At 38.1% G+C, this 109,798-nt stretch overlaps 2 protein-coding genes across 3 annotated transcripts; one reads left to right on the forward strand and one right to left on the reverse strand.

Moving 5' to 3' along the window:
* Positions 1-2,901: 2,901 nt before the first annotated feature.
* On the reverse strand, positions 2,902-11,178 carry stoml2 (stomatin (EPB72)-like 2). The gene is made up of 10 exons (XM_028462875.1): positions 11,015-11,178; positions 8,959-9,111; positions 8,420-8,519; positions 8,278-8,336; positions 8,096-8,197; positions 7,870-8,004; positions 7,579-7,723; positions 5,085-5,164; positions 4,872-5,000; positions 2,902-3,592 (listed from the first exon to the last, which is right to left on the reverse strand). Exons 1-10 carry the CDS (start codon positions 11,057-11,059, stop codon positions 3,479-3,481), a joined length of 1,062 nt encoding a protein of 353 aa, XP_028318676.1. The 5' UTR covers positions 11,060-11,178; the 3' UTR covers positions 2,902-3,478.
* A 1,828-nt stretch (positions 11,179-13,006) lies between these two features.
* Positions 13,007-104,554, forward strand: unc13bb (unc-13 homolog Bb (C. elegans)). Of its 2 annotated transcripts, XM_028463654.1 has the most exons (41): positions 13,007-13,257; positions 31,972-32,001; positions 39,271-39,370; positions 42,200-42,317; positions 42,496-42,619; positions 46,482-46,555; positions 46,701-46,746; positions 48,536-48,749; positions 61,937-62,230; positions 62,329-62,419; positions 72,063-72,109; positions 72,213-72,291; positions 72,535-72,540; positions 73,144-73,218; positions 73,345-73,564; positions 73,669-73,896; positions 73,993-74,134; positions 74,349-74,518; positions 76,324-76,439; positions 78,673-78,836; positions 84,062-84,212; positions 84,337-84,405; positions 84,499-84,588; positions 86,546-86,683; positions 86,780-86,910; positions 87,075-87,160; positions 89,370-89,496; positions 89,568-89,664; positions 89,809-89,952; positions 90,228-90,305; positions 90,687-90,764; positions 95,658-95,746; positions 95,831-95,977; positions 97,560-97,683; positions 97,900-97,953; positions 98,062-98,139; positions 98,327-98,474; positions 100,778-100,834; positions 100,985-101,077; positions 101,166-101,325; positions 102,929-104,554. In XM_028463654.1, exons 1-41 carry the CDS (start codon positions 13,236-13,238, stop codon positions 103,212-103,214), a joined length of 4,785 nt encoding a protein of 1,594 aa, XP_028319455.1. In that variant the 5' UTR covers positions 13,007-13,235; the 3' UTR covers positions 103,215-104,554. The 2 variants fall into 2 exon arrangements, with proteins under 2 accessions (XP_028319455.1, XP_028319456.1); XM_028463655.1 differs by lacking the exon at positions 72,535-72,540.
* The last annotated feature ends 5,244 nt before the right edge of the window (positions 104,555-109,798 follow it).

The following is a 109,798-nucleotide window of genomic DNA, read 5'->3' on the forward strand; positions in this document are numbered from 1 at the left end:
ATTTTTTGTACATGTATTTTTAAAGGGGGAATTTGCCGTGTTAAATATGTTAAAATGAAAGAAGAAAAAAAAGTGACAAATGTGGGATTCAAACCCTCGTCAGCGGAAGGATCACCACTCATATCAATAGTCCCAGGAGCTATTGATACATTTCTGTATCAATAGACACTTCGTTCTAGAATGGACTGGTGATCTTTCTTCAATAATTAGACTGTAAATTGTTCATCCCTTGTGTGGGACACTAGTGTTTTATTGAAATTGCTTTGAGAAAAGCATCAAGAGTAGTTCAGAGGGGTATTCCATAAAGCGGGTTATGTTCTGGCTCAAATGAGGGAAACTCTGAGTATCTCATTCTTAAACGCGAGGTATGTTCTTCTCTGAATATGTATATCGCTGACAGGTTTTATCAAAGAAACCCTGGGTTTCTACCTGGCTCCGCCCACCTGAACACCTTTTCTGAACACTTTAATGAACCTTGACACTTTTCTCTGAAACACATTAGTAACATCACACACCACAGACGTGATCACATCATTACGGTTGTGTTGCTTTACGTTTTTTTTTTTTTTTTTTTTTTGGAAACGGTAGTTTTCTTTATAACATTGTGGATACAGATCATTTAGGGAAAGTCACTGAGAGGTTGATCTGCATTAAAACATCTACTGACGTCAATAGTAAAGTTCCCTGGATACAAACCTGTTGAGAATATAAAGGATGAGATGACAATTTAAATGAATCCACTTATGAGGCTCAATTGTTGTTTCATACTGTAATACAGTTTGATCAATAGATCACACATCTTTAAAGTTATGATGGCGCAGTGAATTATGACACCGCTTTTGGAAGCGGGATTGCATCGCCCTTCAATGTTTTTTAATGACATATTTTTTAGGACGTTGAGATGACTCTGGCGACAATATTACAATAAAAATCAATATAAATTATGTGATATCAAGCAGCATTTACTGTCTTAATATCCAGTGTAACGGGAGGGCTCTCTATGTAGACATCCTATGCTGCTGCTACATCTCCTCAGACACATTTTATTCATATTATTCATCGCTCGTCACGTCACTGAAGCGATAAATCAGAATCAGAATCATCTTTATTCGCCAAGTGTATGTTGTACACACGAGGAATTTGACTCGGTCAACTGTGCTCTCTCCAATAGTGAAAACATTCAATAAAAAACAATCAACTAGAAAAGATGATAATAAGTATAAACATAAGTATAAATATAAACAGTAGTTAGACTAGAATGTGCAAATAACAAGATGATAATAATAATAATAATAATAATAATAATAATAATAATAATAATAATAATAATAATAGTATAAAAAAAAAAATAACTACAAAATAAAATAAAAAAAAATAAGATAAAAAGAAGGAAAATAATAGAAAAGAAAGATAATAATAAAATATAATAATAATAAAAGGAAAATAGTGCAGTAGAGCATTGATAAGTAGTGCAGGAGAACATTTAAATTAAAGGTATGTACATGAACATTCTCAGTGTCAGATTGATCCAGGGTTGTTATGTTTGGTTCCAGGGTTTTTTCACAGAACCAGGTCTGACACTCTTTGACTGTTTAGTGTTGATCAGAGTGACAGCCTGGGGGAAGAAACTGTTTTTATGGTGGGTTGTTTTGGCGTACAGTGATCTGTAGCGTCTGCCTGAGGGGAGGAGTTTAAACAGATTGTGTGCAGGGTGTGAGGGGTCTGCAGTGATGTTACCTGCCCGTTTTCTGACCCTGGACAGGTATAAGTCTTGGATGGAGGGCAGATCGACACCAATGATCTTTTCTGCAGTCCTGACTATCCTTTGTAGACTGTGTCTGTCTAGTTTGGTTGAAGATCCAAACCAGACAGTGATGGAGGTGCACAGAACAAACTGAATGATGGAGGTGTAGAACATGATCAGCAGCTCCTGGGGCAGGTTGAACTTCCTCAGCTGACGCAGGAAGTACATCCTCTGCTGTGCCTTTTTCCTGGTTGTGTCTATGTGGGAGGTCCACTTCAGGTCCTGTGAGATTGTGGATCCCAAGAACCTGAAGGAGTCCACGGTAGCCAATTCCCTATTTAAAATGGTATAGGGGGGGATTTCTTCTGAAGTCCACTGTCATCTCCACAGTCTTGAACGGGTTCAGTTCCAGATGGTTCTGACTGCACCAAAGAGCCAGCTGTTTCACCTCCCGTCTGAAGGCAGACTCGTCCCCGTCCCGGATGAGACCGATGACGGTGGTGTCATCTGCAAACTTCAGGAGTTTCACAGAGGGGTCCCCTGAGGTGCAGTCATTGGTGTAGAGGGAGAATAGCAGTGGGGAGAGAACACACCCCTGGGGGGCGCCAGTGCTGAGTGACCGGGTGCCAGATGAAGTGATGAAGTGATGAAGCGATCAAAAAGCGCATCAAATCACGGGTGATTTAAGCCTCTATAGTCACTGAAAGTGCGTTCAGTGTGAACGCATCTTTAGAACAGGCTCATATTCCTCAAACACCAGCTTATTTCACCCATCAGGGTGAATAAATCACTGTCTTCCGGGTGGTTGCCTTGGTAGTTTGTGTAATCGTTGATCCATTGATGGCGTTTTAATTGCATGCGTGCACGTAAGTAACCCAAGGTTTACATACTCAGGGTTGATTAACCCACTTCATACCAGCTGTAATGGAATCAGATACCCAGAGTTTCCCACAACTCTGGTATGTTGACCCAGAGTTTATGGATACTCAGTTTGTTAACCCTCCTTTATGGAATAGCCCTCAGGCGACACAAGTGCTTTAGCTTTAATCAAGGGGGGAAAAAGAACACTAGCAGTTTTTGCAGAGATTTTTCATTTAATAAATATGTCCTATAACACATGGGAAGTAAATACAAAAAAACAAGAGCGGACGAACAACAGGGTTTAAACTATTTATTCTTTGAGAGCTGGAAAAAGCTTGTAAAGCAAACTAACATGTTTTTGGGAAAGTGACGTCTTACAATTGAGAGTTAACATTTCCAAAGGTTTATTTCTGGATTCTGTAAAAACAGAAAATCACTTAAGAACAAACAGATCCAGATCTAAATGTGATAAATACAGCACGAGGATCATGGGCCTACCTTGTAATAACTGATTCAGAAACTCAAAGTTTAGGTAATGTGATAATATAACATAAAAAGGAATAATAAAGGAAATCACATACATTGTTTTGTTTTTTTCTCCCATCAGAATCAACTGGGGTCACTAATGTGAATGCATTTGACCCATGAGTCATGTGACTATAAGATCAGACACTGATTTTACTTCAACAGAAGTCAGTGAAGATATTGGTTCTCCTTCTAAAGATGTATTTTGACTCCATGGCTCCAGACTGTAACATCTCCAAAGTTCACCAGGTTGGTTTTGTCTTTCCTTCTGTCGTGTCAGTGGAAGTTCTGCTCACACACGTGGTATCCCGATGTACTCTTCATCAGCTTCTTCTGTTTATGAGTCTGTTACGACGATCTCTGCTCCTCAGATTGATCTACATTCTCCTCGCTCTTTTTCTCTGGCTCCTCTGCTGTTGCTTGGGGGGTGGCCTTGGCCAATGAGTTGTAGATGGTCATCGCCTGAGCAGCAGCAAACACAAGGAAGAATGAAGTAAATATTCATGATCAACATCAGACGGACATGTGCGTAAATATTCAAAAGGAGCAAATGTATCAAACAAATGTATCAACATTTTAAAAACTTTGTCAAGTAAAAATGTATCAAGATTGGAACATTTTATTTTGAAACTTTAAAAACCTATATTGTATGTATAACTAAACATGTGGGTTCATAAATATGGTATAATTTAGGTTGTACGTAATGCATTTACGGTTGTGGCTAAAACCATCAGAACATCTGACGGATCTGAAAATGTTGATCTAACGTATTTTCTATCACAGTATCATGAAGAAGTAGCCCATGGAATGAAGGTAAACTAAAACGTGTACATACAGTACGTGCACTAATGCGGCGAGAGCTCAGATACTGATAGTGTGTGTGTCAGGGTTGGGGTCAATTACAATTATGTCTTCAAATACTCATGTTCAACTACAAATAAATTATGATTACGGTGACCAGCATTTTTCCCAATTACAATTTCTATTTTTCCACTGAAAGTCAATTACAACTACGTTCTCAATTACTAAACTTCAAACAATCCATATAACTGAGCCTTTAATAATTAACCTAACACTTCTGTCAGTCTGCTCCAGGGCAGCTGTGGCTACATTGTAGCTTACCACCACTGGTATGACTGATGTGAGTGACTAATGTAAATGAATAATGGTTTCTGTATGCGCTTTGAGTCTCCTTGAAAAAAGCGCGATATAAATCTAAAGGTGTTTTTCAATTATGATTACAACAGCAACAGATGTTTTCAATTACAGTTACAATCATAATTATGCCATAATTGTAATTAATTATCAATTACAATTGGTCCAAATCCTGGGGTGTGTGCACGAGCACGGGTAAGGGAATTAGAGAGATTGCTTTAACACCTATGCCATCTATGTGTCATGTGTAAAATGTATGTATATATATATATAAATGATACAATATCATTGTTGAGAAATATTTTGTTAAGGTATTTATGTTTTGGTTCAGCAGTAGCGATCAAACTAGAAAAATGCCTCTGATTATAAAAATAATCATAGCACATGTAGTAAAATAGGTAAATTGTTCAAATCACCACTGGAGTGTTCAGGAATGTCTTTAGAAATGTTTTGGATCAATGTATTTTGTGTTTATTTACTAACCACAATTTAGAGCTGTAACCTTTTAGCTTAGGTTGTATGTCCTCACTAGGCAAAGATGCAAGAAGTGTTTTTAACCCACATGTTCACATTGCTCTTAATGTACCTGTGTGACCATTCCACTGATGTCTCCCGTGTTAGTGGGCAGAAGGATGGTGTTGGACTCTTTGGCAAGTTTGGAGAAAGCAGACACGTACTGCTCGGCCACGCTCAGGGAAGCGGCTGCGTTTCCATTCTGAATAATGGAAAAACATAGGAATGAGCTGGGAACTAAAAGCTGTTCTTATGTTAGAACGTGGGCACAGGATTACATGCTTACATGTTCGCTTAGAGCATCCGACAGCAGGCGGATGGACTTGGCTTTGGCCTCTGCTTTAGCCAACACTGCTTGGGCCTCACCTGCAGGGACCACAGTGACCAGTAAACAACAGGCTCTCACCTGAAAGCATTGCATGCAGCATGCAGAAATTTAATCTGGAGGGTGAAAAAAAGCATAAATACAAATCCAACCAAATCTTTTGTTTGGCCAGAAAGTGCAAGCTCTGCATTGAACGTGGTTGGTGCTGATTTTAAAGACCCGAGTATAGACCATCACACAAGTTGATTAACAACACTTAACACTTCCTATCATGCAATGTGGCAACCAGCCAGTGCTATTTTTTTTTTTTTTAAGAAAAAACATGTCAATAGCATTTTTGATGTATTTTCGCCAAAACAAATGCTTAAGAATACGGTAATCACCTGCTCCTGGAAGAACTAATGCTGCGTTCACACCAACGCGTTTCTGGCGTTAAAATCGTGCCTCGCGCCTGTCGTTGGACGCTTGTGCTTATTGAATCAGACGCTTGTCACGAGCATCCAAACAAGTTGGGAAGAAAGCGTGTTGAGAGCGTTTAGCAGAGGGGCTTCTCTGTTGCTGATGGTGTTCATACAATGGATGATGTTGTGGCGATCAGTTACGTTCATTATTCACCCAGTGACTGTAAAGTGGTGGGGAACATTGTGTTGAGAAGACAGTGTTTCTGGTCGGATGTATTTTAGTGTGACTCAGTGATGTCAGAGTGCTATAGAGAAGTGTGGTGAATGGAGAATAAAGTTTGGAGTTCCTTTCTGAATACGCCGCCTCCGACTCCCGTTCATCAGCTTCACATTATTGAGAGAGTTGCTTGGCTTTATTTGTGCCTCGGCGCCGTTTCTGGATTCACCAGAGCTGCGCTCGGACGAGAGTTGCTTACAGGGCTTCTTCCGTCTCTCCCGTGTCCAGTTTGACGACCTGCTGGCCCGCATCGGCGCTCACATCTCCTACCAGGACACCAACTACAGGCGCTCTATTCCAGCAGAAGAGCTGCGATATGCCCCAAAAGTTGGAGGCGCCGGACGCACGTCAAAAGCTTGAAATCTCAAGACGTGCAGCGTCCGCTGTGCGTAAAGCTTCAAAACGCGCTGCACAGGAGGCGCGGGACGAGCAGCGAGACCTCTTGACGCTCCTAGAAGCGCGTCCACCATATATTGTCTATGTAAACCTGATGCTGTTGACGTTTTAGATGCGTTTGGTGTGAATGCGCCATAAATGTTCCTCCTTCAGTGATTCAATCTTTTTCTCTTTTAACTGAAAAGCTGCCTTCTCTTATTCTTATTCTGTCCCTTTCTCAAATTTCCAGGTGTAGCAGATGATGTACGTCATTAGGGTTCACACCAGGAATTTTTTCACAGCGTAGGGGATCGCTTGGTGCAGCACAGCCACATGGCATGAGTGTTGTAGGGGGCATTCCTCCAGAACATTTTGAAATTTCTAACCCTCTAAAACACTATTTCCTGCATTTTGTGGGCCAAATTGAAGTGAAGTAAATCTCAAGACTTCAAAGCCAAAAGTTATTTTTTAATTGGTGACGGGTCACCATGAATGGAGTTAAGAGTTACTCATGCTTGGTAATAGACACTGTATAGACAATAAATAACATTTTATTCAGTAATATTGGGACTGGTATGGACCCCCCCCCACCCCCAACTCATTAATTTTCAGATTTTTCTATTGTTTTTTTTAGTTGATGGTTTTTGATAAAGGCTCAAACATATTCGGGCGGACATTTGGAGACTGGAGTTTGCTCGGGCTCTGCCAGGCCAATTAGGTGCAAAGCTCAGATTTTATGACTGCGTGGAGTCCGCAGTGTCACACAAAACACTGCTTGGCATGTATTTTTCACATTCACCCGCATTAAATGTGACACCGACCTGCAATTCACCCGCCTGGTGAAACAGAGCATGAGAGATGAAGACGAGCTTTGACGAGTGACTGGCAGATGAGCTACGAAAGTACAGATACCTTTAAATTATGTCCCAGAAAGAGTACCAGGGCTACAGAAAAGTATGAAGGACTGCGGACATTCTGCGCAGCGTCCGCCCCGCCTACATTCTGCCCAACTATGTTTGAGCCTTTATGAAGCACACTATTTATATTGGACGGTGATTATGGGTTACAAAGTGGAGAATACACAAAGGCAATATTAGAGCAGCTAAGTGGCTGCAGGGGTTCTCAGGTGAAGGCATGTGAGCAGATTGCTTGTAAATAGATTGTGCGGATGATGTATGAGTTTCTCTATTATGCAGATTAAAAACAATTATTACTAAGGTACTGATTAAAACAACAACAACAAAAAGGCTCCTACGCTGGCAAGAACCCTGGTCATGGTCAACCCTTGAGTTGTTGGATGTAATGTTGAGAACAGGATTTCTTTAGCCTTTTCTTGTCCCCGTTAGTGAAAGTAGGTTTCCTGTTCCTTTAGAACAAATGGAGACATTTAAGGCACACATACCAAAAGCTTGGTTGATCTGCTCTGCTTTTTCACCCTCGGAGGCCAAGATCTGAGCTTGTTTTCGCCCCTCAGCGATGTTAATAGCTGATTCCCTTGTTCCTTCAGACTCTAAGACTGTGGCTCTCTTTTTCCGCTCGGCCTCCACCTGTAACAGGTATAACAGGAATGCAACTTGTCTAAATGCTTTTTATTTCCAACCAACAAACTCTGGAGTTCCTGTAGGTTTGTGGGAGACTTGAGCTCAGGCAGACTGGTATTAAAATGAGCCGACATTCTTCGACTTCTTCTCACCTGCATCTGCATCGATTCCTTGACTCGAGGTGGAACGTGGATGTCTTTGATTTCGTAACGGAGGCAACGAATCCCCCATTCGTCTGAGGCCTGGTTGATGGAGTGGACGATGTTGGAGTTGAGGGATTCCCTTTCCTTTACGATTAAAAAAAAATAAAAAATGAACGCAACATCTCAGTTTGTTGGTAAAAAACAAAGTGAACTGCAGCTACAGATAATCATGTACCCGGAACACTTTGTCCAGGGTGAGTTTTCCCAGCTCGGAGCGCATTGTTGTCTGAGCTAACTGAGTCACTGCGTATTCGGGATCTTCCACACCGTAGCTGGCCTGGGAACAAAAGCACATTGTTTCTCTAAAGCCAGGCTAAGTTCACGTTGAGTAGGTGACACAAACTTCTGCAGACAAACCTTAAAGGGGTTAAGGATCCTTAGGTAAAGCACTCCATCAATCTGTAGCGTTACATTATCTATAAGGAGAGTACAAGGAAAACATCTGGATTAAAAAACCCTTGCATCACGTTTGTCACTGGAGTATTTAAAGTGCACTTACCAAGAGATACAGCCGATTGTTCTGGAACATCGATCACTATTTCTTTGAGACTTTGCACGTAACGAATTTTGTCAAGTACAGGGATAAGAAAGTTTAGACCCTAGAAAAATCAAAATAAGTAATATGGTTCAAATACAGTAGCTATGGCATGGAATAATAATCTTCAGTTTTTTTAAATCTTTGTAATATTTTGAGGTAAATCTTCTTTGTAAAAACAACATTTTTCAAAAGCAAAAACCAAAAAAAAATTAAAGACTGAAAGTAAATTACAACTGACTAAAGTTATACAATTTATAACAACCGCACTAATGACATTTTTCATATTTGTTACATTCAAGTTTTACAGTATTTAATCAAATTATCTAGATTTTAGGCCTTGTATACCATATGATATGAAACAAAGTCTTCTTAAAACCTAAATAGATTTTTTTAAATTATAAATTGTATCATAAGCAAATTAAAAGGGATATTTTGGAGGGGTGCGAAGGGGGAAAAATGTTAACTCCTATGTGATGAAATCCTTATTTGGTGTGACGTACTGGTTCTAAGATCCTGTGGAAGCGGCCCATCCTCTCCACCACCCAGGCTTCCTGCTGTGGCACAAACAGGATGACAGTGTTCATTGGCATAGTCGACGCCCATCGCTGCTGGGCCGCTGTGACCCATAGTCTTGGTGCAGTCCTCTGGCTTTGCTGCAGACACAGGTACAAAAACAAATAGAGTCGTTAACGAGAGACTGTCAAAAGCAATTTGACAATCTCTAATAAGAAATAAAATCAGTAAGAACCCAGATTATGTGATGAAAACACTTATTATTGTTATCATACATCAATTTTATATTGCACTTTTCTAGGTACTCAAAGTCTCTTCCAGAACAACTTGTTTTTTTTTAGTTCCGCAGAGGGACTTGACCAATGACCCTCCAGTTCTCAACCCATGTCCTTAAGGACCAAGCCACTGCTACAGCAGATGTGGACAACTGGTGGCCCGGGGGCCACGTGCAGGGACCATAACAAGTCCCCATGTTAATTCAAGAAGTCGAAATTAATAAAAAAGCCAACATAATACAAAAATAAATTCAAAAAAACAACTTCTCACACATAAAACTACAGAAAACACCCTAAATGTCAACAAAAGTGAACAAAGTAACAAAAAGATTTCAAAATAACTAAAAAAAACAAACAAAATGACAACCAAGACACACAAACAAGTTAAATACTAGGGGTATGCCATCTAAGGAACCTCACAATTCAATTTGATTACAATTCAGGGTGCTACGATTCGATTAATCAACAATTATTACAATACCAACGATTATCATGATTTTCAATGCATCCCCCCGCATTCAGTGTTTCTTTTTTCCTCACTTTGTGGCTATTTCTTACTTTTTAGCAAGGTATATGTGTCAGTATCCATTAATTAAAGTGACCAAACAGATATATCACCATTATCTTTATTGATATAAAATCCCACAGTAAAATACACTAAACAACAACAGAGACACATTAAAAAAACAACACGCAAAATGACTCCAAAAACACGCAACATATCAACAAAACTTCAGAAAATTACAAAAGTTCACAAAGTGTCAACATGAACATGTAATTTAATAATGAAAACATACAATGACTCTAAAAGAACACACAAATATTCCCCAACTGACAGAAAAATACACAAAATGACTCCAAAACATACTAACATACAAAAAAAAAAAAACAATACTAAAAGAATACCAAATTCATTTCAAAACACAAACTAATAACAAAAACACATCGTCAACAAAAAGTTGCACTGGGAACTCACAAACATCAACAAAACCACACAAAAAAACAACTGTTGTTTCCTGTATTATTTCTCAGATTGGTTACACACTGCTCTGTAGGGAAGGTGAAGCTGCTCATACAAGATGACACCAAACTTTTAGTAGTAAAGTGAATGTCATAAGTGTTGCGAGTTTTTTAGTTCCCCTTGTTAATGGTGAACAACTTCCGGGTTACAGCTTCTAGAATCTAGCGGCTAATTACAGTAGAGTGGACAGGTGGTTCCTGACCAGGTGTACGTGTAACCCAACGTGTACTTGGACACATGTCAGGTTCAGAGTACACACAGAAACATGTCATTTTAATTTCTAACATTATTGGACACATTTTTACATAAACACAAATATTTTCCTAATTCATCGATAATAAATTGTGGCACAACTCTTTAAAATACACCAAAAGATGAAATTGTAAATCTAAAACAGCCAAAACAAGAGAAATAGATGAGAAAAAGGCTTAAAATCCTATCTATAATATTGTGATACAAAAAAAAAACAAAAAACATTTGGCTCGTTAGCTACCGCGCACAGTCAAATATGTTTAAAATGACCGTATTTTGTATTTAACGCTAACTGACTAACTTAATCAAAGACGTGCAGTAAATTAAACAAATATGTTTTTTTTTAAACTTATTTACTCCTTCTAGAATATAAAAGAACAGTTCCTGTATCATGAACACATGAGTGCACTGCATGGTGATGGCACCCAACGCACAACCAGCGGATTTAAACAAACAAACCTACCGGAATGAATAAAGAGTAACACCATGAAGTACCTGAACAATGGCCCCACCAGCCCGACACAGTGTCCGCAGCATCATTATGTTGACGTTAAATGATTTTTAAGGAGATACTGACTGGACTTGATTCAAACTGAGCTCATAAGAGTGACCCTTACAGTCCAGGAAATGTAAGTTACATCACTGGTGCAATGCCGTAACAATCCTCCGCCTATGGTGGGAACAAATTACGAGTTAAGTAGTTCCGCTACGACCAACAGCGCCCAAAACAGCTGGGTTTTCCAAAATACACATTCAGTTAAATTCAACTTTATTTTTGTAGCGCAAATTACAACAAAAGTCACCTCTCTATATATATATATCCAACACAAAAATGTCTACATTTATATACAAGCAAGTATGACTAATGATAAAGCTTTTAACTGTATTTGATTTGATTAAAATGTATTTTCATTTCTACATAAGAGAGACAAGGACAACGTGTTTTATGGGCACCCTCAAAATTATTATTGTTTTTTTTACAAGTCATTTTTTTATGACTTTGTTTACTGCATTCTAATCATATTTATTTAAAAACCCTAGAATTTGGCTTTTATGTCTAGTTGAAATTTGTATCTTTCTGTCTTCAATGATCTTTAAGGAATATGATCTTGTTTTAAAACTACTAAAATTAGTACCTTGGATCCTAGTGTTCAAAATACAACATCTAAGTAATTTAGGTACATTTTCTATCAAAACATTTTTAATGTACTATAGCCTGTGCATCATAGTGTATAGTATGGATCTGTCAATTTCCCCACTTGTCTTGGGTGTTTACGTAGCACGATATAAAGTTGTTACACATCATTTTAGTTATGTTTTCATTTCACTTCGCAAAGGAGCAAGTGGTTTGGAAAATGGATAGGTAGATAAATGTTTTCATTTCAATCGTTTCAGTGTTGAAATAAAAAATTAATTATTTTTTTCTTCTCAAAAGCCTGGGTAAAGTGCAATTACATAAAGATGTCTGATGGTGGTGCTGTTTTCCATGTTTTAGCTTAGATTTACTAAGTACCACTTCTTTTAGGCGAAAGCTTGATGAAGATGATGATGATGATGATGATGATGATGATGGACTATTATTATTATTACGTCCGCCAGAGTGATAAGGTTATAATGTTTTACCCTTTGTTTTTCTGACTGTCAGTACAATATATATATATATATATATATATATATATATATATATATATATATATATATATACCATCACACTATAGAACTTATCTGGCCCTCATAGAGCATGATTTGTAACAAGGTTCAATATTTTAATAACTATTAATTAAGACAATTAATAATATCATTGTTATTTCAAATACTCCATGTATGTTTTGAATATCAATGAATCTAATAGTGTAAATAAAATCAATGTAAGACTACAACATAGGGTGGAAATCACAATATGCTTGGAGATCTGCGCACTCCGAGTGCTTTTCTAGTTATAATAATAATAATAATAATAATAATAATAATAATAATAATAATAATGATAATAATCAATAATTTGATTGTGATTGATAGATTTCATAATTGTTATCTGCTGCATGTATCTTATTTTTCTATCAGCATCTTATATTCATTTTTATCATCGTTGTTCAAACGTTTAAAATTTCTAATTACATGTAAACATGCAAGAAACAGTATGTAAGTCTAAAAAGGCACATGAATGTGTTTATTTGTACAAGTTGTTTTGAAAATGAAAATGAAATGAAATAAAATAAAATAAAATGCCCTTTACTAGTACAGGTAATCAGGAGAAACTATTTTCATTTCTGAAACTTTAAAGTTGCTTTTGGTGCAGAATACGAAATGTGTCACCTGTTCCTTTCGCTGAAATAATCTTCTTAATCATTGGTCAAACGTCCATGGTAGTCTCCGCCTTCACCCTGTTCCTGCTCTGTCATTGGACACGTCAGACGTCAGTAACAGGTGTCTGACCACGCCCCGTCCCTCTGTGACTCTGGGTTCTCGAACCGTCCGTCAGCCTGAAGAACTGGGATGACTTTTAATAATGGCGGGGCTGCTGCTCTCTGGCCCTGTGCTACACTGGGAAACCACCTGTGGACACTTAGGAGGAATTTTACCATTGATTTGAAGAAGTTTCTTTTTTTTTTTTTTTTTTCCTGTTGAGGACGTAGTGATGTTAGTGCATGTAGTAAATCACCGCTGAGAGTCGAACTGTGAGAAAGTACCTGCGTGAAGCTGCAAGCGATTTGTCATGTCTTTACTGTGTGTGAGAGGTAAGTTCTGTTTTCATCTGTGCTTTACTAACATTATACAGAATCACTTTGATTTCATCGGACAATATCTGTATGGTTTAATATAAAACATCAATTTAGCCCAAAAGTAACTCAAATCATCCTGCTCTATGTGTATTTTTCCTAAATCTAATGATAAATTTGCAAAGGACCAACAACGGTTAATGATTCTTTACCTTCAGAGAAAATGATCTGATCCATGTTTTTCTGAACTCAGCCACAGTCACAGCAGCTGTTCTCCTCCTGCACACACGCTTAATCTCATGCTTTCAATTGATTTAAAAGCGACACAAAAATTAAAGCTAAAATCAACTTTATATTGTGACAACAAGTTAGAGTGAATCCTCTTTAATTTCAAGTGGTTTGTAATTTATTTTTGTCTTTGTACCTAACCCAGCAACCTCCACATCTATCAAACATAAGGCTCGGGGGTCAGATCTGGCCCTCTGGAGCATCCAATCCGGCCCTAAGGATAAAGTTACAGTGACAGAGAAAACACGAATTACTGTGTAAAATGTCAACTACTGAAGTTGTCAATATCTCAGTCCCACCAATTACACTTATTAAATGAAACTCCACAATACTTGCAGAGAATTTAAATCATCCCATGCTTATATCACATAATGGCAAAATCTGCAAATTTCCTCAAATAATTCTACAGAGTGTCTTTTCATACGGAAACATATCAATAGCTCCCGGGACTTTTTAAAAAAAATCTTTTCTACATAAGTGTAATGTGCTTGCTTTTCTTCACCGCATCAGGATGGTCAGTTGGTCTATGGCGCAGCACTCAAGGATCCTTCCTTTTGCGCACGTGGGTTCGAATCCCACTTTTGTCATATAATTTTTTCATTTTAACATATTCAACATGGCAAATTCCACCTTTAAATATATATAGACAAAAAAATAAAAATTTTAAGGTATTTCCTGGGTTAGGGCTAAAATAAAAGGGTTAGCGGGGTAGCTAAAATACATTTGAGCTAAAATAAAATTGATGGAACTTTAAGTCACGTGGTGCACCTATCACGTCACTGCGTATGAATAGGCTCAGGCTGCCAGTCTATTCATACGTTTCTGTATCAATAGCCACGGCCATTATTCTACATCAATTTCCCAAATTTAATTTAAATTGGTTATAAAATGAAGGAAATTTAAAGGGACTTAAATACTTCAGTGACTGATATTGTTCACTTATTGCTTAAATATTGTATATATACTTTTTTTTATCATTTATACATGGAAGTGCAAACTTGAGATCACTTGAGATGAAACCGGTCCGTATTTGGCCCCTGAACAAAAATTAGTTTGACACCCCTGTTTTTTTTAGCATTTCTACAGCACTTTTAATATATCCATATTGGTGCAGTTTACAATCAGCAGGGTTCTCGCCAGCGCTGTTGAGCGTAGGCGCCCTCATGTTGTTTTTTCCATTTTTTAAATCAGTACCGTTGGAATAATTGTTGCTCACTTGGACACAAAACGGACTTCCAGGCGTGTCTGTGTTGTTTAAACTCTCATTAATCTTTATAACCATACATCAGCCACACCGTCTTATTTAATCCAGGCATTTTGCTCAGATGCTCCTGTCGTCACCTGAGGACCCCGAGGTCCCCTGCAGCTAAATTTGCCTCTGATACTGCCTGCGTGCATCCTTCGCTTTGTAACCCATAATTACCATCCAATATAAACAGTGTAGCTTCAGCCGCTAGCATGTAGTGGCGAGAGTTGCCACGATACCAAAATGAGTAACCACGATACGATACCAGACAAAGTATCACGGTTCCGGGTAATATCGCGATACTGAAGCCTTTTTTTTAATTATTATTATTTTTATGAACTGCAATGTATAATTTGTACAAGTTAGACACACATTAATTACTTATAGTGTTGTTTGGTGCATGATAAGATTACATGAACAAAAGCATGTGAGCAAAAAAAAAAAAACAACTAACAAATGAAGTTAGAATTTATATGGTTGAATTAGAAAAAAAATTATCATTCAGTTTCCTTTACACGTCATTTTATGTTTAACTAATATAAATAATCAACTTAAGATAACGAATCCACTGTCTTTAAAAAAAAAAAAAAAAACTACTTGACATTAATGCTTCTTCTCCAACATAATAAACCATAGAGGATAAAATACAATAAACAGGAACTGATCTCATAAAACTGTGACAGACTGTGTTCTGTCGGGCTTGAGCTGGGTTTTCTTTTTTCGGTCCAGTTATATTGGATATTACTGCGTGTCCCACATTATAACATTATACCTCATTTAAATTTGGAAAGAGCGTCTTTAAATCAGTTTTTTAAATAAAATGTTATTTCTTGTCTCTACAGTGCCTCTGAGTATTTATTTGTCGAGGACTTATACCAAGCACGAGTAACTCTAACTACATTCATCATCACCCTTTACCAATTCAACTAATACCTTTGGCTTGAAAGTATTTTTTTTTTAGCTTTACTTTACAAAATTTGGCCCTCAGAGAGTTACATTTTTTACGCCACGCGATCCCCCTACGCTGTGAAAAGTTACCGGCGAGAACCCTGCCCAGTCATTGAGTGTTATCTCTGTTCCTGTCCATTTTAAAGAGTTCTTTTTACTCTATCTCGTATTTTCAAAATCCAACCTTAACTCTTGCCTTTCACACACATACAACCATAGTTTCACCAAAGCTCAGAGAGACTCAAAGGTGGGTTGGTGAGCTTCATAGGAAATCCCCTACATCTAGATCAGACATACATTGATCCATTTTCTACATAAAAATGATTTTTGAAAACAAAATTAGAGCTGCAGATTTTCTGTTTCAAAATTTCCCAAATTCCATTTTAGAGTTTAGTAGTTTACCTATTTCTGTGTCACTTTACATCTTTCCCATTCCTTCTGTTTCATCATCTTTTCCATTTTAGATAACAATTTTCTGGCCGATCACCGATTTTTTTTAAAAGCCTGACCGGCCGTTACGGATTTTGGTCAATTATGATTTTTTTCTTATAACTGACATCATACACCTTGAATATATTCCAAACTTATTTTCAAGTCATTTCAATTCAACTTTATTTATATAGCGCAAATTACAACAAAGTAATCTCAAAGCGCTTAAACAAAAATATAGAGTCCATAGTAAGAAAGAAAGAACCCAACAAGATCCACATGAACAAGCATTTAGCGACAGTGGGAAGAAAAAACTTTTTTATAGGAAGAAATCTCCAGCGGAACCAGGTTACGAAGTGGCAGCCATCCACTTCGACTGGTTGGGTTAGTGAACAGTAGGGAAAACAAAATAGGATAGAAGGATAGTCCATCCGAGTATCACAGACTAGTTGAGTCGCGAACCATTGATCAGTCCATCAAGGTGTCCCAGACTAGTTGAGCCGTAAGCCATCGATCAGGAACCACCAGCTCCAGCATCAAGACACTGTTTGACTGTGCTCAATGAATACATGATACACTATGATACACTTGTTCCTAGTGGTTGGATTAACATTAAACGTCTTGCGGCATCCTCCATGCTCTGAAATGCTACCACTACAGACAAGGTTTAATCTTGTGAAACAGTGTGAGCAGTATGATGGGTTGTGCAACGAGAGACAAAAGTTGGGGGTTGTTTACAACTCGGCACAACTGTGTCTGACTGGACATCATCCCATTGTAGCCCATTAGAGCTATGTGTAGATGTTGGATCGTGTTTGAATATAATGTAGGTGTTCTACTATATATTCTTAGTTTTTAGTTCCTATTTTTAGGTTTAGGGCTTTGTTCCTAGTGGTTAGGTTAATGCTATTATACGGTATATGCTTTACCAAATAAGTAGGTTTTGAGTTTAGCCTTAAAGGTGGAGAGAGTAGCAGCCTCCCGTATTAAGACTGGGAGCTGGTTCCAAAGGTGAAGAGCTTGGTCACCGAATGCTCTGCCTCCTGTTCTACTTCTAGACACTTTAGGAACTTCCAGAAAGCCAGCAAACTGAGAGCAGAGTGTACTGCCCGGACGATAGGGCACTTACAGGTCTCTTTGTAGGCAGAGCTTTGTATGCTAACAGGAGGATTTTAAACTCTATTCTCGATTTTACAAGAAGCCAATGAAGGGAAGCCAATACTGGAGAAATATGCTGTCTGCTGCTAGTATTCTAGCTGCAGCATTCTGAATTAACTGGAGACTTTTTAGTGAGTTACTGGGACATCCTGACAGTAGGGAGTTACAGCAATCTATTCTAGATGTAACAAATGCATGGATTAGTTTTTCAGCATCACTCTGGGCCAAGATATTCTTGATTTTAGAGCTTTTACGGAGGTGGAAGAAGGCTGTCCTTGTTATTTTTTTAATATGAGAGTTAAAAGATAAGTCGGTATCAAAGATAATGCCTATGTTTTTTACTGTGGTGCTGGGTGACAGAGTAATGCCATCCAGAGACACTATTTGCTCTGATAATTTCTCTCTGAGGTGTTTTGGACCAAATAAAATCACTTAGGTTTTATCCTGATTAAGAAGGAGAAAGTTATGGCTCATCCAGGATGTGATGTCTTTAAGACAAGCCTGGAGTTTTAATAGCTGATAAGTTTCATCTGATTACATTGAGCGATAGAGCTGTATATCATCCGCATAGCAATGGAAATTTATATTATGTTCTCTGATAATGTTACCTAGTGGAAGCATATACTGTATAATGTAAAGAGTATTGGTCCCAAAACTGAACCTTGTGGAACTCCATCATTAACTTTGGCGTGATCTGAGGAGAGATTATTAACATGAACAAAGTAAATTCTGTCTGATAGGTTGGATTTAAAATAGTGGTGCAACGGATCATCATTGATCCTTGATATGCACGGATCTCTCTCCACGGTTCAGCACGCACGTGGTCCACGGATTGGTTGATGAAAAAAAAAACTTTTTATAATGATCCGCGCCGTCTGTGTGTGTGTGTGTGCGCATAACTCCATGTGTGTGTACGTATGCGCACCCGCACATGTGTGGTTCGCGCTTCTGGTAGTGTATCTGTGTATGATTGCATAAGTGAGAGTTTAAGAGAGATACACACGCAGACAAGGAGGGAGAGAGAGAGAAAAAAACAGCTCTGTGTGCTTGCGCACGTGCGTGTGTTAGTGCTTGACCGATTCTCGGCCGGCCGATATAATCGGCAGATTTTTGCGTGTTTTACGTGTATCGGCATCAGCCGATGCGGGCTGCTGCTTTAGCCAATCCCATTACATACAGAGAGAGAGCCCTCCACAGGCTACTCCGTGCAGTGGAGAGTGCTGGAGGAAGCCCTTCAACACAACAATAAGTTTTAAACTTTAAAAGCATTCTTTTAACTGTTTAACTTAGCTGACATATATTATACTGTTCAAAAGTGGAAACACAAATGCCAAATGCATGCTCTCCATGTGTTTTGCTTGAAACTATGCACTCAGCAAGTTTATGGGTCCAAATGGGAAATGGGAATGGCGAATGCCTCGTCTAGTAAACTGCTCGCCATTGTGGCTATATGTATTCATACAGTAGCTGTTACAAACATTGGTCATAGGATTCAGTAATGGCGACATTGTTCCGTTGATCCGTGGTGTTGTTGGCGTTGCAGTTGTATTTAGCGACCTTGCTGGAAGTTTTGATGCGTGTGTGTGTTTCTCCCTCTCTCTCTGAGTCTCACTCACTGGGACACACACACATCACAGCGATACATGAGAGCGCTACGCTGACTGAAGCCGAGCTTTTAAAACTTTGAGAAACTCTCCTCTGTTTCCAGTGAGAGGGTAAAAAGCGAGGTCAGTCAGATACTGTATATGAAAAAAGAGGAACAGGCTGACGGGAGATTTATGAATGAACTTAGCACACACGTGATCCCCTTGTGTACATGCTAGTTTAGCCGCTCCTTCAACAACTAGCAAATTAACGCGGATTTCATTTCAAAATGTTTCCTGGGACCGCTTATTAGGTACACCGCCCTCCCCCTGTAAAGCTCCGTCCGTTTTTCGTGTAGCGCCGCGAGAACGTGATCAGCTTTAATCATCTTCACCTGCTCAGTGTTTAAACTGTTGTGTCTGGTTAAGTCAGAATAACTCAGTCCGTGTTGTCCTTTAATTCTTTTTATTCCAGCCTTTTGTCCGTGTCTTGTAGGTACTTATTCACAGTCAGCAAGCTACCTCAAGTACAACAGTTTCAGTGGGAACTTGCGGTTTACAAAATAAAAGTCAGTTGGAACGACGTTATTAGAATGTTACATTCTAACAACTTCTCATCAGAGCTACAAAAGATAGGATCATTTAAATTAGGTTTATTTAAACTAAGTTGATCAAAACCTAATCATTAAACCTGATCAGATTCAGTAAACCACTGATACCTGTGAGGAAATCAAGTGACATTAATGCTGTTCTCATACATCTTTATGACATATAAATAATTAAAAAGGAGCAGTCAGAATAATCCATGTCACTATAACTTATAGCTACCTTTTAATTGTATCTCCTTTAATTTTTGACATGATTTTTTGTTGAATTATGATTTATTTATTTATTTATTAGTATTTATTTTGTTTTCTCACAGGATTTAAAAAGTTATGTTTTCTTTAAAAAATGATAAATATTTCTTAAACGGAATTTAAAAAATTGAAGTGGAAAACAGAATTTGGGAAAAAATAAAACAAAGTTTGGAAAAAAATAAAATGGATTTTATAGGGCCCTAAGTTAAAGATACAAACTTCTTAGTAGTCAGCAGTGATGTTGCTGGGTACGATACATTGTGAACAACAACTTATGTTTAAAATCACAGTAACTAGCAAAAGAAACCTAGCCGTCAGCGGACCCCTTTACGCATTGTATTTGTTTAATTTCAGATACATTTTGAACGTACATGAATATATCTGCTAATTATAGCCATATCATACCACCATTAAGAGTTTAACACTACAATTTAAGAAATAGAAGAATATAAGAAATAGAAAGAAATATTTATTTTTTTTATTGGGGACCCATTGAATTTCCCAGAGACCCACTCATATCACCACCTGTGGGTGTCGGGGACTCACTACATTGAAAACCAACATCACAAATCAACATCACTGCATGTTTATGCCTCTGTTTATCCATGTCTTTTAAGGCTCTTATTAAATAAATATCGGCTCTAGTCCGGATGGCCATCCTTGACTATTATAAGAATTTGAAATTATAAACTAAACTCAGATCTGCTTTCTTTTACTTCTTTCATTGTTTTTTGATGATGATGGCAGAGGCTAGTATTTAATTCACTCTCTATGTTTAAAAAAAGAAGGTGTCATGCCTTAATTTTTTCCCATACACTTACCTGTTTAAAGGATGAAGGTGTCATGCCTTATATTGCACTTTAATTTGTTTTTATATGATTAAAAATTGTATTATGCATTGGATTGACACCTCAAGTTAAATGTTGTTTGTATTTAATAAGCAGAAAAATGTTGCACTAAGTGTTCTACAAAATAAATGGAGAGCAAAGTTATTTGTCTTGTCTTTTTGTTTTTTTTCTGCTGATCCGAAAAATGATCCGATCCATGACTCAAAACCGTGATGCGATCTGTTGATCCGTTGCACCACTAATTTAAACCAACTGAGCGCTATTTTTTAATCCTAAAAACGCTTTCCAGTCTCTGCAGCAATAAATAATGATCCACTGTATCGAAGGCTGCACTGAGATCTAAGAGTACCAGAACTGAGACCAACCCAATGTCTGAGGCTAATATTCCTAGCTCATATTTCTATACATTCAATTTTTTCTGTCCCAAATGTATTTGTTTCCAACACAGCATTTATATTAGTGCTTCTTGTTTTCTTTGGTGTGTCATTTAAAAAAGGTAAAAAAAAAGAAAAGAAGGAAAGCTGCCACACCTACTTTCTCAAGTTATGGTGAGAAGGAAAATAAACAATGATCTATAATAATAAGGTCATAAGTGTCAAATACAATTTAGGTCAGATACCAGATATGGTGTAACTACTATGTTGCTGCGAAAATAACTTTTAATAACTGCAAGTGTAAATACAAGTTGCAACTACATATTAAGGTATTCAATTTAAAATCTCCATAATTTTACTTTGATTTATTTCGCGTCTGCTCTAACTGTTTAGTCAGGGCCATGTTAGTCTGCAATAGTCTCATGATGAACAGGATTAATCTGCCCTTTTTATTCTAGCATCAACACTATTGATAATGCCCTGCTAAATGTCTGCATGTTTTAATCCTCTCCCTGCTCTACATGGACATCTCTCGCAAAAGAACCTGTGTATAGGACATCTACTATTAAAGTAGTAGTAAATAGTCATCTACAAAAAAAAAAAAAAAAAGATGATTCCATGTCTTTCCCGACCTCGGATAGTATTTAGTTGCATAGTTATGGCCTTAGGTTTTCCGTGATTGACAGAAATGACAGAATCTACTTCCTGAAATAGAAAATACATACATACATTTTTAAAAAAAAAACAAAATCAAACAAAAATGCATTATTACATGGAATATACCCTCACATGAATGTTTGGGATTTTTATATCACACATAACACACAACTCAGTTACTGTATAACAACATCTGACAGGGGTAAGCAGTTGAATAGAAATGAAATGAAAATAAGTGCCCTGGGGTGGACACTTGGGTCATTTCTGTGTGGAGTTTGCTTGTTCTCCCCGTGCTGCGTGGGGGTCCTCCGGGTACTCCGGCTTCCTTTTACAATCTAAAAACATGACTTTAGGTTGATTGGAGTCTCTACATTGCTTATAGGCCTCAGTGAATGTGAGGGTGAGTGGTTGTCTGTGTGTTGCACTGCGATGGACTGGCGCCCTGTTCAGGGTGTACCCTTGCCTAGCGCCCATTGTGAGTCAGAGATAGGCACCGGCAGACCCCCGCGTCCCTGAAAATGGGAACAAGCGGGTCTGAAAATGGATGGATGGATGAAAATAAGTGAAATAATGGAAAATTTGGGAAATTTTTTGAAATGGAAAATTTGGGAAATTTTTTGAAATGGAAAAAAGGAAGCTTTACATAGTTTGTGGATTTCATGCTAGTTTTTTGTTTTAAAATGCTAATTAGATTAACAGCTGCTATTGGGTCGGGTGAGTTGGAATGTCAGAAAAGCAAACAGTCAGGTAGTATTTTAACATGGCCTTTTCCCATCAGGCATTAGACGATTGGTCCATTTATCGATTGATGAAATTGAAGCGAGCCGAGGTCATGCAGCCTAAAGATAACAGGAGTCATGGGTGCCTGGTCAACGATTGTTGAGTGATAAGTTGTTGCTGTGACTCACCGCACTGATAGCACAGTGTTTCCTATTTATTGCCAGTTGAGATGCTTCATCCCCATGGCAATGTCCTCACACAACAGATAAGTGGTTGCCCTTAGAAGTGGACATGTGGTGGTGGGATGATGGAAAGGGGGTCTCACATGGCTCACATGTACCTGTAGAATGCTGCTCTGTAGAGGGTGCACGGTGATACTGTCAACGTGCAAGCGATGTTTTTGCCTAATGTCTAGCAGCTCCTCCTCAGATGATTCACAAATGAAAAATGATTCCCTAAAGTGTTTCATTGTTTAAAAAAAGTCTTTGAATTCCCATGGGAAGATACCAAAACTACTGCAGGGTGTTGGGTTAATTGGAGTAAAATATCAGTCTAGTATGGGGTGTTTTTTGGGCTATCACTGAAGTCAGATCAATAGATTACATTAAATGTGTCGCAGTCACTATATAATATGTTCATGCATAAGCATCGGTTTAGGGGGGACGGAGGGATGTGTCCCCCCCCACTTTTTGTCAAGGGTTGTTTATGTCTCACCACACACGTGTAGTAGAGGTCGACCAATATGGGATTTTCAAAGGCCAATATCTAAAGCCAATTTTGGAAGCCAATATTTATTTATTTTTTTTATTTTTTTTTTTACCTTTGTCTGCTCATACTGTCAAAGGTCAACACTGCAATCTCTTTAAGACAGCATTGCATGTTTTGTTATTTCAATTAAATAAATGAATTAATTTAATTGCAATATTGGTATCTTATCGGAAATGAAAAAGTTATTGCGGGACATCCTTAGTAATTATTGTTATTATTACACTAAAATATCATGAATGATTCAATTATCAGCCTGATCTGGTTTAATTATAGGAAATTGGAGAGATATTTATCAACCATAACTTTATGTAGCTTATTATTGGATATAAATAAACAAGATTCAGCAGCAATAAAAAAACAAGGAGATAATTTTATTTTAAGTGTGAAAATGAAAAATTGTATACAATAACACTAATATAGTGACCCACATGCACTAATATATTCCATAAAATATCATCTCATGAGCTCTTTGAGTCAGCAGCTATTGTAGGTTTTTTAATGTGTCTAGTGTTGATGTATTCAATTTAATTTGTGTTCGTAAGGAACCTGTTTGCACTTTAAGTTGGGAATTGTTTTATTTATTTATGTATTGTTTTTCTTTATTGTAATTTTTTATCGTTATCATGATAAATACCAGAAATTATCAGGATACATTTTTTAGACAATATTGCGTATCCCTAGTATTGCGCTATTGTCTGGCGTTAGCGTTGTCGACTACTGCGCATTCACAACACGAGAGAGCATTCAGTGCAAACGAAGCTCTGTTGGTTCAGCCACCCAAACTTAAGTCAGTAGTTTAGAACCATCTTATTAATATCCATGTAAAATTTGAAAGATCAATTAATCAATACTGTGTCAAAAGCGAATCGTGATAATCAATTTAAAATCTTATTAATCAAATCAATTCCTTTCTCAATAAGTGAGAACAGAAAGGAATGCAATTATAATTTCAGAACGCTTTCAAAAAATCCATCCTTCTCCAGGTTTTAGGAATGATATTTGGAGATACGTTGAGCCTAGATTTATTAGTTGGTCAAATGGTCTTCAAATGGTAGTAATAGATTTAAACTTCATTGATGATTTGATTTAATTTATACATTCTTTGCTTAGAGTCCTATAGACTTTTTGAATGCTGATGCCTTGATTGACACTGTCCAGTTTCTCGTAGCTCTCAAATTAGTATTCTAATCAAAAACAGCAAAGAGCAGAAAAATCAGTAGATGCATCAAAGCCGTTAGCTCAGATCCTGCTGAGCTGATTTAGCCAAAAGTTGTGGCTAAGAGATGTTTAGAAAAAAGGATAAAACAAATCTAAAAGGATAAGATGAAGGTCCTGCAACTTAGGTTGTGTGATTTGGAGCCATGTAGCAGAGAAGCCTAGAGCTGCAGAGTAGTGGAATTATGAGAGAATGAGGCAGAGTAAGACAGAGAGAGCGCTTAGAGATTGTGGGAGTAATCCCTTTGCCATCTGCTGTTCTCTCTCTCTCTCTCTCTCTCTCTCTCTCTCTCTCTCTCTCTCTCTCTCTCTCCTCCCTCGCAGCCAGCACTAAGCGGAAGTGCACCACAGTTGGCAGGAGCCATAGATCTTCATGTCATTTCCTTTTCTACCTCACCCATCCTCCTGCTTGTTAAGCCTTAAAAATTAAGTCACTGATATGTGCTTACATCATTTGTTGTTGTTTTTTTTTGTTGTTTAGTTTTCTGTTTTTGGTTCTTCCGCTTTAGCTCTTAGGATGTGTGGCACAATTTTCAGCATTTAAAGAGTAACTAAACCACAAACCCACTTTTTTTCTGATGATTACATATGTATTTGGGTGTTAAGTAGTGCTGTTGATTGATCCTAGTCCCACTCTTCACATTTTAGTAAAAGTATTTTAATTTTGCATATTTAGCTGTATAATGTCCGTCATACTGGCAACTAAGGGTTGAACGCCGGCTATTACAGGGGATTCTTCCGGATTCACCTGCGTCATCACTTTTATTGTTGGCCCCGCCTCTCCTATAAAACCTGAGAGAAGGGAGAGGGTTTCCTCCAATCACAACCCTCAATGAGCATTGATTGACAGGCAATAAATCTTTCACTCTGGAGATGTTCAAAAGGCTGTTTTTGTGATGGATTTGATCTGACTACTGAATGTCAGATCTGAGTCAATCAGAACACCAAGGTTTTTGACTTAGTCTTTAGCTCTTTAAGATTGAGACTCAAGATACTCGCTGACAGCAGTCCTCTTTTCCTTGTTACCAAAGACAATCACCTCCATCTTTTCATGATTTAGTTGAAGGAAGTTTTCACTCATCCAGCAGTTTACTTTTTCTAAGCAGTCACACAACATCTCTATTGGACCATAGTCATCTGGGTTCAGTGATAGATATAGTTGTGTGTCATCTGCGTAGCTCTGATAATCAACCTTACAGTTCTGTAAAATTTGTCCTAGAGGAAGCATATAGGCTAAACAGAAGGGGTCCAAGAACAGAGCCCTGAGGAACCCCACAGGACATTGGTAATCAATCAGAACTGGCAAGTAGGCAGGCTGCTGTACTCCAGTTAGGTTTCATGGAAATGGTCGTGTTTCAACTGATTACTTTCCTTTAATACGTGAAGCCACCTCCTCAGTGCCCCACGTCCACATATCAGTGCATTTGATGGTCACTTTTTACTGGAACCAGACTGATACACCGCTTCGTTCACTCTTCTTACCGTGAACTACCACAGAGCTCTCATAGCTAATCGAACTCTGAGCCAGGATACGGACGCGATTGATTCTGAACAAATCCAACGTGGTGATTTGACAACTTCATAATGTTATGCTACTACTACAAACTGGCTGACTTTCACTGTAGACGGAGCGGAGATCAGAACAGCTTGTTCTGATCTTCGCTACGTCTGTCCGTCCTCCTTACGGAAGCGTCTCCATCAGCCTCAGAGCACCGATCAATCCTGAACAAACCTAACGTGGTGATTTAACAACTTTATTCTGTTTCTCCTTCTATTACAAACTGACTGACTTTTACTGCATCCACACTGCTGCTGCTGCAGTGGGCTTTCTCTCTTTCTCTCTCTCTCTGACAACATTTCTCCGCATCGTTGCAGTATGTATCATGACAAAGTGAGTAATCAGAATGATTCTGTGCGAGCAAAAGCGATTTAATGTAAACAATTTCATTGTACCACCTGTTGTGTCATCAACATATTAAAATAGTGATGTAGGGACTTTAAGTAGATCTTTTTATAAATCCGTGTTGTACAGTAAGTCAATTTTCATTGCATTCTCTCCTAAAAAATTTTCTGTGCGAAAAGAAAAGCGGAAAACGAATAATACTGTTTATTGTTCTATACAATGTTGGGGCAATTCTCCAAGGGGTGTTTACCATTTTGTGTTTACTGTCTCGTAATTCAACAACTAAAGAACTACATTTCCTGGTAAACAATCTGGCCATAACTGAACTTTACAGTACATTTAGAAACGGCATTACAAATTATTTTCTACAGTCTTAGGGTGTACTCACACTGGCAACCAGGGCCGTTCCTAACCAGCTCTGTGCATGTGTGAAACCATGGGGGGCCATTGTCTTGCCTGCGTAGGTGTGAACTGCACCACAGGGGGGATAACGGCCCGATGGTCCTGCTGTGGTCCAAACAGCGTGCCAGAGTGGGACGGTGAACCGCGCATGCGCACACACAACTTGACTCGACCCGCACGCAAAACGTGATGACTTTGGTACTGCGCAACGCTTTACGGCACATAAACATCCACATTTTGTAATGATAGCGGTGTCAGAAGAACAAAAAAATGTGTCCTGTTCTCAAAATACCAGTAATATGTTACACATTTGCACCAGTAAAATGTCCCATTTCCATATTTTTTGGTTTATATGGGTTAATATACCAGTAATATGCGTTTATATGCATATTTGTACCCTCGGAAATACCTCGGAATTCTGGGTTTTACTCGAATCCCTCATCATCACGTCTCTGCAGAAGGAGACCCTCCACTGCACCTCAGCACTTTTCAACAACTCACCAATTTCACAATTTAAATACACTATTTCTATCTTTGTTTTTCCGTTTGCATGTCGTTTGCTTTGTATTTATTAAAATTGTTTCTCTAACAGTTGGTTAAATATACACATTTATACTGTATATAATGCACATGCAGGATGATGTGTAACAATAATCAGTAAAATTTGCGGTAAACACATTTTTTAGAACTAAATATAAGGTTATGCTGTGAACAGAAAGAAAGGAAGATGAGCCAGATAATTCTGAACTTTATAATGTAATACAATCATAACTTTTAATCATAAATGACTCTTCTGAAAATAACAACTTTTGATATCTTTGTCACACAATATTTTTTTTATTTGTAAAATATTCACTGGACGTTTCTCTGGTGGCATGTGCAGTGGATGTTGTTGTTAATATTGTATGAAGCCATCATTACTGCAGCCCTGCACGTCATTGTTGTCCTGTTGCAGTCTCTTTATACCAAGACTTAAAAACAATCTGAAATCAGTAGTGACTCAAGTCAATCACATTTATTCTGCATTACAACAATCTGTCCTTGAAACATCAAATAATTCTTCCTTAAATCTCTAAATACGTGAAACAATGAAAAACATCTCCTCGAAAATAAAATTGCAGAACATTAAATAATCATTTAATATAAACTTCAATAAATAAGTGCATCCCATGGTCTCATGTTAACTCTGAGCTTTATTCTGTCTGTTGTCTGTGGAAGTGATGGGTCTAGACCAGATGTTGGAAACTAGGGTCAGTATGAGCTGGCAGTATGAGTACACTCTTAATAACTGCTTTGGCTAACAACCACGTTAACGGAGATTCGTCACGAAAATCGCAAAGGGACACATTGCCTCGAGAGATTGACACACCTAACTTCAAACGAACACTTCCCTCTGTGTCATAAAAAAAGAGCTACCCTTACCAAATATTCCAATTAACATTGCTTTTCAAGGAAAATGATAAAATAGAGCAAATAGAGAACAAAATTATACTTGAAGTGGCTACTAAAGTTAGGGACACTGTTCATTTTGATTGATGGAAGCGCAGGTGTTTCTAGAAAATAATAGTGTAAATTCAGCTTGTTGATGTTGGAAAACTAGTAAATACATTTAATTTGTCTGACAGCAGGTAGTACTGTACGCTCATGCTGGCAGCGTGCATTAAGGTCAGTAAATGTCAGTATTAGAATATTGTTAACAGTAATTATAGTTGTACAGCCTTGCCCTGGACACTGTGTACCACTCAGCTTTACATTTGATCAAGTTATCATTATGTATTGTATTTAACACCAAAATGCCCATCTTTGTGCGTCCAAACATTTTCTCACGGGCTGTTTTTATTTCCAAATCTGTTCTGGGAATTCTTCCTGCATATTTATGTATGTCTTGAAACCTCAGCTTAAATGATTTCTCTTTCAGGACTTAATACAGATGTTGGTCCCAAAAGTCTTGACTGCAGAGGCTTTATATACGGTACATAAACATTAAATTGGTAGAATGACCTTTTGGCTCCTAAAGCCTTGCAAACAAAATGATAAGCATCAGTTCCCACTATTACATCGCCTGGTTTATGGTCCGTCTACTTCTGTGTACTACAGTCTCTAATAATGAATTGCAAATAAGGACATGAGGGCACTGTGCCAGACCATTTACGTACATGAAAGGGCAAAAACACTCTGCTGTTACTATTTCCATTGCGTCTTTTATCGTTGACATCAGGGTTTTGAAAAGAACAATCACTTTTTTATTTAAATAAATGAGCTAAACTAGATGTTTTCTTATTGAATTCAAATACAACCAACTTTCAGTCCTTTCAAATTTAGTTCCACTTTGTGGATACATGAAGAGATTCAGGAATTCAGTCATTTAAGACAAGGCAGTACCCAGAAAGAGGGCAGGGCATGTCACATGAAAATATGAAAACGTCATTTGTGCCTCTATCATCCCTCTCCGCCCATCTGTCATCTCAGGCTCCAGAGGTTTAGCAGGTTATCTTTCTGAACACAGCAATCACAATTAATCCCCTGCAAAGCAGCGCACAATCCTATAAACTTCATTGTATGGTTTTGTTTTGACAGGACGTTCAACATTAAAACCCAAATTCAGTTCAGTGGATAGTGCACATTTTTCTATCCATCTTTTAATATATTGGTTTGCTTTTGTAAGGCTGACCCACAAATAATCTATTGTTTGTTTTGTTTTGTTTGTTTTGTTTACCTCCAGCTGTTGTGTTCAGTGATGCTGTTTAAGCTTATGATTTATATTAGTCGGCATTTTGCAATCAAATAAAATGTGTCTGTTTGCTGTATTTCAGTTTGATCATACAATATATTTTCAAATCCCTCTGGACGACTGGCAATGCTGGATCATTCTGTAATATACCATCCTTTTTCTAAGCTGTAAGGAATTAGAAAAATAAATCTCAATTGTTACGCAAGATGATGAAAATGTCACCATAACAGCCTCACCATATTTATGGGCTTCTACCTTAAATTACAGTAAGTGTTTACTTAGTAGGTGTGATAGAGACAATAGTTTCAACAGTGACATCCATCTACTTAAAATGTGTGCAACTTTTATGACAGCGGGGGCAACAAAAATGTGATTGTCTGATTCAAGGGCCACATTATCACCAATAATGTCAGCATTAAAAATAATGACCCATTTTGTAGATTTTTCTTTAATCTTTTGTGTTTTTGTTCTTGTTCTTGTTTTTTTTTTTTTTTTTTAGGTCCTTTTTGAGTAATATTTTTGTTGTATTTTGTGTTTTTGGAGTCATTTTGTAAAGTTTTCTCTAGTTTTGTGTATTATTTATGTTATTTTGTGTTTTTTTTTTTTGTCCATTTGTGTATTTAGTAGTTGTTTTTTTTTTTCTAATAGTCTTGTTTGTTTTTGGAGTAAATATTGTGTATTTTTGCTGTTTTGGATATTTTTCTGTCATTCTGTGTTTTTTGTGCATTGACTTTGGTGGTCGGCCCATCTCAGTTACACAGGATGAAAAGCAGGGGACACCCTTCAGAAGTTACCAGTCCATCACAGGCAGTGTTGTGCTGGTCACTGAAAAAACTTAACTAGTTACCATTTCTAGTTAATACTTCATACACAGACTAACTCAGTTCCTATTTCGATTACTTACACTTAAAAGTAATGCGTTACTGGAAAAAGGAACTTTTAAGTTACTTAGAATTGAACAATATATATATATTTTTGGTCATCTGTGTCCGTACAGCTTCATATCAGTGCTGTATCAGAAAATAATCCACTGTTGATCAACTGTGCGGTGGAGGAATAGTGGTTAAGGAAGCTGGCTTGTAATCAGAGGGTCAGTGGTTTGAATCCCTACTACCCCTACTGCGTATTCCAAGTGCAGATTATGCTGTTGTATATGCTTTTAAAAATGAATATGGAAAAAAAATCACAACATTTTCTGAGCTACACAATGCATATGACATGGTATCAGGCTATCGAGCTGCTGAAAGCAGTGACTCCACAGTAGCGACAGGCTGCTTATTTTTAACAACATACCATACACTAGCTTTGCTGATCTGTCCCTGGATAACAGTCACAGTCTGTTCAAATCATCCAGCCACTGTTATTTCGGTGCAGAGGCTTCCCTCACGTCCAGTCACCAGTGTGTCCACCAATGCAGCGTTAGCTTAGAGCGTCACCAATGCATGTATCGTTTGGAGGCAGATTGGTAAAATAATGCGCATATTTCCACTCTGAGAGGCTCGTCATGCTCTCGCATTGACTCGCCATGATTTGGGCATGTTATAGTAAACAAAAACACAAAGACAACCCTTCTTGCTGGGCGAGTGAGACGAGGTGTTTATTTTTGAATGGCGTAGTATCCTCCGCCCACGCTACTTATAGTAGTTGGGACTACCTGCGGCGGACAAATAACTTTCACCAAACAGTCAGGATGGGCGTAATGAGATTAGGCTTCTGAGGAACAACGCGAGGGGCGTGTATCCCATAGTGAGACATTTCACTCGTATTACTCAGAGAACCGGGGGTTATGTAAATAACCTGAAGTTTTAGGCTAAAATAAAACTTTAAATCTGTAGCATTTTACATGACCTTGTAGCATTCATACAATGGCCTGAAAAAAATGTGTTGCAGCCCAATAGTTAAGAACCTCTGATTCAAAGGGCCATATGTCAATAATCTCATGAGTTAATTTATTATTATTGTCTAGGGCTGGGTGATAGGGACCAAAATCTATATCTTAATATTTTTATCTCAAAATGTCGATATATAAGATATTCATCTCAATATTTTTAACGGAATAAAGTCAGACCAGGAAGACAATTCTGGGTTTAATTTGCTGATGAAGAATGCCACACAGGCACGTTTATTAACAAACAGCTGCACAATATGTGCCACTTAAGTCTTTTTCTCCTCTAAGAGACAGCACGTGTGAGTGAGTTCTGGAGTATGGCTTGTTTAGGGGATGATCTGGGTTAGGACTCAATCAGTTGTCCATCTGACTGTGATTTTCATGCTGTTCTGAGAAGTAGTGAAAGCAGCGACTCTTAAAACAAGTATTTTAATACAAAATAAGCTATAAAAATAAAAATATGTTAAAATGGTAAAAGACACCATTTGTACTCTATGAATAATATTAAATACTTGTATCATGTGATTTGTCCTGTGTGATTGTATGAATAAAAACAAGTCCAAAAATATAGATATATCTTGATGTAGGCGATATTGTCATTTTCTATATCGCCAAAATAGAAAACTCAATATATCTTGAATCACGATATATTGTCCAGCTCTATTGTTAATTAGATTATACTTGCACTAAATTGTGTTTCTTTTCTGTCTTTTGTAGTGAAGAAAGCCAAACTCCAGGGACCACCAGGTGAGTATTTTCTCAAAACTTTGTGTTAAAGTTAATACATATGCAAACTACGTGTTCACATTTATTATCTTCCAGTACATGTTGGTAAATAAACTCATTAATCGTGTAATCCACTTGAAACCCAAACAGTGAATTTGTTTTTCTATGTTTTTTTAATAGATGCCTGATACATTGTTTTTCGTACCTCTCATATACAGTATGTTACTCACTTAAAATGTGACAAGTCATTGAATGCTAGGGTGAGGTTTGCATTATGTAATCCCGGCTGTGCACAGGTGAGCTTAGATCAGTAGCTGTTAAATCCAAATCCCCACCCTCGCTCCACCTTAGCAAAGCCCTTTGGTGTTCAGACTCACATTTAGGTTTTTAGGTCTTGAGACGTTTCTGACCAAAGCAAATAAGCTGTGCTGAAAAGTCAGCGTGCTGGTGACGTTTCAATATTGGCTTTTGTCTCTTCTGTTTAGTTACTCTCTTGTGCCATGGACAATGGATTTTGATCTCACGGCTTTACAGGCGTTCTCAAAGAGAACATACAAAACAAAGGACACCTGTCCTCGGGCAAACATTAGAGATTACTTAGATAAGACAGTCATCTATGCAAAGTGAAATATAAACATCAGTCTCTACTCTACAGGTTAAAGATGAACACTCAGCTGAACAGTAGTTATAAAGGCTTACTGCTATTTGCTTATTTACATTCTCACATTACTAACAATAAAGCAGCATTTCTCAATCTTACCTCCATAGAAATGATTCATATAGTCATAGTGTATCATTTCATTAACACATTCTAAGTCGAATACTACAACACATTAGCCTCTTGATTTTGCCGTGCAGCTCTAGCAGTTGGTCGAGCCAGAACAAACAAAAAATTGACCATTCATCAAGCACCGGTAATGTTAACCTCAAGTTAGGGTTGAGGAATTTATACGCTTTTTGTTTTGTTTTTTTTTAGAAATCTGCCATTGTTATAAAATTCAGAAACATGATTTTTTTTTCTTAAATTGAATGAAAATAACTTGGTGGTAACTTTACACCCTTGGGAAGCTCAATGTCAAGTGACATCTCAGCCAGGTGGACACTAGGGTGTGGTTTCACGATATATCGCCGGGTGCAGATTTTAAATAGATTTTTTAATTTAAAAAATAAATTATCTTTTTTTATTTAAAAAAAAAAATTTAATAATAATAATGTATATATTGATTTTTTTTAATTAATATTTTTGTGTATTTGTGCAATATTTCAGTGGTTACAATGCTTTCAATGTGTTGCAATGGTTACTTGATTTTATGATGGCAGTGTGCAATGCTTGCAATATTAATGTATGCACAGTAATTTTATTTTTATATAATCTGTTCAGATCAGTGTTTAAACTGATAGGATTTTTTTTTTTCTTCTTATTTTTGTGCATTATCAGTAACTCAGGTGTTTTATCCTTAATGTTCTTACTTACAGTTGTTGCAATGCCGTCATTATGTTGTCATGGTTACTTTGAGACTTCTACACAGTAGTTTCAGTGAAAAAAAACTTGTTGCATTTTGTTTTATGATGGCAGTGTGTAACACTGCATTTTCTTTTTTTCAGTGAAAATGTGCAAATACACTAATAATAAATAATAAATAGGATGTTTTGAAGCAAGTAGTTTTGACTCAATTTGTCCTCTGAATGATCAGTATCTTCTGATGAACATATACAGCAAGTTGATTTTTTATCTCTACGTTTAATTTTGATATTAATTGAGTAGATATGGCGATATCGTGATATATCACAATAATATGATATCGTGACCCAAGTATCGTGATACATATTGTATTGCAACATCCTTGCCAATACTCACCCGAGAACACAGTGAGGTAGAATTGTGCATTTCTTTTGCAGTCACATCTTGAGAATATTGGTGAGTAGTATGCTACGTGTTACACTTTTCCTGGCAATTGTTCGCCCAAGCTAAATGATGTATTCTGCATTCTACTTTTTGTATACATATGCTTAGTTTTTCTTTAGCAAATGGCCACAAGCAGTCAAATGCCTGAATTTTCTGTTTCCTATTATGTGTGAAGCACAGGGAGGGGCAGGCTTAGTGGGATCTGATCCTTCTTCTGTTTGAGTTTAAGGAATCAACAAAGTATCCTTTGTTCTTACTTACCCAGGACATAGCGCCGTGCGTCTGAAAAGCAGGTTTTGCAGAGTTTGTTTAGTTTTATGGTTGCATTTTAAAGTGACCTTACTTTTCAGTCTTAGACAATTCTGTTGATGTGGAACTGAAAGTGAGCTAGAATGGTCAATGGTCACATTCCACTGGCTGCCACAGGAAACTGATAACAATTTTGTATTTCTGGATTGGCTTGTGCATGTGTATTCTCACTAGAAACCCCCTCCTCTTAGCTTTATATCTTGTTACATTATTAGTGAGGATGCAGGAGGCATTTTTTCTTCCATTGTTCGCTAACTACCGATTTAGACAATTAAGCTATCAAAACACTCGGAAAGTTCCCGAGATTTATGCTTGAACTTTTGAGTTATTACATTTTTTGTGAAGCTGCATTGACTTTTCATCTCCAATCCCATTTTTAGAGTGGACAGCTGGTTAAGTTACAGTGGAACTGCTCCAGTTTTTTACCTGAAAATCTTGGCAAACAAATTAAAAACCATTCAACCTGTAATATCTGTAATACTGTTCAGCTAATACGTTTTCAACCCTTTTCAACCTTTTAAACCTTTTCAACCTTATTGCTCATGTTAGCTATGCCTAGTTTAATGTTTAGCTAATGCTAGGTTAATGCTAATGTTAGGTTAAAGCTAATGCTAGGCTAGGGCTAGGTTATTGCTAATGCCCAGTTAGTGCTAAGACTATTGTTAGGTTAATGCTAGCTATTGTTAATGCTAATTTAGGATAATGCCAGGTAATGGTAATTAAGGATAATGGTGCTAGTTAATACTAATGCTAACTATTGCTAGTTAATGTTAATGCTAACTAATGTTAATGCGAGGGTTAAGGACTTCGCTGTCTGCTGCACAAATATTTAATAATGTAGAAAATTAAATAAACAAATAAAAATGTTTTTAAAAAAAACAAGAAACGAGGGCGACCGTGGCTCAGGTGGTAGTGGGTTGTCTTCTGATCGAGAGGTTGGGGTTTCGATCCCAGTACCTGACTATGTGTCGAAGTGTCCTTGGGCAAGACACTGAACCCTAAGTTGCTCCCAGTGGTCGACTAGTGCCTTGCATGGCAGTCCTGTACCACTGGTGTGTGAATGGACAGAAACCATCCTATTGATCTGTTGACGCCATTGATCTGACTTAATGCAGCAACATAGTCTGTCAATCAGTCAGCACCATTTGAAGATGATCTACTGACCATCATCCAGCAGGTCTGACCTCCTGACTAGCGCTGTGGCGCCACACTCGTATCTGTGAACATTGTGCCATCACTGCATAAATTACACATCTGATCAGCTGATTCTGCCTGATGCTCCTTCCATCAACGCCACACCAGAGTTTGACGGTCAAAACATCACTGAAGCGGTGCGTCCATAGCGTGCACAGCATCCTCTCTCCACCGCAGCGTCACCAGACTCCTCACGCACCGCCGCGGGTGTGCAGCTTTTTCTCTCCCTCACACACACTTTACTCACACTTTAATTTCTCATTCAGTGGCTGTTAATATTTGTTTTATATGAATTATTTTCTCATACTAGAAAGGTTAACTGGAGCCTTTTTTTCTATATCCAATGTGTTTTGTGTGGATCTCTGCGTGTGTGTTTGCACCTGCTTGTCAGTCGTACTATTTTCCTGTGCTAAAACAATCACTGCAGTTGCAGATTTGATGAATTGCATTGCGCCGACTGCATTAATTTATTTGCATGTCCTCCTCTCATTTTTTTGCTCCCTTGTGAGCTCCGCCTGCTGATTCCCTGGGGTTTGTACATCTTATTAGCACGTGGAGTGACGTTTGCGCACTTTTTAATACCCCTAAACCTTTAGTGAATCTGCCCGAGTGTCTATGAAATAGTACTATATAAAATCCAATGCATTATTATTATTATTGGCAGTGGTCTAGGTCCAGTTTTTGTCGCTTGTCTGCACATTCTTACTTTGTTAGGTTTTCCCAGCAGTTACAGCTGCTTCCTGCACAGATTGTATCAGTCATGTAGTGGACAGTGACTGCTGTAATGGGCCTACAGCCACTAAGTGGCTCTTATCTAATCCATGCATCCTCTTTCCTTATCTCTTCTCTGCTATTCACGGGAGCAAGCCCAAGTGTGGCACAAGGCAAGGACTATCTAATTAGAGACAGGCTTGAGCATCCCCCAGGCTCCTTTATAATAATGCCTGTGTTTTGTTGCTATTGTCCTCTGGAGACACTAATTAGGTTTGTGTCCTGTCAGTCTTGCATTTTGTAGGCAGACGGCATCACATTAAAGTGGTTAAAACGGGAGCTTTTTAGTTCGGAACCCAAGTGTCTTTATTTATGTTGCTTGTCAGTGGAGTGTTTGTACGACTCCAGCTGTGCAAACTATTGACCGTCTCATCGTGTCAGGAGTGGAGCTTTCTTATCAGGCTGCTGTGTCAGAGGTGGGCACAATGTAAATGTTTTGGTATGTTGCCAGGGTAACAGGGAAAATCTTTGTTTAGTGTGGTCAAATGATCAGCCTATAAAGGAACAGCTGATGATTTGCTTTTGTTTCCCATCGAGTAAAGGCTACTATTGTGTACAGGCATTGTGGCCAAAATCAGGAGTTGTTGGTGTATGTTGTACTGCTTTCAGGATAATTAAATCGTTATATATTACAAGAATGATTTTATGATTGAATATAATATTTAGCTCTAGTAAATACCACAATTCCAAAAAAAACTAGGCGTTTTTTGTTTGATATAAACCTATGTTGTTACAAACAGAAACAGGGACAGTTTAACAAACTCCTTCTTCCTCTCTGTGAGCATACTTATCAAAGGCTTGATGGCTGAAGTTTTTTGTACCTGTTTCTGTTCATCAAAGTGAGATCATTTTTATTTATTTTTTTAAGTGGAAACACCATAGTAATACTAGATGGGGAGCTTTCACATTTTGACGAGGAAAAAACAACACTAAGCACTACAGTCTTTGGACCTATCTATCTGCATTTGGAGATTCAGCTCACAAGTGGCTCCTCAGATTATTATTTTATTATATATAATCTAAAAAAAAATCACATAAAAAACATTAATTTTATTTATTTACATTAAAATTCAAAAGATCTAGTTAATTAACTTTTTGATATCAAAATCAGGACAAAATTCCAGTTAAAGTCTCATAATCTACTGCTTTTCATACCGTTTTACATTGGTCTCAGAAGCACAACAAGATAGTATTTGCAGTGTATTGCTCCAAAAGCATCCATCGTCCTCAATGTCAGCGGCCTAAAAATTTGCTCTCTTGAGATCCCCTCAGAAGAGGCTGTTTCGGAGTGTGCTTCCGGTAATGCAAATGAGCTGCGTAGAATGTAGAATGTCTCCATGTTACCCACAGAGTAGTTAGTGAGGGAGGAGCTAACCTTGCTGTGGCTGGAGCAGAGATAGGGTCTCAAGGAGGAGTTATTCTGCTTATGACATCACAAATGGACCAAACTCAAACTCGCCTGTCGAAGCACATATTTCATAAAATGTAGAGTCGGCAAGGGATGGAGGAACCTTACATTTTCACTTTTGGAGCCTCGTAATAATGCTATAGCGACACATGTTATTGTTGGATAACCATTAAAAAGTAAAATGTGTAATATGGATCTTTTAATGTCACTGCTAGATGGACTGACCTCAGAAGTCTTTGTTGGTTGTTTTTTGTGATGCGAAATGTTAAGACGGCTCAGTCCACACTCTGCTCTGGAACTGTCCCATTATAATAGAATGTGTGCAAACTTTGCTGTGTCTTCTTTCACTCATTCCCCTCACCTTTCACTTGTACTTTCTGTCTATCTACCTCATTCTCTTTCTCTAGTCCTCCTTGCCATTGCACAGTGCACAGAACTGTGTGTTTGTAGCCCCTCCCCTCTCCACTCCTCATTGGACTTTTACAGACAGAACCACACATATTGACCAACCGCTTGTGGATGGAAAACTCAACAGATTCAGCTCCTAATTAGGAGTCAACTCCCATCATTCACTTCCGTCTTTACCGCAAACGTTTTTGTCTTCTCTCCCCAACCACTTCATGATCTGGTGCACTTTTTGTGTAATCACGTGCGCACCACCTTTGTGCACCTCTGATTATACTAAAAAAAAAAAAAAAAACTGATGCTAACTTACACTTCTGGTAGCATTTTTAAAATAGCTTCAATTAAAAACATGCAAATGTATCTATTATTTTAAAAGGAATTAATGTTTTTTGATTTGACACTTTTTAAAAGCTACTTCTGCGATAACAGTCATTTCAATCTGAATTTAATTATCAAACGTGACCCCCTCATACACTACATGTTTACCACAGGAGGAGTGTGTTGTTGAGACAACTGCCAGTCACACATGACCAGTCACACTACTGGAGCTTAGCTGAGCAAATAATCAGGCACGTGTTGATGCACTGTCGTCCCACAGCAGGAAATGAAAAAGCACTGGTGCTTATGCACAAGTCATCTAATCCCCCCCACCCCCACTCATCCCCGCCCTGCGCTGACAGCTGGGGCAGACGGTGGCTGTTGTGACTCCTCTGTCTATCAGATGTCTATGAGCGAGGCCAGCTGATGCAGCTCAGTGGGTGTGAAAGCAGGAGACTGACAGATAGACATTGGAGTCCATACCTCTGCAGAGCTCCTGCTGTGATTGCTGTGTCCTGCACAGTCACTTGTTGTTCACATTTATTGCAGTGATTGCTTTGAACAGGAACATTTAAATCAGCACCTTAATCCAGATCTTTGACCCATTGCATTATTTGGATTATCTGCACAGACACCTTTATCTCAACTTGCACCCTTTACAGGAAATTTAGTATGATGACAGAAAGACTTGTTGTTTCTGTTTGTTTCACACTTTGCTTGTATTTGTAGGATGATAATGGATTTGAATAGGGATTAACAGGGTCAGTTTTTGTTTGTTTTGCCTGTCCTGTCCCTGCCTGACTTGACATACGGTAGTTTGGTCGGCATTAGTGTGCTTTCACTCAGTAGTATTTATGTTGTGTGTTTTCCCCAGCACAATATTGTATCTCAAATCAGATAAGACTCAGGAAATCACTGCTTTCATTTTTCTTCAATGGTGTGTTTTCTTTACCACTTTAAATCTTTGTTTTTGTTTCAGATAAGTTCAACACCTACGTAACTCTCAAGGTTCAAAATGTTAAGAGCACAACAATCACTGTGCGTGGAGAGCAGCCCTGCTGGGAACAAGATTTCATGTTGTAAGTTTTCTGAACTCTTTTTTATCAAACGAGTGTCCTGTTCAATCCATTCTAAAAGGTACGATGTTTGACAGCTGATGTTTATGTCTTCCGTTTTTTTTTTTTTCTGGACAGTAAAAGGTCTCTATGGTGACGAGAGAGCAGACTATGACATACACGCATACTGTACGTGTGTGTCATTGTTTGTCTTTTGTGAACTCAGTTCCGTCATCGTCGGTGTTTGTTTTTTCCAGACCTTTGTCCTGCTCTTCATTAATGAGGTGCCAGCTGGGTATGACCAGACATAAAGCACAATATTTCATCAGCAAACATTCAGCACCAACTGTTGCAAGGAATTCCATTGATTAGTTTTCTAAAAGGAAGAAATGTAAGGTGAAAATATTTGTTGCTAATCTGACTTAATAATGAATGCACTTGTAAAAGTGCATTCTCTTTTCTCTTTTCTCACCCTGCTTTGGCAAACGGGTTGCAATTGTGGGATTAATATACTGTAGTTAACACAATAGAAACAATTGTCTTTTTAATTCTCTGAATAATTCATCATTTCTGTTGTTCGAATCAAACCAAATAATTCTCAATGTCATTTCTATTAACTTGATGAATAGTTCAACAGATGTTGAAAAGACTTGATGTGGTAAGTCATTTTCAGACAGGGATTTCCACACAAGATACATTGGCAGCACGGTTTTATTCCCCAAGGGGGTCCAGTTTACCGGTTTCCTGACCCGATAAGGATCAATGATCAATCGGTCATTAATTAACAAATATTCCAGCCCTTACTGGGTTACAGATTTTTTTTATTTTTTTGTCCTGCATTAAACACAGCCCGTTACACTGTCCGTGTACTTCTTAGGCCATTAACAGTGTTTGAACAAAATATTATTGGACAAGCAGATAATGACTCAGCCCTTAATAACAGCAGGATACATGATCAAATTACCTCCAAGCATTTACTTAATTATCCCGAGCCTGGGCACCGCCTAACAAAACGCTGTTTCCAGGATATAAGGCCCCACTGTTAGTATCGTACTGTTAAAACAACTAACATGGCTTTTTCCAATCCTCATACTGTATATAGGACAGACTTCACAGTCTGTGGGGTTATGCTGCTGGCCCTTTGAGCAGCAGTATATCACATAATAATAATAATAATAATAATATGTTGCTTGCTTAAAAGTTGAATTTCCATGTGTTATGTTGAAACATCAGTCACCAATCCCTGACTGTCTCCTACATTTTTTAAATCACCCTGAGCAGCATTGCAATGCATTTATTTGGTAATTTATGTTACCCACATGTATTTGTAAGTACACATTAAAAGTTACCTGCAGCTTTGTATGACAGAGGGGAACATGTTGATAGAATGAGAAGTTATTTTGTAAAAAGTTGTACATTAAAAGAAGGAGTTGTGAAATAGACCAGATCACCTCTAGTCATTTTAGGTCATTCTTCAGACTCACTAACTCATTTCAGTTTAATCGAATTTTACATTTACATGATTGTAAAGTATGTTTTACATGACCACATTAAAAACTGAAGCCTTTTATTGAAATTTGAGGCCGCAAATCCTTGTTGTCGTAATTTATTCAAACTGATTCAGTAGGCCATTATCTGTGCACCTGGACACACTGGATACTCAACAGTCCTCCTCTTCCACTCTCCTTTTTCAATTATTTGCTGTCTTTGATTATCATTCCTCTCATCCCTCTTTTGTTCAGTCTGACCATAGAAAAAATGCAACAGAGCACTATGCAAATGCACTCATCATGCAGCCTTTTTTAAAAAGTAATATACCCTTTGCTTAATGTTTTCTAGCTGTTGTGGGTTTTCTAGTATAGCCTGTCCCATGACTCAAAAGGCCTTCAATGGTTTTTTGGCAAATGTTTGTCAAGCAAGGCCAAATTTAACCAAGCGGGTCAAACATTTGCTAAAATTTGAATTTAATTGAAATAAAGGATGAATTGAATTTAAGGATGTCCCGATCGGATCGGATCAGTGCCAGTTCTTGTAAGATTTCATAGATAGAAATGGGTAATCTTTAAGAACAAAATTCAACAACCAATGTAATTAAAAACCTTCAATATTAAATAGCTATCAATGAAAGTTTGGATGAACTACGGCCGGGCCTGCGGAACGTTTCCTCGCCGAATAGCACGTACCACATTTCTGAGAATTCAGTCAAATGACTCGGTTCCACTGAGTAAAAAAAGGTCTCTGAGAGGCTCTTGACATCCACTCATAGAATATGGAAATTGCCGAAAAAAGGGCCCCTCGGGCCCCTAATCGAATTGTGCGAGGCATAATCGTAATCTATGTTGAATTACCATTGAAACGATATACCACACGACTATGTTCCCATAAATTTCAAAATTACTGGTAATGGGGGGTCCCATTTCAAAAAAAGGGCTCTGTGCGTCTCATCATATTAATTCATTGAGTATTCATACCAAACTGCATTCCGATCTAACAAGAACTAACGGAGGAGTAGTCATTTAAAAAATGACCCGTCGTAATATTTGACTAGAAAATAAATGAGAAATCGATTTTCGGTTTTTTTTTTCCTTTTGGGGTCCTAAATCTAAAATCGGGCTGGGAGCATCGATGTGTACACATCCATAGATTATACCTACCAGAGGAGTAGCGATTTTAACTAGTGTAGACAAGAAGAAGAAGAAGAAGAAGAACAAGAACAAAGTGAGTGGTATTTTGAGTTCGGTAGCCCGGCCTAATAAAAAGTAAAAACAAAGATTTGAAATTGAGCCCTTTAGAATGCCGTGTTATTAGTCTGAAGCAATCTGTTCTAATAATGTTATTTACTTTATTTTTCAGTGAGATCAATCGCCTGGACCTGGGACTTATTGTTGAGGTGTGGAACAAAGGCCTCATCTGGGACACCATGGTTGGAACCACCTGGATTCCTCTGAAGTGTATTCGACATTCGGAGGAGGTTAGAAGTTCACAGAAGCCCACAGAAACATGTATAAACCAAATATAAACCCACACAGACGATGCAATAACACATTTAGGCCCAATAAACACATAAATAAAGCACTATCGATAGAATATTGTAAATGGCTTTGGAATAAAATGATAAATAAATAATAGATATTCCTGTTTATTTGTAGGAGGGATCAGGTGACTGGCTTTATCTGGATGCAGAGGTTCTGATGAAAGCAGATGAAATCTATGGCACCAAGAATCCGACGCCTCATCGAGTCCTGCTGGATACACGCTTCGAGCTGCCTTTCGGTGAGAAACTGCATCCTCAGCACAGACTTAGAGATTCTTAAACAGTCTAAGAACCTAATTGTAAGGTTCTTATGTGAAACATTTTAGCTCTGCATTTGCACTTCCATCTCTCGACTGCAGTGTGTAGGCTGTAGACGTCCTTTAGTGATTGTGCTTATCCAGGGTCAAATCAAACGTTGACCCTTTGAGTTACACAAAGGTCAAGAATGTTTATTCTGGTAAGAAGTCAGCAGCGGTCGATTTCTGAGATTGCATAGCCTGGAGCAATGTAGCAGAAGTTGGTGACATATTGTAAACTGGTGTCCTTTTGTCTTATGCAATCCTTTCGTGCCCAGTATTCTTCTCAGATAGAACATTAGGTTACAAACAAGCACGAGTCATTGGTCACGTCTTTACAAATAATTAATAAATGGGTTCATATTTATTCAACTCATTGTTTAAAGTGTTGGAAATGCAAAACAACAAAAACTATTAAAAAAAAAATTAACAGTCATCTAATAAAAAAAATAATATTAAATGCCCTTAAAGTTTAACTTCACCCTAAAACCACTATTTTCTGCTTTATATGATTAGGTATGAATTAATGTAGTTTATTGATCTAATCCTACTCTTCACATTTTAGTCAAAGTATTTAAATTTAACATTTTTAGTTGTAAAATTTCAGCAATTTAATTTTGCTATTGGTTGAGATTAGATTGTTTTTTTGGCTCCCAGTGTGGCTCAGATTACATCAGTGATGTCTTTTTGGATCAGTGACGTCATTAACAGTCACTGTTGGCCCCGCCCCTCCTATAAAAGATTGGAGGAGGGGCTAGGTTTCCTCTTCTTGCACCCCTCAGTGAGTACTGATTGACAGCTTTATGGGGCTGCTGTGACTGGGCGTGTCTTAACTACTCCAGGAGCAACGCCCATAATCAAGGCTTTTTTTTTAAAATTTCCCCCTAGTGGCAGTTAGGCAAAAACATTGAGTAGAATCTACACTAAAAATGAGCGTATGTCAAAAATCTACTCAAAAATAAATTTCCGACTTATAAAACTGTGTGGAGCTCACCCGCACGCATTTTTCCTTTTATAAATCACAGCCTAGCTAGAAGTTGGCACATGAGAATTCACTTCATATGCCCCCCTCGACACACCAACATTCTACCATAAATGGTCAATGCAAAGAAGTTCATCAATGGTTTCTGCACTTAAATGAGCTGCTGACCAATGGGATTCAGCGATCGTAACAAGGAAAAAGGAATTTCAGAACAAGAAAGAGATGCATGTGAGAAATGAAGGCCAGAAAAAAAAAGTGTTTTTTTTGTGGTCACAGTAATTACATAAATAAATGAAAACGTAGTTATTTACAGCAGTCGTCCCTGCCGTGCGTCAGGATACATCGACATGATGCCACCGATGCTACAAGTTTGTCCGATTGTGTTAACTACTTTTCTTCACTGTTATCTTTTTTTCTGTAATTTTCCTTTGTTTTTGTTTGTGGAAAAAAACCACTTGTTTATAGTAGATTAAGCTAAACCCTCCAGGGTTGGGGTCAATTACATTCGATTGCAATGCAGTTACAATCACAGCGACCAGCATTTCTTCCAATTACAATTAAATCACAATTATTTTTTTATCCTCAGAAAGTCATCAATGACTAATGTTCAATTACAATTAATCACAATTACTGAATCTGAAGAAAATAATATAATAAAAGTTAACCTTCCTCTTGTGTTAGCTTTCTGTTAGCATCTCTTATGATAACCGGTCCTAAATCAGCTGTAAAATACACTAAAAACAATTATCTATCATCTAATTTCTTCCCTATCTATTGGTTTACTTCCTAATCAATGAAAATACAGGTTTTAATATTTTTGTGTGAGCGTCTGAGCCCTTTTTGTGTCAGTATACCCCTAGATTTAAATTATTTTAAAATGGTAAAATGTGGGAAAGCTTGATAAGAAACAAATGTTAATTATTGTTAACTATGTTTGTGTAGAACTGTACATAGAACTGTAACATGGTTCCCTAGGTTTGTTCATTTACAAAGTCACTTCTCTGAACTCGATTGAAATTTAATTACGATTATAAAAACAACAGATTTTAAAAATTGTAATTACAGTTGCACCATATTTTTTTATTAATTATCAATTACAATTGTAATTGACCCCAACCCTGGTATGATTTGTTAATGATAACGAGGAGTCTATCTGCTCTTTGTACACGTAATCCAAGCAGCTGATCACATACAGTAATTATTTGAACAATGAATAGTGAGGAGAGCTTTAAACTGAGTGCCAGTTGAGATTTGAAGGTAAAATACCTTCTGTTTCCTCTCCCCACTGTGTAGTCAACACTGTGTAGGCCTCTTCCTCTGGTTCAGGAATAGACCTTTAATGGTTGCTGGAGCCCATCGTGACACTCTGACACCAAAGCCATTCAGTTGAGCCCTGGGTGGGGGTGTCTGTGAAGCTGGGGTCTTTTTGTTTGTTGCCTTTTCATGTCCATCTGCCTGCTGTGCGTAGCAGATTCATCTGTACAATAGGGTCTATATGTAGCATACCTTTACCTTTTTTGTTACCCAACAGAGAACTTAGTCCATCTCAGGGTATTTGAGTGCATCCGATAAACAGTATTTCTAACATGTGATAGGTTTACATGCTGTCTTGATTGAGAAATCTTATTTGAATTATTTAGTTTACATTTGCTTAGAAATCAATTTGTAAATTAGATTTTTTTTTTTGCCATTTAGTTTTTCAAAACATTTTTTTTAAGTTTTACTAATGAAAACAAGTGGTTTTGCACATTTTTATATTGTGTGTAAAACATGTCTTGTTGTAATTGTTGAGCTCCTATGCAGGCCATCTTAATAATAATGCTAATAATTTGTTCCCTTGTGTAAGTGTTCATTTACTTTATAATTATAAATAGTGCAATTACATAACCCATATAGCAATCTTTTTTTATTTAATCTGGGACACTCCTAATGAACTATCCTACTATCCTTCTATCCTATCCTATTTGCTCCTCTGTTCACTAACCCCAACCAGTCGAAGCGGATGGCTGCCACCTCTGAACCCGGTTCCGCTGGAGATTTCTTCCAATACAAAAGAGGGAGTTTTTTCTTCCCACTGTCGCTAAATGCTTGGGTTCTTTCTTTTTTACTATGGACTTTATATTTTGTTCAGCACTTTGAGATGACTGTTGTATTTTGCGCTATATAAATAAAGTTGAATTGAATTGAATCTTTTTTTATTTAGATGGCAAATACTAAATAATATGTGGTAAAATAAAATAAGCAAAGATCCAGGGCAGCAACACTGAATATTTTCTCTTCCAGACAGCTGTCCCTTTGCATCTTGCAGCTTCAGTGACATCCACATGATATGAAAGTCTTTATGCTTCAACCTATAGAAATTAGGGATGTCCCGATACAACTTTTTTCACTTTTGATATCATACCACCATTGCAGCCTTGCATTTTGGGCGATACCGATATTGATCTGATACGATATCAGCACAAATCATACATACTGTACTTTTATTACTTATTTTGTAGTGTGGAATGTTAGAAAAGACTTGATCAAGTGATGTTACTCAAACAGAGAACAGTGGTCAGCAACAGTAGGTTACTTTGTTGGAGTGTGAACCACAGTCATCTATGGATAGAAGTGCTGGAGCGAAAATTTTTTTATCGGAGCACTCATATCGGTGATTTTAGATGCAGTCCGATTTTGGCTGATATCGAACCGATATCCGATATCAATATCGGATCGGGACACCTCTAATAGAAATCATGAACTTTTGCAAATTTAAGAAGCATTAATATATGCTGGAAAGCGATCTTTGATTTATATATTTTATTGTATATCTTGTTTTAGACATCCCAGATGATGAGGCACAGTATTGGACTGGCAAACTTGAACGGATCAACACCATGGGAATCCATGATGAGGTAAAGCTTGGTTTGCTCAAGTTTTAATCTGAACAAAGGGAAATGTATCCTGCTTGTTTTTAAACTGTTATATTAAATGTGATAAGTGTGGAAAAATTAATTGTAATTGAAGCTGTTTGTCAAATCTTTTTCTCACTTTCTTTAGGATGACATTCAGAATGGTCCACTGCCCTTTGTAGCCTCCCAATGCTGTAAGTGCACTTATGCAAATGTTGGCCTCTAGATGGAGCCTGATATCCATCCTCTACACTGTAGGCCTTTGCTTTATTTGGTTTCCTTTCATGACACACCTGCAGAGTAGTAAAAATAGTAAATCCAGTTGTAACTGAGAGGTCGGCTGTTTAAGGTTTTCTCTGTTGCTTTTTTTTTTGTTTCCCAACTTCAGGATCACTTTTGTTTTCTGATAGTTTTTCTAACACATTTGACTTACCTCTCACTCTCATTAACATCTGCACTTTCACCAGGCAACTATTTCGGATGGGCCGACCCACTGAGTATGTAGCACACTTTGATGACATTCTCTGCCCTCAGCCAAACCTCGGTTCCCTCTGCATGTCATTCTTGCCCCACATTCCCCTATTAACATGTAATTCATCAAGCCTTTTACTATAACATTACTTTATCAACTCCTCTAATAACATCACATGTGGTCTATTTACTTACCATCTTGTCCCTACTTTTTCCTTATTCTCGCTAATGTGCAGTGTAAAATTGAGATTTACATTTTTGTACACACATTTTCCATCTTTGAAAATCTTAGATAATTGATCAAATTCTGAATTTTGCTTTCTAAGGGGCTGTTCAATGCAAACCTTTATATAGATTACATTTCATTTGAAAATGTAGCTTTCAAAATATGATGAATATATAAATATTAGCATACTCAAAGTAAAAAAAACATCAGATCATTAAGCACATTTTTAAAGTTATTATTTTCATTTACAAACAATACCTCAATATGGCTGTTCTGTTATCTTTAAGAAAAGACTGGCATGGTAGGTTGGTTGAATAAGAAAATTATTTTTCATCTTAGGATGTGTAAGGTTTTAAATTTCTTTATACTATTCTATGAGTTTTATTCCGTATACGTCATGCTCACTGAATTCATCACTTTGAAAGACTCCACATCAACAGAAATGTTTTATAATATTGTAGAACAGTTCTGTTAAATTTCACTTCAGTGTTACAAATTAGGGGCTCTAAATCTTTAAGTGATTTATTGTGGATCATAATCAGGCAGTGAATGCCTTCAAGACATCAGTATTTATTCAGGTTTTGCTAATTAATGGATTATTTTTCATATTATCAAACTGTAACCATTGGATTTCCATCTAGTCGCTACTATAGACAATAGTAATATAATGATATAGACAGCACTGGTATGGGATTTTTACATTCTCTCCCCAAGGGTGGAGTTAACTTTCACCATTAAAGTGTTATAAAACACTGAAGAAAATGTACCTTGCTACTGCTTTTTGGCTAGCTTCACCAGTTCCACATAATGTACAGGTTGGTGGCAGTTTGTGGAAATGGCAGTCATTCCAACATCTTCCCTGCCGTTCGACAAAAGGCAAAGTTATACATGATTTTACTCATCACTTGTATTGCATTCTTATTACTTTTGCAACCTCTAATTCCTCCCTTCCTACTTTATTTTTTGTGGTAATCACTGCAATACTGTTTTAATGTAGCACTTTAGGATTTTAGTTTGAAAAGTGCTTCACAAATGAAATTATTACATGTATTATTAATAAAAGATGAGTCATGTTTTGTTTTTAAATTGCATGGTGTTTGTATCCCTTCAAGCCTAACATATGCCATCTTCAGCTTGACTGCCACTCCTAATATTTTGTCCAAATGAAAATTCCTGCCAAGCTGCCCCTTTTGCATTAGTGTGATTAGTCAAAGACCATTTTAAAACTTGCTGCCAGTAAAAAGGTAAACTATGCCCTGAAAAAGTCTTGTTGTTTCCTGCTGTAGCCTTAGATGACCAGGACAGTGCTGTGGATGACCGAGATAGTGACTATCGCAGTGAGACCAGTAACAGTTTGCCTCCACGGTACCACACAACAGCTCAGCCCAACTCGTCCATGCACCAGTATCCATTGGGTCCTCGTGTTCAGCACCAGGCAGACTGCTGCACGGACTCCATCCATAGCTTTGACTTGGACTACAAAGACCAGAGAGGAAGCAGGTAGTATAGAAAGCCATACACTTTTTTTTTTTTAAATGCAGCACTCAATTTTAAAGCTCTTATACAATGTAATTACATGATTTATTTTTATGTATTCATTCGAAAAAGTTACAAGAAAAAAAATACAGAACAGCACCAGTGTTTAACAGTCTAACAGCTTCAGGAAAAAAAAACTGTTCCTTGCTCTTGTGGTCCTACTTTTGTTGAGGCGCAGCAATTTTCCTGAGGAGTGGGGGTACTGTGGTCGTGTGCAGGGTGGCCAGGGTCCTTCATGAGACTTTTGTGTGGCATTGACCAATCTGTGGAGACAACTTCTTTGCCACAGAGCAGCTTCCATGTCATGCAGAGCGCACAGGACGCTCTCCATCACACATCTGTAGAATGAGGTCAGGACTGAGTCCCCCAGCCCTCTTTACTTGGCTGTTAGTGTTGGCCCTCCAGGTGAAGTTGTCGCTAATTTAAGCTGGAGACCACTTCCCTTCTGATTTATTTAATTTTGGCATTAAAAATAAGTTATCTGATTAAAGTGTAGCTTGATGCTATGTCAAGATTTTCCGTGTTAGGTAAATCTTACAGTCATCATTTGTAGGAAGATAATCATCATATGAAAGGGAATTGATTTGAGGTCACCACCTCCTATAAAAGGAGGACACGGACAGACGTGCACCCTTCAAACACCTCTTTTCCTCTCAGCTATCTCAGGTTCTTTTGCCAGCTTAACTGTCCACAGGCGGATTCTCCTTATTCTAGTCGACGGACACTGGCACAACTAGCGCCTGCTCTTTACCACAACAGGTCGCGAAATAGATAAAACACAGCTCTTACCTTGCTTTGCTTGGTAGGTGCTGTCCTTCACTGCCGAAAAGGTAGTGAACCTCAGGCCTCAGCTACGGTTGACAGCTCCTTCCAACACTATTGCTCCTGGACACGTTGGTCCCCAGCAGCTCTTTCACTCCGGTGTTAGCCCCGCTGCACGCTCCTTGCCGCAAGGCCGGTGCGTTGACCTCAGCACACTTTGCTGTCGTCTCGGTCCTACTGCCCTCGGCACCTACGGGCCCGTGCGTGCGTCGGTCCTGCCTCTGGTCTCTCACAAAAGTGTGTAGGCCGGCTCCAGCTCCAGATACTACTACCGCCTCAAAAACCAACGCTGTCTCAGACGGTCCAGCACACGTTGGCCTGCATCCCTGCTCGCACCTGTGCTTGCTGCCTCATGGTAGCGCAAGCTAGCCACCTGCTCTCCTAACTACGTCACGTGGTGATGGAAGATAAGGCTTCTCTCACCGAGGGAGCGGTTTTCAACCCTTATTGTATAGGACAAATAGACTAGTTGTTAATCTGGTGTACTCGTCATTGAGTGATTGAGCACCACTAAGGCCGCTTCAAATCCGTCTGCACTGCCTGATGGAGATCTGATCTGCAAATACAAGAGCAAAAAAGCAAATACTCACTGTTGATGTTGCTTTTAGTATTGAGAGCCTGTTTATCTGGGTGTGAAAGCTTTTACATGGGGCAATCCCTCTGTCACACACCGGATGGGACTCAGTGGCAGATATGTGCTTTTCATCAGCGATTAAGAACATTCCCTAACAAACATACGATGGTGGTGTTAGCACTCATTTAATATAGACACAAACGTAGATTAAGGACTGCAAGTCAACTGGATCTTGACTATGCCTTTGATGATTTACAAAGATGTGAAGGGACTGGAGTTAATGCAATCAGGGGGGACATATTAACACAAGTTTTGGGGGTAGGACAGTTCCATAACATCAGCCTGATGTGCTGATGTGTAGCGATGTGAACTGTCCAAGATGGGATGAAGTTGGGTGTGTGGAGCCAAATATATACCCATTCGGCAACATTCACCACACTCGCCGCATACTGTATTGTGACTAGTCGACCCACAATGGCGCGTAGCAGGTCACACCCACTTACTTGACGGAGCGTCACAGACCCTGACATGTTGCCACTGACCCATTCTATTTTTCTTACCTCAACTATAAATACTCAGAAATTTAGATTCTTAGTGTTTGGAATGTGTCTGAGCTCTGTGTAACCCCAGCATTATTTAATTAGTTATTTTGGTTGAATCCCTCAATTCTTGAAAATTTTGCTGTAATACCGTCTTTTAGGATTTGGAAGATTTTAGATAAGCATGCAATTCATTCATGTCAGTGCCATTATTACTTTTTCCAGTTGTTAAGGCTAATCTTTCTTTTGTTGGACTTTTTATGGTTGCAAGGTGCTATTAATTATTTTAAGTGTACCCAAACTGCTATTCAACCTATGTTAGAATGTGTTGGATAATATTTATTTACATGATCCTTAATGATAAGGTGGTATGCACAAATATTTCCCCTACAAATAATCAAGTTGTTTGAGTATTAAGTTTAAAGTCACATAAAAGGTGAAAATGTATAAAATCAATAATCTCAGGTGGTATGCAAAAAAAGGGGGGGAAAGATCTGTAGGTTCGTTTCCTATATTTTTAGTCTCACTGATGACTGATGAGTTTTTGTTCATACTTGCTTTGCTTTTTCATAAATGTTGAATGAAATATATGTATTTTTCTTTTGCATGAAACTGTCATACTACTTAACTTCTTATTTGTTTTTGCATTTGTTTTCTTTTTCCTCCTCTCTGGCCTCATTTCCATCCCTTTCCTTGCAATAAACATAACATTTTACCCAAACCAAAAAAGATCCTTAAACCATAAAGGAAGAGTCAGAATTATACCTGTTGACTCTGGCATGGGGGTTGAAGACTGGGAAAACAGATACAAAAGACACAGCAAGCCTCAGCTTAGTGACTTCTTAGACCAGGAGGAAGATAATGTTATCTTCCGGATTGGAAGGCCCTATCCTGATTCATTGCACACCCCTCATGAAACGTCAAAACATCTCTCTGCCCCTTACCTTGAAGGGTATGATACTATTGATCGACGACGGAGGAAAAGGATTATAGACCCGCGAGGGTTACTGAGTTCAGAGCCAGACAATCCAAGAATGAAAACAAGCCCATCGGACCTTGCACTTCTCCATGAGAAGAGAGGGGAACTGTTTATGCGCCATGTGGCTGAAATGCAGGAGGAAGAGGAACGCATTACTACATGCCTCAAGCCCTATAAGAATGGACTCCTTTATAAGACAAAAATGTGGGCTAAAAATGAACTGGATAGCACTTTGGAACATTATGTTGCTTACAAAAAGCAGCAAGATGCTAGACTGAAGACTCGGTTTGAGTTTGATTTAGAGAGTTCTCAGAGTCTGCACTACCCCTTAGGAACAGATGAGGATATTAGTGACATCACCTTAATGGCTGAAGACTGTTTCACAGATAATCATTGCAGAGATCAGTATTCTTTCTCCTATGAAGGACACCGAGAGAATTTGCTAAGCTTTCGGGAGAAGAAGTGGGGGAAATCTAAAATTGGAGGATGGGTTCCAGAGTCTGTGCTGTCCCCAGTAGAGGAACCAAGTGATGAATATGTAGACCCTATGGATGAGCTTCAATGTCTAGTTGAAACTGTTTCTGAATATCTTGCTGAAAAGGAGGAGGAGATAAGCAAGTATGGCTCCCTTCCTAAATCTACCAAATCCAGGTTGTCTTCCCTAGGTAGTAATAGAACTGATTCTTTTGGAGAAGACCAGAATAGCTCATCAAAGGATCCCAAATCAGGTCCTGCTTCTGATCAAGGTATTTCAGGGGTAAAAAACGCAGTCAGCTCATTGTTTACTTCCATCACTGACAAAGTCGGAGGAGGTACCAAACAGCATGCCCTATCTTCACAAGCACCATCTGCACAACCATCACATTCTGGGCTGACAAAACTACTGTCATTTATTCCAAAATCAAATAGCTCAGCCCCTATTGCTGTTGTGTCCCCAGTGGAAACTTCTCCTGAATGCTCCTTCAATTCATTGCCTTCTTCTCAATCATGCAATGATAAAACAAGATGTCATATTCAAGAAGCTAACATTGCAAAAAAAGATCAGACTCAAGCTACTACAAATGTACACAATATAGCATCTAAATCCGAAAGTGCTCCAGGAAACTCAGTCTTTGGGAAACTAAATCCTTTGAAGCTTTTTTCAACAGGCAACAATGAACAATCAGCAGAATTTAACCCAGTATCAGATGTCACAAATCCTCAAAGTCATTGGGTTCATAAAACGGATGAAACATATATTCAACAAGGTACACAGTCAAATACAGCTGTAGAGGGTAGAAAAAATGATCAAACAAGTTTGTTTCAAGAAAAACCTTTGAAACAAAGCTTGAGTAAAAATTTATATCAGACACAAGAGGGGCCTATTTATAAAGACATTAATTTGCCTGTTTCAGGACCAGAAATGATGACTAGCAAAACACAGACCGGAAACACTGGATTTTTTAGCCCTTTTCGGAAATCATTAACATCCCTTATTACACCTACTACTCCAAGTCCTCCTAAAGGGGTTACATCTGTAGCAGTATACCCAGTTTTCAGAACCACGGATTCCCCACAACCAGAACAACCAGTGGATGATCTGTCATCGAGTAGTAAAATCAAATTGCCTTTTCATTCATCTGAAAATATCTCTGTTCAACAACAGCCGAAATCTGAAGGAGGAATGCTTTCTGGGTTGTTCAAGTTCTCCTCTACTGGAAATATTAGTGCCTCAGTAAAAACAGAGAATGTCCCCCAAATATATCAAAGTTCATCTTTAACACACTCCAGCACCTTTACACAGCAGTCTTCTATGTCCCAAGAAACCACAGAGAAAGGATGGTTTTCCAGCATATTTAACCCTGGTACTGCTCCTACTACTTCAAATCCGAGTATAAGCCATGATCAGCAGTCACAAAGCAGTAAAGGACCACCTGGCCAAATCACATCAAGTCAGAAACCTGAAATTCTTGATCATCCCGAATCACAAAGTTTTCTATCTGGTATTTTTAAAGGAAGGTCAGCTGATGACATTTCTCAAATAGGTTCTAATCAATCCAATCAAGGAGGGTTGCTCTCTGGTATTCTAAAGCTCGGAACTACCACTGACACATCAAGCCGCTCACAACAACAACAGATTTCACAACAGGTTTCTCCCAAGTATGAACCGCCTAATACTGAATACCCATCACAATTTTCCCATCACTCTGCACACCAGCAGCTTTCAAGTGAAACTCAGCCAACTCACATCCAGCAAAGAGGGATGTCTGGCCTGCCAAAACATGGGTCAACAGAGACTATTTCAAGAAATCAGCCACTTCATCAACATAACAATGTTCACCATGATCAACACATTATCAATCAAAGTACTTCAAGCTTGAACAGAGCTCCAAGTCAGCAAAAAGTCCAAAAGGCTGCACCCAAATCAGGCTTTATTCGACAACAGACTGTTCCACTTCAGCAACTACCCTCCCAACAAGGAGGTCTTTTATCAAGTCTTTTTAAATTTGCTTCAGCAGACAATGTAAATGCACAAACTCAACCCTCAGTTCAGCAGTGCAGAACCCCCCCTAGTAGATCTAGCCATGAGCAAAACATACCTCCAAATGATTTAGTTTCTGATCAAAAGTCAGTGCAAACTTGCCGAACACAAAATCCCAAATCAAGCCACCTTCTCTCTGGACTATTTAAATCCTCTTCAGATGTAACATCTCAACAACAGATGACAAAAAATGTTCATGAGACTGAGCTACAAATGAAAGTGCCACCTAGCCTAAATGAATCGACACAACAGGAAAAGGTGAATCAGTCTGGGGTACTCTCAGGGTTATTTAACAAATTCACCAAACAAACTGAAATCACTGAAACACGTTATCAGACATCAGTGAGAGATAAATCACAAGTACAATTAGAAACAATGAAGGTCTCTCAGCAAGAACAGGCATATAGCAATTTTACAAAGCCTTCATATAAACATACAGAGAAGGTGATTACAAATCAACTTACTACTCAACAAGGATTATTATCTGCACTGTTAAACAAAAATGTAACAGAGGCACAGAATAATAAAAAAGAGCTGATATGTCACAGTGCTGAACAACATACAACTTTATCAAAGTTCAAAGACATACACACAGGTGAATTCAAAAGACGCTCTATGGAAATTGAAAGTGACAGCACACACACAGTTACACAGGGGGCTCTCAATCATGGTCCCAGTCGACATGCAGTAATTACTGCTCCTGTGTCGATTGATACTGAAAGTTTAGACTTGCGAACATCTGCTACTTTTGCAAGAACTCTTCAAAGTCAGGCAACATACTCCTCATTTAGCACAGGTAATTTGTCACAGTCATACAGTTCTGGGGCATTGCGTTCAGTTAACCAAATGGCTTATAGTACTGGGAATATCCATTCCCTTTTTCGGAACTGTGAAACTTCTTCAGTGATGATCAGGCCGTATATTAGTGGAAGCAGTCCCTCTCTTTCTGGAGCTTCAAGTACAAATCAATCTCCTTATGCTGTAAGTCCCTCCTACGATGAAAACCAGTGGATTCAGGAGAGTGCCATTTGGCAGCAGTTTCAAAATGAATCACTTCTATACCAATTCCAAGGGGACGATCAAGGCTATACACAAAATTGTGCAAGCACAACTTCACCAGCATCTTCTCTTCAACTTAGCTCCTTAAATCTCAATAATGAAATTTCCAATACAGAAAGTCATGGTACTGTGTCTCATCAAGAACAAATTAGTCATTTTCAGCTTGAAGAACAGAGAAGTGATGATCAATATCCTAAAAGGAGGTTATGGAGCAGCTATGAAGATTTGGGAAATATAGTATTTTCATCTCATCAGGAAGGTGTGTTAAATCTGACAACTAAACCAAGTGATACAAACCTTGGAAGATGCAATTCAGTTAATAATACCAGCACTTACAGTTTGAACGGTGTTTCATATCATGAGGGCTATTATGAGGAAACTGCACCAAGCTTGTCATATTCTGCAAACTGGCATTGTGGAATGAATAATGCAGGCCTTCAAAGTTCTCACAAGAGTCATTTCAATTTCAATAGACCATTAGATTCAAACCATTCTAATGGTATTAATACAGAGACTGATGAATCATTTTTCCTTGAAGATAGCGAATGGTACCAGCAGTGGCTCATTCTTTTGGAGCAAGGAATGTGGTGGCCAGCAGAAGATGGTGACTGTGGTTACTTTGTGTACACAGATCATGAATACATATATGCTTTGCTTACTGATGCGGCAGGTACATATGTATATGCCTGTGCCCCTGAAGACGAATCCTGGGGAGATGAGAATAAATTGGAGAGTCATCCGAGTGCTTGGCTGTTCAATGAAATGGTTTTACTTTGTGGCTTTAAAATTCCACTTTACAATGAAGATGAGCTTTTATGGCTTCCAGGTCAAGATCAAAGTGACTCCCAACTTCTCAATGCTCCACTTGACTTGTCTGCTGCCTATAGAAAAGGAAATCAGATAATGAACCTAAATCTTGAGCAGTTCTCTCAAATGTTTGAGAACTCTTTTTTGTCACAGAGTCAACAAGGATTTGACTTGACATCTTACAGATTAAACAAAGTAAGATTAGATCAAAGACACCCCATCAATATCTATGATGGTGTAATTGACCTGTCATGTTCTAATAAAGGTCCTAATGGCCCAAATTGGAACAACCATGAAACTAAGACATTTCTTGCTCAAAAGGTTGCAGTTTCTTTAAACTCAAGTCCAGTTGTAAATTCTAATCAACACGTTCTTTACAACTGTTACCATCCTAGCCAGAGGCGACGTTCATCAACTGCTGTAACTGTTAGACATGTCGATGATATTTCAGAAGAAGAATGGAAAAAAAGAGTGTTTCCAGGAGACGAACAGCCAAATCGGCAAACTAATAAAATCTCTACCCTAATATCATCTTTTGTTAACAAAACCTCACAAATTGAATCAAAGAAAACTAGTGATCAAGAATCGTGCAAACAATCTAAAAATGTTCTTACATCAGGATTCCAAAGTTTAAAGGCTAAGATTGTCAAGGATCAATCATCTGTTCCTGTAGGTCTACAGGAAGAAATGAAACAACAAAATCAAATGCCAGCCTCCCCACAGAGAAGAATTTTACCTACAGTGCCCACAACTCAAATACGTGAACCTTCAAAACAAAACTCACAAAAGCCGAGACTTTTAAGGCAGACTACTTTGGTTCAGCAAGCAGCCCCCCCAACAATATCAAATATACCAGTACCAAAAGAAGCTAATTGTAAACCAGTTGAACAAACTGCAGATTGTAAACCTGTGCATAAACCAGTGGAGATATCATCCGAACAACCTCAGACTGGATTCATTAACTTTTTTAAATCTGCTGTAGGAATGGAGGAAATAAAAGCTGATTCCCAGAAAATTCCTCAGGCATCTCCCAGTCAAGAAGTTAAAGCAAGCAGCACTGAAACATTAACTAGCAGCAGCTCGGCAAATAAAGAAACTTCTGGAGTTTTGAATATCTTTGGATCAATTGGTGGCCTATTTAGCACAGAGACCGCTCCTCAAAAACAGCCAATGAAATCAAGTGTTACAGAGGGTTCATTGACATCAGCAGTTAAATCCCAGAATTTACAAAGACAAAAAAGTATTGGCAAAAGTGCAATGCCTTTTCCATCACCGAGTCAACCCTTAAAAGAAAGTACATCAAAAAATTCTTCCCCTAATGTTATGGGAGGTAACCTGCCAAACCAGTCAGCCACTGTGCCACAAGTTGGACAAATAAAACAAGAAGCAGAAAATAGGCCATCTGGTGGACTGTTTGGATTTTCCATTGGGGAAATACTTACAGGGTCATCAGCAGCAGCCCAGTGTCACAAATCACAATCGCCAAACACAACCAAACCACCAGAGGAGGAATCCCTTAGTAAAAGTATATTGTCATTGTTTACCCCTCCAAGCAATCAGCAGACACATTCCCCAAATTCAACGGGAAAACCTCAACAAGATACACCTGGCAAAAAAATACTTTCAAAGCTTGAAGGATCAGCCCCTCCTTCTCAACTTTCTGATCAAACAAAGCTCCCTTTTAATCAGCAGGGCACAGTACCACAAAAAGAGGCTCCATCTACAGGATTCTTTTCAATGTTTGGTGGCACCAGCAACCAAAAGAATCAAGCTGAAACTGGCTCCTTTCTTGGGGGAATTTTGCCAAATTCATCAGAAACTCCAATAAAAGGAGTCTTTTCAGCATTTAGTGCACCTGATCCCCTGCAAACTCAACCAACAACAAAACCAGCTCAGACACAATCACATCAAGGAGAATGGCAAACCCATTCAAAACCACAAGAAAAACCTCAGCCTCAAGAACAGACTGTTTCCTCTGTGCTTGGAGGTGTATTTAGTGGCTTTTCTGCTTCAAGTGAAAGTCCTGGAAAATCTTTACTTTCTATGTTTAGTGGACCCAGTGCTCCACAAACAACAGGAGTAAGTGATGTGTCGTCTTCATTTGGATCATTGTCCCTTAAAATATTCGCATCGCCACAAAAAAACAGTTCACCCTCTTTTTCTCCTACAACCAATGAGACACAGATCAAACAGGTTCAACAACGTACCTTTCAGAAATCATCTGGTACAGCCGGCAATGTACACGAAGCAGAAGCTACAAGGGAATTGTCTAATGAACTTTCAGAGACTACCAACAATAGTATCTCATCTGATGGTGTACCAGACACACCATCAGATGCAATTATTGCTTCCACCACAGACAAGAATACAGAGGCCACAGAGATAAAAGGCACTGATATTGCATCAAAAGAAATTGATTTGAAATGCGACGCCGTGCTTAAGCAAACAATAACAGAAAATGTACCTTGTAATTATCCTCAATCTCCGGAGCCACCTGGATTGTTATCCAAAATTAGTGGGGCGACTGCGTCTATTTCTGATAGTTCAGGAAAAACTTTGCTTTCATTATTTTCTCATCCAACCACAGAGTCGTTCCCCAGTCAGTCTGGCTCTTCCACAACAGGTTCTGATCCTGAAACTAATGGACAGAAAGAACCATCTGGCAAGAGTGTATTCTCAGTTTTTGGAGGCTCAGTCCCTCAATCCTCTGCACAAACTGGACCATCTTTTTTAGGGGCAGTGTTTGGAGGATCTTCATCACAAACTCCAGCTTCTCAAACGGGAGGTATACTAGGTGGTTTATTTGGAGGGTCTACGCCACAAACCTCTTCACCAACTGGATCAACAAAACCCCAGGGCTCTGTTCCTCAGACAGGAACGACATTGTTAGGAGGGCTATTTGGATCTGCTTTCAAACCTACTGGATCTTCAAATGGAATTTTTGGAGGGTCCACTTCAACAGCAACCCCTCAGAGTAGTGGGTCTTTTGGGGGATTATTTGGCGGGGCAGCTTCCCAGACCTCAACACCAGAAAATCAGACCTCCATATTGGGTGGGATTTTGGGAGGTACTTCACAGGCTCCAGTGGCACAAACTTTTGCTTCTGTTCAAGGTGGATTATTACCTGAAACTTGTTCTACTAATAATGTGCCTGGCAAAATTTTGCATTCAGTAATTGGATCATCTTCACCGGTAACATCCTCTATAACAGCTGCACCAACATTAAACGATGACACAAAAACCACAACAGCTGCTCCTAGCAAGCCTGGAGCAGGTGTAACCATTGTACCAAAACCAATTGAAGATAATAAACAATTTGAAACTGGAACTGTAACAGAGCAAATTGACACTAGTACCCAAAGTAAAGGAGAAATGTTGCAATCCTCTGAATGTACAATTGAGGCTCATGAACCAAGTTTGTCAAGAACTGATGAAATACCTGCAGAGGAGGTTAGTTCCCAGGAAAGTATCAAACCAACAGCATTAGTTGAAGGAGTTACGCCTAAAAGTTTTGCAATAAATGATCCAACACAACTACTTGAAGGAAATTATCAAGTTACAACACCCCATAAATTAGACTCCACTCATTCAGCGAAACCTTTGGAACCAGCACAGCAAAAACCTCCAATTTTGGAGAAATCTGCTGCTGACTCAGCTGCAGATGCAGTTACAGGCTTCATGACTTCCCTGTTTAAACCTTCTGGGTCCACTTCTGAGAGTTTTCAGGGACAACAGAAGACCTCACTATTTGGGCTTGCTGGAGCCACATCCCAAACTGCTACTGGTCTGAGTGGGCCCTCTCTATTAGGAGGTCTTTTAGGACGATCCAATGCTCAAACACCCTCTTCCCAGCCAGGAGAATCCTTGTTGGGAGGGTTTCTTAAATCACCTGGTACTCAATCTGGTGCTTCCACAACTGGAGGCTCAATCTTGGGTGGAATGTTTGCAGGAGGATCTGCTCCTAAATCAGCAGGCACCCAAAGTGGTGGATCATTACTGGGTGGGATTTTTGGAGGTGCAGGAGCAACATCAATGTTTGGGGGATCTGCTGAGGCACAGACTGGATCATCAATTCTTGGTGGCCTAGGTGGATCTTTACTTGGGGGTATGGGAGCATCCCCAAAATCACCTGAAACTGTACTGGCCAAACCCAAAACACCTGATACAGCTCAACATCTACCAAATAAAAATGAAATGGTGTCGCCAAAAGCAGAAATATTTGGCTCTGATACTGGTACAAATAAATTAGAGGAACTTTCCTTCCGAGTCATTGAGCAAGCAAAATCTGTTGTCCCAGCAGACATTGTTGCGATGTCACTTCAGCCAGAATCTCTGGACATAGCTGTTACTAGTGGATCGATGGAAACTACAAGTGACATTGCTGATTTAGTAGACATGAAAATTAAGGAACATTCACCCATTAAAGCTGCAGTGATACAAGAGACACCCCTGATTATTAAAGGAGACTCAGAAATGAAAGAAATTGACAAATCAGTGGTAATTGATTTGCCAAAAACAAACACTGACAGAGCTTCTTCATCTGAACAGCTACAAAACACTGCAGTTCCTCCTCAAACAAAATCTTTGTTTGGATTTCTATCAACTCCAAGTGATACAGGAAATCATTTTGGTTCCCTCTTTGCAACATCAACACCTTCCATAGCACCTCAAACAGAAGGAGCTAGTGGTCTATTTTCAGGACTAAAAAGTCTTTCTGGTGGCCTCTTTCAAGATGGAAACACTAGTGACAAAAAATCTGAGAATGTTTCTTCAATATTTGGAACAAAAATAAATGTCCCTTGGCAAATGGACCCTTTCACACCAAAAACTGCTCCAGTTATTATATCTCAGCCTCAAACAAACAACCAAACAGCCAGTTATCAAATACATACCAAGCAGATGGTTACAACAGAGGCACAAAAAACGGATCTGGTAGGTTTAAGAAATTACATAGAAAACCCTCAGATTTGTCTATCCACCCCTGAAGTAGATCCTTCAGTATCCCTCACCCCAAAGGAGAAGGAAAGTCTTTTAGAAACGGAGCCCTCTGCTGGTGCTACCTCTGGATTGCAGCTGGACAACCAGTCCAAGATGGATCATTTGAATGCTAAAAGGCTAGTAAAAACATAATAAATGGTAAACCCTTGCACCATTTATGATGCATTACCTATTTCTAAAAAAAATATTTCTTGTCCAGCTCCAGGGTCCAGTCTCCATAGCTTAACATGCTACTGGGTGTTTGTGTTTGATGTGAGACATTTGGATAAACCCTTTCTATACTTTTCTTTAACAGAGATTTGCATAGTCTCTGCAATTGGTTTCATTGCATTCACCTTTTTTTTTAACATTTACCATCGCAATCCGTTCTGGAAATTTTACATAATCTTCTTTTCAGTCATTGAATATAAGTTTATTTGCATTTCACATTTTTATGCAAGGTTATTAATATTCAAAAGCATTATTGTAGAAACTTTCAAGTAACTTTTAAGGTTTATAAAAAAAGTATTTGTGTAGTCATTAGAATAAAGTTTATTTAATTTCTGTCATATTTCAAACAAACATATTACATTCAAGATGGTTTTTAGCGAAAAAAAAAGTGGTGTGTGTTTATATTGTAGTATCTTTAGAGAAATTATCAATAAACAGATTTGAATAAAATCCTCAATTGTGTAGATGAGAGGGAATTGTTTTCATTTAAATCTCTGACGTTAAATTGAAGAAATACAATTTCAACATTCCCCTCTTATCTACGTTTTTATAATGAAATAGAAAAGTACAGGTTAGTAGTTGTTGGTTTTTACCCATTTCTGATGTAGATTTTCTTTGCACACTCCTTTCTCCACATTGTAGCCCAGCGGACAGTAGTCGCTTTGGATCATCGGGAAACTTGAGCCAGATCAGCTCCCAGCTTAGTGAGACTGGCCATGAGAGCACTGGTGGGACAGAACTGGAGGAGTCATTCCACTCCTATCACAGCACTGGTTTACACCCTTCCACTAATGGGCAGCTACGCACTAATGGACATCCTTCCACTAACGGACACTTGACACCCAATGAGCAGAAAAGGCAGAAACTGTCATCTGAGGCAGAACAGGGCTTGAAAAGTGACATACCAATAGAGCAACAATTCTCCAAACTGCCAAGGTACAAATTATTAATAAAAATATTTTATTTAAGACACAAAAAACCCTAATAATTGTATCACTCATTGGTTTTCTTCTGTAAATGTTTATCTTGTGCAGATTCCTTGATGATGGACCACCTTTACCTTTTACACTATCCAGAGTTCGATGGTTGAAGGCCATTAACAAAGTCCAACTTCAACTGCGAGAGGTAGGCAGCTCTTTCACGATGGTTTCAGTGTTGTTTTTCATGTATTTTCCTATGCATACACAAGCTAACACTGGTTGAGTCAAACCTCCCTGCATGCATAAGCAAATGCTTTAGAATAACTAGGCTTTTTCTGACAAAAAGCATCTCAGAGAAGTTCAGTTGTAGGCTGTGGTAATTATCTTGCTGCAAAAGGGTTGTATTGTTGCTCATCTTTAATACAAATGTGCATCATGCATTACAAGTCATCAGGCTACCTTTGTTTCTGTTTAAGTTGCATACTCTCTTTGCATGTCTACAGTGGCTAATTGTATCTGTTTATTTAGAACTCTAATTGAATGGTTCAAGTATACACGGCGCTCTGTTGATTTAGGCCTGTCACTCACCGCTTTGGAAAGCCATAATTTGCAATAATGGATGGTTCACACATTGCAGTCCCTATAATGTTCTACCGGTCATTAGGACTGTTGTGGATTATGCTGCCAGAGAAATGCATTAGAAAATACTATATGAAAAAGTGTAGTTATTTTCAAAGTAGTCATACTTAGTTTAAACCGGTATATGTGATTGTCTCTTGGACGGGATGAGACTGAAATGAAATTCCGTTGCTCTGTAACATGTGCAATGACAAATAAAGTTGACTTTTATTCTCATTCTATACAGTAACATTGTGTTGTGAAATCTCATATAGTTGGAATTATTTTATTTTATTTTATTTTTTTTTTCTCCTTTTGTCTACATACAGGTTAACAAAATGTGTATTGCAATCTTTTGGCGACAGCTATGCCTGTTTTATTCTTGCAAAAAATAAAATGCATTTATTATATTGCTTAGTTTTGTGTGACTATCACCAGCCCTCCCTAAGGAAGGATAAATGAAACATTATCAGAGGGAAAAGTATTTCAAGGGAGGGCTGTGTTACGCCCTAGTGAGGGTAAAAAAACAAGGGAAAGGGAGTTAACGGGAACATTAAAAGGAAGGATGAGAGTGAAGCTACTTTAACAAAGCTGGAATTTCATCCTCATACTTGTATGTAATGACCCGCAACTATAAGGGGATTTTAACATCAACAAGATTCGGTGCACTTAAATTGGACCACGGTGTTTTATTTTGTTGTTGTTTTTTTTTTTTTCCAGGCATACTTTATTAAGATTGATGCATTATTATGGAAGACCAAAAGAGTCATAATGAAATAAATAAAAACATTATTTTGAAATAAACACCATTTTGATAAATAACAGACAAATATATAATATGGCCATTAAATTGTTAAATAAGGTAATATTATTATGAAATACGTTTTATTATTATTAAATGTCTTTTTATTTCATAATGTCGTTTTCCACAATGGCCTTTTTAGGGTTAGGGTTAAGGTGTTTGTTTTCGACGCTGAGGGTCCGTGTTCCACCCACAGGCAATGAAAAACATGGCGGACATGTATATTTTAATAGCAAATTGCCGTATTTCAAGAGAGATTCTGGCTTTAGAAATGTTTTGATGACATTTCTAGTGAGAAATGAACCCTTAAAATTCATAGTATCCATTCGGTTTATGTAAATGATCTGTAGTTTTTTCGTTACAACGTACATTCTTCCGTGGTTATTAAGACAACCTTTGACGCCAAAAAGCTGCAAGCCTAAAGCAGGTAAATATCCATTCAGTAATGTTATAATTCTCTTGTTAAAACCTTTACTGTTTTCATCTCCTAACCGTGGTTGGGGGACACAAAGGAGGTCCTTACTCTTCGGAGCTGAATGTAGCTCCGCCTCCGGTGTTAAATCCTAAAAGTGGAACAGTGCAGAAACAACAGGCTGTGTTGGTGTTGCAGAACTGTACTTTATGAACTACCTGCACTGTAAACATAAACCTAGCTACCTGTCACACACATCTGCTCCACTGACACACACACACACACGTGCGCATCGGCCACACGCATGCACCTGCTCCGTCACTCAAAATGAATACATTCAAGCTAGACACATCTCACTGCACTTTTCTTGCTTTATTTTTTATTATTAATAATACTTTTATTTATATTCCCTCCCGTTGCTATGACCGATGTCCAGGAAAACTAATCGATCTTAAAGGATGAAGCCGAGGTCCAACCCACTAGCTTTGATTGACAGACCGAAGTCATTCTGCTGAAAAACGACATTATGAAATAAAAAGGCCATTGTGGAAAAGGACATTATGAAATAAAAAAAAGACCATTGTGGAAATAGATATTTAAGAATATGAAAACGTATTTCATAATAATATTACCTTATTTAACAATTTAATGGCCATATTATATATTTGTTTATTTATCAAAATGGTATTTATTTCAAAATGTTGTTTTTATTTATTTAATTATGACTCTTTTGGGCTTCCAAAGTGCAAAGAAACTTTCTGAGACCTTAAAGAAGGTTGTTAAGGTTTGGATGTTTTTTAGATACTACTCCAGTGTTCTGATGTATAGCGCAACATGCTGGCTAATTGTTGCTTTGCCTGATGCATATTAGGCAGTTCCTTTTGAAAAAGCGTTTAGTGCTGACAGCTAAGGTAAAAGCTGAAACTGGAGTGCACTAATTGAAATTTCAACATAGTGTGTGTTCTAGGACAGGGATTCTCAACTCGTCTCACCCTGGGACCCCAAATTTGCACGGCCATTAAAGCGCGACCCACTTTTTTTTTTTTAGAATTCAACCAACCAAATTTAGTTTTTCAAAAATAGCTGTTGAAAACACACGTATATAATATTTTTTAAAGCATAAATCTATATATTTTCCTGTGCAACATGCATTTCACAACATGCCTGTCAAAAGAATAGTTTCTTTCAATATAAAAGACAAGACCAGTATGAGACACATTAAGTATTTATTTATTTTTGACCAGCTGTTCGCGACCCACCTAGTATAGGTCCGTGACCCACTTTTGGGTCCCGACCCACCAGTTGAGAATCGCTGTTCTAGGACACATACGAAAAGTGTCTGTACTATTTGAATAGTAAATGTGTATGCTCAGAGGAAACCTCAAGAATACAGGTAGAAATATATGTATATTTACCGTATGTTGGTGATCTTCAATATCCAGGAAATGTAGTAGCCTACACTGGAGAATCCTGATTAAATACAGTAAGCTTATTCATTAATATAGAAAATGTAGTCTCTGACTTCTGCGTTTTTAAATATTATTTGATTAATAAAAAGCGATTTAGAATAACATTAGAGTCAGTGACCTCAGCATGAATGCATGTGTGCTCTTTAGCCAGTTTAAAACTTTCAAAGGTTATGTGTATTCTTATACCCTAACTGGTCTCTATCCCCTTTATTGTTGTAGCAACAAAAGGTGAAGCACAGATGGCATTTGTGTGTTGTTATTAAAACCATTTGATTTACATTACTTGCTCCAGGACACTTGGAAGTAATTAATTAGAATTAGTTATGAAATAATCAAACATAATGTCAATAACTGTCATCATGGGATTGCTAAATTAAATGTGACGCGCCATGGCAAAACCAGGAACAAGTCGGCATGAGAGAACCTGAGAAAAAGCTTTAAGGAGACATTATGCATTTAAATCCTTCCTTTTTACATATAAATCATATAGTTGTGGTCTATATAAAGCAGAACTGCAATGCTTGGGTCTGAATTCCTCATTATTATAGCTCCACAGGCCCCTTTTCTGATGTGCTTCTGAGAGCAACTCGTTTTGGTGCGGTCTCTTTAAATGCAAATGAGACACTTCATGCCCTGCCCCCTCTCCAGGTTGCAGAGGTGACACTCGGTTCAACTCCACCCTGTTCGGCCATTTTTGTAGTTTGATAGAAGAGATGATTATCTAGCGGCGCAGAAACTTTTTATTCACACATTATTTACAAAATGTCAACAACGGAAGACTTGTCCATCCAGCCTTACATGTTCGAGCCAGAGTCTGACCCGGCGGAGGGAGGTGAAAATGAAGCGAACACACAGTGCTAACATATGAAGACGGTGCAACTGCTAATGCTAACAAAACAATGACAGGGACGTCTTATCATCACACTTTTTAGCGTTATTTACAGCTTACCGAAGCTCTGTTTGTCGTCTCCAAAGATAGAAGGAATTGAACCCTCAATCAGACAAAGTCTTTCAGCAAATCCTTCTTTATACTGGTGGAGGTTGCTGAAGCAGTCATCCTTGAAGTGCTTCGCACACACAAAATGACCTTACCCACAGATGTGGGTACATTTCCATAAAAAATAAAACTCAACCAGGCACTTCGAAAAGGTTCTGATGCTGGGAGATGGTGTAATGAAGCGTGTGGGTTACTACATCCAACAACCGAACATTTTGATTTCTCCTCTCGTAACTTCGGCATCCTTGAGCTGGGACTACAAAATAAAAGCGAGAAATAAAAATGGCGGATTGCTCGAAGTGTTGGGCCTGGAGTCGATGTCCTAATTTGGCAGTTCCGCTGCAAATACTGTGATGTAATAGTTCAAAAAACGTAATAGAGAATAGAAAAATCGAAACAGATTGCAAAATATGACCAAAACAGAATATAAAGATATCAACGGAGCACCTGTAGAGACTAATTTGAACTTTTCTGTAGTTCTAAACACTCTAAATATACAACAAAAGGCATTTAAAGGCTAAAAAAGTGGATTTAGCATGATATGTCCCTTTTAATGCAAATGAGCAGCCTTTGTTTCTGCTCCCTACTCCTGCTGCTCTGAGGTGACAAAAACTTTGAGGACCATTTTCTTCCCTCTGTACTTTAGAGTGACAACATTCAACTTCTTTAAATATTGTTTGATTTATATGTGTGTGTGACGCCATTGGAAAGATTAGAATTCACACTTTCAGAATCTGTAAATAACTGAAAACGCCCCCTGGGCGAAAAGTACCAGTATCTGCTTTTCTCATGGCATGTAACAAATGATGCCAATGTCCTTTTCCCCTGTGCTCATTTACAGCCAAAGTGGTAAAAACCCTTTGAGGTGTACTGGTAGCTATAATTAAAATTAGATCATGGTATTGGTCTCAAATTATAATTTTGTCAAAGATATTAATAAATGTTTACTGGCAGATGTAGAATCGCAGAGTAAAAGAATGAAGGGTACTAAAAGCTGTTGGTGTCTTAGCAACAGATTAGTTTTGCGCTGGAATACATTGCTAGGGGAGAGAGAGAGCGAGAGAGAGAGAGTAAATGAAGTATGCAAACAGGGAGGGAGGGAGTCGGAATGACTATTTACAAGCTTGAATTGAAAGGATCGAGGTCTGCTTGTCCGGTTGCTCCACAGGTAGAAATGATGGATTCAGTTTTTTAGTTTACCTTTGCATTTAAAAGATAATACCCTTGTTTGATAAAAGAGTAAAGACAACTCTTTCCTATTGAGAAACACTCCATTTGGACTTTTCCAATCTTTTGAAATGATATCCACAGTTTTCTTGTTTTTTTCCCCCATAAGGTAAGAATCATTTTTTATTAACTATAATCTTAATTCTGACTTGGTGAAAATTAGGGACTACATTTTATGATGCATGAAGCTAGTGGGTAAAAATGAGCTGTTTTATGTTCATCTATTTCTTGAAAATGTTTGTTTATCTTGATACACTATTAAAAGGGACTGCACAAAGCTTTGAAACTATTTACTGTACACCTGAATGCAGGTGTACGGTAAATATGGGTGGAAAGGTACGAACAGATATTGCAGTAAATTACTGAGATTCATTAGGCATCTTATGAATCCAGGTCACATGTAAAGAATCAGAGCTTACTTTTAAAAAGCTATATTTTAGATTTATTTTGCTGCTGTCAAGTAAATGTAAAGTATTTTCAATGTAAAAATTTCACCTTGTGTGTTGTAATAACATTAACACATTTTAAGTTACTTGTCAGTTACTTCTGTAGTGTGTGAATTGTAAGTGATTGGTCAAAGCTACCAGTGCATGCAGCTGGAATGGGTGTGGAAGAATGACATGGCCTCGAAGGAGAGAATTGACCTGTCATTTAATTACCAAGCTGTCTTCCCAAACCCCCTAATTACAGAGAACTGAGCAGCTGCACACTGTTCATGCTGCCACTCTCTCAGAGAAGAGGTCAGCTCCAGTGTCTTTCCAGCATCTGTGCTGTACAGTGGTGTGATAGCCTCAGATAGAGGTGTGGGATTTCAGAATAAACCAATCTGCCTTATGGACTAAAAACAATAAAAGCAGCCTGCATTTACAGTGACAGAATTTGTGCTTTTTTTCTTTTGCATTTGTTTCTCACACTAAACTATGAATTCATTGGATTTTTTTCCCCCATAGTTAATGTAGAGAATGACAGTGAAATTATATTCCTGAGTGTTTTTTTCATTTTTAATTGTTTAATTCAATTAGTGCACTTCAGTAACACAATAGATAAGAGGGAAAATGCATTTTACGCTTCAGTATGTGAACAGCTTAAATTTAATTTTCAGTCCTGTTTAATGTGTTCTTTCTCGTGTGCAATTTAAGATGCTTTGTGCATACTAAGGAGGTGTCACTTCAGCTGAGGTTTGTCTGGAACAGTGGACGATGAATGCCCCATCTTAGCGATGTTTCCCACAGAACATGGCAAAAAAGATGAACCAAACAAACCAAAGCTACTTTTGGTCTCACCCAAAGGGGAAGATCTGCAGGGGACAAAAACTAACTACAATGCTGGGCATAACATCTGCAGAAAGCAGGTGAAGAGTGTGCAGAGGCCGGAAAACAAAGCCGTTTATGGCCTATTATCAAACCAGGCAAACAGTATCCAAACTGACCTCACCCTGCTGGACAGAATGTCTGGTCACCAAGAAGAAGGTGTTGCCAATGATAGAAAGCCCCAGCTTGTTGAAGAGGTCCTAAATGATAAAGTAAACAAGAAAGGAGAAAATGAGGAAGGTGACTCGAGCAATATAGTGGAAGATATTTTAGAAGAGCTGAAAGGCATCAACAAGATCCAGGAAGAAATTTCTGACTTAAAGGAATATCTATCATCTGTAAGAGGCTCCGTTGATGAAGTATCATGTTGTGTAGATGCAGTGCTTACTGAGATAGGGGAGTTATGCTCCGGGGCAGCAGCCTCTTCTCACCCTAGTTTTGTTTCTCAAATGCGACACACTAGACAAGGAAGCCTTGGCCGACAAAATGCTGTCACATCTCTTTATGAAAAGGACCAGAGACCAATGGAAGCTTACAAAGATTATGAAAAAGATGCAGCCTGTATTCTATCTTACCAATCACCCAAACATGAAAAATCTGATCAGAACACTCTCAGTGTATCCAAGCAAATGCATCGAGCAAGCTCAAAACAACGTTCCTGCATGCACATGCTTACTAATGTACATCCTGATGTTTGCAACATGGAGCCTCATTGGGTTCATAACTGCCAAAACACTAGTTCATTGCATCAAAGCCATAAAGAAGCAAACTTTGTTTCCAATGGCGCTATGTACGACCGGTGGCCTCCCTCTGTTAACATGCAACATTGTGAAAGAGGAGATGGCGGCTGGAGTGAGGAGGATATCCATTTTTGCCCCAACAGTGGAGAAGAGCTAACTATCTATCCAGGGGTTTGGAAAAGGTGCACTACTGGGGAAACACAAAGTAGCACACCAGGCCATTCTTCACACACTAGCTCTGAGCACCTCTCATTGCTGTTTGGACAACATCACAACAGTCCTCCAAGTTCCTTCAGTATGGTAAATTGGAGGTCAATCGAACCACAAGCTGAGAACTTGGACTGTGACTTTGTGGCTAAATGTCCATTTTCACTGAGTTCTGATTATCACACCATGGACGCTTGCCGGAATGAACTTAGCAGTGGACCATCAAGGAGCATTAGCTGTTCGACTAATCTGTTAACTGACTCTGATGATACTTTTTTAGAGCCACATTCCACTTGTGATGATTGTCCTTTATCAGGGGATACTCTTGATCTTGGGTCAGCTGAGAGCTTAGAAAGAGAATGGACAGATCTAAGCATTTCCAAGGAGGATGCTGGAGAATCATTATCGCAGAAGTCCTCTGAAATAGATTCTGAAGAAATACCCAGGACCATTAATGATGGATTAGATGTAATGCTTTTCACTAAAGCAGTTATGACATTTAGGTCAGCTTTGAAGGGGGCTTTGACAAAGTTTGAGGGATCTGACTTAGAAAGCATAAAAGATGTTAGTGCAGGTGAAGCATGTTTATCCTCCCTTACTCAGAGAAAGGAGTCAGTGAAGGAACAAAACCCTGCAGTGTGTTTAGAGGGTGAGTCTAATTTTTTGGAGATTCACAACCAATTCACTCTAGAAGATCATGAGGACATCTCAATCTGCATGGACACTAGTGGCTCACAGGAGAACAAATCAAGTTCCGCTCAAGCATCTCAACAAGATGTTAACTGCTCCCCTTGCAAGCCAAATGAGTGTGGCTCTGAGGAAAATACACAGAGCCAAAGAGAGTCTGAGCCAGCCAGGAAATCTTGTAACATTGCACCAGACCAATCTTTGAGCGGACAAGATGACTGTCCAGTGCCCTCAGTGCCTTCTGTAGATGATGTACGCTTGAGTCCAATTAGGGAAAATCAGGTTATTGAAGATGTAAATCAAGCAAGACCAACTGAAGCTAGCCACCGCCAAAGGATCGCCAACTTCCAGCGCATTCTGAAAGAAAAAAGACAAACACGTCATAGGCTTTCGAGATCCACTCCGGGATCGCAGGGATCCCATGGCTCTCAGGGTTCTCAGGGATCCCAGTCACAGGATGAATTCATTCCAGGTATTTTCTAAATAACTTTTAAATTAATTTGAACTTGCATGCAATTGCTAATTCTAAAAAAGTAAAGGATGTCAGCTGATAGTTTAATCTAGACATGGGCAACTTTGGCCACATGCAGCTCTTGGTCTATTTTTTTTGAGATCCCCAAAGCAAATCTTCAAAATGACAGAAAAACACCAAAACTAGACAAAATAAGTCAGAAAAAATCAATTACATTCAACTTGAATTGAAATTGAATTGTATTGAGTAGAAAAAAATCCCATAAAAATACAGAAAAGGACAAATATACATGGTCATTATTCTAAATGCTGTCATAAATGTTGATAATGTGGCCCCGGATCGGACAATCATATTTTTATGCCCCCCATCCTATTGTGGGAAGTTGCCTATTTCTGGTTCAGTCAGATTAAATGCTACAATTCATACTGTTTTATAATATAAATGTGATATTAGATTGTTCAAAATAGCCTTTGCGTATTTCTTTACTTGTATGGCTTGTCTTTTTTTTCTTTCAGAATCTTGGAAAGAAGACTATCAGGTTACTTATATTAATAAGATCCATGCTGACAGCTATTTTTTCTTCTTTTTTTAAGTTGATCATATTTATATGTTAGTGCTTTTTGCCTCCACACTTATCTGACACTAGACTGACTGGATGGAAACGATGCATGTTATCATATGGGCATAATTTCTTTAAAGTAGAAAGAATTGTCCTACTTTTGTTTTGGTGCATGTGTGTAGTGGTTTTGGTCAATAAATGTATCAGCTTTTTTCACTTTGCTTGTTCAGTAAAATCAGGGAGGGGAAACTCAACCAGTTCCACTCACACTACTACTCTCTCTAAATATAATTTAATATGCCAGCTTGAACAAAACTTCATCTTGAATTGCCATTTGTATTATTGCAGGTTCGAGATGAGGAACCTGGAGCCCGACAGGCCTGGATTAAACCAGGGTAAGTATAATATTCAAAAGTCTGTTTAACTTTAGTTTGTCATAATGGTTCAAATACCTTTGCTACGCTTGTTTTACTATGCAATATCTTTGTTGTTGTTCAGTGGTGGATCTGGTCTGTATGGCATTGATAGCATGCCAGACCTGCGGAAAAAGAAGCCTATTCCTTTGGTCAGCGAAGTGGTAAGTAGAATTCTTTCCAGGATATAAAAACCTATTGATGTTTGTTTTGTTTAGATCTGCAATGTTTAATATATATGTACTGTATACCACAGTTATTTTTATTAAATAACCTTTGGAATGGGAGTGATATCAACTCATGGATCCAAATACTGAACACAGACTGATAATTTCTCTCTCCCTCCTCTCTTAAACCCAAAACTATTTCCCACAACTCTCTTGAATGCATTCACTCTCCTTGGTCAGGCTATGGTAAGTTGTAAGACCCAGCTCCCACTACCTTGTATGCTAAAATATCAAGTAGGTCTAATGGAAAAACTAGATGTCTTGACGTGTGTCCTTCTAGCATGGAAATCTTTATCATTTACTTTTGCCTTACTACAAATGAAAAGATTTGCATGCATTTTCTTGGGAAAAGTTTTCTTCCTACTTGATATAATAAATAATGTCCTCCCTGTCATTCCTCCTTTATTGTTTCCATGTACCCACCCTAACTAATACCTTACTTTACTAACTAATTATTAGCTAACTAACCTGGATTTAGAATATCTATATGGGTAAACAAAAAAAAATGCTTACTAATATCAGCGATGCAGCAGAGTGAAATTTCTTAACTATCTTTAGCTTTTTGAATAATCTGATGTTCTCTCTACTCACATGGGGTTCCTGTTACTTTGGCAACAATTCAGTAAAAGAAAAAACCCTCTAACCCCTTCTTAACCCTACTGACCATTCCCCCAATAGTGTAACCTGAGCTGTGCAGTAATGTTGAGGTGCCGTGCTTGGTTTTGGGTCATGCAGATCCTTTATTGAATACAAATCTTATTTCAACTATGTTTCTTACGTTTTCTTCAGTCCCTTGTTCAAGCAAGAAAGGCAGGAATTGCATCTGCTATGGCTGCACGGTCCTCAATCAAGGATGAGGAGCTGGTGAGTGCAAAAATTGACAGCTAATCCCAGTAATAATTAAAAAAACACAAATACGTTTAATCTAAAATGTGTGTTCTGGAGCTATTAGAAGGTATTTGATTAATAGGCTTAATATTCCTTGTGCAGAAAAACCATGTGTATAAGAAGACCCTGCAGGCTCTCATCTATCCCATATCCTGCACTACACCACACAACTTTGAGGTGTGGACAGCCACTACACCCACTTACTGTTACGAGTGTGAAGGGTTATTGTGGGGAATTGCTCGCCAAGGTATGCGTTGCTCTGAGTGTGGAGTCAAGTGCCATGAAAAGTGCCAAGAGCTGCTAAATGCTGACTGTCTCCAGCGTGAGTAATGTACAATGAACAATATGGAAACATGCATGCACCATGCAGTTGTGTTTGTGTCAGATTGTAGAAATAAAACTAATAAATGTCAACTTACGTTTTAGGTGCTGCTGAGAAAAGCTCTAAACATGGAGCTGAAGACCGTACTCAAAACATCATCATGGCCATGAAGGATCGGATGAAGATAAGAGAAAGAAACAAGCCTGAGATCTTTGAGCTTATCAGAGAGGTGTTTGTCATCAGCAAAGCTCTTCATTCACAGCAGATGAAAACCATCAAACAGAGTGTACTAGATGGTACTTCAAAGTGGTCTGCCAAGATCAGCATCACTGGTACACCACTTTCTAAAGCCAACCAAAAAACTCTAAACTCAACATATCTTCTGTACATCCAACTTTTATTTAATACAACATTTTGTCACTTTTCAGTTGTTTGTGCTCAAGGACTTCAGGCTAAAGACAAAACAGGATCTAGTGACCCATACGTAACTGTTCAGGTAGGCAAGACAAAGAAAAGGACCAAGACCATATTTGGCAACCTCAATCCAGTCTGGGAGGAGAAGTTCCACTTGTAAGTAAAGTAATGCTAATCCATAATTCCTTATAGCAGTGTGAGTTTAAGTACATATGACATTTGTAATGCATCATAAACTTTTGACACTTTACAGTTGAAAATTAAATAAATCAAGCCCAAGCAGCTATAAAAGCTTCAGCTTTTCTGGCTTTTCACAAGCTGTAGACATGCGTTTTAAAGATTTTGTAATGATATACATCTTCTTTATTAGCGAATGTCACAACTCTTCTGATCGAATCAAAGTTCGTGTGTGGGATGAAGATGATGACATTAAGTCTCGAGTGAAGCAGCGTCTAAAGAGAGAGTCTGATGATTTTCTTGGACAAAGCATCATCGAAGTCCGAACACTAAGTGGAGAAATGGACGTCTGGTACAACCTGGGTCAGTATGGTATCTTAGTTTGTGACATGGATATTCTGATGTGATATGTAATTACAGAACTCTCTTATGGTCAGTTCTGGTCAGACTGCCCTAAGCAGGCCAGATACCATTGTAAACTCACCAAGGTCTCTGCCTGAGGAGGCTCTGCTATGTTATGACTACCACTATCAGCAACATACATAACACTGAGAGCACTAAACAGCAGCAGACTCACTGAGGCACACACGCTGAAAGATTTTTTACCACCGAATCCCAGACCGGTCTGTTCCCCAAAACTCTTTGATCAAATAAACCCTTGTGTCCGCATCTGACCAGCAACCCTAAAGGTTGATTCCGTCTCATTCATCCAAACTGCCACAACAGGATATTTGTACTTTGAAGAAGAGAAAAGGACCATGATCCCTTTAATCTGTGATGGTAATAGATTTAGAGCAAAATAAGCCCTTCTTTTTTCTAATGTGCTGCTATTTTTCAATCAGCCAGTTAGCTGACCTAGGAGAAATTCGATTGCAGTTGTTTTATTTTACATTATGCATGTTTAACAGCTACAGTCTGCAGTAAAGCTACAAAAACCTCTAGTCAATAGCTTAAGAAAGTGTGGGGCACACCCCCTGAATAAGGAGCATGTTGTTTTTAGATTACGTAAATTTTTGCAGATTACTCGTCCCTCCAAAAAACTTAATTAACTGAGTGCGTTTTACTATGTGAGTTGTCTTTACACAGGCACATTTACTGAAACATGGCAACAGAGCTGCCATGCAAGGCGCTTAGCCACTGACCCCCCTGTAAAGTCAATACAAATAGTGAGTGTGTGTTGGAAAAGGATGGATAAATTGTAAAAGCTAATGCAACAGGGGAATAATGAAATTGTTGATAGTAATAGATACTTGTGGCTTTTTTTTTTTTTTAATTTACCAACTTTTTTGTAATAACTCAAAGCTCTGAGAGGCAAATCATTTACATATTTATTGGAGACAACATAGGGAAATTGTGTTGCCCAAGGACTTATCAAACAATTATAGATTTAAACTCAATCTCTTTGATAATTGGATGGACGTTGTCACTTCCTGAGCTAATGCTGATCAAGAAAACATGGAAGAAAATTTTTCAGTGTTCCAAATTACAAAGAAGCTGCTTTTTCAGCCCAATTATTATTAGCACTTGTGAAAAAGTATTGTTTCTACTTGATTCAAGTGCAATAATAAATCTTTCAAAGACTAAATCACTTTTATGAATGTAAATGTGTCTAAAAACAGGCCTATAAAATTTAGTCACATCAACACTTCTTCAGAAAGCATTTCACGTTCTAGAAATAGATGATTAGAAAATCAGAAATCTATACAGCTACTGTATATATGGCTTATTGCTGTGAAATTCTATCCTCCCCCTCTACTTGCCCTTCTTCTCTATTCTCCTTCTTTGTGCTGTTTCTGATACGTGATTATTGAGTAACACAACTCCAGTCGGAAAACAACCACTCTCCCGACATGCACAAATTACCCCAAATAATGTGCCTGTCAGAGCAAATAGCAGGGGCAGGCTGCCAAACGTAAGAGCGCAAGTCCACACAGCCAACTGCCATTGTCCCGCTCATAGTCAGCTGGAGAACTTCTATTAGCGCTGGTGGCTTTACGCTGTCATCACAGAGCACAAAACCAAGCCCCTATAATGGAACTGCCACCATTATCATCTGCAATTAGCACTGAGGGATCAGACCTGGTTTAATGGGCCTCTGTGTCTGACGAAGGTGAAGATGAAAGTTTGAGGCTTTGCATTGGAATGATTGTGTTTGTGTTTACTTACAGAGAAGAGAACTGACAAGTCAGCTGTGTCAGGTGCCATTCGCCTCCAAATAAATGTGGAAATTAAAGGAGAAGAGAAAGTGGCTGCATACCACGTGCAATACACCTGTTTGCATGAGGTACATGGCCACACAGGATCGCTGAGTTCATCTTTACTTTTTGTTTTCTTTCTTACTTTTTTTTCTTTGTATTAAGTTTGGTTTAATTCCAAAATCAGTGATTCATAATATATATTGGCTATACCACTAATAGATTAAATGTGTACATTGTGTTCTTACTGAAGAAGTGTTAACAAATTTGAAAGCCTTCCAGTCTTATTTTTTTAGTTTCAGTCTACTAAATCTGTTTAGAATTCAGTTAACCTCATTGACTAATTTAACTTGTATTGGCGTGTCTTATCACAAAAACAGCTGCTTTTGAATAGCAAGAAAAATCATGTTCGGCCCTATCACGCTAACTTGCCCCTACCTCACAAATGAATACAGAGTAGAAGAAATATTGATAAGCTTCTTGAATAATATGTTGTCCATTTTAGTCTTAGTTTTGGTCACCCTGCTCTTTTTTGTATTTAGTCATAATCTCGATTCAGTCAGAAGGAAAAGTAGTGATGAGTAAATGTAACTACCAACATACAAGTCTAAGAAATTAAAGTTGTTTTTCAGGGTTTAGATTCCTTGTCAATGACCCACAAATGTTAAATATTGATCGGGTTAAGATTTTATCAAAAAAAAAAAAACAAAAAAAAAAAACAACCTCTTTCAGTTTCAATATGTCACAGTGAATGCTCAAAATTACTGTAGTATCTTTAAGATGCTTTTCAAACCTATCATTCCGAGGTGAAAGACTAGATAAAATAATATTCAGGCTTAGACAAATCATTAAGTAAATATCTTTATATACTTAACAGACACATTCTTTTACTTCAGAAAACTACATTGTTTCTCTTTCTAATTGATGTGGGTTGAATTGAAGACCATTGAATTTTCCTACTCTTTCTGCCCTTTCATACATGCAAATCAGTCGCTTTTCGGTGAAATTCGTCGTTTTGAACTCAAAATAGGCCATTTATTTGAATCGTATAGATCCGATGAGTTTTTCGTGAGGGTGGGGTTATAGGCTGTTTGCTGCTCCTTGCACGCTAGAGGCTAGATCCATTCCACACATCTACCATACACAAATAAATGTAATTTCTACATATTACTCAGCGCTCGTGCTCTGGACGGACCTGCTTGGGACAAATCTGCTTTGCACTAAATCAGTTTCACTTTACCGGGAAAACACGCAGACGCTTCTCAGGTGTGTAGGGCCTTATACAGTGTCTTTCACGTCAAGGAATCATTTAATTGACCAATAAAAATTGAATTCACTGAAAGTGACAATGTGAATGAAACACCGTCATCATGAAGGGGGCGTTCATTCATTCCCCTGCCCCGCCCCCCGCCTCAGAGTTACACATGTTGAATCGGCCACCCGCAACACCGACTAAACTGCAAAAACACTATGCAACTCATCACTCATTCAAAAAAGCCGAGCAGTTTCCGCTTAACTTTTGTGTCTGTGAAGCTACACCTGTTTCTGATTTAGAGTTACAAATAGGGAGGGAGGGGCTGAGCAGCTCCACCTGCTCAGAGTGTTTACCGGTATTTGAAAAACATCTCATCAGGTGATATAAATGCTGCTCTCATTCATATATCTTTATATGGCATGTGATTATAAATACTTAAAAAGAGATGACACATGGTTTTAAATTACACTTATTTTGACATACATCTCTGTTTCATTGTGTTTTTTTTATTTTTTTATTTTGTTTACTCACAAAAGTTGAAAACCAATATTTTCTAATAAAAAAAAACAATTGATAAAAAAATTATTTCAGAATAACATAACGATGTTTGAAATATAGCAAAAGCAGTGGAGAAAGCGAAAAGCACATGAATGAACAAAGAAAGCTTGAGACGCATGTCCAGACCAAAAGAGGACAGAAACAAGGCAAATGATGGAAACTGTTAAAAGGACTATAAAACCAGTAGCTCAGCATCAGTGGCGTAACGAAGCGAATAACTGTACAAATGTTAGGTACTTTTACTTTAACATCACAATTCTTCATATATATATTTTATTATTTTTCACAAACCTCAACTTGAGTGGTGTGAATACATGTCTTTTTTCTTTTTTCCTTGAAGAAAATTGTGTATTTTGCCTTATTGTACTCTTCAGAGTGTTCAAGATTGATTAATTTATGTGTAAAATTAAAACATTTCTCTGGGGGAGGATCCCCCCAGACCCCCCTACGATGGATTTTTTTTGTCACCTTTTTCGTGCCTTTGTGTGTTTGAACGTCTGCCTTTACAGAACCTGTTTCACCATTCCACTGATGTACTCGGCCAAGGTGTGGTGAAAGTCCCAGAGGCTCGTGGTGACGATTCTTGGAAAGTCTATTTCGACGACGTAGCGCAGGAAATAGTGGACGAGTTTGCCATGCGTTACGGGATTGAATCCATTTACCAGGCCATGACGTGAGTCCTACACTTTCTCTGTTTATCCTGCTTTCAGGTCGTCTCCTAATATTGCTGTCATTCCAAGGTCTGTGTGTCTGAGAATGGGTTTGCTGCCATGCTTAGAGGCACATTTAGGCACCCAAGGCAATATGTCCGGTTGTGCCCTCTTGCAATGTCATCTTAAATCTTCCAAATGCAAACAAAGGTGACTTTTAACTCATTGGCTGCCAGCAATTTTAGAGCATTTTGACTGATCTTTTATGACCTACTGCAGTGGTTCCCAACCTTTTTTGTCTTGTGTACCCCTTGAGCCGTTTTGTCATCCCATGAGTACCCCCTCACTCATGTGTGTGCATGATTCTTCAAAAGTAGAACACAACACAACTGAATATTCAAAGCGTCATTTTATTTCCTATTCTTAAATTGAACAAATAATATTCAGGCATGATCTTATTCAACTCAAATTGAACATAAAATGGTGTTGCCTTCAGGGCAATAAAAATGATAAATATAAGAAATAATATTATAATAAACATTTTTATTATTAATACTGTATTATTAATACTAATACATTATTATTAAAGAAAAATTAGAAAGTTGAAATTAGAAAAAATATAAATAAATACCAAAAAAATAATTAACCTGCATGTGTTATATATAACTTTTATGAGATTTCCCACAAAACGAGCTTCTTTGAACATGTCTCATTTGAACTTGAAAAATCAGAAACAAAACACTGAACAACTGTAATTTAAACTCACTGTATCAGCTGTACTTTCTTTTCTTCATCTGGGCATTAATGAGACACTTGAGCTTGCTTGTCTTTCATAAGCTTTGATAGTTCTGGGGACAGTGTGGAAACAGCTGCTACCAGGCTGTTCTCCGCATCCAGTCTGTTCCTCTGCTTGGTTTTAATGTGTGTCAAAGCTGAGAATGTCACCTCACACATATAAGTAGAACCTAAAGGCAAAAGCTCAATCAATGCATGTTTTCCCAGCTCAGGATACTCCTTCTCCACATCACACCAGAACTCAGTCAATGTCTTCTCATCATAGGCCATTTTCAGACCCTGATCACATGATAAACCCATCAGATGCTCCTGCAGCCTTGCAGGAAGTTTGCTGCAGCTCTCACTCACAATAAATGGGTTCCTCACCCAATCCAGTCCTTCAATGTCCTGAAAATACTGGTTGAAATCCATGCAAAGTTTGGACAGATGTGCTTGGACCAGTTTGACTACTGGACCCCTGGCAACATCAGTGGTGGCAAGATGGGAATCAAGTAGTGGAAAACAGCTGACACCTCCATCATCACATTTGTTCTCCCATAGTTTGAGCTTTTTTGTGAATCCTTTAATTTTGTCATACATTTTAAGGATGTGTGACTCCTTTCCCTGAAGCGATAGGTTGAGTTCGTTAAGTTTGGTAAATATATCGGCGAGAATCTGTGATTCAGTGGCCGGGATTGGATGAAATTAATCACCTTCACAGCATCATCCATAACATCGCTTAAATCAGGGCTCATTCGCTTACTTGCCAGTGCCTCGCGGTGAATAATACAATGCAGCCATTTAATGTTGGGATTTACCTTTTTTACGTGTCCGAAAAGTCCCTTCACACTCCCCGTCATCGCAGCAGCTCCATCAGTACAGATGTGACCGCAGGTTTTCCACTGTAAATCGTGTTCTTTGAAAAAGATGTCTATAATTTGGAACATTTGTTCCCCGGTTGTCTTTCCTGGGAGCTTTTTGCAAAATAAAATATGCTCATTTATGTCCGACACATCTTTGTAACGAACGAAGGCCAGGAGCTGAGCATCACCGCTCACATCTGTCATTTCATCCAGCTGCAAAGTGAACTGGCCGGCTTTTTTAATTTTTTTCACTACTTGTTCGATAATATTCACCGACATATCATCAATCCGACGGGACACGGTGTTGTTCGACAAGGGGATTTTCTTGAGTGTGTCGGCTGCTTTCTTGTCGATCATAATTTCAGCCATAGCCGCAGCTGCAGGAGAATGAGCTCTTCAATCGAGTGAGGCTTTTTTGATTTCGCCACGAGCAGGGATACGGCGTAAGATGCCTCCAGTGCTTTGTTTGACACACTCGTAGCCTTCATCATTACATTCTGTCTTGATTTAAACTCCGACAATTTACGTTTGTAAAATTCCTCAGTTTTACCGACACTTTTCGAGTGTTTGGTACTCTGGTGTCGCTGTAAACGGGCTGGCTTCATGGAGTTATTTGCCAGGATTTCACCACAAAAGAAGCACTGAGGCTGCGGCGGGTCCGCGGACGTAGAAGTGAATAAGTGAATAAAACAGTTTTCACTATACAGCCTTGGTTTAGGTTTGGCATCTTTCTTGCGTTTGTCGGCAGGCTTCTCTCCCCCTCCTGTATCCACAGCAACAGGACGTTTCATCCATCTATCCATATTTACACCTGCTGCAGGTAAAAAGGGTTCCGCTGTTTTGATTGTGCCACAGGTTGTTCTCTCCCCAGGGAAACAAGTCACAGCGCACACGGACCGTTTTTGACGGACTTATAAAATGACTGAGAATATTTTTTTTTTTTTATCTTGGAAATAAATTCTTAATTTTTCCACGTACCCCCTGCAATGTGCTCACGTACCCCTGGTTGGGAAACACTACTGGATAATTTGTACTATGACTATGTAAAATCTGAAACCAGATTCTGAAAGAATAGACTCTCTACTTAAAAATATTTGTAGGTTGTTTCGTTCTTCTGTAATCAGCCATTGAATTTAGGTAGGTTTCACACAAAACGCCAGTTTCTGAACAAAAAGCCTGCCAAGCAGAACAGTGACTTTGAGGCCAATGTTTTTTTTTTTTTTTGCTTTAATGACACCTTAAACATCTGAACATTAGTTTCCTTCTATAAAACAACTAAAACAACACTGAGACTGGGCTTTTGATGGCAACGTTATTATTATTTTGCTATCTGGGTCAGTGCCCTTACAGTATGTTGGCCTTCCTCCATGTCCCCACAACTCACACATTTGCAACTTCCTCCTCCTCCCCGACATGCCGACTTAGATCGATACATGCTCTGCTCGAGGGTGAGCTGCTTGAGCGATCACCGTTTCTCTCGTTGCGCCTTTTTCTCCCTCGTCAACTCTTCACCTTTTCCTTGCTGTATATGCTCATTGCGGCTAATCTCTCATCCAAAGGTGCACTGCTGCCACCTATATGGCACCAGTTGGTCGCGACATCACAGTACAAGTCTAATATTCATAGGAGAACTCCGCCACAGTGTCTCCTAGCAATCCCCGCTGAAAAACATAATTGAAGTACATATGTCAATGGCAGTGAACAGTTGGATTTGAAATGAGTCAGTGAGATAAGCACAGGTTATGAGCAACCGTATTGAATTGGTTACAAGATCTGACAAATTATTTTTCTTTTGTTAGAATTCAAGGACTCTACATTTTTGTTGACTAACATTGTTGTAGTTATTTATTAAAAGGTAATATGTAGGTGCCTATAGCTTTTGTCTCCATGGATGGTTTGTGTGCCCATCATTCACCAAATGCTCACAGCAGGGTTGGGGTTAATTACATTTTTAAATTACAGTTATGTCTACAATTATCCATTGTCAATTACAATTCAATTATGATTACGGCGACTGACCCTGTGACCTAACCCCAAAACTAATTAACTATTGGAAAGATATACAAGGTGAAATTAAAAATTGTCTCAGCATTGAAATCCCATTAGAGCCAAATTTCATAATATTGGGAATTTTTCTTAACAATATAAGATTAAATGGTATTAAATTACTACTTAAAATATAACTTAAATTGCTAAGAAACTAATTACGGTCTCTTGGCTCAAACCTCAACCCCCCACTATTACTCAGTGGAAGAACAAACTAAAACAGCAAGACTGCAGATGAACATTGACGTATTCATAGATAAATGGTCCTTAATTCAAAGATGCATTTTGGATTGTTGATTTGCTTAGATTACTTTATTACACAAAACTCCACAATGGAGACGCACACAGTTGCAGTGGCTCGCAGCTCTCCACTCTCGGTGTAAATTGCTTCTTTGCACTTTTTAACCTATTTATTTATTTATATATTGTGTGTGAATGAAATGTGATTTGCATCGAGGGGGACTGTGGTCCAATTTTGTTGTATGTTGTACTTTGTATAATTATGCAATGACAATAAAGACTTATCTAACTATCTATCTGAAAAAAATTATAATTGAAAAAAGAAAGATACATATGTACGTATATATGCCTATATACAGTATAAACTGTTTCTTTTCATTGTACTGCTGGCTGTCTATTTTATGGATACAAGGAGTTATGGACATTGTACCTATGTTCTATCTGATAGATATTACTGGACTTTTTTTCTATTTGACCTGCATTGAATATTTTCAATAAAAATAGGTGAAAAAATAATTTTGGTGACATGAATTTTTTCCAATTACAATTAAAGTCACGATTATAATGTCCCCCTGAAAATCAATTACAATTACGTTTTCAGTTACTAAAGCTCAATTACAATTAATTACAATTACCGAACCTGAAATATAACCCTGTTAAACTTAACCTTCCTCTGGTGTTAGCTTTCTATTAGCATCTCTTATGGTAGCGGGTCAGCTTGACCTATGTCTTAAATCAGCTGTAAAATACACTAAAAAACATTATCATCTCATTTGTTTTTAATGTCTTGGTCACCTTGTTAGGCTTCCTAATCAATGAAAATATTGGTATTATTCTTGGTGTGGGCGTCTGAGCCTTTTTTCTGTCAAAAATGCTAAAATAATCCTCAACAGAAGTGACAGATGATGGAGAAACCTGGTCTGCAACGTATTTTAATAATTACGTTTGTGTAAGACATAGAACTGTAACATGGTTCCCAAGGTTTGCATTTCATTAAATTGTAAATGGCAGTTTTTATACAATTTCTATGTCAATTACAATTACAAAGTCAATTATCTGAAACCAATTACAATTCAATTACGATTATAACAAAAAGTTTTTCAATTGCAGTTACAATTACACCATAATTATTATAAGTATTTAGTCTTCCTCCTGGGTGACTGGAAAGGTAAACAGATACGTGCTGCCTAAATAATGACTGAGTATGTCACATGAACTGGTGCATCCAACCCTCCCCTTCCTGACAACAAATGTTTTAGTGTTATTGTGGTAAATAGAGGACAATAAATAGTGATCTTTACCAAGCTTCACTTGTGTTTTTTTAGACACTTTGCCTGCTTATCTTCTAAGTACATGTGCCCTGGAGTTCCTGCAGTCATGAGCACCCTGCTGGCCAACATCAATGCCTTCTACGCCCACACAACCGCCTCCACCAATGTGTCCGCCTCCGACCGCTTTGCTGCTTCTAATTTCGGGGTTTGTATGGTTTAACTGTATCAACACTGAGAAGAAATCACCACTGCCCACTTTTTCTTTCTCAGTTGTTGATTTTTGTTTTTTAACCAACTAATGACATTATCTCCTTTGTTTCACTGTACAGAAAGAGCGCTTTGTTAAGCTTTTAGATCAGCTGCACAACTCACTACGCATTGACCTTTCTACCTACCGGGTAATGTTTTCATTTTCCTTATTAACATCTTTTGATCAGCCTTGAATTTTGGCAATTAATTACTTAAGTAACTGGCTCCTTCTTTTTTTTTAGAATCACTTCCCTGCCAGTAGCAAGGATCGCTTGCAAGATTTAAAATCAACAGTGGATCTTCTAACCAGCATCACCTTCTTCAGAATGAAGGTAATACTACTATTATCCTACTCTAATTATCTCTATAATCCAATTGCTCTTAGTTCTTTACACTTCAATACAATAAAGGGTTTATAAAGCCCATGTGGACAGTCCCTAACCTTTATTATAACACTGATAAAGACATAGTGTAGGTTTCATAGATCAATAAATCAAAGGTATTTCTTCTGAAAAATGGGAGAATTTACTCTCAAATGTCGAAGGTTGAAATTGCGGCCTGCACGATTATTTATTATTTGACTACATCATCACAAACAATGACTTTGTTGACAAATGGTCATGTGACTTGAACTTCTGAAAGGTTTTGTGCAATGCATTGTGGGATTGGAAATCAATTAGAATGGCTGTTGTTGATATTGTGGCTTTCCACGGAAACACTTGAATATAGAAAAACCTTAATGTTTCACGGAGTGACGTCATATCACAGGGAACTTCATAAACAAACCAGAACAAAAATGGCGTAAATGCAAGACTGTTTGACTTTGTATTTGTCTACAAATATAATGTTGTACTTTTATCATTTTTGTAATTCTTTCAGTCCATACTGTTTGCACAATAGCAATACAATAATATGTAAAGGGTCAGGTTTAAATGTAAGAACAATTTATTATATTAACACTTTACATAGTGGACATACTGTTATAATTTCAAAGCACGTCCATGTGCATCATTGGAAATATTTTAGTTACTGCCAGGGTTGGGGTCCATTACATTTTTCGAATTTCAATTACGTCTTAAATTATCCATATTCAATTACAACTAAAATAAGATTACATTGACCTGCATTTTTTTCCAATTACAAATAAAATTACAATCATTATTTTTCCACTGGTAGTCAATTGCAATTATGTTTTCAATTACTTAAGTTTCTGTTAGCATCTCTTTTGATGACTGGTCGGTTTTGACCCACGTCTTAAATCAGCTGTAAAATACACTAAAAATATTATCTATCCCCTAATTTGTTTTTCATCTCTTTTTTACCTTGTTAGGCTTCTTTATCCTAAAAAGATTTGGATTAATGTCTTTGGTGTGGGCGCCTTTTTTCTGTCAGTATACCCCTTAATTTCAATTTATTTAAAGAAAAAAAAAATTACACTCGAACTGAAATGGAGAAACTTAATATGAAACATTTAATAATTTTTAACTACATTTGTGTAAGCCATAGAACTCTAATTTGGTTCCTCAATTTTGTGTTTAATTAAATTGTAGTTTTTATAGAATTTCCATGCCAATTACAATTACAAAGTCAATTATTTGGACTCAGTTATAAATAATTTATGATTATAACAGCAACAGATATTTTTAATTACAGGTACAATTATAATTACGCCGTAATTGTAAGTAATTATAAATTTACACGATTACAAGTTAGCTGCAAAAAAAGACATTTTACTACTAAACGCCAACAAAGAAATTACCAAACTACGGGAAGAGATTCGTCGCCTTTCTAACAAGCTTAAAAAGAAAGATGAACTACTCAAGTATACGGACACGGTCGTACAACAGCCAATAGTGCTGTCGTCCTTTATCCATAATGCTCTATATGACAATGATACAGTTCCCTGGGAGAATCCGGTTACAAGGCTGTTAAATATTTCAGTAACCTTTGCATTTCAAAAAAAGCACAACAAAGTTTTTCATTTATATTAGGCATTCAAATAAGACATAACATGCATTCCAAAAAAGCTAAAGTGCAATAAAGGGGAGGTAAGATGAAAAAAAATCACTTTATAATGGTTTTGCTACAGTGATATACTGTACATTCCTTTAGCCTCCTAGAATGTGAGCTTCTCCCTCTCCAACTATCTAACAGCTAAAACTTTGTTGTAATTTGCGCTATATAAATAAAGTTTAATTGAATCATAATTGACCCCAACCCTGGAACTTACTACCACCATAGCTATTGCCAATCATTCTGATGGTGTTTTTGTCTCCATCTTTGGTTTAGGTCCAGGAGCTGCAGTCTCCTCCCAGAGCCAGTCAGGTGGTAAGGGACTGTGTGAAAGCTTGTCTGAACTCGACCTACGACTACATCTTCAACAACTGCCATGAACTGTACAGCAGACAGTATCATCCTGTGGATACAGTGAGTCTCATAGTTAACATTCACATCACAGAGGGACTTTATATATCTGTAGATTTTAACCTAAATATTGAAAAACTTTAATTTTTTCATATTCAGAATAATGAGGAGCTTCCTTTGGAGGAACAGGGTCCGAGCATCAAGAACTTGGACTTCTGGCCCAAACTCATCATGCTTATCGTCTCTATCATTGAAGAGGACAGGAACTCCTACACACCTGTGCTCAGCCAGTAATTAATCCCATATCCTACCCTTAATAGCTAATAACTCAAACCAGCTGTAGGAAACAACCTTGTTAATGTGGACATTATATGTATATAGCTTATCGGGTAATAGTATTTGTTTCATTAGAATACTCAAATGTTGTTGACCATTTTTCTTTCTTGTCTCTTAGGTTTCCCCAAGAACTAAATGTGGGAAAAGTGTCGGCGGAGGTCATGTGGACATTGTTTGCACAAGACATGAAATATGCAATGGAAGGTAGGTGCCATGAAGTCAAATGCAAATTTTTGGTTTTCTCCCCTGGTAAAAGCTGACAAGGAAGTGGACGAGAAGATAATGCTGTGGTACTGGGAAAAAATAAACATCTGGACTGTTTTTCCAAAACAGGAATGAAACAAAAAAAAGTCAAAATTATTGAAATAATTGCCACGCTTGTTTTAAAAGCTACTTATACAGCGGGTAAATTGAGTATCGAACACTTCGCCAATTTTTTCAGTAAGTATATTTATAAAGATGATACTGACATGGAATTTTCACCAAATGTTGGTCACAGCACATCATCCACACATGCAAATAAATCCAACCATAGATGTCTATAACTTAAAGCTGTAGTATGTAAGATTTGTTTTTGGCGTTATTTGGTCAAAAATCCATAATCATCTTTCAGCATATTGTAATCCAAAGTGTTCTGAGTGGACAGTGAATCTCTGCTGCTTGTCCTGGCTCTGTAAATGGGCTTTAGAAATACAGGACCGTGATGCTGAACTTCAGCCATTCAGAGATCTTTCTTCAAAGCTGTTTTAAGCATTACCATTGGCTGCACGAGCTGTTCGTCAAAAGTCTATGAGCGTTCACGATCTGAGAGTAGGGAAAGTGTAATGGCAGATGTTCCAGCAGAAGTCTCCATTGCGGCTTTTGGCACAGCGGTTAGATGGCAAAGCAAGTGGAAAAATGAAGACCAAGGTGAAGAAGCAACAGTTTAAAGGCACAAACATGTTCGGGAGGAATAGACTCCGTGGAGGTCCCTCTGACTCGGTGTGTGCGGCAGACTTCGCGCGACCTGTTTTCAGTCTGTGCGCAGTCCGCCCCACATACCGAGTCAAAGAGAAAGCGAGAGATAACAGACGGGATGAATAGCTTGTAAACCTAAGAGAAACATTATCCAAGGTGGAGAAAACAGATGTAATTTATTTGCAGTGTGGATGTGGAGTATCTTTCTTCTCTGAAGCGGCTATGAGCCTCATACCCCCACTTTCCACTGGATGCGGCTCCACTGCGTTACGTCACCACCGCGTCACCGGAGCTGATAGGTTTCCACTTTAGTCTAAGTGTTAATTTCCACTGGGTCCGCTGCGGTGCGTGTCTGCTCCTTCCCAGCTGCGACAGTCCAGTGCCCTCCATCAGATATACGCAAGGCTTCTATTTCTGGTGGACACCGGAGCACAACGCATCAATCAGTACAGAGCAAATGAAGCTAAACAGGATTTTAAACACGTACTCCGCAATAAAATATCGGGTTACTTTTCAAAATAAAACACTTCAGATTATATGTCAAGTAACTAAATCACCAAAATGTCATAATGTGTAAAAAGAAAATCACATTCACTACATTGTTTCCTCTCATACTGTAACTGCACTGTAAACAGCAGCAACTTTGATTTAGTTCATGTTTTACTGGTGCAGTTTTATCTCTTCTCTGTTGGCTGTTGCTAAAAAATATGGCTATGACAAATCCAGAGAGTCCAACCTTCTTGTAGTCTTTTGTTAGGAACACTGACTGTTTATCTGTTTATTATTGTGTTTATAACACATACTTTTAACTGCGTTCTCACGCAATTATATAAATATCGTGAGAACTGCTCTGTCTCGTGACGTCACAGTCATCCAACCAGAGCGCACCGTGGCACACTCAAAACGCAACCTGTGGGAAATACCGGACCGCGGACAGCGGGGAAAAACCGGACCAGTGCCGTGGCGCAGCGGAGACGTATCCAGTGGAAACCCCCTGTTACTGTCCTCACGGCAGCAATTGATACGTGCTTTCATGTCTCTAAAACATTAGAATGCTCTCCAATAACATAAAATAAAGTCCCTACATTTGTTACTAATTTCTATGGAGGAAACAGTCGTAAAGAGTTTCACAGTGTGTGCATGCACACAGGCGTTCACAAGAAGTTTTGTTTAGTAGGGGAGCGTGGAGCGATTCTACATACTGCAGCTTTAAGGCGTGTAACAATGTGAAATGACATAGGGGAAAGTGTTGAACACATGAAGACACCTTCAATAGCACCTTTAGAACTAAATTTCCTGAGAAAAATGGCTATATGTTCAATACTTATTTTACCAGCTCTATTGTCCCATCCTTACCCAGGGAACATCCTATAAGTAGGTCTAACTACAACTAGAAGACTGCACGTGAGTTAGAGCTTCACAAAGATCATAAATGTTTTTCTCTCCGGCTCCATAGAGCATGAGAAACACAGACTGTGCAAAAGCACCGATTACATGAACCTGCACTTCAAGGTTAAGTGGCTCTACAACGAATACGTAAAGGAGCTGCAGAACTTTAAGGACGTAATTCCCGACTACCCATCGTAAGTACAGGGTAGGGAGAAATTGTATTTAATGAAGCTATGAGTAACTCTGCTGCTGCTGTTCTTTGTAGATGGTTTGTACAGTTTGTGCTGCAGTGGTTGGATGAGAATGAAGATGTTTCCATGGAGTTTATGAACGGAGCTTTGGAGAGAGACAAGAAAGACGGAGTAAGACTAATGTGTTAATATTACTACTAAGGAGAAAGTCTTCTTTGTAATGATACCTAATGTTTTTAATCTTCTGCTTGTTGTTGTAAGTCTCATGTTAATATTATTTACGCATATTTAAGACTGTTTATGTTCTCTTCTCAGTTTCAGCAGACCTCGGAGCACGCCCTGTTTTCCTGCTCAGTGGTGGACATCTTTACGCAGCTTAACCAAAGCTTTGAAATCATCAAGAAACTAGAATGTCCGGATCCAAATGTCATGGCTCAGTACAGTCGCCGTTTCTCCAAGGTATCTCTCTACAACAGATGTGAAATGTGATGCACAGAGCCAGTTTCATACGAAGGCAACATTTATTATTATAAATATGTGTTTATAAGGTTACAATTTATTTATCGATTGAGAAATAAGCTCAAACTTGTCTTTTGTCTTAGATTTTTTTTTAAAGAAACCTCAACTTTTTAAGGGTATTTGATCCTATTTGTTGGATATGTTCTTCCTCTGAAAGTTAGACACTTTTGTTGTTGTGCCTAAAGTACTAATGTTGGATTTCCTCATTTTTGCAGACAATTGCCAAAGTTCTCTTGAAGTACAGTGCCACTCTTACCAAGAATTTCCCTACTTATATTGACAAGGAGAAGATTGTAAGTAGTCACCGTACATTTGGATCCCTTTTATGGTGTTTTTACATCATGTTCATATCCAACTTAAACATCAGCAGCTATTACTCAGTTACAGCTCTTTATCATTTCTGAAAATAATCTTTATTTTATTATTGATGTTTTTTGCCCTTTTTTATATCGTGTTTTTCCATTTTTTAAGTCCTGGTTTTTCTTTTTCTTTTTTTTATTTGTTTGTTTTCCTTCTTTCTTTTTCTGTTATTATTTTTGGGATGCCTTCAAGCTCCTTCCTGACTTGCTACAAAATTGTATTTCTTTATTTTTACAGTGACCCTATTCCTCTTCCTTATGTATCTGATTATATATTATGTGTTCTTCCTGTCTAAAACTTGTTTCCTCTTGTAGCCCTGCGTTCTCATGAATAATGTGCAGCAGTTAAGAATCCAGCTGGAGAAGATGTTTGAGTCGATGGGAGCCCAACAGGTAAGCCTAAAGACAACAGGAGAGAAAGTGGAGGTGTGGGAACGCCTGTATATATTAACAGAAAACTCTCGTGAATCCAAAGAGAAAACCTAAGCCTTTAATTTTCTATTTGTGTCTGTGTCAGTTTGCTACAATGGAAGCACTGGTATGTGTCAGAGTTGTATTCAGTATTCTTTCAAGTTTAAGTAGCTCTATAGTCACCGACCCTGAGCTGCCTGAGTGCGTATAAAGGTAGTGATAGTTTGATCAAGTCTGTGTGTCGTGGTGGTAGAAGTTTCCTTCCACTGCGCTGAATCTCTCACAAGCTTATTAATGTATTGTCAGTCATGTGGTTTAGAAGCCATAGTTTTGTTATGAAATGGTGAACTTGAGCTATTAACCTGTGGTCTAACAATGCTTTATAATCCAAGCAAAATGAGATATTAAAGGAAGAGGAAGAAGATGAGGAGGTAGAAGAGACTGAGAAAGTAAAGGAGGAGGTATGTTTTAAATTGTGGTGTGTAGAGCATCTTTTGTGCATTCTTTAGTTTATAATTGGCTAATGCTGCACAGAGAACAGCTGGATTGACTGTGTCCATCTTCCTCTGACTGGACAGCAGGTTCTTGTGGAGGATGATGATTCTAAGGCTTTGGTGGGTACTGTGAGTGGTAGCAGCCTAGATGTGTTTGTAGGTAAATAGTGTAGCTAGTTTGTGCTTGTCTAGTATTTCTACTTTATGACTCATGTTTCAAGCTTGCTGGAAGACTTGAAGGCCCTATGCTACGAATCTAAATATTTAAATCCTGGATTAATCTCTGTTAGCGGGCTTCAACTAACCAAACATTCCCTGTCCGAGAGAAGCGGTCTTCAGACGGTCAATCACAACTCGCTAATTTAGGCCAAGTGATTTCAGCCTGGGTATGTGCGCGTTCACATAAAAGGGGTGGAGATTGCAGCGTCTGACCAATCACTACAATGGAGAAAACTGACAGAGCGAGCGCCTTCACAGGAGGAACAACTTATAATCTTAAACAAATATAATGAATTTAAATCCATGATGACAGCGAAGAGCAACCATATTAGTGCTGCGCACCAGGAGGCGGAGCTTTTATACTCGCTCAGATCTGATCCACTTCATAACTTGGTCCCGACCGGTTAGGTGTTGCTTAAGTTTAAAATTATGAATAATTAAAATCCATAAATCAGACCAAAAATAACACTGTTGTTACAGAAAAGACAGGAGCCGGAGCAAAACCTGCTCGTGACCAGTCTAGCCGTTCAGCATAAGTTTCCATGGTGATTTAGCTCTAGGGATGTAACGATTAATCGTAAGGCAGTTAAAAATCGATTCATAGGGGTCACGGTTGATATCGATTTTCTGACAATTGAATCGCAGTACTTTTTTTAACCAGCAGAGGGCGCTATCCGGAAGTGTTGGCGGCGGGCGGAGTCTGCTAATACTTTCTTTCTGGCCGCCTTCTACTCTTAAATATGTTAATAAATGATTCATTACCCCTTTAGCACCGAAAGAATATCTGTAATATTACTTGAATATCTGTAAAAGTCACGGTTTTCTATTAGCTCTGTCTGCTAGCATAGCTTCTCTTCTTCACTGCAATATATATGCATGCCAACCGACCACTGGGTTACCAGCGCCCTCTGCTGGTCCAAACAAATATGACGTAAATCAGTGTAATCACGGTTTTTTTTTTTTTTTTTAAAGTCCAATTGTTAAGGCACAAAATACATTTTCAGTTGCACTTTTAAAAGAAAAATAACTATTATGCAGTTTTGCATAGTTTATTATAGAACCAGAATTTAAATGAATAGGCTTCATTTTCATTTGTATTATTCCTTTATTTATTTAATTCAAGATTTATTTTTAGTTAAATTGCATTGTTTTGAATAGTTTATCAAGGAATTCTTTTGACAATGAAAAATAAAAGGAAAATAATACAGTATTTTCTAGTTTTTTTCCCAAAAAAAAATTGTCTACAGTCCCATTTTGTAAATGAAAAAATCGTGAGAGAATCGTATCGTGAACCCAGTATCGTGAATCGAATCGTATCGGGAGTTGAGTGAATCGTTACATCCCTATTTAGCTCCGTAAGATGTTAGTGAGCGTTGTAGTCCACCACACACTGATTAAATCCTGGAAGTTAGTGTGATAAGAAGTAATCTTGCTTTGTAAAATACCCCTGAAGTGTTATCATGATTGACTAGTAAAACTAGTAGCGGCAATATTAGTAGTAGTTAGAGATTAATTGTAGAACTGTACTGAAGGCATAACAATGGCCATTTAAATGGACTTCTGTGTCCTTGTAATGGACGTGTTTGTTTTGTCAAAAAAGAATCACCCAACCTTTAAGAGCATTAATGACGAAACACAGTACACACAATTTTAGAAAATGTCAATATTTTCCACTGATGTAGAACAGCCATTCTTAAATGTAAGAATGAACAACTCCACATATTTCACCATCCTGTACGATCGCTTTTAATAGGATTTAAAAAATGTTTTCAGTCCTTACAAATTAATTCAATAATGAAAGCCTTTGTGTACTTTTCACAAACAATCATCCATAGCCCATTTGCAGAACACAAATGGTTGACAAGGGGGCAACATTCCACAGCTTTGAAATCCCGGAAGTATTATTACAAGACTCCCGAGCTGCTACAAACTATTGCATTTTACCAGTTTAAAGGACTACTGTACTTACAGCCTCTATAAAATTAAATCCCATGGCTCCTGCTAGGATTAGGATTTGGGGCCCCCTGGTGGCTCACAGGGCCCCATGCATTTGCATAGTCCATATCTAAAAGAAACGGCTCTGCCAAGCAATAGGTTAACTGGGGTTGCATAAGGGGGAAACATTTTAAAAGCGTATTATTCATGTAATAGTTCTTTCACATTAAAAGATACAATGCACTACTTCAAGTCAATGCTATATTCTGATCGTAAGAATCCTATCATTTCTGCCTGCTGATATAATTGTAGGGGAAACACTGGAACTGTTATTTACTTTGAAGTTCACAGGATGTTTTCTTCTCTTTCCAGCCAAACAAGAGTATGATAGCATGGAAGGCAAGTTCCCTGTATATGCATTCATGGTTCAGGATACGTGGCTGCATATACACACACATTTCCCTTCTGCTGGAAATGTATCACTTACTCTTCCCTCCCTTAAAAGCCACACCCAGATGAATTTAATAAACAAGCTTTGTGTGTTATTCTTTTCACTGCCCTCTGTCAGTGTGAGGAGAGTGAGGAAGACGAGGAGTTGGGGGAGATAATTGAGGCGGAGGTTTGTTGAAGTTCAATGTAGTTTAGAAGTTCTCCTTCCATGATGCCACATGTTTTACATCACAGTCCTCGTCCATCCCAGTCAGACCAAACTGTCCTGTGGTGGTTCATCCTCGCGGGTTTTAACATCACTTATTCATCCAAACCTTCTGAAGTGGTTGTTTATAAGTTTGTTGTTTTATTTAATTTCTGTTTCCTTTTTTAAATACTCAATTGTTTACAAAAGGCTGACAATGAGAAGGTGGGTACCTGATTCTTCTCTGTTTGAGTACTTAAATGCATTAGATAAGAAAGACGGCAACATTATTGTTACCATTCTTTGTTGCAGGTGTTCAGGTTTTAAAAGGGTATTATAGATGAATAAATGGCAGTTTGTCATGTTCTCTTTATTTTAATATTATGCATTTTAAGACAGGCTGAAAAACATTATAAATGGCACATGAACCATCCTCCTATTGAGTGTTTCTTCATGCTAGAGCTCAGAAATGGTTTCTCCTCTCTGATGGTGCATCAGGTTATAAACTTGAAGGCCTTCATTCAAACAGAATCACTGAACCATTGAGTTCATGAGGCACTGCTTCTGTAGATGATGCCTGTTTGTAGCAGGCCTGGACTGAGTGGAGGTAATTCATGGATGTTCGCTTCATGTGTCCTCGGACCCACTGTTTCTAAAAGTTAATTATTTTTAGTGAACCACATCTATAATGTTAAAGGTACAAGGGATGATGACATTTTTTTTAAAATGTTACCTATATTTCATCCAAAGTGTGTCCCCAAAACTCTAGCAAAGTGACATTTCTTTGGTTTTCACAGACTGAAAAATGCGCCAAAACAATTGGGAATATTTATATTTTGGATTCCATAGAAACAGTCAAATACGGCTGAAATTTTTTGTCTCCTTGGCTGACATCATATCACAGAGAACATCATAAAAAACTGAATCACGGTCTGTCTTGTTTGACACAAGAAATCACAGTAAGAATGAAATAGAAACATTTCTTAAAGAAACTTCTCCTTCAACACCATCATCTCATTCTTCTAAGGGATTCCTAATCCCACAATGGAATGCGCAAAATCTTTCTGAAGGTCAAGTCACATGACCATTTGTCAACAAACGTATTGTCCGTGAGGGAATCAAAACACACTACGCTGTGTAGTAGTCAATCTGTTTAGATGTAAATGTGCATCAGGTTTTTTTTATTTAATTTATTTATTGGTACAGGTAGTCTTATTAAGATAACCAGGTCTCATTTTCAAGAGACCTGTTTTGAAAAAAACTTGATTGTTTTGAATTGAAACATATCTCGTTTAATTGTTAAAGACACGTTCAGTGCAAAAAAAAATCATACAAAGTCAATTACTTAGCAGAGCAAAAAAAAAACAGGTTGACAGTGAATGAATAAATCAAATAATGCTTTTCTTTGCAATTCTTCATGAGTTTCATATTTTACATTAAGAAAAAAATAAAGAATGATTATTTTAGGTTTTACTGGCTCAAAGTACTTCTACTTAGAATGAAAAGGCTAATTCAGTTAAATTTACTTTCAGACAGCATGTTCAGTATAGTAAAGGTCTGATTGTAAGCGTCTGTCTGTGTGCTTTGCTGCAGATGGACACAGAGGCCAGTGACCTCCTGAATGACCTGCAGGGGAAGCTGAACAGTGTCCTGGATGAGCTCAGCCGCACCTTTGGTAATAGGTAAGTTTCCATCACACATGCTCGGCACATTATGCTAAATACTGTAGCCTGCGTCAGTGCTGACAGTATTTTCCCCAACGTCAGTTTCCAGAGCCGCATCAACGAGTGCATGCGACAGATGGCATCATTGTTGTACCAGATCAAAGGGCCACTCAATGCAAACAACAAGAACCAAGTGGAGGGAGACTCAGACAACTTGCTGCGTCCACTTATGGATTTTCTGGATGGAAAGTGAGTGGGACTGAAAAACGTTCAGGCACCTTTAGTTTAGTTTGGTTCTACATTGGATTGTTATAGAATCAGAGGTAGGCCAACTATCTGGTGCACAAAGTGAAATTAATTTGTTGTTATTATTTCCAGAACAATAGCAAATCTGTAGCTACATTTATATCAGGGCCATTAATGCAGTGGTTCTCAAACTTTCTTTTGTTCAAGTACCGCCTTTTTTTAATTCTTAATCCAATTACTGTTTTTGTCAAAAGCTACTAGCTACAAATCTAGCTACTTTTTCGAGTGTTTCTGATTTTTTTTTTTTGAGACTCTGACGTGACGTGAAAGCATGTATCGCTCTGCAGTTACTGTCCTCAATGAGCAGCGGGTGCTGCCGTGAGCCCCTCCCCCGTTCCAAAGCAGAGCAGAGGAGACTCTGACCATCACCATCTCTACATACTGTGACTTGTTGTAGATGCCTTCATGGAGTATAAGTTTAGAGACTAAACTAAAATTAGAAAAATAAACAACAACAAAAAAAACATCGTCTAAAGCATCAAAGTCATGATGTAATTCGATAACAAACAGTAAGATATTTGACCTGCTTTCTGTGAAGTGTCTTGCAATAACACGTGTTATGAATTGACGCTATACAAATAAAGATGAGATGTAATGGCCTCTTTCAATGGATACATTTTAAAAATACAAGAATCTGCGGAAGAAAGTTAATTTGTAGTTCTAAACATATTTTGGGTGTTTTTCACTAATTATTTGTCTCTCCTACAAGGTTATTCTCCTGTAGCGTCCATCACAATTACATGCAAATGGCTAATTATGGAAATTAGGCGATGACGTCATTTACCGACTTCTAGCGCCCTTTGGAACAGCCAATAGCTACTTTCCTTACTGAGGAGTTGGCAACAGTGCCACACAGTCTGCCTCAGTATGTTTGAGCTTTAAGACAGACGACTATATAGTGGGTGACTCGTATATGGAATTAAATATTTAAATGAAAGTCAGTACAAAAATAACTAGTCGTAATACAAAGAGTTTGTATCATCTCTACCTAAACCCCAGCAGGTGGATTGCATGAGTAATCACTGCTTAGGAGATATGTGTGTCACAGGTAGGTAAGATTCTGGCAGCAAAAGTTAGATTGTAATTGTAATGACTTTATTAAACCAGTACTCGTGCAAATTACATATGGTACCTATAATGTACAACACATGGGACTTTTGTTTGTTTACGTAAATGTTTGGTTTTTATTAAATTTGTTCAATAAAAAGTTCACAAGAAGATGTAATTGTTCATCATTTCAGCGTAAATAAGCCACACCAAAATACACCAGAGTCCTTTGATAGCTTCTACATAAATGTGTGGAAAAAAAACCTCACACGTCTCATACATTTTCCAATTACATTTCCTCCATTTGTACTGACATTTTTCCTATATAAAGCGGACTTGTTATGATAGAATAACAAAAATGTCCATATAACATCATTTACATGTGATTACAATGATTTTTTTTTTTTGCTTTAAACCCTTATGTATGTACACACATATTTTTTCCCTCTGTTGATTATGTGCATGCATGTTTTTACAGACTTACCCTGTTTGCTGCCGTGTGTGAGAAGACTGTACTGAAGCGTGTGCTGAAGGAGCTGTGGAGGATCGTAATGAGCAGCCTAGAAAAGACCATTGTCCTCCCACAGGGCAGCGATACCTTTGTAAGTTCGGAAAATCCTTCAGAAAAACCCTGCCACACAACCCACATTCAAGTACATTCACAATGCAAATATGAAACTTAGCTTCAATCATAGTTCAAGATGTTAATATCAATTATATTTTGTAAAGAAAATAATGAAGCAGGCATTATTTTAAGGTAGTCATGATATAATTTGAAGATGTCAGACGCTGGTGACTGCTGTTTTTGTGTCCCTCAGGGAGCTCAGATTCTCTCTGCTGCCAAAGAACTGGGTCAGCTCTCAAAACTCAAGGTAAAGTTAAGCCGCCATATTTGACATCATTTTAAAAACATGGACATCTTTCTGCTTAAAAAACAGCTCATCTTGTTTATTTGGCACTAATGTGTTTGTGTCGTGCAGGATCACATGGCCGGGGAGGCTAAAAGCTTGTCTCCCAGACAGTGCGCCGTCATGGATGTGGCACTGGACACGATCAAGGTCGGTTTGTAAAGCATGGTTTGCTTTCATGAAGGTGTGGGTTAGCAGGATCAAAGTGTTCAAAAATAATTCATTAGTTCTTGCTTAGTGGTATTTTTAAGCATAAATAAATGATTAAAAACAAGCATCTCATGTTTCAAAGGATTTCTGAGTAACATGTGGTTTGCTTGATGTTTTTCCTGCACAGCAATACTTTCATGCTGGGGGAAATGGTTTGAAGAAAACATTCCTAGACAAGAGTGCCGAGTTGTCCTCTCTGCGTCACGCTCTGTCCCTCTACACTCAGACGACGGACACACTTATCAAGACCTTTGTGAGCACTCAACAGACACAAGGTACTTCAGGGTCCAGAATCTTCCCAGCAGAGGGCAGCATCTGTCGGCATTTCAAAGAGTAACTAAACCCCTGCTTTCTGCTGACCTGCCACTAGGGGGGAAATACAAAAAATACCTTGATTATGGGTGGGGCTCATGGAGCAGTAAGACATGCCCAGTCAGGCAGCAGGTCAACGCTGCGCAGCGAGTTCACAGCTGAGATGTGTCACTACAATCACAGGCGCACACAATCACAGCATGAAGCTCACACACAGACACTAGAACTTAGGGACAAACAGCCCTGCTCTCCCACTATCAGCCTTCTGCCACCTCATGCACATACATAAACCAGAAAAAGACACACACAGTGACAAAAAGTACATGCACATGCGTGCACACACAGAGACAGAGGAGAATGTGATGTGTATGTACTGTAATTTCCGGACTATAAGCCGCTACTTTTTTCTCACGATTTGAACCCTCCTTCTATTAACGTTATCAGTTATTTCTTTAGTTACAGATCCAAACTTGGGAGTATTTTAATTCCTAAATACGTAAACTGGTGGACTGAATGAAACTGTGAGGTTACTACAGGAGGTGTATCTCTCTTTTTCTTGTCCAGTAGGAGAATAGAGGATTTAGATCTATTTATAGTATAACCTGAGATATGACCAAACTCATTGATTAGTTGTAGCAAGGCGGGGATAGATTTATCTAATTGAGAAAGAAATAATATTATGTCATCCGCGTATAATGAGAGTCTATGTTCTACTTGATCAACTACAATTCCAGAAATATGTGTATGTGCACGTACTGCTATGGCTAGTGGTTCCAATGCTAGAGTGAACAGGAGAGGTGACAGGGGGCAGCCCTGCCTACATCCACGCATTATTTTAATTGGAGTAGACACATTTTTGTTTGTCAGGATTTCTGCCGTGGGATTTACTGTATATAGAGTAACTGAACCCACCTGCGGAATGTTTCTCCGTATCCAAATCGTGACAAAACATTGAAAAGATAAGGCCACTCAACCCTATCGAATGCCTTCTCAGCATCAAGAGAGAGGAGCGCCCCATCTGCAGCATTGTCAGAGCCATGAATAACGTTAAGGACCCTCCGTACATTGTGCAGACCTTGGCGACCCAAAACAAAACCATTTTGATCTCTATGGATAACTGTCGGAAGGGAGTCTTGTAAACGCATTGCCAGCAATTTAGTATTTTTAAATCTGCGTTAAGCAAACTTATTGGCCTCATATTACCACATCTATCATTAGGTTTCCCTGGTTTAGGTAAGAGAACAATTAATGCGCGAGTCATCAAGTCAGGAAGGCTACCATTATTAAATGCTTCTAGATACATTTCTAGCATCGGCTTTATTATTTTATTTAAGAATTTCTTATAAAAGTCAATTGAGAACCCATCAGGACCACCTTTCTTTCTAAGTCGCATATTGTCAATCACCCTTTTTATTTCTTCTTCACTAATATCGGCTTCCAACTGTTCATTAAAATCATCTGTAATAGTGGGAATAGATAATTTATCCAGAAATGCATTATGTAGACTAAAGTCTACACCTTCCTTAGAATCATACAATTTTCCAAAATAATTTTTAAACTCTATATTTATTTCCTTTGGGTCCACTACAGTCATTCCATTTACATTTATTATTGAGGTAATGTTTTTTTGAGCCTCCAGTTGTCTAATTTGCCAAGCTAAGATTTTGCCAGGCTTCTCTCCTTGCTCATAAAAAGTTTGACTGAGCCTTATGATATTAGAGGTCGCCCGGTCTGCAGATTCTTTATTATACTCGGCTTTTAACAGTAACAATTCTTTTTCTGCCAATGGATTTTTATTTTTGAAAACCTGTTCCTCTAAAGTTTTTATTTTCTCTTCCAATTGAATTCTTTTTTTTTCGTGAATCCTTAGACTTTGATGATGTAAAAGAAATTATATTCCCCCTTAGAACGGCCTTAGAGGCCTCCCACCTGATACAGGCTGTGGTTTGTGTAGTGTTCATGTCAAAATATTCATCGATTTTATCTCCTACGTATTTAAGGAATTCCTTATCCTTTAGCCATTTTAGGTGCAGGCACCATCTAGGGGGGTCCGACCTAAGATCCTTATGGAATTAAAGTACTTTTACTAAAATGTAAAAAGTTGGACTAGGATCAATCAACAGCACTACGTAATACTCAAATACATATGTATTCAGCAGAAAAACGTGGATTTGGGGTTTAGTTACTCTTTAATTCACTATTCTGGATGTTTGTTGACATGATGTTGCTGTTGTCCTCTTTGTCTCTCTTGCTGCATCTGCACCAGTGCATAATGGAAAAGGCATTAGGATCACTCCCACTGAAAAAATACAACCAAGTAAAGGTAGATTTCATTTATCAGCTTCCATATCTGCTTTCCCTTTATACACTTTAGTGTTCCCACCCTAAAATATTCCACCTGTGCACTTTCATTGTGAGGGCTTTCTTGTCTTATGTTTTCTTATTGTGTTTATCTTGATGTGCAATAAACAAGGTTCAGGAGTGGACAAGCCGATCGGTGAAGTGTGTGTTCAGATTGAGCTTCACACTCAAACTAGCAGCGGCGAGCGCAAAGTGACCATCAAAGGTGAGCTCACCGCTGTGTCATACAAACCTCTGTTATAAAATAATCACCATCAAATGCCAAAAATTGTCTTGTTTATGTGTCATCCCAGTTATTGGGGCTAACGATTTAAAGTGGCAAACTTCTGGAATGTTCCGCCCCTTTGTGGAGGTCTCCGTTATCGGGCCCAACCTCAGCGACAAGAAGCGCAAATTCCAGACCAAATCTAAGAACAACAACTGGTCCCCCAAGTTCAATGAAACCTTCCATTTGTGAGTACAATAGGTTGTTTTTATTTCTCGATATTTGTCAAGAAAATAAGAGATTCCTTAGAAAAGTTTGGCTTAGAAAAAACACCAATATTTGACTAAAAGTTTACACCTAAGCATCCGAGACGGAAAGCCACATTTCTCCTTTAGATTGAAGTCATTTAAAGATTAAACATGGCAAATTGATGTTGAGCACAGGCCAGGGCAAAGCAAGAGGCTGAAGCAGGATGTTGAACACATGATGAGCGTCATTGGGTGGAGCAGTTAGGACACGCCCAGTCGATACTATAAGATTTTCAATGAACAATCTATGCTATGCTAACTAGCTACTAATTACTCAATATACCTCTTCTCTCAATCCAACCTACTCACCACAGATTGTAGAGCCCACAGATGCTAGTTTTTATAAAAGGGGCGGGGCTAACAGTGCTTGTTTGTGACGCAAGATGGGCCCAAAACATCACATGATCTTGTTCTCAGCCAATGGCAAAAATCAATTGTAATAGCTGGGTTTCAACCCATAGAGGACAGTCACTCTGACAATTTACAACAAAATACGCCAAATTGAAATACTTTGACTAAAATGTTGAAATTTGGACCATGTTCAAAAATAAACATCACTCCTTCATACCCAAATACATTTATATTCAGCAGAAAAAAGGTTTTGGGTTTAGTTATCCTTTAAAGATAGTTTTTCAAGAAGAAAATATCTTTTTTATTTATGAGTTCACAGATTTTAAATTTCACACAGTCCTTGCCCACCCGATCTATGGCCACTTTGTTGTAGAAAAGTAATTCATTGCTGGCCATGTGCATTTCTTTAGGCCAGAGGTTCACAACCTTTTTCAGGTCGTGACCATAAAGTCAGCGAAATGACGGTCCATTGTATAAATCTGTGCTAACCACATTTATTTATTGATCTGAATAATATCCATTGTTACTCAGGAAGTTTATTATTTGCACTATAGTATATAGTCGTAATCCTTGCTTTAATTAGAAATAAAATGGGCTGAAAGTGGCCAAAAATGATGGAAAAGAAATTGGTTAAAAGTTGCAAATTAGAGTGGCCAAAAACTGACAGAAAAAGTGGTAAACATGTTTCAAAGTGTCAATATTGGCTTAAAAGTGACAAAATAAAATAGGAACAACTAGTTTAAACTGGCAATTAAAGGGTATGACAAATCATAAATGTGGTTAGATTGGCAAAAATAAGCATGAAATAAGGTGAAAAGAGACAATAATGGGTCAACATATGCGATATATTAGGTGGAAAAGTGGAGAAATGGGAGTAATGTAGCAAAAATACATTAAAAAAAGCAGAAGTATGGCAAAAGAAAGTGATGAAAATAGGTTAAAATAAGGCAAGTTTGGTGTAGTTGTAGGAAAGGGTTAATGCCAATTACTAGACATTTCAGGTGACCCCATTTTAATTCCAGGCGAACTCACATGGGGTCACGACTCAAAGGTTGAAAAACATTCCTTTAAGCCCAAGGTGTGTCTATTGTGAAAACTTCAAAAATGATAATTTTCAGTAAAACAATAAATATCTCATACCTGGTCACTTTAGGCTGTGTTTGTCCTCTGCCCCTCCCCCTCCCCCGCACAGCACTCTGGGTAAACTGGACAGCTTTGAGTGCTATGAGCTGCAACTCTGCATCAAGGATTACTGCTTTGGCCGCGCCGACCGAGTGGTGGGTGTGGCTGTGGTGCAGTTGAGGACCGTCATGGAGAAAGCAAGCTGTGCCTGCTGGTGCCCGCTGGGCCAGCGCATCCACATGGACGACACGGGCCTCACCGCCATGAGGATCCTCTCGCAGCGCTCCAACGACGACGTGGCAAAGGAGTTTGTGAAGCTGAAGTCTGAGACTCGATCGGTGGAGGAAGGCAGATGAACACATGGAGTAGACACCAGTCGGACTGTTTCTCATACATTTGCTTGCCGATTTTCCTGTTTTTAAGGAAAACCCTAGAACTCATCTTCCAGTTCCAACTCAAACACGTTCCCCTTCCTGTGCCATTTCTCTGCACCTCCAACAGTATTTGTTGTGCAATAAGCCACATCTTCACTCTCCCAAACGTTTGCCACGTGTTTCACACCTTCCACTTCTGTGGTTGTTCCATTTCAATGTGCATGTGTGTCAGATTTGTCTACCTTTTAGAGAATGGTTTTACACTCTCACTTCACAGCAGTGGATTAAACCTCCATTGTCGCATTTCCTGTGATGGACAGCTTACTGTGCCTTGCAAAGGGGTCCAATCAACACAACAGGGTTTGACCCACCAAATGTTCCCTATGTGCGTTAAAGGAGAATCCTTTTCCGACTGCTGTTAGTGGTCCAAGTGAATAATGACTTTAGATGATTTTATTTATTTTTACGTATTTCCTCTTGTTCTCGATCAACAATGTTTACGGCCAGAAACAAAGACGATCGCCTGAGCAATGTGTGTCAGAGGTTTTAGTTTTTAGGTTTGTGATCACCAAGATAAGTGTGTGTGTGCGTGTGTGCGTGTGTTTGTCCCCGAAAGAATGCTCAACTTTCAGGTTGCATCTTGATGCATAGAGTGATCAAGTAGTTGTGATTTACATGTACGCCTTACTTTGCTAACTAAATGTGTGTTTTTAACCTATTTCCTTCAGTTCCTACCAATAACCTGCTGTTTACTTAAGTCATGCTCCTTATTAATTTCTACTTTTATTGTTTTAAAGCGACTCAGACACATTCTTGTATCTGGGCTGGTTTTCTGTTGTATTTCAGTGATTTATAAAGAATTTCCATTACTTGTAACTATTTTTGGTTGAATGGATGGATGTATAGTTTACATCCAGACTCATGTTTATAAATCTATTGATGAAGATGATTAAAATATTCTTCGTTGGGAATGATTTTTACTGTATTTTACTGAAATGTGTTTGTTACTATTGTCTCCTGTGAATATTTCCTTTGATCACTTTAGGAGGTTTGGTGTTTGATAGCCACTTTGTAAGAAACACATTCCCTGTGCCATGCAAGTGTTCACTTTGGATCTTTTTATGATGAATAATATTGTTATTGTGGCATTTCTTCATTTGTTTACCCTTGCACTTTCACAGAGCCACTGCAATGGTTGGTGTCAGTCTAAGTACCTGCAGTTTTGGGCTGTTTCCTTTTTTGATTGTAAAGTGTTGGTGTAATGTACAACTGTAAGCAGTCTGAAGAAGGATTTTTATATAAACTGAGAAAGAATTTCAAAATGTTTCCCTCTTATTTTCTTTTTACATGCTTAGTTCAACATGTATTCAGTCTGTCTCTCATAGACGAGTCCCTGTATATGAGGTTTAAACCAAAGATGGCAATTTTCTACTCGTTTTCTTTCAAAATGGTCATTTCTATGATTCGTCTCAATCTGTTGAGAAATTGGATTTATACAAAACTATTTGGACCAATGAGAATGCTTCTTGCATTTCATTTTGCAAATGCATGGTGGAGAGGTGGAATCAAAATTATAGCTTTCTATATTCACCGTAAAGGTAAAAAACGGGATAACTGAAATACTTGGACAATATCTGAAGAAATCAAACGTAGTTGGGAAAGTTTTTTGTGTTCATTGCAATGATTTGATTAACTATGTTCCCTTGATGTGTTACAATGCTGGATCATGCATCTAAAGTGAAAGATTTACCATCAACTATAACAACTATTAATTGCATTAGTCTGCATTCAATGCTTTCAAAAACTCAACTCTTTCTAAGAGACGAAGATTCTTCCAAACAAGTAGAATTCCAAATTGTGAACTGTAAACATCAATGACCTTTAACAACATTTGTTGAACTGAAAAGTGGAGATTATGAGAACTGATGCCAAGCATTGAACTAAACAGTGACCAAGTATCATTTTCAAAGTACTCATAATATTTTGTCTTATTTGAAGTCACTGTATTTTGTTTTCCTTGTCCATAATATCACTGTAAATGAATTGTAAATGACTAATTATTGTGATTTACAGTGACTTCATCTGCCAAATATTTCAGTAGTTTCATCCTTACAAGAAAAGTTAAACTTTTACTGCCTGGCAGCCAAATTCAAGTTCGGTAAAATCAAGCTTTGGCAGGTGGTGACTTTCATAGAAGATGACTCAACGTCTTAAATATGAAAATAGATACAAACATTAAAGACAGTGTCTAGTTGTACGATTGCCGTACAGACAACCCCTGGTGCTATTGCTACGGTTTCTGAAGTACAAGTACTTAGCGTCTTAGAGATAGGGGTAGGTTATAACCCAATGTAGCAACAATTTTTATGTTTAGGGTAAAGTTTAGTCTTATTCATGCGACCTAAACTAGCCAATGACTGGCCTTTCATGTGATCTAAACTGGCCAAATAAGGGCGCTGCGTACGAATAGAATGTCGGTATATTGATACGGCAACTGTACGGATAGCCACTGCCAACGTTAAAACACTCACACTGGTGGAAATGGGACTCTTTTCACGTATCCAGGAGGGGCAACACTGGCAGCGATGTGCTCCACTCTCAGTCACTGAGTTTGTCAAACACTTTGTACGTTCACGTCATTTGTCGACAGATGTTTTGTCACATTTGACATGTTACCTCCCTTGCATTTAAATGTTTTGTGACATTTATTGCGTATTGCAGAGTATTTCATCCTTCAGCATGAAATGCCAGACATCATGTTGATTCTCTCACTGTCCGCTCTGATGAGTTTCTCCTCACTGATTTATGGAAACTGGACACGCAGAACTCAAATGATGCACACCTCCAGGTATGAGCGCTTTAAACTGGGTTTAAATGTGTGACTCTAAAGGCTAGAGCCCCCAGCTGTGCTCTCTTGGTTGTGCTAAGAACCAGAAAAGAAAGGAAAAGATTTTATTAACTTCACTATAGACTTGCGTGTGTGTGTGGTTTGTGCTGAAAGACTGTCACATCTTCTCCTGCGTCAAGCTTAGAAGATGCCCTGCCCCCTGGAGCCATACCACACTGTGATTGGTGGGGTATATGTTCATTCAGCTCCAGCTCACATTAAAGGGACCTTCACTTAGTGACATTCACATAACTTGCGGACTACACTAACATTTAACTTTCATATCAAGGTGAGGGCCACAAAGTATTTAGCATGTTTGAAAGGCAGTTATTAGCTGTCACAGCTTTACACACAGATGGCTGCAGTTAATGTTGTCATGGGAAGATGTAGGCAAAAACATAGAAAGAGAACTAAAAATTTGGTGAGGAGGTCTCAATAATAGCTGCTGGTGAATCTATCCTGAATCATTTTTCTCTTAAAAAAAAAAAAAAAAATGAAATCTTCACGGCAGGCAATTCCACTTGGATGATCACCAAAATATTCCATTAAATGTGCACTTTAACTGACAGTATCTCTGTCAAAATGTCTTCTATTAGACAAAATCCATCGGTTTCTGAAAGGTAAGATCAGTGACGGCGTCATGGGGGGGCATTCGCGGGCAACTGAATGTGTCCATTCACTGACAGCGGACGGGAATCTGCTCCATATATATAATATACTGTGGTGTAATTGTTTAACATTTGTGCTATTGAACGTACACTAGAACTGTTGCAATGTATATATGTCTATGGCCTGCTCTGTTGATTCATGTGATGTTACTCACATTGCTGCATCGCGACAAAGCTAGCGCGCTAAATTCAGATGGAGAGCAGGAAGCTTGAGAATCTGCCGTCTGTGGTCGGGAGGAGCAGAGTCTGCTAATGCTGTAGCGACCACTTCATAAGATATGTTAGCGAGCTAACTTTGTTTTTGTGGCTCTGTTTATATAGCATTAGGAATCTGTGTACCCTTCGTTCTTTGGTTATTCCGTTTTAAAACCAAATCAAAATAACAAATAAACAGTGTGGTTGTTTTGTTTTATCTGATTTAAAACCAAAACAGAAATACAGAAAAAACAAAAACCAGATAAATAGCATTTTTTTTAAAATATATATATATATATATATATATATGTGTATATGTAACTTGTTCTGTTTGTGTGATATTTATGGAGAAATTAGAGCGGGAACTGAAATCCGCTGCATCTGGTTTCCCTCCCCATGTCATGGACCACGTCTCCTCACACTATAAGGACTGTTTAGTATTTATTTCAGCAGTTTTCTGGTCCTGCTTATGTTTTAATTCAGTCTGTGAATGTTTTAACTTGTAAAAATCTGCTCACGCTGTAGTTTTGTTTCGCGGTGTTACGATCCAAATAAACTGGTGAATGGCTATTAACTGTGAGGCTGGTGTGAGGAACAATTGGTGTTAGAACTTCTACCATTTGACACTTTTGCTAAAAACAAATTAGTAAAAAAGAATATTTTGCACGTTATAAATACCGCTAACAGCAGTAGATTTATTACACCACATATGTGCATGTTTTACGTAACATCCATTCTTTGGTTTTGATTTTTTTATGTATTAATTATGCTACTCGGAACTGAGTGTTTTTGTGCCCCCCACAGTTTTCTTAATAGCCCCCCCAGTTAATGCTGCCTGGCGCCGACTTTGGGTAAGATGCTAATATCGCCAATTTTACTCACACAGCAGCTGCTTTGTTTGACCAGCAGAGAAAAACACCCTGAACGATGAAGAAAATAGTGCAAATAGCAGCAGATTGTGATTACAAGTGTCAGCAGAGAAAGACTCAATTTTCAAACCTTACAGAGGATAGCTACTCATACAGTTTTTAATATTTCTATTAAAACAGAGGTTTACAACTTCTGGTTTAGGGCCCACACGCACAAATTCGGCCCCAGCAAAATTGTGTAGCACATCCATTTTACAGCAGTAAAAACTAAAATGTTTGCTTTTATTGTGACACTTCCCACATCTAAACGTAGAAGTTCAGAGACGGACAAGAATGTAGAAAATGAGTGTTCATTGTTATGATAATGTAAATATTGAATACTTTTTGAATATACTGAAGTTAGCATGTAATAATAATTGTTTTTGGAATTTTCAATGTTTGTTGTTTTTCAATATTTTCAATAATTTCTTGGTTTTTCATTTTCATATTTTTGTTCAGTATACAAATGCCTCCAAAGTCTTTCCTTTTTGTTAATGTTAGATTTTCATACTTTTTGACATAATGCGCATGCTTTCTTTGAAACGCTAAAAAAGACATGGTAGGAAATGTGCATTTACATTGTTTGATCAACTAGAACACATACACATGCTCAAAGATTGTATTGAACCTTCTAATCCAAACTCATGTGATTCAGATTTAGAATACTTTATTTATTCCTGAGGGGCAATTCAGTTTAATTTACATCCTTTCCAAGAAAACATGAAAAGACAATCACATATACCATGGGAGTACAGGTGCAGGAGTACTGTGAGCGCCCCGTATTGAAATGAAGCACTGCTGTAAATATCATTTCAGATTAAAACAAGTTCACTTCATGAGCTAATATAATGTAATAACAAACCATATCACAAAGTGCATTGATCAAGAAGCCCATTTAGTAGCACATGAACAAATATCAAAGTGGAAATTAAGGATGAAGAACATTATCTCTGATTTTACTTAAAATACTGAGTTTGCGTCATACAATACAATCTCTGGTACAGTGGTAGTCAGGGTTGGGGTCAATTACAATTTTCATTTACAATTGCATTTTCAATTACCCATATTAATTTACAATACGATTACGATTACAGCTACAAGTATTTTTTTTCCAACTACAATTGAATTACAGTTTTTTTTATCCTCAGAAAGTCAATTAAAATTACGTTCTCAATAACTAAAGTTCAATTACAATTAATCACATTTACAGAGCCTGAAATAAATAACCTAATATAAGTTAACCTCCCTCTTGTGTTAGCTTTCTGTTAGCATCTCTTATGTTAACGGATCCTAAAACAGCTTTAAAATACTTTAAAAACAAATATCTATCATATAATTTATTTCCTATCTATTGGTTAACTTATTAGGCTTCATAATAAATGAAAATATGGGTTTTAATGTTTTTGGTGTGGATTTCAGAGCCTTTTTTTGTGTCAGTATACCACTAGATTAAATTTTACATATCAGCTCATTCACCCAATCACTCTCACATTCACACACCAGTAGGACAGGACTGCCATGCAAGGCACTAGTCGACCACTGGGAGCAACTTAGGGTTCAGTGTCTTGCCCAAGGACACTTCTCACACATAGTCAGGTACTGGGATCGAACTCCCAACCTCTCGATCAGAAGACAACCCACTACCACTTGAGCCACGGTCGCCCACAACTACATACTGTATGTGTAGAAATGACCATTTTTATAGAATTTTGATGGCAATTACAATTAAAAAGGCAATTATCTAAACTCAATTACATTTAAATTACGATTACGACAGCAACAGATATTTAAAATTACAATTACACCATAATTGTATTTAATTATCAATTACACTCTTACAGTTATAAATGTAACCTGTAGTGTAGGTGTATTAAAAGTGTCTCTTAACTTACTCCAATGTGTTTCTTC

The sequence above is a fragment of the Gouania willdenowi genome, chromosome 12 (genome assembly GCF_900634775.1).
Source record: "Gouania willdenowi chromosome 12, fGouWil2.1, whole genome shotgun sequence".
Classification (NCBI taxonomy): domain Eukaryota; kingdom Metazoa; phylum Chordata; class Actinopteri; order Blenniiformes; family Gobiesocidae; genus Gouania; species Gouania willdenowi.

Excerpts from the sequence above, each read along its gene's own strand:
- stoml2 (XM_028462875.1), bottom strand. The coding sequence starts at position 11,059 with ATGATGCTGCGGACACTGTGTCGGGCTGGTGGGGCCATTGTTCAG. Across the intron at positions 8,337-8,419 it reads ACAATCGGCTGTATCTCTTG|ATAATGTAACGCTACAGATT; the intron begins GTAAGTGCACTT and ends CTCTCCTTATAG. Across the intron at positions 8,198-8,277 it reads GGATCCTTAACCCCTTTAAG|GCCAGCTACGGTGTGGAAGA; the intron begins GTTTGTCTGCAG and ends TTTTGTTCCCAG.
- unc13bb (XM_028463654.1), top strand. The coding sequence starts at position 13,236 with ATGTCTTTACTGTGTGTGAGAG. Across the intron at positions 32,002-39,270 it reads CAAACTCCAGGGACCACCAG|ATAAGTTCAACACCTACGTA; the intron begins GTGAGTATTTTC and ends TTTTTGTTTCAG. Across the intron at positions 95,978-97,559 it reads ATGGATTTTCTGGATGGAAA|ACTTACCCTGTTTGCTGCCG; the intron begins GTGAGTGGGACT and ends ATGTTTTTACAG.